The sequence below is a fragment of the Prosopis cineraria genome, unplaced genomic scaffold (genome assembly GCF_029017545.1).
Source record: "Prosopis cineraria cultivar Desert tree isolate PC_DT_omini unplaced genomic scaffold, ASM2901754v1 PC12, whole genome shotgun sequence".
Lineage (NCBI taxonomy): Eukaryota > Viridiplantae > Streptophyta > Magnoliopsida > Fabales > Fabaceae > Prosopis > Prosopis cineraria.
The window spans coordinates 36,065,555-36,208,242 of record NW_026555343.1 but is presented as its reverse complement, the minus strand read 5'-3'; the positions used below and the strand labels follow the sequence as shown (position 1 = coordinate 36,208,242).

The 142,688-nt window shown below is 31.4% G+C and overlaps 16 protein-coding genes and 1 long non-coding RNA gene across 31 annotated transcripts; 10 read left to right on the top strand and 7 right to left on the bottom strand.

Annotated features, from left to right (window-relative positions):
• Positions 1–563: 563 nt before the first annotated feature.
• LOC129288603 (O-fucosyltransferase 13) lies at positions 564–3,674 on the top strand. 4 transcript variants are annotated; one of them, XM_054925255.1, is made up of 6 exons: positions 564–815; positions 1,015–1,094; positions 1,523–1,596; positions 1,716–1,804; positions 1,976–2,197; positions 2,814–3,674. In XM_054925255.1, exons 1-6 carry the CDS (start codon positions 565–567, stop codon positions 3,547–3,549), a joined length of 1,452 nt encoding a protein of 483 aa, XP_054781230.1. In that variant the 5' UTR covers position 564; the 3' UTR covers positions 3,550–3,674. The 4 variants fall into 4 exon arrangements, with proteins under 4 accessions (XP_054781230.1, XP_054781231.1, XP_054781232.1 ...); XM_054925256.1 differs by having other exon boundaries at positions 754–815; positions 1,489–1,596; XM_054925257.1 differs by having other exon boundaries at positions 763–819; positions 1,489–1,596.
• A 447-nt stretch (positions 3,675–4,121) lies between these two features.
• On the bottom strand, positions 4,122–7,754 carry LOC129288528 (uncharacterized). The gene is made up of 8 exons (XM_054925153.1): positions 7,569–7,754; positions 6,813–6,925; positions 6,529–6,600; positions 6,085–6,120; positions 5,432–5,480; positions 5,140–5,224; positions 4,637–4,694; positions 4,122–4,532 (listed from the first exon to the last, which is right to left on the bottom strand). Exons 1-8 carry the CDS (start codon positions 7,645–7,647, stop codon positions 4,482–4,484), a joined length of 543 nt encoding a protein of 180 aa, XP_054781128.1. The 5' UTR covers positions 7,648–7,754; the 3' UTR covers positions 4,122–4,481.
• Positions 7,755–9,844: 2,090 nt separating this feature from the next.
• Positions 9,845–12,217, top strand: LOC129287821 (DCC family protein At1g52590, chloroplastic). Of its 4 annotated transcripts, none has more exons than XM_054924072.1 (5): positions 9,845–10,196; positions 10,714–10,771; positions 10,934–11,041; positions 11,293–11,373; positions 12,122–12,217. In XM_054924072.1, exons 1-5 carry the CDS (start codon positions 10,010–10,012, stop codon positions 12,135–12,137), a joined length of 450 nt encoding a protein of 149 aa, XP_054780047.1. In that variant the 5' UTR covers positions 9,845–10,009; the 3' UTR covers positions 12,138–12,217. The 4 variants fall into 4 exon arrangements, with proteins under 4 accessions (XP_054780047.1, XP_054780045.1, XP_054780046.1 ...); XM_054924070.1 differs by lacking the exon at positions 12,122–12,217 and adding an exon at positions 11,453–11,958 and having other exon boundaries at positions 9,847–10,196; XM_054924071.1 differs by having other exon boundaries at positions 9,851–10,196; positions 11,281–11,373.
• A 318-nt stretch (positions 12,218–12,535) lies between these two features.
• On the bottom strand, positions 12,536–13,828 carry LOC129289293 (RHOMBOID-like protein 2). The gene is made up of 4 exons (XM_054926070.1): positions 13,557–13,828; positions 13,294–13,457; positions 13,030–13,205; positions 12,536–12,544 (listed from the first exon to the last, which is right to left on the bottom strand). Exons 1-4 carry the CDS (start codon positions 13,790–13,792, stop codon positions 12,536–12,538), a joined length of 585 nt encoding a protein of 194 aa, XP_054782045.1. The 5' UTR covers positions 13,793–13,828.
• A 1,163-nt stretch (positions 13,829–14,991) lies between these two features.
• LOC129289411 (probable polygalacturonase At3g15720) lies at positions 14,992–19,833 on the bottom strand. The gene is made up of 10 exons (XM_054926173.1): positions 19,729–19,833; positions 19,457–19,579; positions 19,191–19,325; positions 18,409–18,579; positions 18,278–18,301; positions 17,343–17,550; positions 17,125–17,206; positions 16,265–16,373; positions 16,045–16,161; positions 14,992–15,435 (listed from the first exon to the last, which is right to left on the bottom strand). Exons 1-10 carry the CDS (start codon positions 19,828–19,830, stop codon positions 15,199–15,201), a joined length of 1,308 nt encoding a protein of 435 aa, XP_054782148.1. The 5' UTR covers positions 19,831–19,833; the 3' UTR covers positions 14,992–15,198.
• A 1,290-nt stretch (positions 19,834–21,123) lies between these two features.
• On the bottom strand, positions 21,124–25,449 carry LOC129287450 (probable polygalacturonase At3g15720). Its single transcript, XM_054923603.1, has 10 exons — positions 25,392–25,449; positions 25,159–25,287; positions 24,906–25,043; positions 23,950–24,120; positions 23,838–23,861; positions 23,458–23,665; positions 23,286–23,367; positions 22,362–22,470; positions 21,638–21,754; positions 21,124–21,512 (listed from the first exon to the last, which is right to left on the bottom strand). The coding sequence occupies exons 1-10, from the start codon at positions 25,392–25,394 to the stop codon at positions 21,276–21,278; spliced, it is 1,218 nt and encodes a 405-aa protein (XP_054779578.1). The 5' UTR covers positions 25,395–25,449; the 3' UTR covers positions 21,124–21,275.
• An 8,502-nt stretch (positions 25,450–33,951) lies between these two features.
• Positions 33,952–35,082, bottom strand: LOC129287647 (uncharacterized). Its single transcript, XR_008587768.1, has 2 exons — positions 34,732–35,082; positions 33,952–34,644 (listed from the first exon to the last, which is right to left on the bottom strand). It is a non-coding gene; the product is annotated as an uncharacterized LOC129287647 (long non-coding RNA).
• Positions 35,083–40,778: 5,696 nt separating this feature from the next.
• LOC129289292 (uncharacterized) lies at positions 40,779–42,258 on the top strand. Its single transcript, XM_054926069.1, has 6 exons — positions 40,779–40,878; positions 41,140–41,263; positions 41,341–41,515; positions 41,812–41,904; positions 41,986–42,084; positions 42,175–42,258. The coding sequence occupies exons 1-6, from the start codon at positions 40,779–40,781 to the stop codon at positions 42,256–42,258; spliced, it is 675 nt and encodes a 224-aa protein (XP_054782044.1).
• A 7,699-nt stretch (positions 42,259–49,957) lies between these two features.
• Positions 49,958–51,501, bottom strand: LOC129289454 (ethylene-responsive transcription factor WIN1). The gene is made up of 2 exons (XM_054926225.1): positions 51,315–51,501; positions 49,958–50,774 (listed from the first exon to the last, which is right to left on the bottom strand). The coding sequence occupies exons 1-2, from the start codon at positions 51,392–51,394 to the stop codon at positions 50,282–50,284; spliced, it is 573 nt and encodes a 190-aa protein (XP_054782200.1). The 5' UTR covers positions 51,395–51,501; the 3' UTR covers positions 49,958–50,281.
• A 9,230-nt stretch (positions 51,502–60,731) lies between these two features.
• LOC129289291 (phospholipase D alpha 1-like) lies at positions 60,732–64,220 on the top strand. Its single transcript, XM_054926067.1, has 3 exons — positions 60,732–60,824; positions 61,672–63,577; positions 63,654–64,220. The coding sequence occupies exons 1-3, from the start codon at positions 60,732–60,734 to the stop codon at positions 64,091–64,093; spliced, it is 2,439 nt and encodes an 812-aa protein (XP_054782042.1). The 3' UTR covers positions 64,094–64,220.
• Positions 64,221–71,051: 6,831 nt separating this feature from the next.
• On the top strand, positions 71,052–71,834 carry LOC129287613 (uncharacterized). Its single transcript, XM_054923827.1, has 2 exons — positions 71,052–71,293; positions 71,406–71,834. The coding sequence occupies exons 1-2, from the start codon at positions 71,098–71,100 to the stop codon at positions 71,630–71,632; spliced, it is 423 nt and encodes a 140-aa protein (XP_054779802.1). The 5' UTR covers positions 71,052–71,097; the 3' UTR covers positions 71,633–71,834.
• An 8,788-nt stretch (positions 71,835–80,622) lies between these two features.
• On the top strand, positions 80,623–83,795 carry LOC129288610 (uncharacterized). Of its 6 annotated transcripts, none has more exons than XM_054925274.1 (6): positions 80,744–80,761; positions 80,882–81,004; positions 81,713–81,969; positions 82,820–82,916; positions 83,306–83,372; positions 83,466–83,795. In XM_054925274.1, the coding sequence occupies exons 2-6, from the start codon at positions 81,000–81,002 to the stop codon at positions 83,517–83,519; spliced, it is 480 nt and encodes a 159-aa protein (XP_054781249.1). In that variant the 5' UTR covers positions 80,744–80,761; positions 80,882–80,999; the 3' UTR covers positions 83,520–83,795. The 6 variants fall into 6 exon arrangements, with proteins under 6 accessions (XP_054781251.1, XP_054781252.1, XP_054781249.1 ...); XM_054925272.1 differs by having other exon boundaries at positions 81,708–81,969; XM_054925276.1 differs by lacking the exon at positions 80,882–81,004 and having other exon boundaries at positions 80,623–80,761; positions 81,708–81,969.
• A 6,869-nt stretch (positions 83,796–90,664) lies between these two features.
• LOC129288053 (EPIDERMAL PATTERNING FACTOR-like protein 8) lies at positions 90,665–91,213 on the top strand. Its single transcript, XM_054924377.1, has 2 exons — positions 90,665–90,786; positions 90,923–91,213. The coding sequence occupies exons 1-2, from the start codon at positions 90,696–90,698 to the stop codon at positions 91,156–91,158; spliced, it is 327 nt and encodes a 108-aa protein (XP_054780352.1). The 5' UTR covers positions 90,665–90,695; the 3' UTR covers positions 91,159–91,213.
• A 2,713-nt stretch (positions 91,214–93,926) lies between these two features.
• LOC129288649 (uncharacterized) lies at positions 93,927–96,906 on the top strand. Its single transcript, XM_054925329.1, has 2 exons — positions 93,927–94,237; positions 96,227–96,906. The coding sequence occupies exons 1-2, from the start codon at positions 93,961–93,963 to the stop codon at positions 96,370–96,372; spliced, it is 423 nt and encodes a 140-aa protein (XP_054781304.1). The 5' UTR covers positions 93,927–93,960; the 3' UTR covers positions 96,373–96,906.
• A 3,453-nt stretch (positions 96,907–100,359) lies between these two features.
• On the top strand, positions 100,360–102,153 carry LOC129288179 (uncharacterized). 2 transcript variants are annotated; one of them, XM_054924608.1, is made up of 3 exons: positions 100,360–101,039; positions 101,129–101,301; positions 101,613–102,153. In XM_054924608.1, the coding sequence occupies exons 1-3, from the start codon at positions 100,515–100,517 to the stop codon at positions 101,752–101,754; spliced, it is 840 nt and encodes a 279-aa protein (XP_054780583.1). In that variant the 5' UTR covers positions 100,360–100,514; the 3' UTR covers positions 101,755–102,153. The 2 variants fall into 2 exon arrangements, with proteins under 2 accessions (XP_054780583.1, XP_054780584.1); XM_054924609.1 differs by having other exon boundaries at positions 101,606–101,756.
• Positions 102,154–102,564: 411 nt separating this feature from the next.
• On the bottom strand, positions 102,565–105,755 carry LOC129288177 (G-type lectin S-receptor-like serine/threonine-protein kinase SD2-5). Of its 2 annotated transcripts, none has more exons than XM_054924606.1 (2): positions 105,609–105,755; positions 102,565–105,289 (listed from the first exon to the last, which is right to left on the bottom strand). In XM_054924606.1, exon 2 carries the CDS (start codon positions 105,277–105,279, stop codon positions 102,874–102,876), a length of 2,406 nt encoding a protein of 801 aa, XP_054780581.1. In that variant the 5' UTR covers positions 105,280–105,289; positions 105,609–105,755; the 3' UTR covers positions 102,565–102,873. The 2 variants fall into 2 exon arrangements, with proteins under 2 accessions (XP_054780581.1, XP_054780582.1); XM_054924607.1 differs by having other exon boundaries at positions 102,565–105,265; positions 105,609–105,753.
• A 25,544-nt stretch (positions 105,756–131,299) lies between these two features.
• Positions 131,300–134,593, top strand: LOC129288728 (methyl-CpG-binding domain-containing protein 11-like). 2 transcript variants are annotated; one of them, XM_054925458.1, is made up of 3 exons: positions 131,300–131,458; positions 131,552–131,657; positions 133,574–134,593. In XM_054925458.1, the coding sequence occupies exons 2-3, from the start codon at positions 131,577–131,579 to the stop codon at positions 134,303–134,305; spliced, it is 813 nt and encodes a 270-aa protein (XP_054781433.1). In that variant the 5' UTR covers positions 131,300–131,458; positions 131,552–131,576; the 3' UTR covers positions 134,306–134,593. The 2 variants fall into 2 exon arrangements, with proteins under 2 accessions (XP_054781433.1, XP_054781432.1); XM_054925457.1 differs by lacking the exon at positions 131,300–131,458 and having other exon boundaries at positions 131,465–131,657.
• Positions 134,594–142,688: the final 8,095 nt, after the last annotated feature.

The window sequence follows — 142,688 nt, the reverse complement described above, 5'->3', positions numbered from 1 at the left end:
AGGAAAAAGTGATCTTTTAGTCCTTTAACTTTTAATTCATTTGTAATTCAATCTCTCAACTATGACACGTTATAATTTAGTCCTTCAACTATGACTCGCTTATGACTTAATCCCTCAACTTTTGAATCACTTACAAATTAGTTCCTGAATTTTTGTTAATTTTTTTTATATTAGCTTATATCTTACATCAATAAGCAAAAGAAGGGTATTTTAGAATAATAGATGAGCATTTTTTTATCCCTCTTATTTGATAATTTTTTTTTAAAATTAAAAAATAAGGATCAAATTTTAGGTGAATCAAAAGTTGAGGGATTGAATCGCAGCGAGTTACAGTTGAGGGATTGAGTTGTAGAGAATCATAATTGAGAGACTGAGTTATAAATGAGTTAAAAGTTAAAGGATTAAAAGATTAATTTTTTTATAATAATAATACCTTTTCGGGCTTTTTGGCTTAATATCAAGTGTAGCATCTATTTTTATAATAATAATAATAATAATAATAATAATATGGGTTTATGTAATGTATTAATTGATGCGTCAGAAAATCACGCGGACATGAGGACAATGAAATCTGTCGGAGAAGAATTCACTGAGACTCGAAGGAGAGCCCCAAGCTTCGGAGGCATACCACTCTGCATCTCATTCAATCAAAGCGGATCTGTTCATCGCTTTCGATTTCTGTCTCAAATGGTCTTTTTGTCTGTTAGACCCTTGTTTTGCGTCCTCGCGTTCACGCTCTCTCTCCTCCTTATTCTTGCATTTCTATCGTCGTCTTCCCCTTTCTCCCTCTATCGGACTTCTTCGGATTCGGCCGTGTACGTCCGTAATTCTACGCTTTATTTGTTTATTTTGAATTTATTTGGATGTGGGTGATGGAATCATTAGATTTATTCTTGAAATAGATAGAATAGGAAAGAAGAAAGAGAACAGTAACTGAGAGTCTTCGATTTGAAATTTAACATCTTTTGAAGCTATCATTTTTTGGTTCTTGATGCTTTTAAGTTGGGAATGCAGAGGGGAGGGAGATATATGGAGTGTTCGGCGCCTCGTCGAGTGGAGACCTTGCACATGGTGGACGCAAGGACGCCAAAGAGGTACATGTTACTTAAAACGGCTATTCAAGATTTTTGTTGGTTGAAAGTTGATTGTTGTTAGACTTTGGGGATTGCTGAATTTATTTGGGTAAAATGAATCCGAGTTTGCTTAGCATCTGATGAAAAATTTTGGTAGGAGCTCCCATTGCATTCGGGAATAGTTAGAAGTTACCGTTGGGAGGTCGAAAAAAATTATATCCTGAAACAGATGTTTTTATGTTAAGGGGAAGTTTTACTGGTATTTCATGCATTCATTTAATGATCGGAATTTAGGGCATTGGCCTGGAAATAAGTTTGTTATTTATAAGTGCCCGTCAGTGAGTAGGTTTAAGTTGGTTAGAAGATTGGGTTAACTTTTTATTTTCTGAATCAACCGTAATTGGGTTCATTGCAGACAATTGCTTTCGTTTTTTCTTGAAATGCTGCAGCTCCTCTACCTTTAGAAACCAATGGATATATCAGGGTGGATTGCTACGGTGGCCTCAACCAGATGCGAAGAGATGTGAGTTTTTGAAGAAAACTCCTGAATTTCAACTTCCCAATCCATGTAGAGGAACTTTTGATCTCCCTGTTGCTCTCTTAAAATAGTGTTATAGTAATACTATCTATTGGTGAATGCAGTTTTGTGATGGTGTGGGCATTGCTCGTCTGTTAAATGCAACCCTTGTCCTGCCAAAGTTTGAAGTGGCTTCATATTGGAATGAAACAAGGTTATTCATCTTTCTGTTTATACAAAGTAATAGTAATTAAAAGTAATTTTTCTGTCTTCTGTGTAAAATCTTTCTAATTTGCATTTTTTGGTAGTGATGTCCATCCGTAGGTTAGTAAATTATATTGTCGTCTAACCTAAAACTGCTTCTGAATACTTGGTTCCATTGCAGTGGTTTTGCAGATGTATTTGATGTCGACTACTTCATTCAACAGATGAATGGCTTTGTTAAGGTTGTCAAAGAGTTGCCACCAGAGATTGCATCAAAAGAACCCGTCCCAGTGGATTGTAGCAAACGGAAAGGCCAATTCGATTATGTTGAAAGTGTTCTTCCGGCTCTATTAGAGCATAGATATATTTCCTTCACGCCAGCAATGTCCCAACGAAGGGACAGGTATGTATATTTTGAGTCCTTATTCCCTGGACAACCCCCACCTTTTTTTTCCTTCTTAAAGAATACAGCGTTACACTGGAAATTAGATCATAACAGAACATTTTGGATATTGATGATTTGAAGAATTTCACGAGGCCTCTGGGTTTACTCTTATTTTTCCTTCCTTTCTCCCCTTTTCTAGGTAGCGGAACCCAATGCTTTTTTATGCTAATGCTTATAATGATTCATTCGATGGTTGCATCTTAAAAGTAAATCCTTTTCCCTGTCAGCATATAAGATAGCTATCAATCAGTTTGCCTAATAGATTGGCTCCTCTGCTCATAAATAATATTTTGATCATTTTCTATTCATAGTTGAGGGAAAATTTAGATTGAGCTGAAATAATTACTTTTTCGTGTGACTATTCCAGCACTTTTAAAAACCTCGCCCATTCTAATCATTGTAGGTTGCGTTTATTTCAACATCTTTATTTATAATTTCCTGAATCATATAGCATAAACTAGGACAAAAACATGTCTTTTAAAAAAAAAAAGCCCTTCCCGTTACCTTCCTCTCGTTCGTTCAGTTATAATCAACTTTGGCAGTTCTTCAAAATTCTTTTGGCCCTCATTTGCAGGTACCCTCTATATGCAAAAGCCGCTCTTTGTCAAGCATGTTATAAGGCATTACGTCTTACAAGATCCCTGGAAATGAAAGCCTCTGAGCTTCTTCAAGCTATCCCAAAACCCTTTCTCTCACTTCACCTTCGTTTTGAACCAGACATGGTTGCTTATTCTCAGTGCGAGTACCCAGGCCTTTCTCCTGTCTCCATCAAAGCCATAGAAGAAGCACCGCAAGGTGACAGAAAACCATGGACTGGTGAGTTAGCCCGCACTTGGAGAAGACGGGGGAAATGCCCGCTTACACCAAATGAGACGGCTTTAATACTTCAAGCTCTTTCCATCCCAACAAGCACAAATATATATCTTGCGGCTGGGGATGGTCTGATGGAAATTGAAGGGTTGACAGCTACTTACACTAACATATTTACTAAGTCTAGCCTTCTGAGTAATGAGGATTTCACAAACATGCATGGCAATACTAAAGCTGCTTTAGATTATTATGTATCTATTAATAGTGATTCTTATATAGCTACATATTTTGGGAACATGGATAAGATGGTTGCAGCAATGAGAACCTTCACGGGGCAGTATAAAACTCTTTTTTTGAGTAGAAGAGCTTTTGCAGAATTAACCTTTCAGAGGCTGAGGGAAAAGGAGTTGATGCAAGCTCTATGGAAGGTTCATAGAGATGATTTTGCCATGGGAAGGGGATCTGCTCTGCCTGACTGCTTTTGCGAATTTAAGTTGTGACTTTGGATGTCATTAATCCTTTTGGCTGTATGTTTCACTTTTCTGGAAGGAAACCCTCGCCGTCTTTCTTTTAGGGTGTGTATTCTTTCATAATTCAGTTAAGCTTCACTTTACCTGAAGGGAAATCTCTGGCTTTTTTGAGTTTGTGTACGACTGTCACTAAATATTGACTTGGTATAACATGAAAGGTCACACAGGTCAGAATACTCATTTATACCTTTATTTCTTCAGTACTCTACACTATCTAAAATAATATACGTAGTTAGGGCCCTTAAGGAGACATAATGGTAATGGCATCTCTACATTTGGAAACCAGTCATTAATCTTCTACAAATAATGAATGTTGTGTTTTCCCCCCCTTTTTCTTTTTGTGTTACATCAAAAGGATTCAAACCACTAACCATTACCCATATTTAATCTAATTCTTGTCACTTGAGCTAGTCTTGTGTTAGTATAGTGGCATGAAAATCCTGTTGATCAGAATTCCATTGTCGTTGCCTTTTATATATATGCCTTGTAAAAACACAATGTTCTGTGTTCTTCCTACTCAACGGGATATTGAATACAACAGATAATGAAATGCTAGCGTGTGCCATATATACAACCTCTTCATTTGAAGGTATGATAACTATAAATATTTCAAAATTAACCCTTCATTTTTTGGGGGTAATATTAGTCAAGCCTGAGTTACCATAATACTAGATGAAAGTAAGCTTCAAACCTGATTCAAGCAACTAACCAACCGACAAGGCGTCTGAGAGATTAAAAATGAAATAAAAACCCACTCACTACTCGGAATCAACTCTAACGTTATGTTGTCTACCACTTAAAAAGATGGTACAAGATGGGCGGATGGCACCTTCAAGAAAGTGATAGTATCTGTTCACCATATGAAACTGCAGATCCACCAAAACATGATTGAGATTTCTGGTTTAATCTTTTGAAGTTATCACGAGCAATCCCAAAGCTCCAATGAGAATATACTATAAGAAAAAAGAAAGAAAAGACAAGAAAAAAGAGGTTAGTGCATTCCAAATTAAATGATGTGACTTTTTTTCTAACTATAAAATGGCATAGGAAAACAAACCTTGATGATAGGCTTTTCAGTCATGATAATCGTCACCCAACCAACATAAGGCAAGAACCTGCCCAAGAGAAGTTTAAGCAACGGCACATAAAAAGTATCTTTTATTCGGACATGTTTTAAATTTTCAGAAAATAGGTAGAGCTATAGAAATCTTGTAGGCTAAACAAGGATTAGCCCCTGCCCTGGTGCCCTGAGCAATCACGTTGAAAACCAAATTTCTTTCTTTTTTTGGTCAAAAAGGCCAAAATTCCAGATATTGATAGTTCACTTTTATTATCTTCTAGTGCGCATGAAGTATGTAGCCAGAAATGCACGAAACTTTATCATGCAGAAGTGTTATTATTTTAGTTGGAGAATGAAGGCATATAATCTAAATATTGCTACTGACTACTCTGGTAGCTCTATCATAAAAGCAATAGCCAATAACTTCTTGAAGACAAATTTTCCAAACAAAGCAGCAGTTAAAATGGAGCAATTGTATCTGGAAGGGAGAAATCTTATACCCAATAGCTCTACCCATAATGTGATGCCTTTGTAGCCAGAGTTGGCCGTGAGCATAGAGTAGCCTGTCATCCCCATAATTATTATCTCCTGTGGAAGACAAGAAGATATATGAAGGGAGTATATCATGGCTATAAATTATTAGCATATGAATAGACACATAAAAGTACAAAGCAATGAAAAAAATTATGAAATGCCACATTTTGGAGAAAAATGTGTTTCAAAAACATCGTCATGGTTAGGACAAGGATAATTAAAGACAGGTTCACAGCACAACAAAGATAAACAAGTCACTGCCTTTGGTGAGAACATCAACCTCCCCCGTATCGTTTCGTTCATGCACCTACAAAATAAACATTGATAAGGATCTATGAAACATGGTAATACCGTAATATTAATTTTGAGTTAAATCAATTGAAAGCATAAAAATATTTAAGCCCTGAAAATAATTTTGCACTAGGGCTTTATGTAGTTTCTTAAACTGGGCAAGTTCAATTTGTTGTAATTCTTTCCTCGCCATTTCATTGGTAGTCAATCACACACTATTACTGAGACAAAAATTAAATAACAGAAAGATATCCAGTGCCAGATACAAGTGAGTAAAAATTTCAAAGGTGCTGAACAGAAAGCCCAACATTTTGTTTAATTTGTCAACACTTTACAGTTGCCTCATTAAACGGTTCAAGATGTTTTTTCTTCAATAAACATAGGCTTACAGATCCAAGAGAGGGCAAAATCCTTCTTTAACAGCTTATAATTATATGTGCCTACAATTGTTCAGTGCATCATTTTTTATCAGATGTCCTGTCAAAAGATAAATGAGTCCAAGCACATGATGCCACTAACTTTCAAGAGTGACATTAAGTTAGGGTCAGTTTAAACCAATCTATGACCAAAGGAGCACTTCACAAAAATAATACAAAGTATAGCCAACATATCATATTTACCTTGATTACCCGATGAACAATTGGAATCTCACGGCCCTAAATAAAAAAGTTTATGTCAATTAACCATGACAGAAAAGATAGGAAACTAGTGAGACAGAATAGGAAGCAGCAAAGAAACACAATGTCAACAAAATCTGAGATTGTAGTACACAATCACATGTTCATAATATTCTACAAAATAGCATCACTAGTTTTATTAAAATTAATTTTCAAAACCAGACACAAAATATACAAAGAAAAGGGAAAATGTGATAAAGAAAAAGGAAAATCAGAGAAATTTTAACTTGATATTCCAATGGTTACAAAAAGTTCTTCACCAACATGAAAGAGCAGGGTATAGAAATTAAAACGGGGGAAAAGCTCTTGATGAAAGAAGTCTTATATGATATGGTGATATAAATATGAAGAGAACCAAATACAAGTTAAAACTGACAGAGTACTTACATCAACATTAAATACAACAATTTCTCCTGTACGAATTGGATCTTTACTCATATGCAAGAATAAGATGTCTCCCTGAATATAACATGAAATAACATTTGTTAACTGAAATGAAAGTAGAAACAGAAAAAATTTATGGACAAAAGCCCCTCACTACGTGCTTAAGTGATATTAGACAAACAACAAGATTCTGGACATTAGGACTCAACACACATGATAGTAACAATTGCATAAGAATTTTATACATCTAGTCAACTAACGGGGATTCACTCAGTAGATTGACTTACACGCTTGAACCCCGGTTCCATACTCCCAGAAAGAACAACAACAACAGGAGATTCACTGCCAGTAATGCACATTAATGCCTTCCATATTATCAAAGCGGATGTCACAATCAAGCCTGTTACAGAATGTAGACTAATTCAGTAGACATAAGTCTAAACATCAGAAACAAGAATGTTTTAGGTTCGTGTGGCAAACTCTACATAATTTATATGGATGATCTAGCAATAGAATATGCATTCAGCAGAAATCTTGGCAGGCTTCTTCACAATTCCCCCCCTTTCCCCCCAAGAATCATCGCATAAACCAAAATTTTAAACATCACCGAGTCCGCCCCCTAATTTCTCATTCCGCCTATAAACTATGGGACCGGGCAGCCCCAAAGATAACCCTTTTAACAAAAAGCCTTAGAATACCTCAATTTCCATGAGGACTCAAAGTCTCCATATGACAATAAGGGTCATAACAACAGCTCCTACATAAAATAACCACAAGCAACGATCCTTTAAAAGACAGTACTTTTCTCAACTTCTTCTTGCTCAAATGAAATATATAGTCTTATGTTCTTCCCGACTTGTTAATTGGAAAAAACTTAAGATAAAATTAAGCATATTAATAAAAAAAAAAGTCAAGGTAATTTAATCGAAAGCTTCAAATTTCTTTACTTCACAGCTACTCACAACATTGCAGGTCCCAGAGAATACAGAAAACACGAAGTCACACCACAGGCGCACACAAAGAAAGGGAGTAGAAGAACGAACCGAGACTAACAGCCTGAGTGAGGGCCTGGCGGATCTGAATAGATTTAATGGAGTCCACCGTCTCACCAATCCAACCCATGATCTCTTCTTTTCGATACGGCAATTCGATATCTGTGTCTACTAGCACTAATAGCTATACGAATGTGGCGTCGACTTCCCCGCTTTCGTAACTCGCCTTTTCTCGCGGAGCAAGCACAGGGCACGGCTATTATTATAATATAATATAATAAACAATCCAATATGTTGAAGAGGGCTATTTTTCAGGGAAAATGACGCAGAAAGACCAATGTAGAAAATCGATGACGTTCAAAGACCACGTCCTCTTATTTTTATTATGAAGCATATATAATTATTTCACGTGAGTTAAGTCATTAAATATGTTTTAAAATAAAAAAATTTAATTTAATTTTATTAAAAATAAAATATATATACAATCTATAATAAGTTATAAAATTAAATTTATAATAGGATAGAATAAAAAATAATATTTCCTCGATTAAAAAATGTAAGGCATTTTTAATTGAATCTTACCCTCAATAAAATAATTATCTACTTTTAAACTAATCCTATCTATTTATATTTTTTTCTATTAAATACTCTATAATAAATATAAAGTTATTATTAATAAAGATATTTAAAAAAAGATAATAATTACATTTTGAAAGACTAAAAATATTTTATATTTTTAAATATTCAACTCCTCAAAAAATACCTTATATTTTTAAACAGAGGAAGTAAATAACTTTCTTTCTACTTTTATATTAAAAAATATCTTTATGAAGGAAAGGAGAAAACTAGAAAGTGTCATCAAAACAAGAAATTTCATCTAGATTTAGATTAGTGTAGTGTAGTTGAGGAGTATTTGACCCATATCAAATAGCTTTGTACTCTATTCTATTCATAAATGTAAATTATCTTATCCAAAGAATTGTACTTTTTATGAATTATTTTTAATTAAAAATAGATAATTAACCTTTTTTTTTAATTTCGCTCTTTCACAACTTACTGTGAGATATGAGAAATGAATTATTTTTAAAGATATGCTAGAAAATTTCTTCAAAAAAATTACATATAAGTTTTAATTGTGTTGTCAATGGTATTATTTCAGTTGTTAATGAATTTTATAATAATTAATTTTTTTATATAGAACTTCAAGATAATTCTCCCAATTTCTTTCTTTTTTCCAGACAACAACAATAATTTAACTGTATTTCATTCTAACAAGATATATATAAGAGGAGGGGTGTAAATGCTTAAAAAATATTTGAAGATTAATATTAAATATTTGTTTGAACAACGAAAATTAATATTAAATATAAAAAACCACTGCATATTCCTTTTACTTTGAGTCTATAATATAAAATAAAATTACTAAAGGTGGGGTCAAAACAAAATAACGTGGTAGAATAATTTTATTTTCATTATATACATATTTTTATATTTTTATTATGAGTCATTTCTAACTATCTTACCTAAATTAAGGAAAAGTAATTAAGTTATTAATTTTATTTGAAAATAAAATAAATTTATAATTTTACTTTATTTAAATACAAAATTTTAAATTTATTTTACATTCTCTTTCATAATAAATGAGTTTAAATAAGAATTATATTAAAAAAATATAATTAATAATATACCTTATATTAAGGACAAAAAATGGTTTTGAAATGCATCATGGAATGAGGAGAAGATAGAACATATAACATATATATATATATATATATATATATTAATATTAATTTAAATTGATGATTGCATGTTAATAATTTTTTTTTGGAATTAGAAAAAAAATAAGTAATAATAGTATGGATATTACAAGCAGATTGAACCCGACATCACACCTAAAGGGAACATAGATATTATTAGACTACAAATTAATAACTTCTCCCTTCAATTTAAAATATAAGTTTTTTTTTAAATTTACATATTAATAAATTTTAAATTTTCATAAAATTATATATTATTTTTCCTTTTTATTCCTAACTCAAATTCAAATTATTAAAGCGTTTCATGGTAGGTGAGAAATACGCTTATACAAATATTTAAGTTAATAAATACAAAGAATAAAATAATTATTTTTTTAATATATATTAAGCTCGTTATATTTAAACCAAAATTAATTAGTGAAAATGCTTATATTTTAAAGGGAGTAGTTATTGGCACATGACACCTTAACTCTAAAATGAAAAAAAAAAAAAAACACGAAAAGGAAAAGACTATTTACTTAGAATGTGAAAACGGAACAACACAAAGACAAGAACATTGTTGTATAGAAAGATCTTGTTCTTCCGAAAAATAAAAAAGATCTTGAGCAGCAAACGCTCACGTCCTCAGATAAAACGTGTTATTTTCAGCCTTTCTTTCTTCTTGAAGTATACAAGGTTGAGGGTTTGCGTTTGCGGTCTTAGTCTCTGCCGTAGTTGTGCTCTCTCTCACCTCCTATGGCTCTTCAGCTTCCCGCTTCCATTGGGCGCTTCAACTTAACCGTCCGATCACGTCCCGTTGTCGTTGCCCGCAGAATCAACACCTTCGCTGCACTATCGCCGCCGCCAACCGATGCCATCAACTGGGTTGAAACAACTTCCGGTTTCTTTAAACAGGACAAACGACCCATCATGCTATTCGATGGTAATTAAATCAGCTTCACTCTTTTCTCCCCCTTCAAATTTCCAACACAAACCAATATGAAACGTATAATTACGCAGTAGAGGTGCTTGATGATGAAATTCCATTGGAGCAAACTGGATTTATAGATCAGTGTAGTTTCATCTTTTCAGATTTTTTTTTTTTGAAGTCTACCAGTTAGTTTCTGAAAACATCTACTTCCTTGCAAGCATATCAGGGCATCCCAGTTGCTATAGTAAGGTCTACTTGGCCAGGGAGTATGAGTTTGAGGAATTAACGATTTTCCATAATATGAAATCTCGAAATTCTTTTCCTGTAGTCAAATCAACAAAAAGCGAACAAATTACACCCACACCTACGGACCTCAATTCTTATTCTGATTTCAAGTTATGAGATAGGGGAACTCATTCCCTGGAGAAATTTCATGTAGCTGGCAATTTTTCGATAACTATGGAGCATTTGATTTTTGGGTGATTGCTAAAAATTCAGGGGCTTAGTTTACACTTCTTAATTGTGACAGGTGTATGCAACTTATGTAATGGGGGAGTGAAGTTTGTGCGTGATAATGATAGAAATAGGTAACATAATCATTCTCTTCTCCTTTAAATTTCGTTGATTGTTTTCATTTTCTCCGATCCTCTTCAGTCTTCAGATAATGACAGAAAATTGCGTCTATTATGAAATACTTGACTGCTAGAACGATATTGAAACTTGTTTCAGTCATATCGTTTACTTGACAGGAGAATTAGATTTGAGCCTCTTCAGAGTGAAGCAGGAAAAATGTTACTTAGAAGATCGGGAAGAGCTCCTGATGATATCTCAAGTGTAGTACTGGTTGAAAAGGATAGGTATGTATTGAAGAGCTTTGCTTACATGACTTAGAAACCACATTTAATAGTCCATTAGGTTGCGGTGATTCTATGGGAATTGTGGTTTCTTGGTTTAAGAATTTTAACCCTTCCTTTTAACTTCCCTTTCAAATGGATCGCTATAAAATTTGAATAGAAAGAGAAAAATCCCTATTGCAGCTATAAAGAACAAGGTAAAGACTAAAGAGTGAAACTTAAGAGTTTTTGGTTGATTCCAGAGCATATGTCAGGTCGGAAGCTGTGCTGAAGATAATGGAATACATTGACTTGCCATTTCCTCAACTAGCATTTTTTCTTCAATTGGTACCTCTGTAAGTTGCATTTTATCATTTGCTTTCCCTGCTTCATTTTCTTGATGGGTTGTGAATTTCATATCATCGATGACTGCAGGTTCATAAGGGATTTTGTTTATGACAATGTGGCAAACAACCGATACACTATTTTTGGCCGTTCAGAATCATGTGAAATATAGAATCAACCAATCTGCAATCATCAGTAAAATGTTATGTTAGAAACTAGAGATCTTAACTTATAATTCTTTATTGTTCTAGTCGAAGCCCAGTGAACTTGTCATCAAATATTTGATAGCAAGGATCCAGCGTATTACAGGAAAAAAGAAAAAGACCAAACCCTTTGAATCACTTTAATAGTAGTCTCCACTCTCTTGTACAAAAACTTTGCTAGTCATTTTCTGTATTCTGTATGGATGCAAATGAGAAATATTGAATAGCATCAGTATGTTTCTCATGGTCATCATTCAAACTCTATAGGGAGCGAACGTGATACATGTATAATTAGTCAAATAATATCAGTAACTTGTAAAAAATGTATGGAACTTGTCTCTATTCTTCCAGAAGCAGTTTCCTAGAAAGAAGTGGAGCCTAGTTATATGGTTACAGGGCTTCGTCCGTATGTGTATGAGAAATCACTGGTATTTACACTTCTGAAGGGACAGATTTTGGATTTACGCTTGAAAGGTTGTAGGAACAAGCCGTGGAATCAGCAGCAGTAACCATTTTACTCTGGAAAAATCTCTGATGCATCATATTTTTTTGGCAGTTTCAGGTATATCTGAGCCAAGGCATATGCATATCTGCCAAGTAAACCATTGAATCACGTTCCGAGGAAAAGGCAAATTTGGTTAAAATAGTTACACTGCATGTGACATCCACTAAAAAGATCAGATTGATGTACCCCAGAATGGCCAAGATTAATGCTATGAGAAAGAAGAAATATTGGCAGCAAGATTGCTTAGATTTGTTCTTTGCATGATATCCTGGAGGGATGTGCCTTGGTTTGATATATCCATATTGAGGCCGCATCAGAAAAATAAAGCCCAGTAAAAATCCTGAGATGAATCCTCCTATATGAGCTGAATTGTCTACCTTGGGTAGGAATCCAACCGCCATGTTAAGAACAATAACCACCGCTGGAATCATTAGAGCTGAACACTGCAAAAGTATCAATAATGGGTTACTTTTTCTGCCAAGCACACACCATAAACAATCAGTTGATGTTACTGTTTATTTGGGAAAAGAACGCATTTTAAAATTTGTGGAATCCTCTCCCCGTACTCTTTGTAAGTCATATTTTAGAAAGGTTTTTTAGTTCTCTGTGTAAGCTATTTTCTCTCTCTTTTTTTAAACATTTTATGTACAATTCTAAAAGTATTTTTTAACAAATTCTAAAAAGAAATGAAACATTTTAATTCTGAAAAGAAATATTTTTGCACCTTAAATCACTCTTTTTAAAATTTAGAGACAAAATTGAAAAATGATTAATTTTTAAGGTAATTTTTATTGTTATATTAATTCATCTTGATTTTGATAAGTTCGTTAAAAAAAAGGACAGGAGGGGCCATGTATCAGATGAAATCTCAATAAGAGATTCATAATCAATGAATTTAACAACAAATATCAAAACAAATAGAAAAAAGAACTGAGAATATTCTTGGCCGAGTATGTTACCTTGTTGGTATAGATAGACCAGTTGATGAGAAGCTCAGAAAGCATGGAACCAAGAAGTCCAAAAAGTGCGCCTGAAGCTCCAACAGAAACTTGGTGTTGTGCTGATCCTTTCATACGCATAACAGACGCCAAGCTTCCTCCAAAACCAGATAGCACATACACTAACCCTATTCTCACTGTCAAATTAATAACTATATTCATTAATTAAGTTCATCAACTAAACAGATTAAACCCAAAGGAGGGGCAAAAATTAAAAAAGCTTACGGAACCCAAATTCCCTCTCAAGTCGAACACCAGTAACTAACAGACTGAACATATTGAGAAGTAAATGAATAAGTCCAGCATGGAGAAATATGCACGACACTAAACGCCATCCTTGGTGCTTCTCCAGAATTAGGTCCGTATCAAGAGCTCCCATTTTTCTCAGCCTGCATCAAAGCGACACCTGAAATGAACCAGAGAAGTGGATTGGATCAAGCAGAGAAATGGGAAGGGGGTAGAGAGAGAGAGAGAGAGGCGGAACCGACGCGTCGACACGAGGGCCGAGAAGGGGATTTTGGCTCAAGGGTTCGAAAGAGAATCTGTGGAGATGATGAGTGAAGAGGCAGTGAACCGGAGGGGAGGAAGAATTAGGGCAATCGTTGAGGTACATTGTGTAGACGAACAAGGCCGTATTTGCCAGAAATATGAGCGGCACAAGCCATGGGAACCACGGCTTCGGTGGCGCTTCCGGTAGGTAATGGTGGTGGTGGCCGTGTCCCATCTCGAAGCCGATCCGTGCATGTTCCACCCTGCTTGCTTTTCTTGCGAGCAGCGATTCATACGGCTTTGCTTAAATTACGTATCTCTCTGGCTTACAAATTTGGATTTTTTAAAAAGATAAAAGATATTTCCATAAAAAAAATACGAAATTCACTGAACGATCATTATTTTTATTTGAAAACATGTTAAATAGATATTAATATTTATAAAGAAGAAAAAATAGCCATTTAATTGATATGATTTTAATTTAATAATAAAATAATTAAGTCTCTGAGTTTTAACTCCATACAAGTTAATTTATCAAATTGAAGTCATTTAACATGGAGTCTTTACATTTTTATCACTTGATTACAACTTAATTTTTGAAAGAATGGATATTTTTATCATAACAATGATCAATAAAATAGATTGCCTTGTAAAAGATTATTGGTTTCTTGTCATTTTGAAATTAACCTTAATGTTTCAATTCCATTATTCTTATAAAACTTAAATGCCTAAACTGACTGTATTGCATAAGTCAATGTTTAGATTAGAACAAATATCTTATGTTGAAAATGAGTCATTATAAACTTGAAAACAAATTATAATGCTTATTCTACATAAGTTAATCCTTAAAAATCTTCCCACCATTTATGAAAGTTTTTACGCCGCAGTTACTATCTAAATTTTACTGAGCATGTCGTTTCCCAAGTAAATGATTCTCATTATATACATCTCAACATTAAATTGTTAAAACATTGAGGTTGATGGATACGTCGTGAGATTTTTTTTCTTTCAAAATTTTAATTTGTTTATCAAGTTCCTCTTACTAACGTATAATATAATAAATAAAATTTATACCAACTCTCTTAATTTTAAAATCATGAAAAGTGATTTTTAAAAAATTTCTCTTAGTAAAAAAAACTTAATTGAGGGGTGTTTAATTGAACAAATAAAAAAAAGTTAAATTAGCTTATTCTGTGGAGTTCAAATTCTAATATATGCAATTACATAATGAGTAAAAATGCCAAAAGCATCCTCAAGGTGTTAGTAAGGCCATTGATAATGATGATCCCATATAATGAGAGTTCTGATTAATATAGGCTGGTGGTGGTAATATCTTAGATTTCTCAACATACTGGGCGATGAATAAGTTATTCATTAACGGGATGCACCTCAATCAACAACCGAAATTCATTGGTTTAAATAATAATATATATCTAATAGAATAATAATATATATATCTCTTCGAATCAGCACAATAGCTGGGAGCATGATATATAGCTCTCTGGACAACAAATAAAAAGAAACAAAAGGACAACACATTACGTACGCACTCGATACAAAGTATTAGTATATATTTATATGATTAATAAACTACTTATATATATATAGACATGATTATTAATAGGGATAATCAAGAGTCAGTTAATTAGGAAGCAAGCACTTCTTCAGAGAAGGTTTGGTGTGTGAAAAAGTTCCATGAGCATTGTGGCAAAAGGCAACGGCTTTCTGGCCAGCAACAGCAGAAGAGAGATAGACTCTGTCAAAAACGAGGTTGGAGCATCCTATGTTCTGGTCGCACCTCAGAGCTATGGCTTCCTTCGTCAATGATGTTCCCACTATCCCTCTGTACGTTACATCGCTCACTCTTATTGCAGTAGTCTTCATCCCCATCATTAATCACACAAAAATAAAACATGATTAATTCATATCACACACACACACACACAGAGACAAGCATTAATAATACTATACAGGAAAAAAAGACAACAATAGGTCCCTCTACTTTGCATTTTATTTTTAGTTCTTGTAGTTTTATTTTGTTGTTTCTATATCTTTAATTAGTTTTATCCATTTACATCGTTAGTTCCTACTCTTTTGAAGATGAACATAAAAAGGTTTTCTTTTAACGTGAAAATAGGTTGTCTTGGTGTGATTAAAAAATAAAAGGTACAGGTGGAAAAGTTTTCTTTTGTATTTGGCTTAAACAAAATGAGGGAGACAAAAGCAAGATTAAGTACCTGTCAACAAATGAATTAGCAAGATTAAGTACACATCAATAAAATTAATTCTTTCAGTGCCAACTTATGGTCTTTAGTTATATGCATTTCTAAAATTATATGGACTAAAGCTACAGGAAAATTAGACTAAAAGGATGAGGAACAATAGAATAAAATTATAGGAACTAAAAATAAGAGGCAATTAAAACTAGAGGTAGCTACTGTTATATTTTCCTGATATAGTGATATATGTATACTTGTAAGTTGTTACCTCGTTCTTGCAATCAGTCCTATGAGGGCAGTAAAACTGGTCAATGATAATGGGGTTATTGGCACGAACGAATCTGATCCCTTCGAATCTAATCTTCCTTGCATATCCAACTCCGCCCTAATTAAGAAAACAGTGTATTAGTACTCATTCTAATTTATTAGACTTAATTAATACAAAAGAAGTTGGTTGGTTAATTAATTATTTATTTGTAGTTAATTACCTGCCATGTCTTGATTCTTACACCAGTTAAAGTCTCTGTTATTGTGCAATTCCTCACTGTGATATCCTCCACGTTGTCGGTCTCTCCACGTGTTCCCAACGATCCGATGCTGCAAAAATATCATCATCATGTGCTATTCCCTTCATTACAAGATATTTTAACACACACTCACTTCTTTTAGATAGAGAAGATTTGTTTTGGTGTTATTTATTTTATATAATTGGGAAAATTATAGTCAGGAAAATATTTTAACCAGGAAAATTATATTCAAAGTTTCACCGACTAATGTGAAGTTGACCATTATACTATTATATGTACCGAAACTTATTCAGAATATTTTTTAACTTTCGAGACCCTACTCCTAATTGTTGGGCTCTGTACCAGTACAAAGTCGGAGAATGACTCATAAATAAGACATTTACATCAATTTAATCCAATCAAAATCATAGTCAGATATGTTAAAGCCGAACTAATTAATAAACTATAACATATATAGTCAACGGAAACAAATTTTACTCACTTTGTTCTAGGAAAATTTTGACCAAAATTTCGGATTTCTTACATGTTTTCTTTAAAAAAAAATTTGGAGAGAAATGTAACATTTTTGTTGTAACGAAACTATACTAGCTACCCCAATTTAAGATTTCATTGATTTGTCAATGGATAGCGCCGGATACTGGCTAGATGGCAATAAAAAATATAAATAGGTATCTGACTCGTTAAATAGGTGAGATTTGAGTATTATTGTTAGGCCTAATTGTAAGTAATTTTCTTAAGCGATGATCATATATAGTTCCTTCAACTAGAACCAACGCTAGTAGGTACAGTTGAGTACAATTTTAATGGAGGCAATAACTCACCTTATACCATGGCCTGGACCACAAGTTATACCTGATATTTTGATAATGGAGGAACCAGCACTAATTGCAATGCAGTCATCACCTGAAATAACCAAGACGAATAATACAGAATTGATACATTTAATCATATGAGAGTGTATAAGATTTTTGTTTGTTTAGCACTAACTAGGTTAATTATATTTATAATAACAGAATGAGAGATGTAAGATAATATTAACCTGTGCCAATGAAAGAATCGAGAACTCGAATGTTTGTGCAGCCAGAAATATCGATGCCATCGGTGTTGGGGCTATCTCCAGGAGCTACTAAACGGAGCTTAGATATTTTGCCCTGCTTGCAGCTTGTTAGGGTTATGTGACTCCTTGCTGGGTTCACATGTGTTGTCCCTTTCAGTTCAAACCTATTGCATCTGTACAGCGTCAATGCCTACACCACAAATTAAACTCTCTTTTCATTCGTAACAACAAATCATGATCAGTTTAATTTAATTGACTCAACAGTTTTGTGTAATATATATTACTCCCTCCCGTTCTAAATATATATAAATAACAAAGTTAGCTAACTTTACAGTTCTTAGTTATTGTCTTAAACTTAATTATTTAAAAAAAAAAAAACTTAGTGCAAGTAATGATAGGTAATATTGGTAAAAAGAAATTAACTACAATATATTTACCCTATATTCAAGACCAAATAGAGTTTTAAAACTTTCCCAACAATACTCAAATCTATACATGTGTAGATATATAAGAAGTATTTCAATTATATTGAGTTCAATAATAATCAAATCTGATATAGTAAGACTGCATGTATAAAAATTATATATATATATATATATATATATAGTCCCATATGAGAAAGGTAGGTCTTTATCTTAGATCTCAGTGTTCTAATTTAAGCAACGTTCTTTCTTAGTTTTTGGTTCATGTGTATGCATTTGCATCCTTAAGAAAAAGTCCAAGGATGAAATGCATGCATGATCTATGAATGAATGGTATTATATATAGTAACTTGAGGTGCAAAGAAAGTTTAATTAATTCTTTTGTTTTGTTTTTTGGTTTTTGCCATCCAAAGTTGAATTAATATTCGGATGACATCTTTTTTCTTCTTCATGAACAAGCCAAGTGCATAGAAATAAAGAAAAGCTTATACTTACCGTTGGTGGGCGGCACTTTGCACCCTGATCAAACGAGAAATTAGTGAGAAAATGATCATCATGCATATAGAATAAGGCAGAAATTAATGATCATGATGAGCAAGTTAAAATTTGTGCATGTGTATACTTACAGGAGCAGCATTTCCAATGCAAGGCTGATCCCACCAGATAGAACCTCGACCGTCGATAGTTCCTTTTCCACCGATGGTCAGACCTTCTACGTAGTTGAAGCTCAGCCATGTGTTTATTTGGGATCCACTATAATCTCCTTTTGTTTTCGGCGCTACTATGTTCCCTGAAAGCTGTCCTCATTCCAACAATAATAAATACCACTTCCCACCATATATTCTCATTTAATTTACCTCAGTTTTTTCTTCTGTACTGTTAAGCTTATTCTCTTTCTGGGTTATTGATACCCCTTTCATGAAAAATCAAGGGGTTTCATCATCATCATCATTATTATATAGGCCCAGCTATTCTAGTTATCTCTATTGATTGTAACAAACTTATAGCCACAAATGAATTAGTAATATTAAGAGGCTAGGAAATTCAACTTTTGTGGTTAATGACATATGTTAGGAATGGGGAGTGACCATCCCAAAGCAAGTGATAAAATGTGAATGGGACTTGTGAAATGAAAAGTTTCATATAAGATAAAGTAATATTTAATAATTAATATAGAATAAAAGGAATCAAAAAAAATTTTTGAATTAAAATATAATATTCTTTCACTGATTTTGCTCATTTATTTTAAATCGTTTTTGAGTGGTCACTCTTCATTTTTTAAACAAGTACTGTGAGAGCCTGTCTGCACTTAAGACCTAGAAGCCCTTGTTGTGTTTAAAGTCCATATAAAATAGGACCGGCCTACTGCAACAGGAACTTGTGTGTGCATTACTATACACACACACACCTGGATGTAGATGTACTTAGATTTGCATGGACCCTTGAAGGTAACAGGTCTGAGTAAGAACGTTTTTGCTGGAACGATGAGATGTGAAATCTTCGATTTACTTTGACAGACGTCTTTCCAAGCCTTGAGAAACGCCTGTGTTCAATGTTGAAACACTTTGTCAGAGAAAGTAATTAGGAAACAAATAAAACAAAGATGTTTATTTTAAAAATAACTAGCATGTTCTTTTCAAAATATGAAGACTTTAATTAGATTTAATTAATTACTGGGGAATCGTTGGTAGAACCATCTCCAATTGCTCCATATTGCATCACATTGAAACTACTTGTGCTGCTCAAGCCAGGCCTAGCCACACTTAGAATCATCACCACACTAAACAGTAATAGCTTCTGCAATATATAAAAGACACGTCATATTATGTTCTAATCAAGAACAAATTAAATAGTACTTCAGAAGAATGTATATCATATAAATATGTTCATTATATTAATTAAGCGCTGAAAACAGATCACAGCTCAAGAACAGATGAGATCCTGACCATGTTAGAAGACGCAAGGGGGTATTCGGGCCACGCACAGGACTTGAACGTTATGAAATTAGCCCTTTTGTCTTCTATATATAATGGTCTCTGGAACTGCATGACAAATCGTATATTGTACGTTCCAAGATATGTATTTCGTTAAGTTTGTGGATATATATTTGTTTAAGTATATTTTTTATTAATTAATTAAAAGAGATGTAGTGGTTGCGGAAAGGTTAAGGTGAGTACAGGTGTAGCTGTAAACACATGGGCTTATGGGAACAGGAAGCTTTGTGTTCGCCGAGAGAACATGAAACATGTACAAATCCCTAGGTTCAAGTTGTAGTGTACACACACACACATCCCTTTAATTGCTTCTTCATTTACACTCAATAATAATAATAATAATATGCTTTGCTGAATAAATCCCATGATCCAACGTAACGAGCATCTTCTTCTACGTACTTCTTAGTTTGAGTTCAAAGCAAGCACGTTCTATATTCGAATCTCATGATCCACATATATAGGAGCACATTACACTCAAGAAAATGACTTTCGATTTTCATGTTCAACATTTATACATGTATATATCCTAACAGAGTCATCAATAAGAGCCGGATCTTTGAGCTACCTATGTAGACTCTATGTTTTTGTATAAATGAGATTTTTTGTATAGAAGGGCTTTTAATCTTGACCTTTGTATTCCCTTTAAAAATATGGGCTCAAGTTTGGCCTAACCTTTTTAGACCATATAAATTTCTCTCTCCTTTTTAAGTGAGCATGTGGTCAAAATTGTTAAAATTTTGAAAATTGTCTATTTGAAATTGTTAATATTACAAAATAGTAACATGGTTGAAATTGTTTGCTTTGCTTTCAATTTTAAATTAATTATATATGAAAATGACAATTTTTAAATTATGTATTAACATAATAAAAAAATTTAAAAAAGTTATGTAGGCTTTCAAGTCTTGTCCTAAGTCTTATCAATCAGGTTGAATTTATAAAACATGATCAGTTTAAGATATGTGAGCTTATGGGCCTAAGTCTATAGAAGTCTGGCAAGCCCTTATTAACAACTCTATATATTAGTTGAGTTCATATACACGCCCATATATAATGAATACAGAGTTTAGGTTCTTTCACTCTCTCTTTTCAGTGCTAACCTTATTTATAGTAGTGTATGCAAAGATGAACAAGGTTGTGTTGGCTAATACTTAGCTGAAGCACAAAATCGCACCTTATTGGTATCTTTAATTTTTCTCCATCAAAATGGCAACGCCTCCTTAATTACATAGTAAATTCTAAGTAAAATATTTGAACTTTGCACTAGCATTATGTGTGGGTGAATTGTAAATATGAAATTGATTTCTCTAAAAAAAAAGGGAAAGAAATTAAAATAGAAGATAAAGAAAATTGGCGAAGTGCGGAGACTTTATTTTAGCAATGAAGTCATAAATAAAGCAATACATCGATCTTCTTAAAGAAGCAAATGCTCTCCAGGACAACACACTCAGTACAATTTGTTTATATATATATATAAACTACTGGCCATGATTATTGATAAATTAATTAGGAAGCAAGCAGTTGGTAAGAGAAGGTTTGGTGTGGGAAGCAGTTCCATGAGCATTGTGGCAAAAGGCAATTGCTTTCTGGCCAGCAACAGCAGAAGAGAGAGAGACTCTGTCGAAGACGAGGTTGGAGCATCCTATGTTCTGGTCGCACCTCAGATTTATGGCTTCCTTCGTCAGTGATGTTCCCACGATCCCTCTGTACGTTACATCGCTCACTCTTATTGCCTTCGTCTTCATTCCCATAGTTAATCACATAAAAATCAAACATTAATTAATTCATAATCACGCACACAAACGCTGACATTAGTAATAATTAGTAATAACCCACACAAATTAACTTGTAATTAAGTTGTTACCTCGTTCTTGCAATCAGTCCTATGAGGGCAATAAAACTGATCAATGATAATGGGGTTATTGGCACGAACAAATCTGATCCCCTCGAATTTAATCCTCCTTGCATATCCAATTCCGCCCTGTAAAATTTATAAAAACTTGTTCACAAGTACTCCACATGTACAGTGTCATTCATTTCATGTATCCTTCGTGTCTGGTGGACCTAGTTATATATAATCTATCAAGTTTGTTTTAATTATTAATTTGTTTTTTTAAGTTTATTTTTTTATAAATTCAATCTCTAATATTTTTTTAAATTATCATGTTAGTTGTTTAAAATTTTAAAAGACTTGGTATGCATATGTAACTAAATGAGAATAGCATAAGGCTCTCAAATCATTGTAATTTTCATTAATCTAATACGTCACATTGAGTTCTGTTATTTTATATTTTTTAAAAAATTTCTAAGTCTTTCTTTTTACTACATAAATAATTAAAATTTTTTTATTAATCTACATAATTTTCATCAATATTCTGTTATTCGTATTAGCAATTTTTAACAATGTTATCTTATATTTAAATAAAAAAGACTGAATTAATAATTGAAACAAATTTAAGAAAATAAATTAATAAAAAGTAAACTTTAGTAATCAATTAAATTAATAATTGATATAAACTTAAAAGTGTACTAAAAATTTTATTATTGTTATGACAAGAAGTTGCTTGATTAATTATATGTGAAATTACCTGCCATGTCTTGATTCTTACACCAGTTAAAGTCTCTGTTATTGTACAATTCCTTACAGTTACATCCTCCACATTGTCCATCTCTCCACGTGTTCCCAACGATCCGATGCTGCAAAAATAATATCATCATGTGTTATATTCCCTTCATTACAAGAAATATATGTATCTCGTAAATATTTTTTTTTCTCTTCCCTTCATAATTTTTAAAAAATTCAAATTAAGGTCTCCACCTGCTAATGCCAATAGTTGACGATTCTATGTACTGAAAATCAATTTTATCCGAAAACAAAATCATAGTCATGTTGCTCACACTAAGGGTTTCATAATTACTCTCAAGTCCCGCATAACAAATCTAGATACAAAAAATTCTATAAAATTACAAAATTATTATGAAATCCTGTATTATTTATTGAAGTTATCAATTACTGATCGATAATTTTTAATTATTGTTACTTAATCATCAACTAAATAACTTCATTAACAACTATTTAGCACTACAATTAACAATCGCTTCAATAAATAACATGGGACTTTAGATTAATTTTGTAATTTGACAAGATTCCTTTGTAAATTAAACGATGTACTGGGATCCCTTCAACCCTTAATATAAGAAAAACTTAATCAACTTTACTCTTATTAAGAAATGATGGTTATAATCTTAAAATTATTAAAAATTATGTGGCTTTACAATTTTTCCCTTCTATGCAATCAATGACCATATTAATTATAAATTATTGTATAGGAATTCAAACAGTAATAAATAAACAAGGGAAAAATTAGAAAAGAATAATGAATTACTCTAACTTTATCTTATATTAAGGACCAAAGGAATATCGTGCCAATATGTGCCAGATGACAGCAAAAAATAAAATAAAATAAAACAATTAAAGCTAAACATATGAATACAGAATGGAGGTAACTCACCTTATACCATGGCCTGGACCGCAAGTTATACCTGCTATGTGGATACGCGAAGATCCAGCACTAATTGCAATGCAGTCATCACCTGAAATAACCAAGACGATTATGCAGAATCAATATGTATAGTGTGACGTAATTAAGGCATATATATTTATATATAATTAATAATAATAACCTGTGCCAATGAAAGAATCAAGAACTCGAATGTTTGAGGAGCCAGAAATATCGATGCCGTCAGTGTTAGGGCTTTCATCAGGAGCTGTCATGCGGATGTTTGATATTTTGCCATACTTGCAGCTTGTTAGGGTTATGTGACTTCTTGCCGGATTCAAATGCCTTGTTCCTTTCAGTGCAAACCGATTGCATCTGTACAGTGTCAATGCCTATACCACAAACCCATTAATTTTTTTTTAAATTCTTTCACTATTCATCTTCCATATTTTCAATATTCATCTTTCACATTTTTATTACGTACTCAGTTTTTAAATTTTTCAATACGGATATCTATGTGTGCGTACATAATATATGCAAGTGCATGGAAAAGCTTATACGTACCGTTGGTGGACGGCAAGTTGTACCCTGATCAAACAAGAAATTCATGAGAGAATGATCGTAGAATATGAGAGAATTTCATGTGCAAATTAAAATGATGTGTCAACGTGCTTACAGGAACAGGATTTCCAAGACAAGGCTGATCCCACCAGATAGAACCTCGACCATCGATGGTGCCTTTTCCACTGATGATCAGACCTTCTACGTAGTTGAAACTCAGCCATGTGTTTATTTGGGATCCTTTATATTCTCCTTTTGTTTTCGGTGCCACTATGTTCCCTGTAAGCTGTCATCATTCCAACCGTTAAGAACAGGGGAGAAAATAAACAAACAAATCACAGTAGAAGATGTCATATCTTAATCTAAAACATTAAAATTTAAGTATATCCTTCCACTTTATTATATATTCCTTCAGTCCTTTTTATAAGTCACATTTTAAAAGTTTTTTTGGTTCTTTATATGAGTCGCTTTCTTTTAGGATAATTTGTAACCTTTTCTATAAACTTCTAAAGTACCCTCCAACAAATTCTAAAAGAAAATGCACTACTATTTCAATTTTCAATAAAACTCTTCCCTATATCAAATTTCTCTTTTTAAAATTCAAGGATAAAATTGGAAAGTGATTTATTTTAAGACAATTTTATTTAACTAACTCATTTTGGTTTTGATAAGTTAATTAGAAGTGACTAATAAAAAGAACTACTTCATAAAAACTAAAAAATGACAGTTAACTTATTAAAAATAGAAAGATGCATATTATACAATGAGTCATAAAATTAAATTAAAAAATAATAATAAATAATCTACATGCATCTGTGCCTTGTATATATTAAAAATTAAATAATCCTTCTAAAAAATACCTTGTAATAGGATTTGGATGAGTATTTATTCAACACAATTTTATCCTACGTGAAATTTTTCATTGACTCTAAGTCCATTTAAAATTCGACATTCTAACACCGACAATAGTAAGTACCACTTCAGTGTTCTCGTTTATCTAGATCATGAAGTTAAATTTTGAAGGATTATGAAGATCAAAAAGTGCCCGCGTGCGTGCGTGTATACACACACCTGAATGTATATGTACTTGGATTTGCAAGGTCCCTTGAAGATAACAGGTCTGAGTAAGAAAGTTTTTGCTGGAACGATGAGACGTGAAATATGCGAGTTACTCTGATGGCAGACATCTTCCCAAGCCTTGACAAACGCCTGTGTTCAATGTTGTTGAAACACATAAATTAATTTTCCAGAAATTATGAAACAAAGATAACAATAAAATATTATTGTGTCTGTTCTTAATTTTCTGAATATAAAGACCAATTACAGGGGCATCGTTGGTAGAACCATCTCCAACAGCTCCATACTGCATCACATTGAAACTACTTGTTGTACCGCTGAATCCAGGCTTAGCCAAACTTAGACTCATCACCACACCAAACAATAATAGTAGCCCCTGCATGCATGCATGAAACACATCGCATTATTTCCGTTTAAGAAGAATGATGTGTCATATATTCACGAGCACCACAGAACAACTCAAGAATAAGAGATTCTGACCATCTTAGTCTTAGAAGACGCTATAGGAGGTATCGGAGCCACAAGGAACCCTCTTGTCTCACACACACAAGCACAGGTCTAGAGAACTGGCTAACTGAATATATATAATATATGCGTACGATGTCGTAACAAGAGATGTACTTGTGATATACAGGTGTAGTTTGTTTAGAAAATGAAATATATATAAATTAAGTGGCGGTTGCAGAAAGGTCAACCTGAATATACAGGTGTACCACCTTGGTGCTCTACAATATAAGGCATTGCATATTTGCATTAGTACTACATCACCTCACGGTTTAAGAAAAAAGTTAGTTAAAACATTAATTTTTTAATAAAAAAATCGCCTTAGTATTAATCATTGAAATTTCAATAATGAACTATTTTCTAAAATTAAAAAGTAAGTATATAATTTAAAAAAATTATAAAAACTACCATTACTACGTCCAGGTTCCATCCCAATTTATAGAATTCTTGAAAAAAATTTGGCGTCTCAAAATTTAAAGTAGCATATGGAAACATAAGGCTTTGTGTTCGCTGAGCACATGAAACATGTACAAATCCCTAGGTTGCAGGACCAAGTTGTGGTATGTACTACCTTTAATTAATTGCTTCTTCATCTACACTCAATAAATCCCATGATCCAACGTAATGAACATAGTATATCTTAATTAATTTGATTGCAAAGCAAACCACCTTCTCTTTTGGAATCCCATGATCCGCATATATAGGAGATTAGAAGCACGTTATCACTAAAGAATTGCCTTTTCCTTGTTCAATATCCATTTATACTTGCTAGTCGTCAGTCATCCATATGCTTATTAATTGTCATTCACAAATAGATATGTGCCTATAGGTGTTTAATATATAATATAAAGGTTTGATGGAAACAAGTTTCCAAACCTAAGTTCTAACTTTAAGTTTCAACAAGATACATGCTCGTTTCTTGTAACATTTGACTTAAAAGTGCTCATTTTTAAAGATTTCTTCATATATTATTTTTATAGTGTCTTCCGTATCAAATTAAACTTTCCCCTTTTTATCATTGATGATACAATTTAAGAAGTTCTCGATTTTATTCCTATTAAATATATGTATTTCAATATAGAACAATATTAGATTTTTGATTGTATATATTATTCTATATAGTTGTGGTAACTATAATTATTTTATTTTTAATAGATTTTTATTTTATTCTCTAATAACTCTTTTTTCTCTTGTATAAATACATTTATATTGGAATTAATAAGATAATGCACTATTTTCACAAATTGTATTATGGTATTAGAGTAAGTGAAATTTCTTTTTCACTGTTTTCTCTTTCTACTTTATTTCATGCTTCTGAAACCCTATGGCTTCTAAGCCCATTGTTCCATCTTCCAATATCTTTGTTCTTTAAAAAAAGTAAAGTTTATAAAATTTATAAATTCTTAATTTTAGAGAATTCATTCCTGAGAGAGAATTTATTAGAAATCGATTAAACATTGACTTGATTTTCAAAACGGGTGTATGTATCTATATCTTGATGCAGCTAGCAATCACTTAAGGCCAATTTCCCAAGATCTAACTCAAGAGCCATAGATCTGTAAGGCCATGAAAGTGTTGAGAAAGAAACGATAGAATCTAAAGGGCCTTCATTATTTAAAGTTTCAATTTATTTGTGAAATGCAACTTTTTGGCCATAAGCACTATCAGCTCTAGTTTCTTTTTATTTCAATTTCTATTCTTAATTCATAAGAACTATAATTTCTCCCATATGTGTTCTTGTGTCCTTCACGTCTACATCTACAGGAGCAACTTACTCCATTCTGATAACATTCACAACATTTCTTTTGGCACCTAGATTTCTTACAGCTGCATTCTCTTTTATATCGTGTTGAAGTTGTAGTTATGTTAGGGTCAACCCTAGTTTTATATAGAGAATCAATAATACTTCTGATGACTTTGAGAGCAAATGCATGAGGCTTACGAGACTGAATCTCTTAGTGAGCTAAAAGCATAATGACTACATTGATTGTCATATTGGAGCAATTCTTACAAGAACAAGATCCCATGCAGTAGACAAGTAAAGCAAATTAAAGCACTCACAATAAAGCTTTAAACAATTTGTGCTCTTGTATTTGCAACACTTGAAAAACTTCACTTACAATAGCAAGCTCTGACTTACGCCTTTTCCTATTGGAGTCATCATCAAAGTTCTTTTTATGCATTCTAGTCATGCCAAAATCTATGGAATGCACATTTTGTCCCATTTTGGACTTCAAATGTGTGCACAATAACGGGCTTACAAGTCCTAAGCAAAACCTGACTCTGATACCGCTTATTAAGAATGAGAAGCAATTGCATGGGAACAAGGGGAGAGGAGAAAAGGGCAGGAGCAATGAAAGAATGTCACATTTTAATTCAAAACCTCAAGGCTTAAGTTTATGGATCCTTCCTCTTTATTATATACTAGTTATTAAGATCCAATATGAGATTTCTCACATTATCTTATATTCACTTATACTTTGACAACCTAATAATCTCCCCCTTAAGTGTAAGTTCACAAACTCCTCATTCTTAATAGTAGGTAATTTCATGTGGTGAGACAACAATGTGCAAGTTCCTGAAGGTATTTTGTAGCAATTGAGGCATAAAATTGAGACACTGCTAGAAAAAATGAAATTAGTGATGGATTGAGAATTTGTCACTAAACATAACACTTCATGGCAAAATAGTAATGGGTGTGAAAATCTGTCATTATTTTATTAAAATATCCAAATTTATTGACATATTAATTTTCATCACTAATTTACCAACACTCAAATATTATTATTAGTGAAGGATTTGTGACAAACGTAATATCTGTCACCATTTTATCAAAATTTTTAAATGTAATGACAAAATATAATCCTTCATTAATATTCATTTTCTCAAATGTAATAATTTGTGACACGTGAAGATGCAAATTTATATCATCAAATTTTTTAATTATCAAATATATTACATTTAAAAAAATGGATTTTGAAAATTTTATTAGTGGAATATATAATCAAATATGATTTTTATCAATGCACGCTAGTTCGTAAATGTTTTATCATGTGATATTTGGATACATAGAGATAACCTTTTAATGTTGTCATTTTTATGTAAAAGCTATATTATTAATATATTATATCATTATAATACACATTATATAAAATTTACATATTATTAGTTATTAAATTAATAAATTATAAAATATATACTAATTGATTTAATTTTTTAAACTTTATTGCATGGAACAATTTGTCAAAAAAAAAAAGCCAAAACCTAAACAAGGTAAAAGCTATTATGTTTTTTTAATTCATATGATTATTTTTACCCATTTTTTCTAGTTTAAATTCATATAATTAAAAACTGTTGGTATATATATTGTTTTATATATGAAATATATGTAATTTTATATTGAAATATGTGTAATTAATTAGTATCATCAGTTCAAGAAAATGTTGGATATATTTAATTTACAATTAATTGAATTGATAAATATATAAATTTAAAATATAAAAAATAAATAAAAATAATCATATGAATTGGAAAAGAATAATTCCTTTCACCTTGTACGGGTTTATTTTTTGACAAATCGTTCTATGCCAAAAAATTTTAAACGTTAAATCCATTAGCATATATTTTATAATTTCTTATATAAAATATACTCCTTTTGTTTAAAATATAAGCAATTTTTTAAGTTGATCGTGGTTCAAGATATAAGTCACTTGGTATTTGTAAAAAAATTTCTCAATTTTACCCATTATATTTATTAATCTAGATTATTGTATGAATTTATGGAATTCTTCCTCCTCATAATTGGTAATTAAGATTAAGATTACAAAGAAAAAATAATATATTTTTATGAGAATACAAAGTTTATTGATATGTGAATTATTGTTAAAAACTTACTACATTTTTTACCAAAGGAGGTATAACTTCTTAAAATATTATAGATAAGTTTTGTGCATATTGAGGGTTGTGTGTTTGTATTAAAGTTTGATTAATATGAGTACAATGTGTTTCTAGCTCAATTGGCAAAACAAGAAAGTTATTGGAACAACAAGCACAAGGTTCATTGTTTGAAAAAGGATAGATTTAGTAATGGAAATTTCTGTTCCTCGCTAATATCAATTTTTCTAGTAGTAAAAGGTGTATAACTATGGGATCCAATGATATTACAGTAGATCCTTATCAAGAGCATAAATTTTGTTGTGAGTAAGGCTCTCCCAATCACATCTTGGCCCTTCATTTTTCAATACAAGTGTAAGTAGTCCTCCTACAATAGACATTGCCCTATCAAACCCAGAGTTACTACAACCATATATCAAGGCTTGTGGTATGTTAAGTGTGCATTTAGTGCTTAATTGTATGGAATTCCCTTTATTAGTATTTTCTACTAGCCTACCAAAGTTATGATGTGCATGATTTATGTACAAAAGAGTGGATTCACCCGAACTAATCTTTGGATCCTAGGTTTAGATGAAACATATGGTTTTGGTGCCTCCAAAGGACTATAGCTCTAGAGAATTCTACATTCCTTCTTATGACAAGAGACATGAAAACAAATGGAGGGGACCAAAAGCTAAGAGAGCTTAATTCCTAAGGATAATGAACACGCTTGTTTGGTTTTATTAGAGGAAGTCCATTCATATAGCCTATCCATGTTGAAAGAGATTTGAGACTTAAGGGAGAGGCATTCATTACTCCCTTTTTGCACAAAGGCTTGCTTTGATCTTTCTCCTCTTCAAAACAAAAAGGCAAGATGATATTTTCTCCAAGATTAAGAGGGTGATTAGATTTTTAATTGTTGTCGATGATTACCCTTCCTTTAATTGGATCATTTTGATTAAATTAAAATATGAAACTAAAACACATTTGAAGTGCCTCATTCTATTTTTGAAAAATCAATTTTCTTTTACTGTCAAAACTATTCACTAAGACAATGGTCTTGAATTCCTCTTGCATTCTTTCTTTGATTTAAAAGGCATTCTTCACAAAACAACTTATGTTGAAATGACTAAACAAAACAATATTGTGGAATGTCAACACCAATATATTCTTAATATTGCTTGAAATTTATTATTTCAAAGTCATTTACCTTTAGCTTATTGGTCTTATGCTATTTTACATGCTATTCATATCATTAAGCATCTTCCCACCTGTGTTTTGCAACAACAAACACATTCTGAACTTCCTTATAAGATGTTCCCTATTTTTTTTAATTTTCTCTCTTTGTTTTTCTTTCACTTCTATTTCTTTTTCCTTTAAGCCTAAGACATATAATTATACAGTAAAATATTTTGAATGGAGTCAAGGTATGCAGGCTGAAATTTATGTTTTTAAACAAAATAATACATGAATCTTGACTAACCTCTTGTCAAGAAAAGATCTTATTAGTTGTAAATAGGTGTTTAAAAAGAAATTTAAAGCTCATAATTCTCTTGATAGGCATGAAACTCATTTGGTTGCTAAAGGTTATATACAAAACCAAAGGAATTGACCACTTTGATACTTTTGTTCAGTTTTGGCCTTGGCAGCTACCAACTATTGTCTCTTAAAGTAGGAAAATGTTAATAATGCCTTCCTTCATGGTGATTTAGATAAGGAGGTCTATATAACTCTTCCTCCTTGTTTTGATTCTCCATTACCTGGCATTGTATGCAAATTGTAGAAGCCTATTTATGGTTTAAAGTAGGCTAGTTGCCATTAGTTTGCTAAACTTACATATGCTCTTACTTCTTATGATTATCTCTAGCTAAAGGTAATTATTTTTTATTTGTCAAGAAGATTGATTCTTCATTTGGAATTTTATTGATTTATGTTGATGACATTATCTCAATTGGTAATGATTATGATGAAATTGTCAATATTAAAAATCTTCTTAATTAGTCATTTAGAGTCAAGAATGTGGGCTAGCTTCACTATTTTCTTGGTTTGGAGATAGCTTAAACATCCTCCAGTGTATCCATCTATTAATGGAAATTTGCTTTAGATATTCTTTCTTATTGTGATTATCTTGATTGTAAACTAGCTTCTACTCTTATTGATAGATCTATTAAGCTTTCATAGGATGATGGTTCTCCTCTAGATTTTTCACCCACATATCGGGGAATTGTTGGTCATCTCTTGCACTTGACCACTACTTGCACAATAGTTATCTCTATTTATGTCTAATATGCATAATACTCATCATGTCTTTTGTTAAGTCCTTTCCAAGCAAGGACTTATTTTCCCCCTGTTGATTTAGATCTCAAGCTAAAGGCTTTCTTTGACTTTGAGTGGATAGGTTGTGTTTATTCTTGCCACTCCATTACTAGCTTTTGTGTTTTTCATAACAAAGCTTTGGTTTCCTAGCGCTCGAAGAAACAATCAATTGTTTCACATTAATCTTTTAAGATTGAATATTGAGCTCTTGATTATTTGACTTGTGAGTTACAATACTTATTATTTTTGTTACAAGACCCTCATATCTCTCATCTTTCTCCTACACTAATTTTCTATGATAATCAATCTGATCTTCATATTACCTCTAATATTACTTTTCATGAGCGTACTAAGCATATGAAATTAGATTGTTATCTTGTTATTAATAAGCTCTAAGTTGGCCTCATTTATTTGCTTCATATTCGCTTCAAGGATTAACTTGCTGACATCTATACCAAACTTCTTGGAGATGGTCCTTCCAATGATCCCTTGTCCAACCTAGGCATGTGTGATCATTTTCTAACTTGTGGGGGTAACGTATGATGATGTTAGATTTTTTTTATTGTATATATATTACTTTATATAGTTAGGTTGGTTTTAATTTTTTATTTTCTGTTACTATTTTAATTTTTAATAGATTTTGATATATTTCTATTTTATTTTTTTGATACATCTTGATAGATATTTTTTCCTTGTGTAAATATATCTCATTGAAATTAATAAAATAAGTAACTATTTTCAAAAATTGTATTATATTTTAGTAGTATACAAAACTCATGAATATTTAATGGAGAGTAAAAAACATTATCATGAAGTACTGCACCTATATGGCCAACCGTAATTTTAGAAGGCATCAAAAAGAATCTTTACTTGTAATTAAGCAACAATTCCTTCATTTTCAAATATAAGCAAATTTCAACCAACTTAGTTTAAGAAAATTGATCAATCATAATAATTATATTTAAAATTAAAAATTTTACATCAAATTATCCTTGTAATTAATAAAACAAGTTTGCCTCGTGAAAATAAACTTTTATTTTATGAGAGAAAATATGAGAAAAATAGGATAAATACTTCTTAAATTTTATAATTTTTCTTGTAACAAAAATTATGAAGCATTGGTAATTTCTCTTGATAAAAAACGGGGGAAGTATAGCTCAATATACTCTTACAGCTTGGGGCTACTTAAAATATTCAGTTCCTCAATGTGAACATTACACATTTATACTCAAGAAAATCTTTTACATCAACAATATTTTATTTAAATAAAGACTTGGAGTCGGAAGTATGCGAGCGATTCAGTATAACATTATGTTTGATTTTAACCCCCTTAACAACTGTTGGCCAAAAAAAAAAACAAACAGACAAACTCCATTAACAATTTTAATATGTATTATTTTTCTTTTAAAAAAAGGAGGTTTAATTAGTTGTGGAACAGAGATCGCGCAAAAAAAAAAAAAAACCAGAAAAATCAATTTTTTGAAACCATTCGTAAGCCAAGATAAATTTGACTCATCATACTTTGGGCCTCACAAACCCTACTAAAATAAACTCAGGCCCAAAATGCATAAAAGGCAAAAGTTAAGCATCGGTCTAAGAGAAGGCCGGGGTTATGTCTCAGATCGTTGACAAAATGCAGGATGAAGCATCATTATGCTTGTGAGTTTCACGTGAGTGGGGTTTACAAATTTAAAAGACTTTCCTATTCAACATGTTAGTTTTTTGAAATAAATCTTTCTTTTAGATTTATGCTTGCAATATCAGTGATTCCATTGAAAAGCCTATGTCATCAAGAAAGCTATTCAAGGAGAGTTCTAATCATCACAAAGAAAAGTGAATGTCATGGGGTGGAATTGCTAAAGATATCAGGTCTAACAAAGGTGCATTGTTACAAGTTCTACATTAGAAAGTCTCCAAAGTTCATAGGTTTAAATATTATCCCACTAGTCTTTTAGGGTACTCTTGACACACTCAGTCTCTCTGATTTGGACAGTTCAGATCTGATCTCCCTAAAGAGCAGCAACTGCTAAACCGAATCCCTCTCTCTAATTGGTTGGCAAATTGGAGTGATCTCTTGCAGCTGAATGATTGGAATTTTATTCAAAATCCACGAGAGAATACGATAATTAATTTTTAATTGCTGAAGTGTTCTGTTCCTGTCGGAGTTCCGATAGCTGGACAAAGTTCATACATAATTAATAACTCATCATTCTCTAATTAATACGAATTTAGTGCTTAAGAGGTTATCTCCATCAGTCCAAGGAAGCTGCTGAGCCCGTACATATATAAGAACGTGGCACGCTTGCTCCTTCTGATGCATGGTCACTTTATAATTAGCCATGATAGATTAACAATCACAAATAAAAGGACGTGTATATATATAGATCATAATTTCATTGCAAGCCAGCCTTCAAATAGTTAATCAGTACAGAGGCTTGTTCCATTAAAATTGCTCCTACTAGACTCACAGGAATAATGTTGAAAGATATCTGAGACGACAAAGCACAAATATGTAATTAATAATCATAACATAATGCGTTAAAACCTGAGAGCTAGTGATCCGCTACGCAGTTGCTGAGGAAGCTGATGAAGAACTCGGACATGAATTGATGCGTACCAAACTTGATTAGGAATCAAAGTATTGAAATAAAAAGTGACAGATTCAGAGTAAGTTCCAGAGACTTCAACTTTCCGTGGCTTCCAACCATCATCACCACTTCTGTACGGATACAGATAGCATATCTGGTCGGTACCTGGTTCTGTTATCCGGAACCAATGATAAATACAACATGCGAATTTTTCAGAAGGGTCGTCCAATCTCGGAGCATAAACCTTAATCATCATCATCATCACCAAACTCAACTAGCAGTAATTATTTGGAGTCATGAGATAGATTCAAATTAAGAAGAAGAAGAAGGAACTAATTAACCTGATTGCCATATTTGTCGCCGAAAGCTAGACTGATTTGATCCCTTGTGTATCTGGGTGAAGAGCAGCTTGTATAAATAAAAGCTGTGTAAGAACAGTTACCTCTGAGATTCTGGAAAGCAAATGAAACAGTGGTTGATTAGCTAAATTATTAGTGCCCTTATGGTTATCTGTTGTTGCAGAGTCATAAAGGTGTTACCTTTTGCTGGTTTCGTTGAGATTAAATAACTCAGGAGGAGCTTGTTGAAGCTCAGAGTATAGTGTTAGTGTCTGTGCTTGTGAGAAGGCGGCGATGGCAGCGGCGACCACGACGAATGTTAGAATTGAAATGAAAGGTTTGATCTTATCTCCCATAACCTGCAACTGCAGAGTGCAGAGAGACAACAGAGTGATGATATCGATGCCCCTGAATCATTGATAGGCCTAGCTCGTCCCTAGCCCTTCCAACTTCGTTGTGGAAAGATATTTGGAGGATTAAAATTCATCCTAAGGTCCTTCACTTTCTTTGGAGAGCACTTACTCGCTCTTTGGCTATCAAGGATGCCCTCCTTTCAAGAAAATGTTCTTCAAATCCTTTGTATCCTAACTGCAAGCAGTGCACTGAGACCATTGAACACATGCTTTTTCATTGTAAATGGACTGAAAAAGTTTGATTCAGCTGCCCACTTACTTTGGTGATTGATCAGTTTCAAATTTCTTCCTTGGTGCTCACACTTTTTAATGCACTACAGCCCCTTTGATGATTATGGAAAGGCTTATGTGGCTTGCCTTGGAATATTTGGAAGACAAGATCTGCTTCTGTATTTCAAGCAACTGAATTGAACCCCTTTTATGTCATTCGCAGTACTGATGCAATTGTTTCTAAGTTTTGGGGTGTTAACACTAAGGAACAAAATTCATTTCCACCAACTACTGTGTTACAGGTTAAGTGGAAGCCTCCTAATAGAGACGTGATAAAAACTAATTGTGATGGGGCTTTCTTCCCCTCATCTGGCCAGGCAGGTATATTGGAGTTCTGTGTAGAGACCACGATGATGAATTTTTGAAGGGGTGGGCTGAATCTATCGAGGCTGACTCTAGCTTTATGGCTGAACTGAAGGCGTGTATCAAAGCTGTTAATGTAGCTGAAGATTTCAACAATAGCCTAGTTGTGATAGAAACGGGACTATATGGAGCTGTTCTCAGCTATCATCACTAAAACAACTGGAATTGTCATGGGCTGCTGACAGATTTTCTGGATAATGTCAGTTTGAAAGACCCACTCTCATTTTCCTTCAATAAGAGGGAGGGAAACACTGCAGCTGACTCTCTAAAAGGTGTGGCTCTTCATGGTTGGATTCTTCAACCTCCCCGCCTTCTTCTTGACTAATGTCATCTGATTTAGTTATAAAGCAAAGTGACTTCCTGCAGCCTATGACCAACAGAGACAAGGAAGGGATTGGCTGATGTTTGTGGCTTTTGTTTCTTGTGTTATTCAAGCCTTTGCCACTTGGGCTCATGGCTTCATTTTGTCTATTGTTTCTTCGTTGTTGTTGCATTGTTTCATAACTTTCTTGTTTTACTTTCTGTCTTTAATATATTCCTCTTTCTCTGTTGATCAAATAAAAAAAAATTATAACACTTTAATTATATATTTAATTTTTAAATTAAAAAATGTAAATTAATTTTTAAACCTAATCGTTGGATGCATGGAAATTTTAAAATTAAAATGAAAGATAAGGGAAGAATGGCTCTAAAAAAAAAGAATTCGTAATGGCCATTAGACACCCATAAAATGTTTTTAAAGATAAATTATAAATATCTATTCAAATAATTATAAAGGAAAATTACATGTAAATCTTACACAATACAATTAATTAATATAAAGTTTATTAACAACTGAGTCAAGAAAAATGACAACTATTGAGCTAAGAAAAATGGCAACTAATGTATTGTTATTTTTCTTAACTCAGTTATTAATAAACTTTATAGTGATTAATTATGTTGTATGGGATTTTAAAGTAATTCTTCCTACTTATAATGTTAAAGTTTTTACACTATTATAAAAGATAGTTCTACTGCCTTAATTCACATCACATTTTAAAAATGAGACTTAGAAAAAATACAATCCACATCATCCAAGCAAAAGCAAGATGTGGATTGAAAAATATATTTTTTTTATTTTTAAAAGAATCCACGTCCCCTTCCTTTTTGGATACGTTAGAGTCCATGTCTCCCATATAGGAGGGGGACGTGGAATATGGTGTTTTTGAGCCTCGTGTTTGCTTCATTTGTCAAAACCCATTCTTTGTGTCTCTTAGCTCTCCATGTCTTTGTCTCTCATCTCTCAACTCCCTCCCTTGCTCCTTGTCTTTATTTTGTCTTTGTGTCTCTTTCAACTTCCTTCCTGTCATTGTCTCTCATCTCTCGTCTCCGTCTCTCACAGCTCACTATCTTATTTTTTCTCAAAACTATTGTCCTCTCTCGGCTGCTCTGTGTCAACAAAGCCCCAACTACTCACAACTAAGCACCTCTATGCTGACGAGACCTGTCTCTTATTCCTTCCCGCTGCCCCTCTCCTCTCCACTCCTCTGCTGAACCACACTAGCTTCAGGTACTATTTCTTTCTTTCTTTGTTTTTTATTTGAAGCTATCTCCACACGCAACCTTGCCTCTATATTATGCTCAATTTATTTTTTTCTCTAATTTATTTTCAATTTATTTTCCCACATTATGTCCTTTTTTTCACTCTCCACTTAAGTGATTTATTTGCTCTAATTTAATTAGATAGTTTAATGAAAATTTAGATAATACTGCACCTAAGAATTTGTGATAATGGTTAGGTCTTCCTTGCATGTATATATTTTATCAAATTTTATCTTATTGAATTATAGAGTTATAAATTATATATATACATATATAATATTTTAGATAATATTGATTTTCTTCCATGTTCCGTCCATATTTCCATCCATATTTCTAGTTGTTTAATTCATTTTATGGCCTAAAAAATTTGTTGACATAGAGATGACAATTGTGATGGCAGAAAAACTCTTCATTATTCTTTGATTTGCTCTTTTGATAACTTATATAACTTTTATTCATTTGATGTTTCATTAGGATTTTGATGATGCTGAGGACTACTCTTCTCTGCTACAATTACATGAATTTTTTAAGGCAATAACAAAGCCTATCAATTTAGTAATGCCTAAAGGAATTGTGGGTATATGCAAGCCATGTCCTTTTGCAATGGACAATAATGAAAGAGTTGGATATCTTATGGGCTATGTTATCTATCTTGTAATTTTATTATCTATATTTTATTTTATTTTTATTTATTTTTATTTATATGCAATAATTTTTATATCCTTCTATTAATAGGTTTTTTAGTAATCTTAGCAGTGGACCACAAAAAGATCAATTTGGATTTTTGTATCTAGCTTCTTTAATATCGGCTCACAACGATACCAGTGATAGGATGAGACATATGGGTAATATTATTTCAAAAATAAAATACTATCTGGCCTTAATTCTTAAAGGGCAAGTTCTTTTATATTCATTTATATATATATATATATATATTCAATTCCATAATACTTTTTATGCTTTTATATACTGATTTCATTTGTCTCTTTGTAGTTACCATTGGTCCCCTTGTGTTGCATGCCCGTATTTGCACGTGATCTATTGATTTTGTTCTATGGGCAAGCAACCGAGTATTGAAACTAAAAATATATTCAATAAGTAAGTTAAGATTATTTTTATAAATATTATACATTTATTTTGTTTTAATACTTTATGTTTTATTTAAATTTTATGATAAAGCATTGAAGATATATTATATGATTAGGGGAAAGTGCCGCCCACCAAAAACTATATCTCAAAAAAATCCTCCTCCAACTTGGATCTTTCCAAACGTAAATAATTTCAATTCAATACTTTTTATCTACAATTATTTCATATATATATTTTTTATATTTATCATTCAATTTTAAATTTTCATTGCCATTTCTAGATAGGGAGTACAAAGTGTGGATATTATATTATCTGTTATATATATGAGATTAGGAAATTAGCTTTCTTTCACTAATAAGTGATACATTGGTACTAACAATAGATCATAACTTACAACAGAAAAAGTTAATCAGATTAGGGGAGTTTTAAGTTTAGAGTTAGATGGAAGAATACAAGCATACCTAACTAACCCATTAGACAAGGATCTGTTACAACATTTTTTATATCCTTCACCTTGCCTTTATTTTTCAATTGATGTAAATAAACATGCAATCTACCTAGGTTTGAACGTCATGCATTCATTCCCTTAACCATAATTGCCAATTGCCAAATGTATAGAGTATATGTCCTAGACAATTGTATAAGATGGGATCAGGTATTACTTGACATTGAAGACAATTCAATCACAATGTAATTATGTGTGTTCTGTGTGTGTTAGCATGATCATAGGCAAGTAACTATCTCATAGGCATGTTAGCATGATCACACAATATTTTACATGGTGTCATATAATGGTTAACATGAAAGGTAGGCAGGGGCACGAGAAGGTTATATTCATTTTACATGAAATTCAGTACAATAACATGTAATTTTTGCATACCCAACTTTGTTTATGGATTAATTTGCATGAAATTTTTGTAGAGTACTAGGTTTGGGCAATTAGAAGTTCACTATCAATCTTATATACAATTAGAGATAAGTTAAGTTTAAATGAGAACATGAATTTTTAACAAGTTTGGATGGCATAAAGAACAGAACTAGCAGCTCAAAACAAAAGGAAACCAAAACCATACTCGCTCGGACAAAATGGAAGCTTTAAGACATAATGTATACCTAGTTGTTGTCCCTTAGCCCATCGGCACTCTGAAGTAGCTTGAAAATCATTGCTGGAGACTTATCAATCACAAGTCATCCGATTAAGGCATTGTGCAGAGAGATGGGGTTGTCTTTCTCTATGCTCGTCACTCATAGCTCACACCGCTGTTGATAGTCTGCCGAAAAAACGTCCCTCACCAACATTTTGGTCTTCTCTTATTCAAATTATGCAAATAAGCTAAGCAGAGAGGGTGGTCTTTGTGTTCAAATTTAATTGTTAAGATAGGGGCATTTTGGTGAGCACTATATAAAGTAAAAACAATAAAAAATAAAGGTTAGTCCTTCAACAAAATTTAGTCCTTAGAACCAATCACTACTACAAAAATGGATATATATGACGGGCCTTATTGAACAGTTATAATTATAACCATCTAATAAATTAAAATATTGGACAGTTCAATAAATATATTGGACGGTTATTTTTAGAACCGTTTAATATATGTTTGAATTTTTTCAATTCCCTCTTTTTTTTAGACTTTATTGGACGGTTATTATGAACAACCGTCTAATAAAGGTGTTGAATATTGGACAGTTAATATTTTAACCATCCAATATGTGCTTTATTTCATCAGCTTCGGCCTCCCCTTCTGTAGTTTTCTAGATCTAATTCTTTTGGTTTCCGTCTTGGCTCTCTCCTCTTCGTGTCCCCTCTCCTTTCATTTCAGCCATTAATCTCTTCCAAGCTCTCTCTTGCTCTCCCACCACTCTCTTCTCCTGCTCTACCACTAAAGACTTATCTCCCACCACCGAAGATCTTGTCTCTCCTCGTGCTTTGCTCTCTCACACGTAAGTGGTCTCATTTTCTCCTTTCATTTCTTCTGATTCTCTTGCTCTCTGAAATAATTGAACTTGATTTTTGTATTTCATTGTTGCATGGATTACTGATTTTTGATTAGGCTTTTATTTTATTAGATTAGATTATATTGATTTTGGGTATTATTGGTGTTGCACGCAAGCTGTTCGATAAAATGCTTCATAGAAAAAAATGAGCTTAGCAAGAACCCACATAAAATTTAAGTTATGGGTTACTTGAAAATGCATGTTAGACTAATAATATATGATTAGAAGAGAGTTATATTTAGTTTTTATTTTTATCTGAATTTATTGTCTATTTTTTATGTATTTTTTATTTGAACAATATTTAACTAGTTTGAGTGAAAAAATTTTATCATTTGGTTCTTTGATTGATGATTGAGTAGTATATGAAATTTCATAGTGATTGGAATTGTATATGAGTACTTTTAGCTTACTCAAAATTGTTACTTATATGTAATTTGTAGTTTTAAATAACATGTGATAGTGTTGTTTTTGATGATGATGATAATGTGATTAGAATGAGGGTAAAATGCCTAAGAAAATACCATACATAATGTACTGATGCCTGCAGACTATTTGCGAGGGTTGATTTTTGAACCCATTGATGCCAACTACCCGTTGCCCATTCCAACCTTAGATGCATTTACTGTTGGAAAAGCAAGTAGCAACTTTATTGCATGGCCCAGGGTTTTCTTCTATGTAGAAGATAAAGCACAAAATTGACAGGTATGCTAGTTACCTTTTTATGTATATGTCACATAATTGGTCTCTAACTATATAATTGGTGCGCAGTTTAAGGGGAAAGACATTACTAGACAATCGGGCCAATAATCCAAGGTTGAGACAGTCGTGCCAAACCAATTGTCAAAAGCCTACCAGAGCGTACTTGAGGCATATGCAAAGTTGTTTGCTAATTCTACAGTGCTTATCAGCTTTGACCAAAGCATGTACGGCAGAGAACAACACGATGTGGTTAGGGTTGAAATAGTCAATGAAGTCCTCAAGCGAATTTCGATTAGCCAAAACGTGGTTCATTTTTATATGAGGTACATATTGTTTATATGACTTTTTATTATATTTTAAACTTAATATAATATAATAATTTGTTTATTTTTTCATTTAGATACTTATATGAAAATTTTATCGCCCCTGGTGATCCTGCGTTAAAATTTATCTTTGTTTGTCCTCATGATGTCTCTCCTCATCACAACATCACTACCAAGGTGCGGTATAGCCAAGCTCAAACATTAGCAAAGTACTTTGAGGCAAAAAACCCTACTGCAGGGATGTTATTTCTGGTACTTTATGTACAAGGGTGAGTTCAGTGGTATCCTAATTTATTTAATTTATCTTGTCATTTTAAGTTTCATAATATATGTTTTCAGATTGTTTTAGGAGCCACTGGATGCTAATCGGCATTATGCCGGTTGCTATTAAAACTATAAAATTTTACTACTTAGACTCTACTAGTGGGCAGTTAGATAATAGGCCAAATATAATGGAATTATTTAATTTGTAAGTTTATATTTTGATTAACATTTCTATATTTTTCATTTTAAATTTCTAGTTTTAACTTATTTTCTTTCTTATCAAGGCTGTGATGCTTTATCGCACTAAAAAGAATTTGCCTGTACCATTAAGGTACAAGTCATATGATCTAGGCTACCCTAATTGGAAGATAATAAAGGTACTACTCACTACTAATTTTAACAATTAATTTTAGTTTTCTAAGTAATTCAATAACATGTTTATTGATTTTTCTATGCAGTGCCCACGACAAATAGCATATAGTGAGGACTGTGGATATTGCGTCATGAGATTTCTTAAAGACATCATCACTCATGGGCTGACTCTAATCCCCCCTGCGGTATGTATGTTATTTACATTAAATTATATGTGATTATGAATTTTAATTTGCTGAAATAATTACCTTTGTTGTCATATTACATTATTGCAGTATTATCTTGATTCTTATTATGACGAATTAGGGGATTATCACATCAACGAAGTTATTGAGGAATGGTGTGAGTACATTTTTTAGCTGTGGGCCAGAAATAAGTAAATTACACTTTTTCATTTTAGTTTTTATAATTTAAAATAATTTTGGTTTAGTCCAACAAACAACTTTATTTTACTTAGCACTATGTTGAACAATTGTATAGGTAACAAATTTTTTTATTTTAATAAAATTATTAGTTTACTATAATTCAATTTAGTTTAGTATAATTATGGATTGAACTAAATTGGATTGGACTGGTCTGTATTTGCATTATATTATTGTAGGGGCTACAAGAAATGCAGCTAGCATATTAAAAAAATTGTAATATATTAGACGGTTATTTACTATAATCATCCAATATAACAAAAGTATTGGACGGTTATTTACTATAATCATTCAATATGTCCATATATTGAACGGTTCTTAAAATAATCATCCAATATATTTTTTCCTTATACACCTCATTCTAACACTATATTGGACGGGTCTTTGAACCGTCCAATATTTATTTTATCAATATATGACGGTCTCATATTGGACAGTTCATGATCGTCCAATATAGGCAAAAATAATCGTGCAATATTTCCTTTTCTGTCGTAGTGAATTTTCCTTCCAATCAGATTATTTTTACCAATTTTCCTCTCTTTTTTTAATCAATTTGGCCACCCACAAATGGCTTCCCGATTCCACCATTTGCCATGTCATATATTAGATATGTTTGATGTCAAGATCATGACTTGAATTTTGATCTCTTACCTTTCAAACCTTATGTTCTCATTATTTATCAATTGAATTGAAATATACATACAATCATTATATAAGAAATTAAATATATATTATTCAACTACACATATGAAATTATATATTATTAAAAATACCCTAATATGTTATATTTTATTTTCAATTATTAATATGATAAAATTATTTATATGAATCTTTATATTATATTTTCAATTAAATATTGTTTTTTCTTTTATTCCAACAAAATATTATTTTTTAAGAAAATGAACTTAAAATGAAACAAATATTAAATATTAAATAATTTTATTATACATATTTTAATTAATTTTTTTTTTATTTTTAAAATAAAAAATAATTACATATATAATTAAAATTTATCATCAAACGTCAACTTTTTGGTAGTGATTAGTTAGAGATAGAATCCCTCACTAAGATTTTTAGTATTTCAATAATTATTTTTTTAGAGAGTCATAAAAATGCATTACTATTTTTCTCGCTAATTATTTATTTTTAGAGAGATATAAAAATATATTATTGATTTTCTCATTAATTATCTTATTTAGAGAGGAAGATAAAATTCCTTGCTAATTCCTTGCTAATTTTCTCTCATTTTAAAAAGGTATAAAAGTATCTCACTATTTTTCTTGCTAATTATCTTATTTTAGAAAGGGATTGACAGTCTTTCACTATTTTTTCTTGCTGATTTTAAGTCAAACTACAAAATTAATATCCTTTACTAATTTTCTCTTTAATTTAGCATTTTAGAGAGAAATAAACGATCCTTCGCTAAATTTTGTTCGCTAACTAATTTGCTTTTTTCTAGTAGTCAGTATATATTTTTAACTTCAAGTGAGCTTTCTGATATGTTCAATGATAATGACTCAATTCTCCATCATGTTACAACCAATTGAGCAAATTAGAAAAGAGTATAGATTTTCATAAATTTGAGATTAATGTCTGTGTTAAACTTAAGTGTGACAACTAACAATCTGAACACCATTGTGTTGGAAGTTTTTATTTGTTTTCTGGTGTATCCTTAGTCATGTCAGCTCACTGATATACGTTGGGGTCGTCTATTGAATTTGGGTTATCAGAGTCATCTTCAACTTTTGTGTTACCTCTTCACCTTTATCACTCATCAGCTTCATTAATCAGTCACGTATAAGTTCATCAGCACTGTTATGTGCCATCAAGATTCAATCATTTCGATCATCCGTATAAGAGTACGTACGCCTTGCTTAGAAGTTACTCATGATATGAATGAAGTGTTTTTATTATAAATATAAAAAACTAGATTTCACAGCGCAGGAATATTCCCTTTATTGGATTTAAAGGGAAAGGATATATATGAGATTTTAATGAGTTTAATTTTAAATTAGGCAATGATTCATTTTCGTTTATAAATTGTTATACCCGTGCAAATTTAAAATTTAAAATATAGTAGTTGTTTTAGAATTTGTATCTTCCATGAATTATCAAGGGATGCTTAGTCCAAAGATATATGCAGTTACATTAAAAATATATATTTAAAGGCATTATTGAGGCACTCGTAAGGTTGCAATTGAAAATATATAATAACAATCTCATATAGTGGGAGTTTGTATTAGTCTTGGCGGGATGGATTTAGATCCAATAAATAGCTTAAATATATTCACTCAATAACAATACTTTAATTTAATTGAACAATTGTTAGAGATTTTTTTTATATATAATACTCAAAAAGTATCAAACCTCACATCTTTTGAGTGGACAGTACAAGTAAGGAGTGTTTTAATTGTGATAATTATTTTAAATTTTTTGAAGAAAACATATCTTGATAATTTTTTAAAAAAACATATCTTGATAATTTTTAAGTATTAATAAAATACAACAACTATAATTAAGACACTCTTTAAATGATATAATTAGAACACTCACCATCCAAATTCAGGCAAAATGTGGTGTGGAATGGAGAATTAAAAAAAAAAAAGATAACAACTTGTTTTACGTTATAATTTGTTATCCGGCTTCCGGCCTTTTCATATTATAATAAAAACTTAAACAGTATATTTTATTTTAGAATTTATTCCTTCATGCACTTTGTGTAAAAAATAAAGTAATTTAAAAATTCATTTAGAAATTACATAATAAATAAAAAATGTGTAAAATGATATCATACAATATAAGTAAGAACCCATTCTACTCTATAATTTGTCATATGTGCACACACATTAAAAACTTAATTAGCATATTTTATTTTATTTTAAAATTTATGATCCTCATATTTGCAAAAGGGAAAGCAAGAGTAGCTACCACAAATACATTGTATGATACCACTTGAGATCTAAAACAAAAGAGAGCTATATCATTTAATTTGGATCTAACAATGAACTTATATAGCTAAAAATTATACATCTACTCCATGAAGCTAGATGCTAGCTAATTGAATGTGGCTTAACAATAATAGACCTTAATTGTTAATATAATCTCAACAAGGATATATAAGGCTTAAACTCTAGGAAGATGAGTCATGAGAGTTATATACAAAGATGGTACGCAACATAAATATAAACCCTAATGTCATATAGATCCACGAAAGCTTGTAATAATAAATTATTAATTAAAGAAAGGCCCAACAATATTGTCCCCCTCTTGTACCTTATCATATGGAAAACAGCTCACAGAATGAGACAAATCAAACAGGACTCTATTGTCCCCACTTTGGAAGCCTCCATTTAATCTTTCATGTTCTTCTTGTTTACATGTCTGTGTCTCTCTCTTTCTCTCACTATCACATGGCGTTTCCTTTTGCTCCTAAAAACCTTGTCATTAATTCCTCATTTAATGACAGTTATAGCAAACAGATGGCTTGCTTTTTCTTTTCTTTCCTCTAGTAAACTTTAAGGTCCCATAAGTTCATTTATGTGACTGCTTCAAATTATGTTGTTATGTAATACCTCCACCAATAATTGTCCCAACAACACCCACCAGGCATATAGATATAATTATCAAATATTCAAATAATTTATTGAATGGTTTGTGTTTAATTATTTCAAATACTGATTTACTAGTTTCATTTTTTTTGTGAATAATGATGAAATTTTATTATAAACCTACATTAATTGATTAACATTTACGTGTAAGATTACTATATAATACCCTTATAATGGATAGAGAATACTTTCAGTTCCACCGATAAATTATATTATTTTTTTAAAAATGTTTTAATATGATCAAAACCGACGAATCAAATTGATTTTATTTTAAATCGAATAAGCTGAAAATTTTCCCAAAGATTGGCCCTCTGAACACCTTGATCTGCAGTTTTATTTGGCAAAGCAAGAATTTTTCAACGTTGCTTTCAATCCTCATTACCATCCACATTAGTGATATTTGCATACCCAAATTCCATATGAATAAAGTCATGTCAATCAATCAAATCCTAATGTTGGTCTGCTTTTTGTTACTCGATTCTTCGTGCTTTTTAACGGATATTATTGTTTTTCTTTTGAGTAAAATATATCAACCTCTTTTCTATTTTATTTTAATTATAGAAATACTATTTTTATTTGTAAAATTTAAATACACTTTTTTTAAAATCAAAATTTATATAATACATACTTCCCATTAATTTTAAAATTTTTATTTTCATCCATTCGACTAATAATTAACTATTAAATCATAAATTTTACACTAAAATCTTTCAAGAGTCATTTAAATTTTCAAATAATAATTATAATATATAAGTTAAAAATAATAATATCAAAAATAAATAAACTTATTTACATAGTAACTTTAAACTTCTAAATATCTAAATTGAAAAAAATAATATTTAAGACATATATGAATAAAAATTTAATAAAATAGAAAACATTTCAAAAAAGAGTTAGGAATTTAATATAAAGAGAGATAAATTAATTAATATAATGTTTATTTATTTTATTAATTTTAATATAATTTATGTTTATTAATTTTCATATTTTGTATAATATTTATGAAAGTAAAATATAGTAATATTCTTTAAAATTGAAGAGAAAGAATATATATATATATATATTAGATTATGCGGGCATATTAATAATTTAATATTTTTTTACAGATTTTAATTAATGTAATAAAGCTTTTAGAATCTTAAACTTAATATTTCTACCGGTGTTAAGAAATGGAATAAAATGTAGATTTTTAAGAAAAGAGGAGAGATCTCTGACAAACTTAAAAGGAGGTCATTATATTTTACTACTCTTTTTTTTTTTTTATGCAACCACCAGGTTTTCTTTGATTTTTCCAGAGCTTCGAGTATTCGTTCGATACATTCATGTGTGTTTCTATGTATATTACTCCATTAGCTTTTACTAAATGGAGGATTTAGATAATTAATTTAGGGTACAGGAGCAACATACCTCCTAAATCATACATTGAGTATTACCAGCAATTCTAAACTCATTTATTATGTAATTTGTTTTCTTAATTTTTAAATTCATAACATCCTCTCTGACATTAAGTAGAGGATAATGTCTGTTACTTCATGATGAAGCTGACTAATTTGTTCACATGCAAGGTAAAATTTGAAAGTAACTAACATTATTCTCTACAAATTCAACAAGTAAGGGAATAAATTGCATAATAAATAAGTTTAAAGTCTTATAATTTAAATACAAAGATTAATAAAATTGATTTAGTTATTTGTAAAAAGTACAAATTGGTTTCTCTAAAGTAACATATTTAATTATTTTTATTGAAACTATATATATACTCTTTTTGATATAAATCCCCTTACTAACATATATAATCAATAGTATAGTAATAGTTTAGGGGGAAAATTATGAATTTGGGAGACTAATTGAATTGAGATCTTAGTTTTAAGATTAAAATAAATTTCTCAATTAACTCTTACATTTAGGAATTGAGAGATTTCTTCCGCTTGTTGATATCTCAAATCTTTCTTTTTCTTTTTCACTCTTTCAGTTATTTTCTTTCTTCCTTTTTCGGTAGTAACACACACACAGACATATACGTATAATTGATGCCTGCTACATTATTATAAGTTAATTATAAAATACACAAGTCATTGCTGTTTGCTAATTAATGATTGTGTTGTTTAATTTTCTACTTTGGCAAGGCTTTTCATTTTTTCCCCTCATATTGTTGAATGAATGTACAATAAATTAGGCATATATTAATGTGCTACTGGAGAATGCAATAAAAAAAATGTACTACCCATGTGTGATTCAACTGGTAATTAAGAAAATTGTGCAAATTAAATCAAAAGTCTATAGCTCAAGCTAGCCCTAAAAATATGGTAGCATTAGTGGTAAAATTTTCACTTAAAAATATCTTATCCTAACTTGATTTATATTAGTCTTAGTTCTCATAAGGTCTACTTGCCTCGATGTGAGGTAGACCCAGAATATCATATGCTTCACGAGTCATGAGTCTAATGCATATCGGGGAGTCTCAAAAGTAAATCAAAGTTTATCATTATGATAGGTTATCACATGCCCAACACACTAGTTCTTTTTTGGTATGCATTGTTCCTTTAAACTTGTGTCTGTAACGTAATGAAAAGGTAATACTTGGCCCCACAACATTTTTTTCCAAAAAATCAAATTTTTAAAATGCAATTAATTTAAATTATTTATTTATACGTTAATGGACTTGTATTCATGGATTTACTTAGGTCGACGGACCACTTAATTATTGAGGCCCTCATGCATCACAAATGTTTTTTATAATTCCATGAGATTGGATATCCAAACATGAAACCTTGTACTTACTTCGTCTCAAATTATAAAATATTTTTAAGAGAGATTTAATATTTTAAAATATAAGATATTTTGAGAAGATTAAAATTTTATTGAATAGATTTATTTCAATATTACTATTTATCTTTATGATTAATTTTCATCCCTTCTTTTTTTAATATATTAAATGATGGATATTTTTAAAATTTTATATTTTTATTTTAGAAGATAAGATTATTAGTTGTATTTAATAACATTTATTAATATGTGAGATTTTATTTAAAAAGTTTCTTATAATTTAAAAATGAGAGATCGGAATATAATATAATTTCACATTTATAGTTATTTTCACTCCTAAGTGTTTTTCCCCACCTTTTGACAATATAATAATATGAATGTATAATATCAATATTAACATCATTATATCAATATCAATCCATCTAATATACAGTTTATATAAATTCACCTCATATATAAATTATAAATAATGTGATTCAAATTTCGCACTACATAAAATATATTTCACCATACACTTGAGGTAGATCCTTTGAACGAAGAAAGAATAATACTTGGATCTCAAAAAAAAATATTGTTGAAAGATTACTTGCCAGCTGCCAAAAACATGTTTTAATTAAACATGCCTCATTGAGAATTGAGAATCTTACATTTATAAGGTGCCCTTGTATAATGGATGATCATGTTTTGAATAAAATAGTCTCAAATAAGAGAACACTTGTAAATAATTAAAAAAAATTATACTTATAACTCATCTTTCAGCAAAATTTCTTAAAACCTTATAGTTATTAAATTGATCTTTTGAGATCTAATGTTATTTTTTAAAAGGTTTTCTCTACTTCTATATATCTTGATAGTTAATGGTATGGTAATCTTCTATCATTTACCTTCTATATATGGAACGTAATATTCAATATTTATGCATAGGTTTTTCAATTTTTTTTCTCAGTCTCTTATTCTTTTTATTGATTGTTTAGGTTAACTAGGCCTTAAAAGGCATATTAAGGTTGGGAGAGGCCTCGAGACTTCGAATATTTATAGAGGTACAAGTAGATGAAGTTCTCATCATATGATATTTAAGATTAGATCGAGCTTATGTTTGTTTATCAAAATTCATCTTCTTTCCTTTTTTGTTCTTTTCAGTTCATTTCTATAAATAAAAATTAACAAAAAATTAACACACACATGTATATATGTATGTGTATGTATGTAGGTATTCTCAATTTATTGATGAAAAATTTTAGATATAAATCAAGTCATCTAGGTACTCAAACATGTGAGATATATCCATTACACACTAATAAATCTTGATACAAGAAAATTTTACATTCTCCAAACTAAGGGAAACGAACAAAAGACACAGCACTTACAAAGTCACATGACAACCTTAAATATTTGCCATCAGATTAATTTTTCAAAAAATAAAAATTATTATAAAACAGAAGAGAAGCACTTTGATTATATGAAAATGAAAGCACGAGGTTGCGAGTCCCATAAAAATGAAAAAGATTAATTATGTGAAGTTGACTTGTGGAGCCCCACATGCCGACGATGACGATGATGGATCAAAGAAAAACAGAGCCTTCATTTCAGTTCCCATTAAGGAGTTCTTCTATCATCTGCAACGCCATCTTCTGCTCCTCGTCCAGCTCGCTGTTCTCTTCTTCTGGTTTCACCTTCTCCTCCGTTATCTCCAGCGCCGGCGACTCCTCCTCCGACGTCGCCTCCTCTGAACCTCCAAGTTTCTTCCTTTCCAGCTCTACCATCATGACCCAGTTGGAGTCAGATCGAGGCCCTGCTCGCTTCTGCCACACTCCGATGTGACAGTTCTCTGTGTCCAACCTCAAGCAAGTCAGAGATGGCGAAGGCGATTTACAGCACTTCCGAAGCTTTGCACTGAGAGCTTCAGAAAATGATGAGGAAGAAGACGACGACGACGAAGAAGAATGGTAATTTTGATTATTGGGGGCCACTGGGAAGTTTGTTTTGGCGTTTCTTCCGCTCATCAAAATGGCTGCTTCATCATAAGCTCGTGCTGCTTCTTCTGCAGTATCGAACGTCCCTAGCCACACCCTTCTTTTCCTATATTCACACACCACATCAGATTAAAGTACTAGATTCATAGATTTAAACGAAATATGACATATGAATTAGAATTTTTGTAATACCCAATAACATAAAAATTATGAATGAATGTCCAAACATGGCTGAAAATGAATGAGTGAATGATGAACAGGGGATTTTGCAGGGGCCAGAAATGTACAGGCAAGTGAAAAAAAAAAAAACATGAGTACTGCTTTAACCCTTTTGACTTCTGGGAAAAAAAGGCAATGAAAGTACGAAAGATTTAAATTCTCAACATACAATATCATGTCAATGTAATATATTCTCAAAAACAAAAAAGTAAAAACTAGTTTATATATGTTAAGGAATGACGAACAGGGGAATTCGTAGGAATGTAAAGAGCCAGATGAAAAACAGAGCAGTACAGTACATTTTACCCTATCAAGAAGGAAAACAGAGTATAGGTAAGAAAAAGTAGAGAAGAACAGAGGACAATATATATTGTGGAAGGAGGATATAATATATATATATGAAGTTTGGTGAGAAGAGAGAATATACAATAAAGGATGGCGGATCTCAGAGACCCAAGAGCCCCAATGACGCTGTCTGACACCTCTGAACTTCTTTGACTGCACCATCTCTGTCAGAAACTGACTTCCCCTGAGTGAAGGAAGAAGGAAGGAGATGGTGAGAAAATGTGAGAGAGAGAGACAGACAGAGAGAGATGAAATGAGAAAGTCATGGAAAGTTACAATGAAGTGGGTTGTTATTATAAAGAAGCTTTGGGGCTACTTGGAGTCGAGGCTGCTTGTGATTTTTGGTGGAATAGTCCTAAAGTGTTAACAAAGTGGTCCTGCTTTTACTCTAATCGTTGTAACAATAATGTTGTGATCTCTTGGGTGTCTTTAACTATAATGGCTTTTCTGTTAAGACCTTCTCTACACCTTCTCAGCTTGCACAAGCTTTTACTTTAGTTTAATTAACTTCTATGCTAAAACGGTAATTTTTTGTTTTTCATTTTATCATACTCTTGTTAACTTGTAATAATGAGAAAACATGTTTAGTTTTATAATAAGGTGATATGTAAGTACTTGTTGTTACTTGTTATATGGTGCTAATTTGCAAGTTTAGAGGAGGTTCACCCAATGTTTAAGAAGAATATTGTAATGCGTTTTTTGGATGAGAGAGATGACAAAATAGGACAAAAGATAAAGGAATAATATAACTTTAAGATGTTTAATGCTTTTAATTGTTGATTTAATTTTTAAATTTTAATTTGACTTAAGTAATTTATTGAGTTAAAAAATTATTAAAATTAAATTATATCGAGTCAAAAAACTAAAAGAACTGATGAGTTGTTTTGAATTAAAAATTTACATAAATTGAGTTATTGCAAGTTAATTAAAAGTTTAGGGATATTGAATCAATAGTTGAGAAAAGGGTTAGAGATCAAAAGTTACATTGTTTAAAAAAAATTTTACTTAATTCTATTTATAAGTCATTGTTAACATACTTCACTAAAATTAAGAAAAAAAGTTAAAACTCATTAATTTTATTTAAAAATTTAATAAGTTTCTAACTTTATTTTTATTAATTATATATGTTTTAATAACTTATTTTCTTTTATCAATATTTAATGAAAGGTAAAAAAAATTATAATAAAAATTTAATTTCATAACTTATAAATATAAGATAAAAAAATTATTTTTTCTTTGCCTTGTAAATAAATCTAAAAAGGAATAAAGTTGTATGAAAGCTTTCCTGCAAAATATGATTGCGAGAGGCAGCATATTCGATCCTGCTCGTGATTTGAAGATGTTAGCTTTCTTTTGTAATTGAAAAAAAAAAAAATACAATAACCCATTGGAGAGAACCCAAATTCATTTTTTTTGGGCCCCCTTAATCCAAAAGGCAAGAATATGTTTGAAAAGAAAAAAGAGTAAATGTTGAATATAATTGAAAGACCGAAGCGATTGATTAAGGAGAGAACAAGAAGGAATTATTGGTTGTCACATTGTGTATTGGTTGGGCACATTAAGATTTGGCAGTAAGTGATGTATTGTATTTCGCCAAGCAGGAATGGCTTTAGATCCCTTACCCGAAAGTCTGTTCCATCCATTTACCAATGTGATATTCTCACTCTAATCTCACAACCACAATTTGCCTTTTTATATATTGTTTGTCACATCCTTCCTATAATGTTCTTAGTTCTTTGCCCTCTTTTGCTATTTTTCTATTACATTTTTTTTTCATGTTAGATCCTCTATACACTTCACGAAAAATGTGACACAAACATGATATATTTGATTTTTGGAAAAAATGATAATAAAACCTTTTAAATTATATAAATGACAACTTGATCTCTTAAAAAGTCATAATTTCACTGGCGTCCCTTGAAACTTCTCTGTCAATAAATTTTAAAATGAAAAATAATTTTACCCTTATTGAAAATAATAAGCCCTAATTACAACTTTTACTTAATGAATAACAACTTTTATTCTATAAATCACAAAAATTGAATAAGAAATCACAACTTATCAATTGTGATTTTTGTTATTAAAAAACAAACCCTAATCACAACTTTTACTTAAGGAATAATAACTTTTATTCTATAAATTGCAAGAGTTGAATAAGAAATAATAATTTTTCAAATGTAATTTACATTATTGCAAAATAAGTTTTGAAAATAATAAACCCCAATTATAAATTTTTTTTAAGGAATAACAATTTTTATTCAAAAAATTATAAGAATTAAACAAAAAAATATAACTTGTCAATGAGGATAAAATAATTTTTTTAATTTAAAATTTATTGATGCAAAAGTTCCTAAAGACTTCAGTGTAATCATAGCATTTTCAGGGACTAAATTATCATCTATATAATTTAAAAAATTTTATTATCATTTTTTTATGATTTTAACTTGTATACGTCTTTTCCATTGTACTTTTATACAAACTCTTTTTTGGTTTATGAAGAAGGTTATTAATTAATTTTCTTTCTAATCTTTTTAACCTGACTTTAGACTAATAATCTCAAACCCAATTTCTTCTTACCTCCAAATTAGATGGTCCTCAAGGATAGAATGACAAAAAATACAAACAACTATTACAAAATTACCCTCATCGTTCTCATCTCCTTGAATCTTCCTTCTACTCTTCACCCTTGAGTTAGAAAAATCATAGTTATTGATGATTCCATTTAATTAATCTTATATATTAATTCTAAAACAACGATCAAACAAATCCGCTCCTTTAATCTTCCAATCAAAGTTCCAAGAATATGTTCCATTTTATTCCACTTCATCCCATTAGCTCAACTCCAGTCCATTTCATTAATGATCACTTCATTGCATTCCATATGTATATGTATATGTATATATATTATAAACTTCTGTAAACACAGGCTAAAGTTAATTAAACGAAAAAGAAGAGGAGGCGTGAGAGGTGAAAAGGGAAGGTGTGGGGGTGAAGTAAAGAAGAAAGAAGAAAGAGCAAAGGGGGGGAAAGTGGGGCAGTTGAAGAAAGAGGGCAATGATGAAGGATACATTTTGAATGAAACGTTGCTGTCGTAAGGGTGAAGGTGTGTTGTCGTTTACGTGGGTTCGTGAAAGGCAAGCTCATATGTACTTTATCACTTTGTTTAAAAGGAGGGACTGCCCCTCATGATAAGGACACAACACATGAATAGTAAAATGGAACAACTCACAACACCTCACGTGATGCTCACGTAACCTTCCACTTTCACATCACTGCACAACACACATGCATATCCTTCTTCAATCATATATATATATATTATATGTATGTGTGTGTGTACTTATTGCGTTGCGCACCTTCATCATTTTTTGTGGCCTGCACCACATTGAGCTGAGATAATTTAACAAGACAGCTCAGACTAATCTGAATCAAGGGTGGGACATGATTTTTTCAGGTGAAAGCTCTACCGATGACACTGTCATCTGATTATGTTGATATAACTCTCTTACTAACTAATTAAACCAAACATCCGATAATCTTCTTTTCAAGTTTTTATAAACACATAAACAAGTGCAAAAGGGATGTTGTGGTTTTCAAGATCTGTACACTGATCCTCACTTCTCACCTTGGTTTACTAATTTATGTTCTGTGATTATGTTTAATTATTTCTTTGTACATAGCTTTTGCTTTTAATATATTTTGTCCTTTAAAAAGAACAAACAAACACCAATAGACTATCATAATCCACTTCGATTGCATTTGCATGTAAATGCATAATTTACTTCTCCAGTCTTACATACACTCCTTCAATTACTTAAGCCTTTAATTTTCAGAACCGGCGTAATTAGTTTTCCATGCAACAGCGTGTATCAAGATTCCCTCTATTCTAATTTATAAAACATTTTAAAAAAATCTCATATATCAATAAATCTTATTAAATATACTTACAACCACATGATTTTGAGATAAAAATATAAATTTTAAAAAATATCCTTAATATTCGTGAAAAAATATTAAGAGAGATAATAGGAAGGGTATTATTAGAAAAACATCATTAATAAAAGTTTATTTTGGTCAAAGTGTTTTATATTTTAAGATGTTAAATCTTCCCCAAATGTCTTATAAATTGGGACAAAGTTAGTATAATTCACATTATTTTCTATTATATTTTATACTGATAATTGATAATGATGCAGATCATATAGACATAATTTTTATTATGGTATTTATGTTGGTTAATAGAAAATTAAAACTGATTTCAAGAGTGTCTTTTGAAATGTTTTAATTTCTTTTGTCAGTTTTTAATTTAAAACAGTGAAAAATCTATTTTCTAGTACTCTTTCTATCTCAAATTATAAGATAATTTAAAGCAAGATTACACTTACCAATTAAACTCAAAAATAAGACTTTTCAAACTTATCTTTTCAACACAAAAATATAAAATAAAAAATATTCTTTATTTAATATAACTTAAAATCTACAATCATTTCAATTTTCTCTCCATTTTAATGTAATGTTGGAAAAATATTATTAATAAAACCTTATTTTTATCAAATTTTTTTATATTTTGAGGAAAAAAAAAGATCCATTGCTTATTTTCAATTCTAATTTACTTTGTATTTTGCAATTAGACTTAGATTTTTTTTTTTTTTAGTTTCACAGTTGTATAATCACTGCAAAGTGAATAAGGAGAACTCAAAACACCTTTACATAATCATTATCTTTGCATCTAGGTGAACTAAGATGAGAGAACCCAAGACCCTTTACTCATCTTTGATATTTTTGGCATCTTTGGTATTTTTGTTATTCAAACACAATGATTAACTTGTGGCAAACACATTTTATATTATTCAAACTATATCTATATATACACTATTTTATCAGATGTTCCCAAAGGGACAAAATATATATGTACTATAAAAATATAATGTTGCATTTGGATCTATGCAGATTTGACTTTTATTTAAGTCTAAATCCAAATCCATATTTAATTTTAACTTTTTTTTGTAATTTTAAATTCTCTCTAAACCCTAATCATATGAAATTTCAACTATTTTAGTCTTTTCATTTTCTTTATGTTTTTACTATCAATGCTTGTGTTATTACTATCGCCTCTCATCTCATTCTTGTCTTTCACCGATTAAAAGAATAAAAGCAAGTTTGCCATTCTTAATCTTTCATTTTTGCTTCAATCTCAGACCGTCTCTCTTTTACTTTTAAAAATTTTTTTTGCTATTCAATTAAAGAATTTTAAAAACATATATTTTAATTTTTTTGATATATGAGGGGGAAATTTCATTCATAAAGTGACTTCAGCCCGACAATATACCATAACAAAATATGATTACTTTAAAATTCAACCTATTAATTAAACTCAAAATTAGTCAACAACAAAACGAAAATTTCCACACTCTCACTAACCTAGAGTTACTAAGCTTCGGCATATTATTGCTGGCTCGGATGAGCACAAGCTAACATGCATGCTTCCTCGTCGCTTAACATTTCTTTTACACGTCCAATTAATAATTAATGTCTTTATTTCACCTATAAGCAAATAGTTGAAGGTTCAAAAAATGCTTCATTTATCATCAGTTAAAAAAAGAAACTACAGGATATAATTATTATATGTTACAAATAAATTAGTGGTTCAGTAACAAAAAATTATTAATGGCTTGGAGATTAATTACTAACTAGATCGGAGTCGCTCATTGATTAAGCACAACTTTCTGACACAAAAAATTAATTACGTGCATGGCAAATATAGATTCAATTATTTAGGGTCGTCTGGCTTGTTTCCACTATTTTGGCCTAACAAGCTGCTGCCTCCTCTAAATTTTACTTTGTGGTCCTTCAAAAATATAATTATGAATCCTTCAAGGGCCCAAAAAGAAGCTTCTAGTTCACTAATCTCACATCTTGATGATTACTTTCTGACCACTAACAGACTCGAACCGTTTTATTGCTCAAATTATATATACTCCCTTAGGCCTAATTTGTAGGGCATATTTTAGTAAAATTACACAAACATTCATTAAATATAATTTATAATCTTAATTTTTCTAGAAACGTTTAAAAATACTCTTGACTAATAAGAGAAAGAAAAGGAAATTTATTTAACAAGTGAAATGATGAGGAGTACTATTGGAAAAATTATAGTTAATGATGAAGCTGTGTTTTTTTAAAACTGTTTTATATTTTAAGATATCAAATCACCCATAAAAATATCTTATTAAATAGGATAGAGGGAATATACGGTACTCCTCTAGTCCTATTTTTATAAAACACTTCCAAACATGTTTCTCTATAATTTAAAAAAAACTTTAAAACCCATTAATTCTGTATAAAAATTTGATAAGTTTTTAATTTTATCCCTATTAAATATATATATTTTAATAACATATTTTCTCTCATTAACATTTAATAGAGGGTAAATAATGGAGAAATTTGCGTAAAAACTTCAATGATGACTTATAAATAAGACAGGAAAAAAGTTATTTCTCTACCTTATAAATAAAATCAAAGAAAGTAATGTATATGATTTACCGATCTAAGCAAAAATAGTCTTTTTCATTCTCTCACCCGCCCATGCATGAAGAATGAGTTGTATTGGAGCTGTCAAATTTATATCCTCAATTGGCACTGATTTGCTGTAGGTTTAAATAGATCCAATTACTAGTTATTAATAGCAATTGTTTAATAATTAATATGTAGTTGAAGGTTTTTAGTTGGCAGAAATATAAGCCGGACTCAAGTGGTGATGATGGTCCTCTCTTGGAAGTACAAAAATAATTCTTGTATTACATAATAACATATATCAATAAAGCTCATTAAATATATTTTATAACTTTAATTTTAAAAAAAATAAAAACTTTTAAAAATATCCTTTATTTAATATTTCATTTGTTAAAGAATATTAATGAGAAAGAATATATGAGAAGAGTAATATTGAAAAAATATCATTAATAAAATTTTATTTTTGTCAAAGTATTTTATATTTTAAAATATTAAAATTTTTCTAAAAGTGTCTTGTAATTTGGGATGAAAGTAGTAATTATCTATTTTTCTATCTAAAAAAAATAAAATTAAATTCTATTGATGTAGAAGCAATTAAGACTCCTCGAGGATTAGGGTAATTCAGTGAAATAGCTTTATGCAATATTATAGCTCCTTGATGTACGTAGAGAGAGAGTCTAAAGCATTTAATTAAATTCTAGGCCTTGGCCAAAGAGACTGGACCAAAATTTGACAGAAAACACTAAGAATTGTAGTAATGACAGAAAGAGGTAGATGGATGAACTAAATTATGTTGCTATGTTCAAGTTTTTTTCTTAAAAGAAAAAGAAAAAGAAAAGTACAGTATTTTGATATATGAGTGAGTGGAATTAATCGGCTCCTTTTTTTTTTTACAGTTTTTAATTTTAACTAATTTGATAATGATTATTCCCTCCATTCCTACTTATATCAGGATATTTATAAATTAATTTCAATATTTTCACCAAACCCAAATGCAAGTCTTAAATTTCACCAACTTAATCTAAAAATTAAACAAGTTTCTCACTTTGTCCATATTAAATATATTCTTAAAAAATTTTCTATATCGATATTGAATAGAGATAAAAGAAGAAAATTGTAAGAAATAATCAATGTGGTGTCTTATAAAAAGAATCACAAAACTCTTCATCCAAGTGCCTTATAAATAGTAATGGAAAAGGTATTAAATTTGAGATGAAGAAAATTTTAAATAGTTTCATATTTTTTCTTATTGTTATTGGAATTAATTAGTTAACAGTCAATTTTTTTGCCAAAAAAAGTTAACGTTTAATTTGAAGTTCTCATTGTGTACTTAATTATATGCCAATATACTAAAAAACTAGATAGATTATTGAAATGATTGATATAGTAATTCAAATGTGATTGAACTGAATCAATCCAGTCATAATTAAAATTATATAAATTAATTAAAATATATAAAAATATTCATGTATATCCTTGAAAGGAGTAATATTTAAATTAAAAAGATATTAATACCCATGTAAATAGAACATTATAAGTTACCAAATAGATTTACCAAAGCATAAATTTCATGGATTCCAATTTTTTAACTCAAAATAATATTGTTTCACGCTCAGCAAAAGGGAGAAAAATATATACTACTCCATTTCTGTTTGTAAAAAAAAAAAATTACTTTTTACTTGTATATTTATACAAGAAAACTCACATATTTCAATAAGTATTTATTACACATTTTTTAAATCACCCATCATTAATGAAAATTAATGCATGCGTATGTTAATTAATATAGGATATTTTAGTCCAATTTCTTTATTTTTAGACATAATTATTATAGTTAACTAATTTTTTTAAATAATATAATATAATTTTTCTCTTATATATAGAAATGAAAAGAGTAAAGTCTAACCAAATCAATTTGTCCAAAACTCCCCATCGGACCAACTAGGGGAATATTGATTCTTCAGTTTACTAGCCTGACAGGTCAATCTAAATTTAGTTTTAATACCTCGTCTAATTTTATTGGCGAAGTTTATAATAAAGTTAAAACATTTAAAATATAACACCTTTGCTATAATAATCAACTTGAACTCCCATGGTTGGCCAAAAAAACAATTTAATTTGTGTTTTGGTTCAAATGGTAACTAAATAAATAACAATGACATGACTTAAGGAATTCAACATCTCTATAATACTGAAAATTATATTATATTAACAGTTGTTCAACAAATATCTACATTTGTAATGAATAAACTACTCAACATATGGACAAGGACCTAAATTAATTAAATAAAATGTTTCTGAAAATAAAATAAAATAAATATTTAATATTGTTCTATAAAAGTTTGATGAACTATATTATTCATTGACATACATATAAAATTTGAAAACATGCTATGTGGGAATTTTGATTTTCTGGGTCCCATCCCAACACTGAAGCAAAGTGGCATTACTAAGTAGTGTTAACGTCTTATGTGGTCCTTTTTCTTTTTTGGTTCATGCACACCTCCTCACCATGTGATGTGATCTGTTCTCTTAACTGTTCATCAACCACGAGCTATATTTACCTATACTTAAAAATTTTAATCTTTTCGGCTTTTTTATTAAATTATTATTTTATTTTATTTTTTATTTATTAACGTTTAACTAGTGAATATTAATTGTAGTTGGCCAGTACGTTGTAGCTACTTCAAATAATGATGCGTGTTTGTAGGATCTGTCATTGCCATTTGGTGAATACAAAACCACATGATTATTGTCATTACAGTTATTTCTGATCCTCATTTTCTCTTTGGATTCATCTCTCCTGTCTCTGTCTCTTCAAGTTTGTCTCTTTTCTGTGGGTTTCTTTCTCTCTTAATGCTAGCTGTGTGTTGCTCTCTAAACGTACTGAAGTGGTCAATTAATTAATTATTTAATTACATATGGGTTTATTCGTGTTGGTAATTTCTCTGAATTTGTGTTACAGGTTGAGATAATTAGTTAGTTAATGGCAGAAACTCATCTTCATGGGACTCTTCACGCCACCATTCATGAAGTGGATAAGTTAAGTGCCAGTGAAGATACCAGTATTTTCAGCATGGTAATCATTCAATTTAATTATTAATTCTATGTTTGTCTTTTAATTTAATCTACTTGTTTAACCCGTCTTTCTTTGTCTCTGATTTTCACACTTTATGGCTTTTCAATTTTGCCTGTTTAATTTCGTCTTATATATATATATATATATATATATTGTCCCAAAGTGAATCCAATATAATTATAAAAACCTGTTCTTGTTCCATTATTTTCTAAATTTCTTTCAAATTTGGTTTGGTTTTGGTTTTCTGATCACTTTGATACTCGGTTTGTGTTAAATTAGTCAAGATTTCATTTTAACCCGAACAAAGTGCTCGACTTTATTTCATGAATGCCTATAATTTACAAAATTGGAAAGTATAACCACTTTTGGCCCCCTAAGGTTTTCTTATGCAATTAAGTTTAATTTGATCTCATTAATTTTATATCAAGTTTTATTTTTTACTTTTAATTTTTATTTGACTCTAGTTTAGTTCTTTAACTTCATCTCATATTTATCTTTATTATTTTATTTTATTTTTGGTTGATTTAGCATTTTAAGTTTGAAAATTATTTAAATTTTCCTTAATTTTAAAAAAAGTCAGTAAGAAGGGGTTCATGCTTGACTAGATGAATGTCTTGAGTCATACTATGAATTTACAAATAGTAAAGGGTTTACAGTACAGACAAACACATCATATGTTAAAATAAAAACTATAAATTTAAAAATAAAGTTAAATACGGTTAACACACACCCACATTCGTTCCAATTAAATGGTAAGAAGTTTAATAAAATAGCAAAAAAATTATAAATTGCCAAAATTCTTGACAGATGATGGATTATATTGATTAATTTTATGCTGATTTGGCAGCTTAAGCAAAAAATTGAAGATACAGTCGGTGTTGGAAAGGGATCATCTCAAGTGTACGCCACCATTGATCTGGAGAAAGCAAGAGTGGGAAGAACTAGAGTGTTGGAGAACGCAGATTCCAGTCTCAGGTGGGAAGAATCGTTCCACATCTATTGTGCCCACGTGGCATCCAATGTCATTTTCACCGTCAAAGGCGTCAACAAGATCGGCGCTACCTTAATAGGCCGAGCCTACGTCCCCGTCCACAACATCCTTGCCGGCGACATCCATGATGATTGGCTCGATATCTTAAACGAGGACAAAGAACCAATCGGCTCCAAAATCCACGTCAAGCTCCAATACTTCGACGTCACAAAAGACAAAAACTGGAATCGTGGTATTCGGAGCCCTAAATACCCGGGTGTACCCTACACTTTCTTCACGCAGAGACAAGGTTGTAAGGTTACCTTGTACCAAGACGCTCATGTCCCTGAAGATTTCATCCCCAGAATCCCCCTCTCAGGAGGCAAGTATTACGAACCTCATAGATGTTGGGAGGATGTTTTCGAAGCAATTCGTAATGCCAAGCATCTGATATACATCACCGGTTGGTCTGTTTACACTGAGATTAAGCTTGTGAGGGATGCTAAGAGGCCAAAAGATGGAGGTCATGTGACACTAGGACAGCTTCTGAAGGATAAAGCAAGTGAAGGTGTTAGGGTTGTAATGCTTGTTTGGGACGATAGAACTTCGGTTAGTCTGTTGAAAAAAGATGGTTTAATGGCAACACATGATGAAGAGACTGAGATATTCTTTCAAGACACTCAAGTGCACTGTGTTTTATGCCCTCGTGATCCCGACGACGGCGCCGGAAGTATAATTCAGGACGTCCAGATTTCTACTATGTTCACTCATCATCAGAAGATCGTCGTGGTCGACAATGAGCTTCCGGGACGAGGATCATCAAGCAAGAGAAGAATAGTGAGTTTCGTCGGAGGGCTTGATTTATGCGATGGAAGATACGACACTGCATTTCATTCGCTTTTCAGAACGTTGGACACTGCTCATCATGATGACTTTCATCAACCTAACTTCCCCGGCGCCGACATCAGCAAAGGTGGACCCAGGGAGCCATGGCACGACATACATTCTCGTCTAGAAGGACCGATTGCTTGGGATGTATTATTTAACTTTGAACAGAGATGGAAGAAGCAAGGTAGGAAGGATGTGCTTGTGTCTCACGAAGTGCTCGAGGAGATAGTTATTCCGCCGTCTCCGGTGATGTTCCCGGAGGACCACGAGACATGGAATGTTCAGTTGTTCCGATCTATCGACGGTGGCGCCGCCTTCGGTTTCCCAGAGAGCCCTGAAGAAGCCGCCGACGCAGGGCTCGTGAGCGGGAAAAACAACATCGTAGATAGGAGTATTCAAGACGCATATATTCACGCAATAAGACGAGCAAAAAAGTTCATATACATAGAGAACCAGTACTTTCTGGGAAGCTCTTATGCATGGAGCGCTGAAGATGGCGACATAAAACCAGAAGAAATTAACGCACTGCACGTGATACCCAAAGAACTATCACTGAAAATTGTGAGCAAGATCGAAGCAGGAGAGAGGTTCACGGTGTACGCAGTGGTGCCAATGTGGCCGGAGGGCATACCGGACAGCGGGTCGGTGCAGGCAATACTGGATTGGCAGAGAAGAACGATGGACACAATGTATAAAGACATTGTTGAAGCATTGGAGGCAAATGGTATAAGAGAAGATCCTCGCAAGTACTTAACATTCTTCTGTCTGGGAAACAGAGAAGTGAAACATGATGGCGAGTATGAACCTCCGGAACAACCAGAACCTGATTCACCATACGCGAAAGCCCAACAATCTCGTCGCTTCATGATTTACGTCCACACCAAGATGATGATAGGTGCAGAACATAACGATATCAAAATAACAAGAACTTGAATCAGTATCATTGATGTGTTTGATGTTTTGTTATGCAGTGGATGATGAGTACATAATCGTGGGATCTGCGAACATAAACCAGAGATCGATGGACGGAGCGAGGGACACAGAGATAGCGATGGGAGGGTATCAGCCGTATCATTTGACGACGAGCAGAGGGCCGGCGAAAGGACAGATCCATGGATTCCGAATGGCGTTGTGGTACGAGCATCTTGGGGCGATGGAGGACTGCTTCGAGAACCCAGAAAGTGAAGAGTGTGTGGAGAAGGTGAACCAGATGGCTGACAAGTACTGGGAATTGTATTCAGATGAGTCGGCGGTTGAAGAAGACCTTGCAGGTCACTTGCTGCGTTATCCTGTTAAGATTTCAAGAGAAGGACGAGTCCAGCAACTTGAAGGCTTTGAATTCTTCCCTGATACGCAGGCTCGCATTCTTGGCACCAAATCTGACTACATGCCTCCAATCCTTACCACTTAATTTACTTTCCATTTTCTTTTTGTTCTTGTGACTGTCTTCTTTTATGATTACTATAGTACTATATATTTTTGGTCTTTCATTTGAGTTATGTTCAATAATCAATGACGTAAATGCGGCGGCATGTAGTTTTTCTTGAAGTTATACATATTATTATTGTTAATGGTTCTGGTGTATGATGCGGCAATTAAATTTCATGTGTTTTGTATGCACGTTTGATGTGTAATGGAGGAACACCATCTAATTGTGTAATATAGGACAAAATGCTTACTTTATACAAATTAGGCTGAAATATACTTGGAAGAATAAGATAAAGGTCCAAAAGAATCAATTAATTTAAGTTAAATATCAAGTGTTAAATTTTAAAAATTTACAATTCAATCTTTCAATTTTATAATTTTATTGTGATAAATTTAGAACTAATATTCCAAATTTTAACAGGAAAAATATTTTTTTTTTGTTTTTCAATCATTTTAAAATTTAAAATATAAGTGGTAAATTCATTATAATGCAGTTATAAATTTTTAAAGTTTGACATTTGACACCTAATTTAAATTAAACAATCCTTTTGAGATCTCTTTATCATTATCCCAATATACTTTGAATCATTTAACTTTATACTTTAATTTTTTAATTTTGTAAAATGTCTTTTCAGTCATTTAATTCTAATAGTATTAGTTTTATCACAATTTTTTTACATTATTAAACTTTTAAATATTGATAAAATATTGCCACAAAATTAAGTTAAAAGACTAAAAAATACTTTATAAAATTAAGGGGTCAAATTGAAACTCAATATAAAGTTAGAGAATTAAAAGTATATTTTAACCTACAAATTAAGAAAAACTATTTTTGAACCTTCAATTAAGTTAAACTGATTGATTGTTATTACCTTTAACATACCTTATTTTTTCACAAATATGTTCCATTAAATGTCCCCAAAAAAACACACACACACACACACAATCTTATTAAAAGTGGCCTTTTTAAGGTCTTTTTTTTTAGGTAAAAAAGAAGTGTCAATTACTGCCTAAGCTTTGCACGTCGTATCAACAAACTTTCAAAATTTTCTAAAAAGTTGTCTTTATAAAAAGAAGCAGACGGAGTTTTTGCGTTTCGATAAATGAATATAATTCTCATCCAACAACAGCAAGTATTTAACTCAATTACAATTTTAGAGTGAACAACCAACAGGGTAGGTCCTAATGATAGGGAGTATGGCTGCTTAAGTATAAGATCTCGTGTATGAGCCATGTGAATGGCGAAAACACCTTTGAGGATTAACAAACATCAGTTTTCATGGAAAGGCTATGGCCATTTAACTGTTTAAACATGAGATTTTAAGTTCAAGGTCATTTGAATATTTTTGCAATGTTATTAAAACCGGACTAGACATTGAACTGGTCAAGACATTGGTTTACGGTTTAAAGGTTGGACAGTTTGTAATTAAATTAATATATTTTAAATATTATACATTAAAAATTATAGGAAATATGATAAACTAAAGATAACTAACTACTAATAAAGTAATAATCTCATCATACTTCAAAGTTCAAAGGCATACAAATCCAAATACACATTAATAGTAGCACTGGATAAACGGGTTATGGGCCAGCCTGCGGGTTAGTCCACATAAGCTGGCATTTTTGCGGGTTGGATTGGGCTAACCCGCTAGATAAAACGAGCTAGAAAATTCAACTCAATCTATTTTTTAACAGGCCAGCCAGTCCGCAGGCTGGCCTGTGAAAATTTATCAAATTTTTTTAAGAATTTAAAATTTATATAATATAAATATATATATATTTTTTTTTCATATTTTAAAGAAAATAAACAATTAAAGAACTTGTACATAAATAAAATAAACATAGAATTCAATCAAGAAAATTTATTTTGCTTGATTTTTACTATCAATCATCTTCTCGCTTAGGTGTGTTATCTTTCTCAATGAGAAAAAATTTTAAATATAAACCCATATTTTTTTCAATGAATTTATATTTATTATTTCAATTAATAGATCTTATGAGATAAATAAATAATATATATTTAAAATAATTTTATAAAAACTAATGAATTATTGATTTACAAACTATAATAAAAATTTTATTTGTAAATTGTAAAAAAAATTACACTATATTTCAAATGTAAAGAATATATTTGAGAGTCATAAATTATATATTTGAGAAATATTATTATTATTATAGATTTATAAAATAAATATAATGTGATTAAAAAATAAAAAACTTATTTTGAAAAAATATGTTACCTCACGAGCCAGCTCATTTTAGCCCGCTAGTTTTGCAGGTTAGGCTAACCCAACCCGTTTTAAAAAAGGGGTCAATTTTTTAACCCAACCAGTCAAATTTTACTGGTTAAACGAGCTAGCCCGCGAGCTCAACCCATTTGCCCAGCTTTAATTAATAGTAGAAAAGTAGGTAATATCTATGTTCAAAATTCAAACTTCAAACTTCGAAGTCATTCATAGTCATGCACAGCACAACACCACAGTCTAACATTCTCATACAATCTAATGGTCCAAATTCAACCAAAAAACTACAACATTTAATTACCATACAGATCTTTTAAATTAAACTCTCTAAAATCATGTTGAAGATCACAAACATCTCCTTCAACTCTTATAGATTTTAGTGAATTCAAAATAGGAGACTGTAGAACATTCACATCTTCAACAGCACCTAGACAGATATTTGACACAAAAATAGTTAGTATTGATATATAAATAATGAATGAATAAAATATAAATTAAACAAAGCTTTAATGTAAAAAGAAAAGGAGCAACCTTCATTTTCCCTTAATTCAGGACCGGATTCAGAAGGACATGCATTGCCACCAAGAAAATCTTCATTTTAAATTTCCTCAACAATAAAGTCAAGATTTGAAGTTGGAACTTCCTCAGCTATCCAATACTCAAGCTTATTAATTGATTCATAATCAACAGGATCATAGCTCACCTTCTTCAATTTTGACCTTATATATAAAAAAAATCACAATCAAATCCCTAATCATTCAGTTATTGAAGCTAAAGAGAATTATTTTAGATTTGAGTAATGATTAATGATCACTTGTTTAGCAAACGCAAGTTGTAATTAACAAACACAAGATTATTCAATCTTTCATGTTCTAGCCTATTTCTTTTTTTGGTATGAATTCTTTCAAATAAATTCCAATTTCTTTCACATCCTGAAGAAGAAGTTTGTCTCAGAATGTGAATTGCAAACTTTTGTAATATTGGAACACTACCTCCAAAACATTGTCACTAGACATCTACATCAAATTCAAACAAATTAATATTAGTTAATATAAAATTATAATAAAAGAAAAAAAGAGTAAGAAGTTAACCAGGTTGTATTTCATTTGCTATTTTATGAGCTTCTTCTCCGCCAAAAGAGCCTCGGCACTTACGGTACATTTGCATCTTAGAAATCATGTCAAAATATTTATAGGTAGACTTGTATATTGAAAAATAGTCCAACATTGATTCTGTCACTCTACTCTTCTCAATAAATCCTTGGTCATACATGAATGGATTTAAAAAGTAGGATGTTGCATGCAAATCACACTTTAAATGCTTATCCCACCGAGCTTGAATTATGCTTATGTAAGGCATGTATTGTTCCTTCTTTTTACAAAAGAAATTTTTGATTGAATTCTTTGCTCTCTGCATACCCTCATAAACATAACCTAAAAATGATTTTTCATCAGCATCTATAATTCTTAGTAGCTTGATAAGAGGACCCATAAGACATCTAATTTGATGGCAATCATCCCAAAAATCTTGTCCTACACAATGTCACCAACTAATTGTCCAGCTTTAGTCCTTGATAGTTTATTATCATGAAAGTTCTTATCTAAGACCAAGGCTTGCAAGTCATGCTTGTGCTCATGCAAACTTTTCAATGTAATGAAAGTAGTAGCAAACCTAGTCACTCTTGGGTGCACAATTTCTATCCAACCATCTCTTCTCCTAAACGATGAAAGAAAAGCCATATGATTGTACACAAAAAAAAGTAATTTTTTATGCCTTTGTTACAAGGTCAACTACATGGGGCATGCTTGCAATGTCCTTCAAAATAAGATTCAAACAATGAGTATCACAGGGTGACCAATAGATATGATTATATTTTTCACAAATCAACCTTCCAGCAGCTACATAATTGGCTATATTATCAATCACAACATGCACTATATTTTTAAGACCAACCCACTCAATAACTTCACAAAACAAAGAAAACAAATTCTTGGCATCCTTGACTATATGTAAAGCATCAACAGACTTTACAAAAACTAAGCTAACAGGAAAATAAACTAGAAAATTTATTGATGTCCGTTGCCTTTTGTTAGTCCAGCCATCAGCCATGAGTATGCAGCCACTTTCTGTCCAAATGGCTCGATGGCTTTCAATAAGCAGTTGATACTCTTTTCTACAATCAATCAACAAGTTAACCCTTAACTTCTAAAATGAAGGACCTTTAAAACCTGGGCCAATTGCAGCAATTGCATCCAAAATAAGCAGAAAATATAGACAACTTACAGCATTAAATGAAATGTAATTCATATATAACCACTTAGCAATAGCTAATTTAGCTTTACACTAAGCTTCTTTAGATGACCACATACTCCTTAGCCCTAGTTGGGAGTTAGGAGTTGACCTTAGGAAAAAATAATTATTAGCCCCACTAGTTTTTCCTTTTTTTTCACAATAGTAATACTGTTAGAACCTGCCTTCTTAGCTTACTTACTTAGCTCTGAATTTGGAGCCATTACTTCACATTCTAGGTTATTAACAAACTCTTCAGACATGTCTGGATCATCAAGCTTCCTTTTATTCGCCAATGAAACTTCTTTTAAAGATTGAACCATCCTATGGCGAATATCATATAGAACCTTCTTGCAAGAAATTATATTTCCTAAAATACCTGCAAGATGCTACTTCACCCTATTGATCCCACCTCCTCTAAATGATGAGGAGCAATGAAGGCAAGTATACACACAGGTTCTCCCCTTTTTTTTAAAAGAAAAATGCTGCCATGGACGATCACTTTTCCCTCGTAGAGATGGTGTAGGTGATACTTGAAGCACAAAGGCATCATTACTATTCAAACTAACAGCAGTTTATGGGGTACTATTACTATTTAGAGTTGAGCCAGAAGGAGTGCCAACGATAGGAGGAGGATCAAGATTATTAACTTGCACATTAGGCTCGGTGGCAAGAGTAGGAGGTTCCAAATCCATAAAAAACAACTAAGCTTAATCAAAATATAATCAAAATTAGTAAATTAGCAATCAGTAATCAGCACCCAGACGTCTAGAATCACAAAACTAATTATTTATTAAACTATAAAGCATTTGATCAAGCTTCAAGAGTAAGAGCTCTAACCTGTTAATGAAGATTGAAGATGGCAGACGAGGTTGGAAGTGGACCTGATCGAACTGGAAGATGCCAAAGATGAGAGGTCAGTCGAGACTCGAGAATGAAGATGCTAAAGTCCAACGAAGATGTGACGAACAGAAGAGAGGCAGGACGATGGTCAAATTGAGAAAGAGAGGCAAGGAATGTGAATAAGATGACCAGGTGAGAGCTCGCGAAGTTTGCCAAACTAGTTTTGCAGAAGCTCGTTGGATAGATTCTTCAACAGCTCACTTGATAGGGTTCCACGATAGCTTGCACTTGAGCTTCAAAATCGAGACAAAGCAAAGGAAAGTGGAGCACTTTTATGACTCGGTCTGGACTCTGGAGTGTTCTGTGAGTGTGAGGGCTGAGAGAATTAGAGAATCACGAACCTAAAATTAGGTTCTACCAGAACAAGCAAAACGACGTTGTTTCAACAAAGTGGGAAGGAGAAAAAAAATAATGGTGGACTGCCTGAACCGTCAGTTCAGGAGGTTCATGGCCGGTTCTTTCTCCCCCACCAGTTCTGCATCATCTTCGAACCGGATACCTGGCAGGTTTTCAGTTAAATCAATCGAACCGATCGATCCAATCTAGTTTTAATAACCTTGTGTTTTTGACTTGACATTTGCTTGAATACGATGCCATTAGGGGTAGACAACATTTTTGGAAGAGCCAATCAAACTAGACATTTCTTGAATGTGATGCAATTAAATAACTATATTTTAAAAAGTTTTAAGGACAGCTACCCCTAATTGGATCCAATAATGCTCAAATTGGACCCATTCATGTAACTATATAAAAAAAAAAGTGAACTTTGAAACTATTGAAAATGAATTTTTATTATACTCCATCTGTTAAAAAATGTAAAGTATTTTTAAAAAGCTTGATATTAAAAAAAATATAAAATATTTTTAATATTTTAAGATGTAATTAATACCAAAAATATTCTCAATAAAGAAATTATTTTGTATTTATTTTTAAGTAAAACACTCTATTAAATAAATATAAATATAAAAAGAAAATATTAGTTTAAAAATAATTAATTAATTTATTGGAAGTGAGATTTATTATATTATTGCATTGGAAACTATTTGGAAATTTATCAATCATCAATACTTAACAAATAATCCAACATAACATAATTCTTACTTATGATTAAATGAAAATACCATTTGTGTAAAGTTTTCAGTAATAGAAAGCATTTGTTGGCAAAAAAAAGAAATAATATAAAACAAAGAATGGAAAGCATGTTATAAAAAGTAGAAGGCCAAGATACTAATAGAATTAAAAACAACAATAATATGAATTTTCATGGACCTTTTTGCCCAATTCTTACCAGTTTCTATATGAGCAAAAGCAGAACCGAATTCCAAAAGCCTATAGAAATCTCCGGATTCTTGCACTCACCTAGTCATCAGCCACAACCAATGAAAAAGTGCCATTTTTTCCCCTATTACTGTAATCATCTTGGGAAATTTCCATTCCTTTCTTTTTGTTTCTTATTCAATTTAATATTTTCCTCCACCCAAAATACTTTTCAAGCCTACCCCCTTCTCTATATGTACGAGTCTTTCTCATTCTGTCAACATAATCCAGCATGATACAACTGCTCTGTTCTGATAGCATGACTTCTGTTTCGCGAGGTCTTGTTTTAGCCGCTGCCATGGTTTTATCATCCACTTTGATTTATCTTGCTTTCTCTAGGAAAATAATTCCCCCACGACCCTGTATTTCTGGGAATTCTGATTCTCGGGACTCTGACAAACAAATCCTACAACCTTGCTTGTGTTCAAGTAATTAATTTGGTTTCCTCTGCCTTTTCCTCTCTTCTGCTGATCCTAACAATCTTTATATATTCGTCTTCAGCGAGTGATGTGGTGTTTTTTTTTTGTGTACATTTTCCAGAGGAAAATAAAGTAGATGGAAAGAAAGAGAAGAAGAAGAAGAAAGTGAAATTTGCAGATAATGTGATGGAAGCGAATGATGAGGCAGAGAACGAACAGAGGAAGCAAAACAGAGTAGCAAGAAGTTGCAGAGATGAAATTGAAGGAATGATGGGAGTGCCAGCGAACCGAATCGCTCTGTATAATGGGATTTTGAAAGACAGAGTACGTAAGATGGAATGCTCTTAACGTACTTAGGAATCTGGAACTTTCGCGCTCTGTCTCCTCTATTTTCTTTGCCATTATCATTTTATGAAAAGAGTGAGCCTCGAGAGGGGTTTTTTTTTTTTTTTTTTGGTGTGTTGGGGGAGGGGATTTTGCTATTGTAAATACTATATTGGATTTTGCTTTGTTTTTTCCTCTCAGTTGTCTTATCAAGTGGAATGGTCTGGAGCTGGATTTTTTTATATATATTTCTCATAATATTTTAATTATTACTATATTATATCTAATTTCCTATTATTTGTCACGAAAATTTGATCTAAATGATTTAAATTTAAAATTTTTAATATATAATTTTTGATGATAAATTTATTTTATAGAAGTCATAGTGAAAAGATTATTTTTATTTAAAATAGTGTATTTATTAAAATAAAATTGTGTTTAAAATGTTGGAAATGACTATTACGTGAAGACATTAATCACGATTAAAAACTTCAATTTATTAAAAATTTAAAATATTATGGAGGAATCATGTTTTTATTTGTAATTAAAAAATATATAAATATTAAAATAATAAATGGATCGTGACTCCTGAATATAACAAAAATTAATTGTATAACATTATTTGTGAAAATTCATTTATGAATTTTAGGAATTGTATTATTAAATTTATAAAAATTCAATTTTGAATAAATAGATAGTTTTGTAAATTTTGGCATCACTTATAATTTTTGAATGATTAGTTATGAATTTAAAAAATATTATTTATGAATATGTGGAATGTTAATTGTAAATGACTATGAATAGTCGTAACCGTAAATCAATGATTTAAAGACTTTTTAATATCGCTAAACATTCATTGACACATGACTTTTTATAAATTCACAAATAACTATGCACGTATACATGAAAATTTATTACTGACTTTTCATATATATTCACAAATAAAATAATATTTTGTTAACTTCGCAATCAACTTTTATTCAATTCATGGATAACCTCTTATTATTTTTTTCAATAAGTAAAAATATTTTAATTATAAATAGAGGTCATGATCTTTTTTCGACATTTTGATGTCAATTGTCAATATATGTTTACAAAGTTGTAATTGTCGCTTTCCCTAAATCAATTCGAACGGTTGAGATTAAATATGAATATCTCATACCCATCAATATCATTCTTCTGATAACTTTGGATAAAGATTTAAGATTTTGTCTGCCCCACTTTCCTCTTTTTCTAGATTCTTAGTGGGCGTAGGTGACAAGGAACTGTTCTCATCAGTCACCATGTTAAGCTCTAAATATAGCCTTTGTTACATTTTTTTTTTAAATTATTCATTATTATTAATTTTATCAAAATTTTGTAAAAGCTAATTAGCCGCTCGATAAATAATATTTGAACACCAAGCTTGAGTTAGTTCATAAGCTTTAACTAAGTAACTATTGGTCCCTATTTTGACCTATTTTAATATAAGCTTATGTATTTTTTTGTAAAACATAAATTTAAGTCTCTACACTTACTTAATGAATATAGTTTAAAATACTAAAAAATAAAAATATAAAAACTTAAAATATTAAAAAAATACAAAGACTTATGACAAAGTACGAACAAAATGTATGATTTTAAAGTTTTGTTTTGTTTTTTTTTTCCTTTGTTTCATGTTTCTATAGTTTATCCTGTGTACAACATTAATCTTTCTTCTTCTAATATAACTAAAAGAATGATAAATGGTACTAATAATGTTAAATATGTTTACTTGTGATTAATGTTGTTTTTAACATTAGTCCTTTTATTTTTAACCTTGTTAATCACATGTTAATACATTTAATATTGTTAGTATCTTCTCGTCATCCTTTTAGGCATATTCAAAAGCAAATATACTAATATTATAGATAGGATGATTTAAAGGGATCCAGAGCAATAACAAAAAATTTTAAGGACTTATATCAAAAAATGTTAAAAATTTTGTTTTGACGCAAAAAATGTTGAAACTATACGTCTTTAATTCTATTTATAAAGAAAAAAGAGAAAAAATTTAATTTTATTTATAGAATACTTGTTAATCCTTAATGTTCATCTTTACATTTTTACTCTTATTAAATATCTTGAATAAAAATATTATTAATGAGATTTAAGAATATTTATTAACAATAAAAGTATAAACTTATTAAATTTTAATATAAAGTTAATAAAATTTAAATTTTTTTATTTCAGTAAAATATATTAAAAATAATTTATAAACAGGATTAGAGACAATTTATATCAATAGTTGTGTTTTTCAAAAAAAAAAATAAAAACTAGGTTGACCTAATATTCCCAGTGCATTTAATTAAGTTGTAATATTAATAAATTATCAGGTCAAAATTTCAAAACGTTTGGGACAGCGAATCATTATGCATTTTGTAAACAATACTCCCTTTCTGCCGGTACTATATATAAATCATTTTTTATAAAAAGTTTATAATCCTTTTTATAAATAACTTTATATAAAAAAAGTGGGATCATTAATTATTTTCTTCCAACTTTACCATTTTAAGATTTTTGATACTTAGAGAATAGAAAATCACAGGAGAGAAAATATTTTTAAAGATGATACATTTAATAAGAGTAAATTAAAAAAAATAGCAATATTAATAATTTAACTAATTTTCGTTGATTTTGGTGATATAGTTATAACACACACACAATGATTTAAAATTTATCCCCTCTATTTACAACGATATAAAATTTATCCCCTCTATTTTTTTATTAAAAGATCAATACTATTAAAAACAAACAAACATTACAATAATAAAGTGTCCGCAAAATTAAAAGAAAAAGAAGGATAGAAAAGATAGTCATCCTGAAATACATTGAAAATAACAAAACTAAAGAAACTAGCAATTTTATAAATGTCCTGCATCAAAAAAATTGATGAAGATAATGTTTTTGAAGAGAGGCTATGAAACAGATTTTAAAAACATTGAATCAGCATCGATAAAGGATGCTTCCATACCTTGACAGTTTAATTATAACACTCAAGGCAACTTGGGGTTCAAGATAGCCGCCACTAAAGGCAATAAATATTATTAAAAAAGTAGACACGCTATGGGTGCAATGTATTGAAAAATAATTTAATATTGTGATAAGAAATTGAAGAAAAAAAAATTGTACTCCTTATTGATAGTAGTTGTTATAGACTTATCATGTATTTAATATTGATCTAAGAATTAAATTGTAGTATATGTGTTCATCTATAATACTTATTATAAAATTTTATTTTGTCCATCACTATGTTGATTTATTTATTAGGGAGGATTATGTTTAATTTCTCATGATATAGCAAATCAATATGTGAATCTTTGTTAAAAAAATGCTCGCATTTAATACTCGACTTGTCTTGAATAGGATTATTTCTAATAAAAGAATACCTATAAGTAATCAAAATTATATATACGGATTTATTTTTGTAAAAATGTATATGCATAAAATATAGAAAAAATTACAATCATGTCCCAAATAAAAAAAAATTAATTCTTCAATCTATTTACAAGTTAAACTTTTTATATTTATATATTAAACTTTAGTATTTTCAAGTGAATAAGATTTGTAAGTAATTCTCCTTAAAATATATTAGTTCATTAAAATTTGTCCATACAATTTAAAAAATCTATAAAAAATAAGGATGGGCCCAACCCAAATTTTCAAATAAGGATGGGCCCAGCCCATATGTTGCGCATCCTGGTCAGAGAATGTTGACATTTGTTTTTTTTCTTTTTTTTTTTTGGATGAGTTGACATTTGCGTTCTTGACAGAGAGTATGACAGACAGGGAAGTCCTATCCTTCAATGAACGTTTGTTTCTGAATTTTCAATTTTGCTGATTTACGAAATATTATTGTGATTCTGTCAAACTCATTAGGTGAGTCAACAATTTCCATTAAGTTTGAAATTATACGGCAAACGTTTGTTTTATTTATATACAATATATAGAGGATTAAATTAAGTATGTTGCATTTACATGTTAATGAATTTCCAAAAAAAAGGAAAGAAAATAAATTAATTGTGCATGGACTTCACATTTTTATATAACTAAATGTATTATTGAATTAGGTTTAAACGTTGTCAAACAGTGACAAATCTAGAGACTTAAACCTAGGGTGACATTGAAAGTTACCTAAAATAAGGGGTCCATAATTAATTTTGACAATTTTTTACAAATAAAATTTAAATATAAAAGAAATCTCAATGTAATTTTTTCCCTCCGAAAATATATTTCTTTATTTGTATGTATATAATTTTTCCTTGAAATACATGACATGTAAACATGTATATTTTTTAATAAATGTAAGGGATTCAAAATTTCAATTGCATTTCAAAATAATAAAATGACATCTCAACTAACTTCAAATAATTCAACATTCCAACTCAATTGTAGCAATCATAACATGGACATTCTTAGATGTATTCATGAACCCTTTGTCATAAAAGAATTGGCTTGATGAACAACTGAGTCAGCTAAGACAGCTTGGTTAAGTCTTTTGTTTTTTTCTATAAAAAAAATTATAGTTATCAACTCATATCGACAGAGGCGATGATATTTAAGTAAGTGATTAAAAAGTTAGACGCTCAACTATATATGTACATTTGGTCGAGCATACTACATATATAATATCTTACTCAAAAGCACTTTATAATTAATTAACCAACTGAGAAAATAATCAATGATAAATAATTGCGCACGTGAGAATGTACAGTGGTACACTTATGTCTAAGTGGTCTTCATATTAGAATAGAAGAATTAAAATAAATTTTAAATGAACTGAATTGAGAGAAATACACAAATTGATGGAATTCCTTTATGCTATGTTTGGATACATATAAATTTAGATTTGAATTTGAATTTGAGCTAAATCCATTTTTGGATAATTAAAAATGTATGGAGTCCAAATCCAAATTCAAGTTCTCCCTTCATTTCTTTGTAATTTGAAATCATTTTTAAACCCCAATTACTTCAAGTTCCAACTCAAGCTCTTATGTATTTTGACCTAAATGCATGAAAGCTTGATTGATCTGCCAATGGTAATTGGACCGAATCATTAAAGTTGACGAAAACAAGCTACCACCATTGACCTAGATGAGATGGCTAACTTCTATCGGGACTGGACTAACAGCAACGACTAGGACCGGAAGGTCGACTTTTACTGGGATCAGACCAATGGGTATGACGGGGACTAAATGATCAACTTCCACCAAGACTGAACTAACGGCTATGATGAGGACTAGATGACTAACTTCCATTAGGACTGAATAGAAGGCGACAATTGGGATTAAACGACCAACTTTCACCAAGACCAAGCCGATGACGACGACGAGAACTGGATGACCAACTTCCACTTGGACCAAATTAACGATGATGATGAAGATCGATCGACCACCTTCCGTCACCATTGCCTTCAATCTGGTCACCGTTAGTCCTTTTTGATCTAGTAGAAGTCATTTATTCAATCCCCATCATTGTCATTGATCTGATCCCAATGGAATTTGGTTGTCTGGTCCCTGTCGTGCTCATCGGTCCAGTCTTAATAAAAGTCATCCCTCCCATCCCTATCGTCGGCATAGGTCCAGTCACAATGAAATTCGGCCGTTCGATCCCCATTATGCCTATCGGTCTAGTCCTGGTAGAAGTCGGCCATCCAATCCCCGTCATTGGTGTAGGTCCGATCCCTATAGAATTTGACCGCCCAGTCCTTCATCGACATAGGTCCAGTCACGATGGAATTCGACCGTTCGGTCTCCATCATGCCTGTTGGTTCAGTCTTAATAGAAGTCGACCGTCTAGTCCTTATCATTGGCGTAGGTCCAGTCCCTGTGGAATTCGACCGTCTGATCCTCGTCATGCCTGTCGATTTAGTCTCGGTGAAAGTTGGCCATTCAGTCCTCGTCATCAACCTAGGTAGGGTCTTAGTAGAAGTAGGCCATGTAATCCCCATCGTCGGCGTCGGTCTGGTCTTGGTGGATGTCAACCTTACGGTCCTTGTCGTCAGTGTTAATCCAGTTCCATAGGATGTTGGCCATCATGTCCTCATCATCGCTGTTGGTTCGATCCCTATGAAAGTCAACCATTCGATCTCTGTCATCACTGTTAGTTTAGTCTCAGTGGAAGTAGGCCATGCAGTCCCTATCGTTAGCATCGATCTAATCCCAGTGGAAATAGGTCGTGTGATCTCCGTCGTCCCTATCAGTCTAGCCTAATGGAAGTCAATCATCCGGTCCTCATCATTCTGATCCTGGTGGAAGTTGGCCGTACAGTCCTTATTGTCGCAATCAATTCAATCCTAGTAGTAGTCGATCGTCTCATCCCTGTTATAGCCTTCAATCTGGTATCGGTGGAAGTCGACCGTCCCATCTCGTCATCACAACAATCTAGTCCTGATAGAAGTCGGAGGTCCTGTTCCTATTGTCACCAGTGCCACAATCCCAATCGGCTTTGTTTGTTTGATTCTATTGAAAGTTGGCCATTCGAATCATCGAGTTTGACCAATCTTTCAAGTTTCTTTTAAATGCAAATATAGAATTTAAAATTTAAAATTTTACTTTATATCTAAATAAAAGATTTTAATATTAAAATTTTAAAATTTTTATATCATCCAAATAAAGAATTTAAAATCTATGAATTTTAAATGTAAGATTTTAAATATGAGATTTTAAATTTAAATTTTCAACTTAAATCCACCCATCCAAATACAATCTTATATTTGGGACACATATAAATGAATTTATTCTTTTAGTTGTGTATAAGTGTGATCATGTTTGAATCACGAACGGATATTAAATATGTAAATCTCATTCAATGAAAATTTAAATTTTTGCTTGCTGCATTGTAAAGGTTAGCATATTTTAAGCTTGATGGTATTTCATCTGTTCACTTGGCATAAAACCTCGACAACTTCACATGCTAGGGTTTTTTTTTTTTCTCGATAAGCTCACATGCCAGTTTTTTTTTTAATTAACAAAAAGTTAACCCAAGATAACAATTAGCATGAAGAAAACACAACAACAAATTTACGATTCATATCTCCTTTATCTTAAATTATAAAATATTTTTAAATAAAATTATATATATTAATAAAACTAATTAAATTGGCTTCATAACTTTATATTTTTAAAATAAAAATATAAAATTTTTAAAATACTTTTCATTTAATATTTTATTAATAAAAAATTTTAAAAAAATATAACGTGAAGGATAATATTAAAAAAAATATTATTAATAAAATTTTATTTTTATCAAGATGTAATGTCAAATCTCACCTTAAATCATCAGTAGTCGTATATGCCCTTTAAAGTGGGCAACTGCCCTTTTTTTGTGATACCTAATGTAAATATGGATAAAGTTTTAATTTTCCCCCGCTAACGTGTTAATTTTGAATCCATTGATCAAAAAAATGATCAAGAGAAGAGGAAAAAAGAAAGGAGAGAAAGACGACAATTACCTTGGTCTAGATGAGAGGTTGTGGAAATATTGGGAGAAGTGAAGTTAATGATGAGATCATTAAAATTTGTAACAGTGGGTAATAAGAAAAAACTGAAATTTTAAAATAATTTAAATTTAAATATTTTGAGTAATTACTTTTTTTTTGAAATTTTTATCTCAAGTATTTTAATTCTTATGTTTTTTGCGGAACAGTTTGTTTTTTATTGTTTTAGAGTTTTAATGAAATCATTTATATAGTTTTAAACAATTTTGATTTTTACATATTCAATTTATTGTTTAATTTTTTTAAGTAAATCAAGTTGATACTTGATATGTATAATAGAGGACTCATTATTTTTTGTTGTCGAGCACAAGACCTCTAAATTAAATTCTCAAAGATTTATCATGAAAATTAAATTTGTTGGTGAAGACTCATTATTATTTAAACAAAGAGTTAGGGTTTGAATTTTAACTCTTACACATGTAGAAAATTTAATATAAATGATTTTATTCACTTATTGATTATGAGGGAAAAATTAAATTTTAAAATTGTTAGAGTTTATATCATTTATGTCTCGCTAAAAAAAATTAGAAAAATGACAAGTAAGTTTTAAAAGAAAAAATTTATAATAGTTAGATACTAATAAATTTATTAAAAAAGTAAGTTATAAATATCGATTTTTAAATCGTTATAAATTTAAAAATTTCAATTGCAAATACAAATTTAAATTTTAAATATAACAATTAATTTTTATTTTAAATTTATATTTATAACTATTTGAATTAATATTTATAATTAATTTTACTGAGAATTTTGTTCAAAATTTAACTATTATTAATTTTTTATTTTAAGATTTTATTGCTGTTCTTCCCAAAAATTTTGCCCTTACCGGTCCGTGTCCAAGTTCCGCCACTGACGGAGGGAGTGCGCCATAAATTCTTATCCATTAAGGGGATTTGATTAGTTTGCTAGAGATGGAAGGGAATGTTTGACACAATTTATTAAGACCTGAGATTTCACAGTCTTTTATACTTTGTCATTTAAATAAATAAATATTTTATATTAAATTGTGTTATTTAAGTCTCATAAATCGTATATATCAATAATTTAATCTTCAAAATTGTAATTAATTTGATTATTGTAATATTTACATTTACTTACGGATTATATTAGGTAGGATCATGCGCGTCGCTATTCACAAGAAAATTGATTACGCTTTTTATTTGTTGCACAGGTTGCAATATAATTAGATAAAAGTCCTATTATTAATAATAATAAATAAAAATAGCAAGCTCTGTAATTTTATATTTTACATTAAATTAAAAAATTTTGAAAATGGAAGAAAAATAATGGACCAGCAGTCTGACGTTGAATGAGTTTTTTTTTTTTTGCCATTTTTTTAAAGCAAATAGTTGACTACTTGAGGATATAAATACATATTTTCTACCAACTTGGTCAAAAAAATTAAATGCAAGATAAGCAAATAATTAAATCGCAGCTTGGTCAAAAAAATATTTAAATAGAAGATAATAAAAAATGGCCACTTGCCTGTAAATAGCAGAGTAGGCGAAGGGGGAAGAGAAGAAGCAACAATCCAATTATTTTCCAAAACGCCATCATCGTCTACATCTTTCACATCAGAAGAGAGGCTGTCGATTTCAGCAACGATGAGTCCATATTAATACGACACAATTTCAAAGGCAATCTCTCGATTCTTTTCCCACGCAAACCCATTCACTTCTTCATGTCTTCTTATTCGCTCTATCAATGTTTCTTTTCGTAATTTTTTTTTCCTGATCTTTTTGGTTTTCGATTGTCAGGATTGCTCTCTGATTTTTTTTTTCCCCTTTTCTTTGGAGTCGGCTTCTTGCTATTTGTTCCCCGCAATATCCTTCAGTGGATTTTACTTGCTTTTTGGTAATCCCAGACGCTGAATGAATGGGGTATGTTTTCGATTTCATTCATTTCTGAATAAGTTAAACTACTCCCCTGGTGAAAATTTTTTATTTTATTCCCTGACGGGTATCAATACTCCTGCTTTTATTTCCATTTAAGTGCGGGCGTGGTCAAAATTTTGTTCATTTTGTCCTGAAATCTGTGAAGAAGAATGCTTTTGTCCTGAAGTCTGTGGAAAATTGATGCCAAAGGATTTAGATTCACATGCCGCTATCCCAACATTTTAATTATGGAAAATAGGCAAGCTTAATCCAATTATATGGTTAAATTATCGGCAATCAGCGCACTTGTAGAGATAAGCATGAGCTATCATGAGAACATTCCTCCCCTCATTCTTGCGGCAGAAAATTATTAGAGAGTAATATACACTGTCACATGCGGTTCCCGTTTCATCTACTTAAAAATTGCTTTATTTATAGGCATAGTTCCCCACTTACTTGTTAATTGGTTGGTGCTAAACTCGGACTTAATCATAACTTGCTATTAATTTTTATGTTTTGTGAGATGGACTTGGTACTATACTCGGACTTACTCTGATAATTTGCTATTAGTTAGAACACTCAAATGCGTTCCAATCTGTGTTAACCTTTTAGCAGCTATAACATTGCGGTGTCTGAATTTATGTTGTCTGTTTTAGACAATCATAAAGTATATTGTGATGCCTAAAAGAAACTAATGCCATTGTAACAGAGCAGTGGTTGTCTTGGATGCTATCAAAAGCCCGTGGCTATTAGCACAGTGGAAACGCCTTCCAAAGGGCTGGCAATGCAAGGTAAGGCTTTGAAGAAATCCAGTACATCGGAGGATTTCTGGACCACAAGCACACATGATATGGACAATAGTGCTTTTCTGTCACAAGGAAGCATCTCATCAACCAGTGCGACAAACCAAGTGCTAGATCCTCATGGTGCCTCTAGCAAAATCAGTAATCCCGCTGAATTTATAAATCATGGTATTTTTCCTTGCTTTTCTTATTATTCAGCTTGAGCTACTTTATTAAATTGTTTAGGATGCTTTGATATTGGTTTTGACCGAAACAAGTGATGAAAAAAGGACAATTTTATGCCTGCTGTAATTATTTTCTTTAAAATGAGTGTCAATAGCTAGAAGATGATATCTTTATAATTTAGTTACTTTCCTGTTTCCTCTAATCGGGCGACTGTGATTGTTTTTGTTTACTGCTTCCATTTTAGGTGTTTCCATGGCTATAAAATGCAATGTTGGGGATAAATGAAAGTTGATTTGTGTGACGTGATGATTAAGTCGAGCTTTTGCCAGCAGCTATACTTTTATCCTGGTTTCTTAATGCTTTCTGTCTACTTTTCTTTTTGGAAAAATGGATTCTTATGTGAGTCACTGTCATGCTTAATTAGCTATTCCAACCTAGAAAAAGGGGTATGCTTTGGTATGCTTAATTATTAAGCATACCCCTTTTTCTAGGTTGGAATAGCACTTTTCACATACTTCTTTTTAGCCACGTATCCTTCACATTCGAAGGGCTAAAGCGTTGCTTCCTTTTCCCTGTTCAAATGCTTTTGGTGACTGAATCTTTTATCTTAGTCTGATCCAAAATCGTCTTCTTATTACCGACCAGGTTTCATGGCATCTTTGGACAGTTCTGCATTTTCGCCCCCTAACAATCCCCTTGACTGTTTATATTCCCTTATTACCTTGTGTTTGTTGCGATTTTAGAGAATAAGAAGGGGGTGCAATGGTTATTTTTCTTGCTTGTTCATATAACTAGAAAATGAGCGTGGAAGAAGAGAATGCAAAACCAAAATTACTTGGGTTTTTTCTTGCAGGTCATATTCTTTGGACACAGACTCGGCAACGTTGGTTAAGAAATAATAGATCTTATTATCCGAACCAAACAAAACGGCAACAAGAACCCAGATTAAGGTAAATTACACAAAATTTTGTCATAGAAAGGCCAATGAACTTTATATTAAGCACGTAGCTAAATGGCAAGAAGGTCTTTATAAAATTGTACCTATAAGAAGAAAAGAGAAAACGACTCTTCTTATTTGAAATATATGGTGTGAAAGTATTCTCTTGCAGCGAAGTGGATCATGGCTGCCTTTCTGAAGGAGCCGAGCATATTATTTACATAATGTAGACTTCCCAAATGGCATATTTAGATCTTGTACATCATTATTTACATTGCAAAAATATTAGAGTCTGGTAAATAGCCTGATGAAATTTCTCTTTTGGGATCAAAATTCATAGATATATTTCTTGTTTCTTGTAAGCTGTATAGTCTGCTTGGGCTAACATTCATGTTAATGCAGTTCGAATGCAACATATGAAAGTTTACTGGGAAGCAACAAGCCATTCTCTCAGCCAATCCCTCTTTCAGTGAGCATCTAATTCTGAGCTATGAATGCAAATCAGTCAAAAGTTGTTTTTTTTCCCCTTTTGTTGACAGATTTCTCATATTAATTTGAACAGGAAATGGTAGATTTTCTGGTGGACGTCTGGGAACGAGATGGCCTTTATGATTGAGGCATGAAAGATTAGGGGAGTGCTGTTTGGTTAGAGTAGCTAAAGTAAATCTCAGTTTCTTGCTTCTGCAGAAAGAGAAGTTTGGGCATCCTCTGCAAAATTGTATTTATACCTGAATTAATTGATGACGGGAGGCAAGTTTTTCATCTATTCAATCCTTTTCTCTTGAAGTTTGCTGAGTAGCCATTGCCCCGCACAAACTGAAACTTTCAATAAGGACAGAACTGCATTGTCATAGAAAGTAATACGAGTGAAGTTCAAATTCATCATTTTCAACTTGAAAAGGATTTAGATCCTGTGCGCCAGCAGATGAACTTATGACAGTGTGATTATGCACTACTTTCTCTGTTCCATTTTATAAGACATTTTTGTTGATGATTTGGTATTTCAAAATATAATATATTTTGAAAACAATGAGATTTTCTTTTACTGAATTTCTTTCAATATTATCTCTCAATATTTCATTCCTAAACTGAATTTCTTTCTTTCTTTCTTTCTTATTAAAGAAAGGTATTTATGAAAATTTATAAAAAATTTAAGATTATAAATTATATTTAATAAATTTTATTAAAATTAGAAATATTTAATAAACTGAGACGAGTGCACAAAGCAAACACCCTCTGCCTCTAAATTATTTAGAAGAGTGGTTTCATTCTTTAATTGATAGAGATCGTGATATAAAAGTGAAACACACCAAGACCTAATGTGAATGCAGACTTGCTTATCCAAATTAAATTATTGGAAGAAAGCAAGTCAATGGCTGCAGAAATACAGCTGAGAATATAATCGATTTTTGGGCCAAAAATCGATTCTCCAAAAAATTACCCAAACACCCACTTTTTTGAAGAATTTATTTTCAGGCTAAAAATTGATTATTTTCAGAAGCTGAGAATTAGAGCTTCTGCGAAAAAGCTTGTCCAAAATATTGGGGAAAATTATAAAGACAGGCCCAAGTAAAAATTACAAAAAAAGCACATAATTTAATAAAAATAAAACCAAACTCTCTTCTTTTCTCCTTTTTTTTTCTTAATAAAATTTGAACTTTGCATCTTCAAAAATTGATATTTGGTATTTAAAAATTAAATTATATAGTAATTTATATAACTAAAATTGATTCTAATTAAATTATCCAAACATCTTTAATTCTGTTAAAATTAATTTTAAAAAAATAATATCCAAACAGATTGTGTTATAATATAATCAATTATGATTAAAATTTACCACTTAATCAATTATTTTTATAATTTATTATACTCAATTGAAATCCAAACGATCGATGCAGACTTGCTTATCCAAATTAAATTATTGGAAGAAAGCAAGTCAATGGCTGCAGAAATACAGCTGCGGGCCCGGCGGGCCCCATATTTGACCGCAGCCTTTGAACTTGTAATAGTCCCAGATATGTCAGGCAATAATAACAGTCTCACCCACCAAGGGTTTTTTTACAGTATAGCATAAGGTTTCTACTCATGCTAAATTAAGGTTGGAATTTTTGTTCGAATGGATATTTATATTTAATGCATAATTATGAGGGTATTTATATATTTAGTTTGGTTTAATTTTAAAAAAAAAATCAGACAGAATCAAATCAATTGATTCACTATAATTTCATACCTATTTAATTTTTTCTTTCAAATAGTTTGGTCCTGTTTTTGAGTAGTTTAATTTAGATTTAGATCAATTTTAAACTTTTTTAATGAGATATTCTTTGTAATCACCAATACATATTCATATTCAGTAATAATTTTTAACTATTAATTATTATTTGTAGTGAAAAAATCTATTGAACACAAAAGACTTGTGTCTTAACAATTAATTAGCATAATTAACTATTAAAAATTAATATACTATTTTTAAAACACTTGATTATAAAATTAAAAAATTATCTTAAAAACTACAAATAATATTTAGCTAATTGTAACTTGTTTTTATTAATGATTTACAAATAACTAAACTTGAAAAAGGAAAAAAGACTTTGACAAATTTATAAAAATACATATGATAAATGTAATAAAATTTAATTTGGTTTAGTTCAAATTTTCAAAAGCAAAAACCTGAGCTAAACTGAATCAATTAGTTTTTTTTTTTAAATAAAAACTAAACCAAACCTTATTTATTATTAGTTCATATCTGTTTGGTTCTATGTGACTGGTTTGTATTAATTTTGAACACCCTTATTTGACTCTATTTTGGATAGAATTATTTTTAATTAAAGAATACATGTAAACAATAAAAAAATTTTAAAAAACATAATTTTAAATCCCTACATGTTACTCGTTAGGTCTTTATATTTTTTTTTCAATGTTCTAGATATTTAAACTTTTGTTTTTAAGTATTTTATATTTTTTCATAAATTGTGTTATAGAGACCTATAATATTAAAAAATAAAAATTTAGAAATTTAAAATATAAAAAATAAAAATATATATAATAAAATTTAAACAAAATGCAGAAATTTAAAATTATGTTATTTAAAATAAAAATTACAGTTCCACTCCCCCCCCCCCCAAAGCATCGCAGACGGAACCCATCAATGTTTCTGTACATGATGTAACAATTTACATTTATGAGAAGGATAACTTAATTTTCAGATTCTGTACCATGCTAGCATAAATGGAAAAAAAAAAACACATGTTTTGTTCAAAAAGAACCAAAAAGAAAAAAAACATGCCTTGCTTATTCCAGATTCCAGAGAATAAAGAATGGAAAATGGAGCAGTAATATGAGGGTTGAAATGCAAACCTTTCCCTCTAAAAGTTTTTCCGGAAGAGTTATGAGAACGTAAAAAAAAAAAAAAAATGAAATCATGAAGCCGCATAAGACATAATTTGTCAACACCAACGTCATGTTATCCATTTTTAACGATAAATGTTAAGTCAATTATTAGTACAAGTGGTGATATTTTTTGGACTCATAACTGACATAATATTAAATGTTAAAAAATGCGAACAAATTTAAAACATCATCCATTGCCTGGCTCCACATTTTCTTTTTACGATGCATATAACTTCTTCAAATACTCTCAAGATAATAATGCGTATTAACCCTAAATAAAATCAGGAGTTACTTTACAATAGCATAACTGTAATTGAATATGATTATTTAGCATTACATTGCATGAGAAGTGTAAAAGCAAGGGGAAGAAGAAACTGGTTTGGATGTTCATCACATTAATGGGAGTTGAACTACCCAAATTGAATTTAAGGTGCCCTTTTTTATTGGTAGATTTGGACTTGAAATTTAAAATTTAAATTTTATTTTTCAAATCACATGTTAGAATTCATTTATTCAATTTTTTTTTGTTTCAGTAGTTTAAAAAAATTTAAATAAAAAAAGATAAGTTGAGATTTAAAATGAAAATGAAAAATTAAAAGTGATACATTTATCCATATTTTTCACATGATGAAAAATAAGGAAATATGTGAGACTTAGAGAGGCATTAATAGTAAAAATACTTGAAAAATAAGGTGTTTGAAGTGATTGAAATTTCAAATGGTAATGATATAAAAAAATTTTAAATTACAAAAGAAATATAATAAGAGATGGAAATTCAAAAAATTTTGCCTATCTAAAAGAGAAATCTGATTTAAATTTAAATTTAAATTTTCATTAATCTGATCATACCATAAATATTTTATATTTATAATTTATAATTTTTAATCGATTCAAATTTTGTTGGTAGTAGTGGGGGCTCATCAACTTATTGAAGCAGTTGGTGGTTCCAAGTTCGGTAGCAACATAATTTGGATGAGGAATCTATCATTTGCCCTCTTTACTTGAAAGAAGAAATCTATACGATAATTGAAATCTACTCTTTGCATTGGAAAAAATTATAACTGTTTATGGCACTATTAACATCTATCAACATCAACAGTGCTATTGCTTATGGAGGTATGATGAAGGATGAAAAAGACAATTAAATTAAAGAATTTTTCACATACTTGTGTTGCTGTCCTGATATGGCAATTGAGCTTGTGAAAATTTTTGAAAGTCTCAACTTTTGTTAGAATATTAAGCTTCACAAAATCAATATTTATGCTAATTTAATGAAAGCTTCATCCCTCATCGAGCATAATTATATTGGAAGACACTCATTTTCTAACATTATTAGAAAAATTAGAAATCTCACTATAAATTATTGAGTGATTACATTTGATTATGTTTATAAAAAAACTAACAAATGTGCTGACTTTCTTTCCTGTCAGCTTTCTTAAAATAATTTTGACAGTAGGATATTTTATTATCCTTCATCTAAATGTAAAAATCTTATAATTTTAGACATGATTTAATGTTTGTCTTCTTTGTATAGTTATGCTGTAATCTTGTATTAAAAAAATTATAATTTTAAAAAGATAAGTTTATTTTAAATTTTAGAGTAACAGTTAAAAATTATGTTTATTTAAAATTACAGAAAATCTTAAATTCTTAATCAGATTTGGATAGGCTGAAATCTGACCACTCAGGTGATAAGAAGAGCACCGAGAATTGGGCTTAGGGGAAGAGAAGAGCAGAGCAGAGCAGAGCAGAAACAGTGACAGAGGCGTACGGCAATGACGCCGACAAGATGATCCCAACAGTAACGAGCGTGGTGATGGTCGGAGCGAGACGTGGAAGAGAAGGTAAACTGTCATTTCATTACTGCAACAATCATCTTCCTCTCTCCTTCGTCCGTACGCATCTCACTCATCCTATTAGTAAAGTGTTCCCCTTCTTTTGGATCTTCCTTTTGCACTCACACGCTCTCCTATGTCCACAGGTTCTTACTTTACGTGGCTCTTCATTTGTTTACAAGCATCGTTAACATTTATGTCTCTGTTTGGTTTCCGGTGATCATACCAAATATCTTGCCATTGGATATCCATTATCAATGCAGTAACTGTTTGTATAGACTGTAGAGTTCAGTGACAGCAGAGATGAAGCTCCAAATTTTGCAGAAAAACGAAATACAGTGACTAGTACTACTTAATGTCTGCACAAAGTGATTCTTAGTTCTCACGTTGCTGCCTGATTCTTGAAAGTAACAAGGAATCAGTTTTATATAAGATTTAATTCACTAATATGAAGTTAGAGTTGAAAATAAGGGTCGAACTTGATGGGTCGTCCGTTTAAATTTGTTTTAATAAAGATTCGGGCTTAAAAATTTAGCATTTTTTAAGGTAATCGGGCTTCGAAACCCGGCCTTTTTAAATCCTAAAAAAATGGGCTCGGCCTGGGCGGCCCGTGAAACCCGTTTTACTATTCACAAAGTATTGTTTTCACCTCTTTTCAGATAATGTGCAAACATTGATTTATATTTTGTACCAGCAATTGGTTGAATTGTTTTGTGTCATTTTATAGTAATTTTTATATTTTATCTTGTGATATATGTATATATATATATTTGATAATAAAATAATTTAATTAATAATTATTGTAGGTGATGATGAAAAAGTTGTAGAAATAATTAATATTGAGCCTCCGCCTCCATCTTTTACAAGTGGACTTACATCTAAGGGTTTTAATATTTTATTTATGGATGATAACGAGGGAGATCTTAATTAGGATTGATGATGATATTTGCCTTCATCTTATTTGAACTTTTAAATTTTTTGTTCATTTTTTAAATTATGTGAGACTTTGGTTTGATATATGTTAAATTTTAAAATATTTTAAATAAATTTTAATGTTAAATTTTATTTTATTTTATTTTATTCTTATCCGGGCTTACGAGCCCAGCCCTGAGCCGTATGAATAAGAACCGAGCTTTAATTTTACGGTAAAATTGGGGTAACCGAGCTTTAGGGCCTAGGCCCATAAGGACCAAGCCCATATGGGCTAGGCCCGCCTGTTTACCAACTCTATATGAAATACTCTCTTTAATTTTATTTATAAATTATTTTTATTAACTCCATCAATATCAATACAATAAAGATATAAAGAATAAAAGTTAATAAAATTTTAAATATAATCCTTAAATAAAAATTAAATAAATAAATAAATAATATTAATTTTTTTGTTTTTCTCTTTTTTATTTTTTAAGAATAATTTAAATTTTAATTTAAAATAAAATAATTTTATTGATCAATAATTTATAAAATAAATTAAATTATATTTTTAAAAAATAATTAATATATAAGACTGGAAAAGTACTTTAAAAGTACTTCTAATGAGATTTGTCTGATCCTATCAAGGAGAGTACTGCTGAGGGAGAGAGGAAGAGAAAAAATGAGAGGTATCTTTTAAGTAAAAGTGATGAAATGAAAACTTGCCTTACGAAGTGTGTGCAAATAACAATGGTTAGCAAAAGTTTCCCTGGACGGTGCTTTTGACAGTCACATGAGATACAGCGAAGCGCCTGACTTCGTAGAAAGTTTACAGTAAATAAAGCAAGTTCACTGAGGTACTGCCATTTGTCATAAAGGATAGTACTGAAAACTACTATTTCCCATTTGTCTTTCATGCTTTCACCACCAAAAAAAAAAAAAAAAGCCATTGTCTTTCAAACTACACTGACTGCAATAAATTAACTGCTCTATCTTTCTCATCACTACCTCATAATTAATTTGACAAAAGGTTGTGACAATTTTGACCAACGACTATAAAGTCGTGTTCTATTATTTTGCAGATCTTTTAGGTCATGATATATAATATATATATATATTTACACCATTCACATAAGCCATATGTTTAAGCGATGAAGAATCCTTGAAATTCTTATGCACATATGCTACCAAATGTGGCTGAATTAGCAAGTTGAGGGGATATATAACAGTATGATTTGATGGGAAAGGTAAAAGAAAAGAGAGAAGAGAGATCAACTTGATGATCATCCCAAGGGATCATATTGTAATTGCCGAGCCAGTCACTGTTCAGCAACAATCCAAAGTCAGAAATCACCGTTTTCCCAGAAGGAGACTTTGTGTGATAATAAAGCTAACCCATTTTCACTGTTGTGTGATTATAGTAATGCATACTTCATTGGCGAAACAGCCATGGAATCAGAGCAGTGTCTCTTCCTTAGGAAACAACCCTCTACTTTCTCTAATACATTTAATAAGACCTCCTTCTCTTCTTCTTCTTCACCTCTCCATCAATCACATTTCAGATCACACTACACTTCTTTCACTGCTACACAATACTGAGATCTTCTCCCCCAAAACACCACCTCCACCAGCTTTCTTCACAGTAATTTACATTGATGGCTCATTCTCGCCCTCATCCAGCATCCACAGTTGCAATAATCACTGTGGCTTTCATCTTTTTCTTCACATTTCTACCTCACAAGTCAGGTAATTAAAAAAGCCACTCATGTCCTGTTTACTGGTTTAAAGACAAACACTGTTATTGAAATCTGAACTGCTGCGTGTTTCATGTGGTTCAAACCTTGATCATCCTTCACTGTGCTTTTGGCATTAATTAATGCAGGTGGTGGATCAGCAACAGTGTTGGGTTTGGAGGAAAGCAAGAAGGTGATAGGGTCGAGACCTCCAGCTTGTGTGAACAAGTGCAAGAAGTGTAGGCCATGCATGGCCACTTTGGTGGTTCCTCATCATCAGACAAATAAGGGTTTCAGTTTGCGAGGGGTGCCGCCTGGGGACGATGACCCTTATTACCTGCTCTCATGGAAATGCATGTGTGGGAATAAGCTCTTTCAACCATGAAAACTACTACTTCAACTTCGACGTTACGTTAATTAACGGAGCTTCTATATCTATGTTTTGCCGATGTTTATCTCTCTCTTACTTCTGAGTTGGCTTGTCCATTGCAGTGAGATATATATATATATATATATATAAATATACATATTCCATTCTATATAAGAACTCTTATATTATTTGCTCCTCCACCTCTTCCTCTTCTTACTATATTTTTTTAATGATTTTGCCAATACGCATGCAAGCTAAGAATACATACAGTTTTGGGTATGAACATGAAAGATTTCATGAATCCGGCAAAACATGGAGGCTAAGTTCTCGTATCATTTTTAACTGACTGAGGCAAATCATGCCATCTTGTCGTTATGATGATCAACAGGTTTACGTAACACCGAATATTCTTCATTTGGAAGTCAGGTGTGGACAAAACATGAATTGCTTGTGTGTCCTTAGTTGAAGGTAAGAGAGATAATACATAACAATAAACATCACTACTGAGTTTTGACGTGTATATCTCACAAGCCACAAGAAGTGGAATGCCAGCTCACGAGAGTGAATTGTAGTAGGATTAAATGTCATTTTTACTCTCAAATTTTTTGCATAGGGTCCGTAGGTGTCTGAACTGGATTTTGAGTCATTTTTGTTCTTAAATTCATGCATCAACCATTATCTATTTAGGTAAATACATTTTGTTGACCTTTTTTACTCATGTGGCATTTAAGTGGACTTATTTTAAGTTAAATGATCCAAAAAATTGATCAAAATGTCAAGTATCCTTAAAAGAATGTATCAAACGTGAAAATGACTCTATTAAATTTTGATTAGACATCCGCTTAAGTGTCATGCGGCCCAACAAAAGTCAACAAAAAGCGTTTAGCTCAGCAGATAACAATTAACAAGTAGTGCGCATTATAACATTTTTGTTATCCTGAAACACTTTAAAAATATTGTTATAAGGTTAAAACATGTTGTCTAAAAAAAATAGGTTATAGTTTTTAAGTGTTTATAATTTGAATATTGTCTATTATTTCAAACAACAGTTTTCTTATATTTGACCAAATCATTTGAAAAACTGTTACCTAAAATCAAGAAAATAGACAATAGTTTTTGAAAGACCTATTGCAACAATTTTAAAATGTTAATTATTACATAAAATAGGAAACATTTAAAAATTTTTGCAAAATAATTTAAAAACCTATATTTTCTTCTCTATATAGGATTCAAACCCTAAACCTCTCAAAAGAAAGGAATAACTCTAACCACTCTTTTAAATTGACTTACTAATATTATAATGCAAAATATTATATATATATATATATATATATAAAATTTTTAAATTAATTTTTTAATTTATCCAAATAATAAATTAAAAAATTAAGAAAATAAATAAATAAAAGTATATGTAAAAAGTATACAAATAAATTAAAAATAAATTTTTATGTACAAGAAAATTATAAGCAACAGTTTTAAAATTTTGCCGTTAAAGAACTTTTATAGGCAATTCAAAAATTTTATTTCAACACTTGAAAATTGTTACCTATTATAGTTTAGGAAATATTTTTTAAATATTGCCAAAATTATGTTGCTTAAAATAAGGGATTAATAGCAACATATAAAAAATGTTGCTTATGACCATATTAGGCAATATTTTTAGAACTGTTGCAAATAAAATTATTGTTTAAACCAAAAAATGTTATAGGATTTTAAGAGTTTAAAGATAAAAATAACCTAAAATTAAGTTTAGAACACCCCTAACCTACGTGGAAAGTTTAAGAGCAAAAATAACCACTGTAACATTTTTTCCCCCTCCCAAATGCAGCAGGAAATATTTTTTCAATCATATTGTGTATAAAACAATGTGGGCTTTTCTTTCATGGATGGGCGATGATCTTCATTTTTTGCCTTTTTCTTTGACACATTTGCGCATATTTTTTTTATTATTTAGAGGACGTTTATAACATGTCAAAACGAAAAATTATTCTAAGAATAATAAAAATTTTACTCCATTTAAAATTATTAATAACTTGACATATATATGTAGTTAAATGAAAAAAATTAGTGGTCAAATTAGTTTAATTTTTATTAATACAGTCTGTTTTGTTTTGTTTTTGTTTTTTTTTTCCAAACCTGTTTTTCTTTTACATAAATAATTATACTTCTTTTTATTTATCTATATGGCTATAATTAATATTTCATCATTCATGTCGATAAATTTAAATAGTGTTCTTTCTCTCTAAATAACAAGGACACAAATGAAAATTAAAGCAAACTTAAAGAACTAAAAATTTCATTATTCTCACTTTCAAAGGACCGCGCTTCTACTAAGTTTTTAATAATTGATAAACAATATTAAAACTTCATATTACTTAAAAAATGACTCAAATGATTTCAATTTCAACATAAGATAGAACCAAATTCCATATTTAAATAATTATAATTATAATTTGTGCGTGTGTATTCTAATATTCAATATAGTTATTAGTTATAAACTCTCCTTTTTGAAAAAACATTAAAAAAAAAACCGAATAGAGGTTTCAGAAGGGGAACGGTGTGGATGATTTTTTGCTTTTGGGATGGGAGTGGATGATCCAACTTTAGAGAGTCGGACCAAATCCAATTATGAAATAAAAATTATGAAATAAAAACCAATCGGGTCGAAAAGTTAGCCCATTATCCCCAAACACCATAAGTTAAGATTCCATATTGATGATTCCTTCTACATGTATATATATATACACATGTGTCCACACCAGAGTCAATAATCATTTCTTTTTCTTCGGTTTTTATTTTCGCTGTAACTGCCTCCAAATGGTTCTTCTCTCTTCCACGAAGCCAACCAACCTCCCTCCATTCTTCCTCTCTTTCTCTTCAATCTCTTCCTCCCATTTCTGCAATTCCTCTCTTTCATTTTCAACTATTCCTTCCTTCTCCTCCTTCGCAATCCGCTCTCACCTTCTACTTCACCCACTTTCTTCTTCTCATTCTATCGGAGTTAGCTCCGCCCTCTGCCGCTCCTCCCGTCCTGGCCGTCCACCGCCCCGCCGGGTCGATCCTCCTCCAGGAAATGATTCCAGACACCTTATAGGTTTGACTTCTCGCTTTTTTTTTTTTTGGGATTTCATGCCGGTTTAGGATTTTGTATTTGCGGAGAGATGAGAATTGCATGGTTTGACTTTGAGTTTGAGGTTGGGTTGTTATCCGATGAAATTAGTCATTGTATTTCATGCTCGTTTATGATTGTATTGGATTTTTGTAGCTAGTGTACTGGGCTACTGGTTGAAGTTGCTTCCAGCTGTAATTGAAAGGAATGAGTTGTAGCTATGGGGTTAGGCCAGTGAAATGATTTTGAATTCTTGAGATGGATGGAATATTGTGGATTTGAAAGTATTTTAGGGGGTCTTAAAGGGTTTATTGTGTAGTCTAAACAATTCTTAGATGAGAGACGTTTTTCTATGTAGAAAGGACTTCTTATTTTTTTTTTCCCCTGCGTCATTATTGACACCGCCATCAACAACTTAACAATCTTCACCTCTGAAGAGTGTAGATTGTAGTTGAATTATTTCTGTAGCCCCACTGTTCTTTAGGGCACGGCTACCTCTGTTGCTATTAACAGCCGGCTAGCCTACAAGTGAGCCCCTCACTTTCTGTTGTACTAATGTCACTCATAGTTATTTAGCAATGAACTTCTATATCATCATCATTTTTATTTTTATTTTTATTTTTTCCTTTTCTGGTTTGTAGTTTTTTCCTTTTTTATTCCATATCCGCGATTTAGACAAAGTGAATCATAGTCAAGGAATTGCATTATATTTTGGCCCCTTGGCTTTGGGTCATTAATGCCTTAGGTTGATAAGCTTTTCTCTGCGGGATTATCAGCATATGGACAGCTGAGATGACTAGCATACTGAGACTAAGGTAGCATGAATGCCTGATCTGTGGTATGAGATGCACTACAGGTTATTTAAGCCGATTGATTTATTAGTTGTTTGCTCATGCACACAGTCTCTGAGATTACAATGTAATAATGAGTCCCATTACAGTCAAGTTTTGAGAGCACGGTTCTTTTTTGAGCAAACTACGTGTAATCACCTTGAACTAAGCTTAATCATAAATTTGGTATAAAAACTTTAAAATATAACATAACATCAGTTTTGCTTTGTCAATTTGCAGATCGTTATATGCCTGTTCGGTTCAATGCCCATTGCACATGTGCAATGGTAATTAGTATTGCATTACTATTAGGACAGTGGTTAGCTTTTTAGGTGATCTCATGCTAATGACTATTACACATCATTACCGAATTGATGGTAGTGCTCATTTATATCTCTTCCCCTATGAATCTTACTTCATTACCATCTTTCCTTTCCAAAATGATATTAAAATTGCATTGCATCCCATTACATTGCATTGCATTTTTTCAAAAGAGTGAGGAGTTGAACCAAATGGGCCCTTAGTTTCCAATTGAGGATTTAAGAAAGTCTATCCAGCTGATAGTTTAAATAAGACTTTGGATCACAGAGGGATGTTCAAATTTAATTGAATTGGTATAACTGTCAGTTTGGAAAATGAGCATCTACGTTTTAAAATCTTTAGGTACCATAATTAGCCAAGAAGCAGTTACTTCATCGTGCAATTTCTGTTTTTTCTAAAAAAAAAAGAAAAGAAAAGAAAAGAAAAGAAAAAGATCCCAGATCTATCATCTGGTGTTGCTTTGAGTTATAAACTATAAATATTGTTTGTTTTGCACACCCTCTTGTTAATGTCGTCTCGTTTGACAACTATTACTGTAACTTGTCTTGATGTTTCTTCCATTGCTCTCTTCTCTCAAGTATCAACAGTGATGACATGGCTGGCATAATGCTTTGCTGTGTAATGCATGCCTGCATAAATCTGGAGCTTATAGTGTAAGCTTAGGCGGAATGATTCTGTGCTCATGAACATTGGCTTTAAAAAAAGATAACATAATTTGCAACTTGTATCAATTTTGTTTCGTTCATGTTGTTTCTGCTTCCGCAGCAAGATACATTTTTTTTTCTGGTACTGATGGGGATTTCTGAACTTACTTGAGGAACAGGTTTTGCTGGGGCTTTAGTGAGATTGCAAGATAGAGTACGGATATTCTTTGCTGTGCTTTTCTGGATGTCTCTGTTCTTTTGGGCTTCTGCATGGGATGGGAGGAATAGACCAAACAAGGGATCAAGATTTAAAAAGATGAAGTAGTGAGCATATAAGACTGTACGCGCCTAAGTATATAACAACTCATCGCTTACGGCATAGATCTAATATACAGTAGTATATCAATCAACACGGGAAAGAATTCAAATGAGAGGAATGGATGTTCTGATGCTTAATAAACTTTCCAGATTCATATGTATATGTCCTGCGCGCTGCTTAAATTACTCTCAGTCAAATTATTCATGAGCAGTCATTCTGGGTTTCTTTTCTTCCTCAGTGCTGTATTTCATGAGATTGCCGGGAATCTAAATCCATGCTTCACCCACATTTCTTTTGATGCAGTCAGTCATTTCTCCAAATGATGCGTTTTATTTTTCTTTTTTACATTTCTTTTTCTTCACAGAGATTAAAGATTTTAACTAGATATTGGCATATTCGATGTCAGTGGTGTGACTTTAAAGGTGTAATTTTTGGGTTTTGATTTCTGGTACAAGAAGCTGAAAAGATTAATATATATATATATATATATGATCTTTTTCAGTTATATACAATATTTAATAATGGAATGCTTAGGTTCTAGATCTGGTCACTGGGTTTTGTTGTGAAAGCTATATGCAATTACAGTTTACAAACCTTTCATTCCTACTCTTTCCAGGTGTTGGACATGTTTCCCATGTGGAATTCACTTAATTAGGTAGTTAGCATAGTGAAAGTCTAAATCCAAAGGATAATAGAGAGCCATCTTGATGAGAAGCCTAATAATATCGCGATTTGTCTCTTTCGCAATCTCTAAGAAGCGCTAATCCCTTGGATTTCTATTACAATGCCTCTGATGGGGTTAAAAATGGAAAGAGCCGAGAGGTCATGTCTGGTAAAGTTTTGGTTAAATTGATTTGAACCTACAAATAGGCTTAAATTTAAACCTGAAAAGGACCTTAGTTTGGGCCCAAGCTTGTAGATATACATGATTTAAATAGGTTTTGATTTTATCAGAAGTTGCAAGTATACTATATGCATTTATGCGGGTGTGTATATTCATATTTATGCATTTATATTTATATGTACTCCTACTCTTTCTAGTTCTAATTATAGACTAAAGTAAACTAATTCCATGATTCTTAAGGAATGATATAAATTTGTAAGAAAATGTTTGATTTTTTAATTTTTATACTTATCTGAAATTAATAACTACAATAACACGTGTTTAAGAATTGCAATGTGATATAACTAAAAAGGGTAATATTGTGAAAAAATTAACTACTATATCTCCATTCTATATTTAGAATCGAGTATATTTATATAAATAGACTAGCATATCAATCTCATATGTCAGATTTTATGTAAATAGGCCAAAATCAGAAATCAGAAACCAGATCATCGGATATCGGAGCCTATTTTGCACCAAACGGTAACTATGAGATCTCTATGAAGTGAAATTTATTTATTTATTTTTCTTTCTTTGTACCGCAGTTTTTAAACTGTTGAGCATCATGAATTGAACAAAATAGGATAAAGAACATTGAATGGAAATGATACACCTCTCAAGGGTGGCTATGATGCATTCTGATAAGGTTAGATATTAATATTATTATTACTCCTCATAAATTAAACCAGGTGACACAAGAATATTTGATTGTGAAGGTGATACTCCCTTTATTAAAAAATAAAAGTATTTTTAATTGAATTTCATTCCTAATAAAATAATTATTTACTTTTAAATTAATATTATTTTTTTATATGTATTTATATTAAACATCCTACAATAAATATAAAATTATTATTAATAAAAATATTTTTTAACAGTATAATGATTATATCTTAAAATTTTTTAAATATTTAATTTTTTAAAAAATGTTTTATTTCTTCAAATCAAGGGAGCATATAATAAGGTAAGTTGAGATCAAGGATTGAAATGAATGAAGAAAGAGTGCGCATACAGGCTAATGATGGGACATCTGGATCCTCTCACACCACTTTCCCTCACTATTTCCTTCTTGGATTATTGGCCTTTATCATGCCTCCTTCTCTACACCCCCTTTTTCACGTCTAGATTTTTCTACACTCAGCTCCCATCTTCACCTCTCACTGGATATGATATTTTATTTTATTTTACCTTTGCACTCAATATTGTTCTCTCCAAGTTTATTCATAATAAACTGTATATGTTTTTAAAAAATTTATTAATTATTTTTTTGTTAGATCCACGTATATCTATTTTAATCGCCTTGCTTCACTCTTCCTCTTTTTTATAATAAAAAATTTAATTGACTTGAGTGGGACCCATCAGCATGCCTTCAAAACGTTTATAGAAATACTTACAGATTCACTAACAAAATTTTTATATCAATAATAAAATTTATTCTATGACCTTATAGATAACGGGTTTAATTTTTGCTAACTGAACTAATTTTTATTGATTGCTTCACCATCATTCACGTAGCTACCAAAGCAATGTGATTAACCAATTTATATACAAATTGAATAGAATTTACTATCACAAATTAGCCTAGTTTGTAATGATTTGGTTCATAAGTCATAAGGATGTGTTCAAATTTTAGTACTAATGTGAATATTTTGTTAGTGGATAATCTGTAAATATTTTTATAAATGTTCTTTGAATTTGAAGACAAGTCTTGACTTTAATAAATTTATAGGACCTAATTCAATTAAACTTTTAATTATATATATATATATATATAGTCACATTAACTTTTTAAACCTTGATGAGTCATTAGGATCTAGCTTGCATAATTGTTTTATAAAAAAAATTGAATAGAATTCGATAGACTGAATATATATTTTTTATTTTTGTGCAAAGTAAATATAATTTTTCCTCATACTTTTGTGTTTTTTTCATAGACCTCATATTTGTTGTCCTTTTGTTATTATTTGTTCTCATGTATATTTTTTGAATTGCCCGCATGTTTTCTTATCAAAAGCAATTATATTTAAAATAAGGTAGAGTATTAAATGTGAAATATTTTTTAATAGAAATTCAAAATTCAGTTTGTCGCATTGTAATAAACTAAACCCTTCTGTTGGATATAATTTTTTGCTAATTGTTTTCGTGTATTTTTATCTTACCGGTCACATATTATTAGAAATGAATTCCTACTCTAATTATTTTAAGTTTTTAACCATACAAAACTTTTCGCCCCCGTATTTTCATTCATAAATCCCATCTATCTTCCCCGGGTTTCACAGGCTTTAAATCTGTGCACAAAAGGCATCTTTAAAAAAAAAAAAAAACAAGAAGAAGAAGAAGTAATAAAAAGAGAGAAGTACAGTAACCAAATTTATGAATTTGTTAATTATTTCCATAATCTTTTTATCTCTATGGTCACCAATCCAGGGGCACGGTGAACATTTATATGGCCATGACGAAGGTCAGGATTGAAAGAATTTAAATCATCCAACACAAATATGGCCTTATACTATGCTAGTCAATGCTTCATAGACAGATAAAAATACACGAATGCGTAATTAGAGGTGACAACGTACAGTATAAGATATTTTCCGACATCTTCATTCGGTCATTCCATTTATCTTTGATGATCCTTCCTGGAAGTGGAAGTGGTACCTGCAGTAAAACTACTGAAACATGAAGTACCATCCAGGATGTCTCTCTTTAACTTGGTTTAAAATGCATCAAATGAAAGAGAGAACATACCCTATGCCTAAAAAATATCTCGAATTGGTCATCACTCTCATCAGTAAAATAAAAATCTGCTACAGCAAACCCCATGCAGCTATGAAAGATGGACACCGGAACGTGTTCGTCCAAGCAAATTTCGACGCATGGTAGGTTTCTATTGGTCCAGAATGAGGCGAAAGGCCAGAAAATGATGCCACCATCGTGTCGCTTCTTACGGGAAATTCGTGGCCGTTCAATTCTCTGCAGCTTGACAATGGCTCAAGTGTGGGAACGACGCAGTGGGCCCCACTCTCTCCCACGTATCCTCCTCACAATGACCGCCATCTTCTATATATAGCCACCCTCTGTGTTTATCTCTCTGTCCCTGGTGACGGACGAGATCATTCATGTAAATGTACGGTTTCACCAAGCTTTCACCTTCCTTGCTTCTCTTCTCTATTCTCTACTCTACCTAGTTGAGTAGTTTTTCCTTTCATATATATATATATATATATATATTTTCTCTACAAGCCTTCTTTTTCAACTTGTGGTCATGCTGCTGCGAAGCTCCTCTGCTCCGATTCCGAGTTCATGGATACCTCATTCCCCAGAATCAGAATTGATTTTCTTGCATCCTAGAATGAAATCATCAGTCGTGTGTCTAAGCCATCCCTTATCTGAGATAGACCCTCGCAGCTCAAGGTCGAAGAAGAAAAACTGTTCACAGCCTAATAACGTTCGTAGGAATCCAGAGAGAGCCAAGATCAAGGAATGTGACCAAGTAAAAGAAGAACCAGGGCAAGAAACTTCACCTTTTTCAGTCCGAGAACTGTTTTCATGCTGTGGTTTGGATGAGGTAGTGATGGATGCTGATGTGAGAAAGAAAGATGGTAAGGTGCATACTTTGGTGATGGGTGGTGGAGGAAAAGGCTCTGATGGTGGACATGGAAATCTGTGGGATTACTCTGAAGGTAGTAATCATGGGAGAGAGAATACTAATGCTTATTATCAGAAGATGATTAAGGAAAACCCTGATAATGCTCTTTTGCTCGGAAATTATGCACGCTTCTTGAAAGAGGTGAGCTTGATATCACAGTAAGAATATTCAAGATTACATATCATGGAATTTTTTTCTGAGAGTTCTTCTAATATTCAATTTGCAAACAGGTTTGTGAAGATTATCCTAAAGCAGAGGAGTATCTAGAGAGAGCCATTTTGGCTAATCCAAGTGATGGTAATGTTCTGTCACTCTATGCGGATCTAATATGGCAAACACAGAAGAGTGCTGATCGAGCTGAAGGATATTTTGATCAAGCTGTTAAAAGTGCTCCAGATGATTGGTAAGTAGAAATCAGCCTCCCTTGTGGAGTAACTTTTCATTTATGATGAATATATTATACACTGTAGATCCTATTTCCTGATAGATGCTGATGCATTTGTTCAGGTGGTGTAAGCTTACTTTATAAGATGCTTTTTTTCCCACATTCTGTGAACATGTTAGATATGAAGCCCAGCCCCTTCGTCTTTAGAACACTGAATTGTTACTCCTTAATTGTCTAAAGAAGTTGCTTTCCTCTCTTGCTTCCTGTTTGTGTTGTCTTGTTCTCTCTTGGTTGTTGAAAAACTATTGAACAAGCCTTAAAGTCTGCAGCTATGTTCTGGCCTCACATGCTAAATTCCTTTGGGATGCTGAGGGAGATGGAGAAGATGAAGAATCAGATTACAGCCATGCAAATCCACCAGATCCATTCCAGAGATCTAACCATCACTCTCGTTTGCCTGCAGCCTCATAGCCTTTTACTCACCGCTGTCTCATATTTCAGGAAATTAACTTGCGAGACAGATAATGGAGTCTTTAATCTCTGGGAGAAGGACACAACTTGTGGTTTTTTAGGTCTTGCTATCAAATTTTCCACTGAAAACACGACAAATTCGTCCATGTTTTCATATGTTAGAACTTGATAGCAAACATCTAAGGAACTTACAAGTCTAGTCCTCCTAAAATGAGCAAGGTTTGAAAAAAAACAGACTGTATCACTATGCAGTATGTAAATAGCTGAGGCCAAGTAACAATTAGCAGCTTTCAGTACCACTTGTGTGCCAATCAGGTTTCAACTGATGTATCTTCTGAGCATATCAAATTTTGGTATGTACAAAGGAATAGAGAGCTGTGGTTTATACTTCTGCAACCATATGAATTTGTTTTGGTATTCATTACTAAGTAAGTGGTGCAACTGAAATTAATTATGATATTACATGCTTCTAAATAATATTTCTAAAATGGCTAGAATGTCTAAGCATATAACCTTTTTTTGTGTGATTTGAATTTGGTGCAAACTTTAACCTCTATGTTCATATAATATTCCAAGTGTGCGAGAGCTTTGAACAACTAGCAATCACATCGCTCGAATGTTGGTGGGGCTTAAGACATATGGCCTTTTTTGTCTCTTCACGATGGTCCCTATTTTGTGGCTATTTGAATGTATCCATCATTCATTGTATTTGTCTCTTGCTTTCTTTAACTGTTCGTGGTATGTTTGCTCAAAAAAAGAAAAGCCTGTTACTGGTAAGGTGATATCAAGTGTTCAATGTCTTATCGGATATTGATGATAAATATTGTCATTATTCATCCACCATTCGTCCAATATAGCGACTCCGACGACTACTGAAGTTACTGGTACTTTTAAACTAATTTCCCATTTCACTCAAATCTTTTTTACCTGAAACTCTATCACAAAGATCTAAAATTTGAATTGAACCAGCTTATCTCTTTTCTATTATTTGCTTGTGCCAATATAAAAGAAAAAAAAATCTATCACCACATAGGCTTGAAGCGCATGCAAACCTTCTTATATTCTTGTACAGCAACATTGAGTACATGTTTATAGTTAATGAGTAATGACCACGTTTTTTCATCTGGGTCCTGACAACTGAACACAAGATAGGGGTACATTACCGTAAAAGGAGGCCTGTGTGGATGAAGAAGCTTGTTCACTACCCATTTTTAGGAATGATGAATAAGAACTTGAAGTGGATAATGATGGGGGCTCAGGTACAGGGATAACACCTTCAAGCATTTGAACAACCTTGGTCATGGGAGGCCTTAAACTCATGTCATCTTGTATGCACCATAGAGCAACTTTCACTGCAGTGGAAGCTCTTTCATCATTCTCATCAATGTCAATCATTGGATCAAGAACTTGCTTGAGTTTTCTTTCGTCCATCATCCTGAAGGCGTAAGAAGGAAAATGAGCTTTCTCTGAGCCTTCCCATTGATCATAATTCCTCCTTCCTCCAATAATCTCAAGCAGGACCATCCCGTAGCTGTACACGTCACTCTTTTCCGAAATTGCATAGTTGGTGATCCATTCTGGTGCTAGATACCCTCTTGTTCCCCTTAGTGTTGTGAAGACATGGCTTTGTTCACGGCTCATGAGCTTAGCCAAACCGAAGTCTGAAACTTTAGCTGTGAAGTTTTCATCAAGAAGGACATTCTCTGGTTTGATATCACAGTGTATGATCTTCACCTCACACTCCTCATGAAGATAGGCCAGTCCCCTTGCTGTACCTAATGCAATGTTGAATCTGGTATTCCAATTCAGTAAGAAAGCATTTTCATGGCTTTTAAAGATCCATCTGTTCAGAGAACCTCTTGCCATGTATTCATACACAAGAAGGCGATGAGGGCCTTCGGCACAGAAGCCCTTCAGCTTCACCAGATGAACATGGTGAATACTTCCAATGCTGGAAACTTCAGCTTTGAACTCTTTGGCTCCTTGTCCTAGTCCTTCCAGTTTCTTCACAGCCAATTGAGATCTATCTTCAAGCACTCCTAGGTAAACTGAGCCAAACCCTCCTTCACCAATTTTTGTAGAGAAATTCTTGGTGGCTTTACTTAGAGTACTATAACTAAAACGAGTTGGCATACCATGAAGACTGTCCAAGAAATCCTCCTCCTCTAACGTTTCTAGAGAATCCTTCAAGAGATGCTTATTTTTGGTGTAGTGCCAGAACCCCAGCACTAGTCCAATAATTACCAGAATTGTGAAACTAACTACAACAGCGACCAATAGAGTTGGATTCTTTCCTTTTCTTCCATATCCATCTTCAATAGAGATCTTCATAAATGAAACATAGCCTCCAGAATTTGCCTTAGAGCGTTGGAAGCTTCCTGTCTGATCAAAATGGTAGCACTTTCCAGTACTGTTGTCAAAGAAAAGCACAAGGCAAGAGCAGTTTCTTAAGCAACCTTCTTTGCAAGCGCTCAGGGTTGATTTAGAAACTGGTTGAACATACTTGAGGACAAGGTAATCGAGCTTTTCACCGACATATAGAAGGTCTTCTCGGGTTTGAGAACACGACGTGGTGATTGGAGGCTTGCAATTGAAACGAGATTTGAGAAGTGCAGGACATTCACACCAGTTCTCAAAGAAGCAAACATAATAAGGATCACATGGCCCAGCAATGCCACAAGGATCTTGTGGTATTCTAGTTGCTTCAGGGGTAACAGATTTTCCCTTGTTAAGATCATAAAAAGAGATTGCACCATTAGGATCTAATATACCCGCCCACATCGCCTGAGGATCAGATTTATCAGAGAAGATAGATTGCCATTTTAAATCTCCACCTTTGTCATAAAAATTCCAAGAATTTGAAACCAAAGAAGCAGAATGGAAATGAACCCCCTTACTGACATTGCTTTCACTTGAAAGGGACCAATAAATCTGATGAGGTTCATATCCAGCACACAGAACCAAGTCACCAGACATAAAGGTCAGATAACTAAATAAGTTATTACGAGGGAAGCTTTTGAGACTCATTCCTTCAACAAAAAGTTGACCAGGCAATAGGGTATCAGTAGGATGGCTAAAACTCTGCCAAATAACTCTTCCATCTTCACCAATCAATACCAAATTACCTGAATCTTTCAGTTCCATAGCTCTGACTTTACGACCTGTTGTGTTTGTTGCCCAAACCACACCACCCCCTTTTTCCAAATATGCATTCCCAGTATTGTCAAACACAAATTTATCAGAGTTTCTTACCAGTAAGCCTCTGTTAGCAGTCCAAACCACTTTATAGCTTTTCAAGTGAATGACAACTAAAACAAACAAGGAAACGTCGAGGGTACCGAAAAATCCAAACGCGAAAACTGAGTTGTTGGATAGTAAGAACAATCCACTGTGGTCATTCCAGTCCAGCTGAGATGCCTCGAATCCGGGATAAATCTGGCTTATGTGTTGTTGATGGTCCGCCGAACACAGTCTCATCAGAAAAAACACACAGATAAACAAGGTTCCACATCTGTATAAGTTCATGTTTCTCTAACTGCATCAAAGTTCTAGGTTTGACTAAATAAATCAAAAGGGAATTTGGAAGTTCAGAGTAAATCAATAATATTGCCAGCCAAGACAAGAAAAGTATGAGCGAGAGAGACTAACAAAAAGGGAGGGACATTTTTAAGAAAAAAATATGGCACTATTTGTGCTGAGGAAGTCAAGAAGATGTTATAGATTGAGATGCCCATTAAAGATGGGAAATATAGATTTTGGAGAGATAGGGACCATGTGGTTCAAGCATTTCCCATTCAGTTGAAGACATGACGTTTAATTGAGACTACAGATAAGAAGAGTAAGAGAAATCGTACCACGAAGGAAGAAGGGGAAATGGAGGCGAGAAACTTGCAGAGAATGAAGAGTTCTATGTAACTTTACGTGAGGAATGAGGAAGAAGTTCCCATCTTCCCCTTTGTGGTGTAGGACTGTGCGTGCTCCCTCCCGTTCTTGCTATAACCCATCTTTGATAAGAGATTGATCGTGCTTAATGCCAAGCACGTAGTATTTCAATATTATTTTTATTTAATTTGACAATTATAAAATAAAATATAATTTAAATTTAATTTTTTTCATTTAAATATGATTAAAATTGAAATTTCTTTATGTACAAAATCAATAATCATCTCACGTTGATTCTGATGATGAGGTGATTAAAATTGTTTTGAGTGTTTGTTTGTTTTAAAAAAATGTTATTAAATGTTGAAATATTTTATATTAAAATATATATATTTAATAAGGATAAAATTAAAAAACTTATTGAAGTGCTAAACATTTTTAATAAGATCTATGATTTTCCTTAATTATGATAAAATATATTAAAAGTGACTTATAAATAATATTAGATAGAATATTATATACTTCCTCTAATATCTATTATAGGGTACCTTTTAAAAAGATTCTTTTATTTTTAATACTAGTAAAAGGTATTTGATGGAATAATAATTATATTTATGTAATATTACTCTTATTTAAATTCATTAACTATGTAAAAAAGTGTGATGCATGCAAGTTAAAAAAAATAATTTTAAATAGGAATAAAATTAAAAATTTATCCTATTTTCAAACAAAGTTAATGATTTAACTATTTTTTGTTAATTTTATTAAAATTATCTCAAGGGAAATTATTTAGGTTATTAAATATGATACAACTTTAAATTTTTTTCCGAAAATGTCCATATTAAAATGTTTAATATAGTGACTTATTAATGACATTAACTTAATAATTCAAATATAATGAAATAATAGTTGGACTTAATTACAATAAATGAGTAAACATTACACAAAGGTATTTAAGGGAAAAAATCAATTTAGAACTCAATAAAAAAAAATCACCATAAACAAGTTTTCTTATCACATTGACAACTAAGGAAGGAAGTAGAAGTGGGAATATGAATCAACTCAACCCATATGGGTTGGCCTAAATGGGTTGGGTTGGGTTGGATTCAATCTCTCTTTATATGAGTTGAAAAATTTTAATCCAACTTAACCCTTGAGGTTTGTGGGTTAAATGGATCAACTTACCAACTTATTTTTTTAATTTATTTTTTATGAATTTTTTTAAAAAAAATATACTTAAATAATAAGTTTTAATTTGATATTTCTTTATGATTCATTCCAAATATATTGAAATATTAATTTATAATAATTGTATAAAACATATAAATTAATACAATAAGTAAATCATGCCTAATATGATTCATATTCACAAAATTTTTTTTTTTAATTTTTTTTAAAATAATATAGGTTAAATAGGCCAACCTTAATCCATCAATTTTAACTCATATAGTTTATGAGTTATATGGTCTAGATCACAAAAAAATTATTTTTATTTAGATTAATTTTTTTTTAACTCAACTCAACTCTTATAACTAATTATTCAAGTTAATTCATATAATCTGACTCATATTTCCGGTTTTGGAAGCAAGAATTGAAATGCGGTGTGATTAATGAGCGAAGGCCGTCACATTTACGTTTAGCAATTGGTTCCAGCTGTCACCAACCCCCATTTATGAGACTTCAGAGTCAAAGGGGTACACTCCACACCACAACCATTGGTCATATAACATCGACGGAGAAACCAAAGTTTGACTCTTCTAATTAACTACTAAATTCTCGGTGATAATATAATTTTTAGTCACTAAATTCTCTCTCAATTTTCTTTAACTTTTTTAATATTTTCTAGGTGAATGCATACAATCAATGCAGACAGTTTCTAAGATAAATAATTAAAATGGAGTATTGTAACAAAACCAGATGACTGATGAAACATTTGGGAGGAAGAATTGCACATTTGAAAATCAAACTTCAATAATCATTAGTGCAGATTTATGAAGATTTCTTAAAGCTCATCAATTACAAATTTTGAAATCTTCCGTGATTTTTAAAAAATTGTTACCAAGTCCAAGTTTTTCAATCATTTAGTGGTTGTTTGAAATTTTTTCCTTTAAAATTATACTCAAGCACCGGCATATGTATGCGTGTAATTAAGATGCAATCAGCAATTTCAATTAAAACAATGAGAATGAATTGTTTGACATTAGGCATATAAAAGCAATGTTATGAAAATTGAACTAGAGCAATTAGTTGAATTGAAAATTGATCCTAAATCTAGTTCGATTGCAACAGAATACCTCTTATTTTGAGAACCAATTGAACCAATGAAAACTAAAAAAACTGATGAGCAAACAAGTTGAACTGGTCCTTTTTTTAATTATTTTTAATTTTTAAAAATTTAATTAATATTTATAATGTACAATTTATACATATTTATACTTCATAAGCATGGATAAATGTAGAAGAATGGATGAAAATGCAAAAAAAAAAATATGTATATAATATGTGTATATGTATATGCTTTAAAGTTATAGATTATAAAATAAGTATATATATTTTGGATATGGTAAAAATGATAAAATATATTTAACAAAAAATGATGGAATATTAATGGGTATTACCTTTTTTCATTTATTATTATATATGATTATTTATTTTATTTTAATCATATATTATTTAAAATACATTAATTTATTTATGATTGGTTAAACCATAATTTGACTATTGAACTATAAATCAGTATGTCTTTCGATCTAATGATCAGTCTAGTTTTTTTAAAATTGTATGAAAGTAAACATACAAAATTTTCCTTAAAATAAAAAAAATTGTAAACAAATCATGCATATTCTTAATTTACGTAAAGGCAGAAAATTTAAATAATATCTATGACTAAATCTATTTTAAATTTTAATTTCCAATATATGTAATCATGCCAGTGCGAGTGGGTGTTGACTTGGTTTCGCTTCCTCGCCCGGCATGGCACTCCTTTAGTTTTTTTGTCAAACTCGGCTGAAAATATGTATGTTATAGCAGTGCTTGACTTGTCAAACTTGAATTGCACCACTTTGGACTTTTCCGTCACGCGTTCCTTGTTATTGGAGCACTTTAAAGAAATACGAAGACAAAAGGAACAATTTAGGGTCTGTTTGGATGCTCTTTAAATTAATTCTAGGATTAAAATTATAGTTTTGCAAAAATTTATCCCAACATCTTCATTTTATAAAACTTCATTTGGCTTGTGAAATTTCATCTTGAAGAAGTTGAAATTTCTTTCATTTATAAAACTTCATTTGGTTCCTTTTCTTTATATTATTTATTTATACATTTAAAATTAATTCTCAGTAAATCATTCAAACATTTTTAATTTATCAAAATCAATTTTTAAAAATTTATCCCAACACCATTACATTCTAATAATTAATTTTTTTATAATCAATTTTTTTCAATTGAAATTGAAACTCACCCATTTATTTCTTGCTGTTATATTTATAAAATAAAGAAAGATTTTTTTATATTTATAAATCACATTATTAAAACTTTTGCACAAGTTCTCCTTTTTACCCTCCATTAAATAATAGTAAGAGAATATATATATATATATATATATATGTATGTATGTATGCATGCATGCATGCATGCATGCATGTATTAAAATATCTATATTTAATAGAGGATAAAGTTGTAACATTATTAAATTTTTAGACCGTGTTAATAAGTTTTAAGATTTCTTTAATTTTAATAAATTATATTAAAAATAATTTATAAATAAGACTAGATAAATATTCTTTTTAAAATATTTATTGAAGTGATGAACTTAATTCTTGAATGGTATTGAGATAAAGATTTATTCTCCTAATATATATTATCTATTAAGGTTTATTCTATTGGGATTTAGGTAATATTTTGTATTCATTAGATATTATTAAAATATTCATTAGTTATTATTATGTCCCACCATGCTTCTTCCGGTCTTTATTATAGGATATTTTTAGCCATTTCATTAATTTTAAAAAAATTATTTTTTTATGTTATAAAAAATAAGATATACCTCTCCATATCATAATATATGGCATTAGTAATTAATTCACTATTATAAAAAATATATTAGTTGAAACGTACATTTTTTAAATTTTTTACATATTTTCAGTTATACTATTACTCCTTCCGTCTCAAATTATAAAACACTTTTAGGCAAGATTTAGCATCCCAAAATATAAGACACTTTGATAAAAATAAGGTTTCATTAATTATAATTTTTTAATATTACCCTTCTCATATATTCTCTCTCTTTAATATTCTTTCATTAATGAAATATTAAATAAATAATATTTTTAAAAATTTATATTTTTGTCTTGAAAAAGTAAGGTTGTAAAGTGTATTTAATAAGCTTTATTGATATATAAAATTTTATCTAAAAGTATCTTATAATTTGAGACGAATAGAGTATTAAATATCCTCATAAATGTCTTAGTAATAATAATTAAAATTTGAATGTATCATTTTTTCAAAAAAGAGTAATAAATAAAGTTGGGGTATAGTTGAAAAATTAATTATGAAAGTTATTTAATACGTTATATTTTGGACTAAGCAAAATTTTTTAAAAATGCCCTATATTGTGATACAAAGGGAGTACTTTTTTTTTTGTCATTGACTCTAATAATGATATAATTACATTAAATATTTTTACATTAATCAAAAAGGATAAATTTAAAAAATGTTGTTTATATATTACAAGGTATCCTACATTTTAAACTAAAAATTATTTTTAAAATGTGTCTTACAATAGGACTAGAGAAAATATATTGAAAACCTTTCATATTAACAGAGATCAACACTTTTTAAGTTTTCTTCATTTCTCTTTTGACTTCTTTTAAATGATACTCTTTTTAGTTCAAAATATAAATATTTTTTTAAAAAATTACATACCAATAAAGTATTCATTCTCAGTAAAATATATATTTCTTTCCTATTATATCTTTAATCTCAATTATCAATGTATTTTATGATGAGTGAGAGATGAATTTACATATAAATTTGAGTTAATAAATACAAAAAGTAACATGAAATATTTTTTTTATATTTACTAAATTACTTATATTTTAAATCAAGATTAATATGAAGAAAATGGTTATATTTTGGGTTAGAGAAAATATCAAGTTTGACGTTATCAGAAGGGCCCCTTGTTTCATAGAAGCGCCAAAAAAGTGAAACAAAAAAGAATCACGTGAATGGATTTGTAAATGGTAAAATTAATGAAGTTAAAAGGGTGACAGCAAATTGAATAATATTTGAAGATTGTTGGAAGAAGCATTTAACTTTCTGCTTGAAATGAATCCCCATGTCATGCTGACGTGGCTAATCCAATCCCGATTGCTGTCTAACGTTTCCGATCTTGACAGAATTACTTTGAAGAACTCATAATGTAACAAATACTACTCCCTCCAGTGTAAATTACAAGAGACTTTCAAGTAAATTTATACATATTAATACATTTATTAAATATATTTTATAATTTTATTTTTTAAAAAATAAAAATATAAATTTTAAAAAATATCCTTCATTTAATATTTTATTTATAAAAGAATATTAAAAAGAAAGAATAGATAGAAAAGTTAATATTAAAAAAGTATCATTAATAATTTTTTTTTAAATATTTTATATTTTGAGACTTTAAATTTCTCTTAAAAATATTTTATAATTTACGATGGGGGGAGTACAAAGTTTACCCTTCACAATTTAACAAAAGAAAATGATAATTAAAGTAGATAACTAAAATCTAAAAGCATTCTCGAAATACAATGAAAGTTTAAATTAGTTTGGACGAAAAGTAAAAATATCTTTGTTCTCTCTATTTTTTATATATAGTTTTAACCAAGTTTGTGACTTTTTTTGGTCTGAAACTTTTTTTTTTTTTTTATCAAGCCGTCTTACGGACGACTTTTCTAATCAAGATGGTTGGTCCACTTTAGGTATCAAAATATACGCCAGTCTGGTTTAATTTCCCAATCAAGGAGGAAAACCTTTTCTCAAATCTTTTTTTTTCCAAATGCATGGTCACCAGAAACTCGTATAGGGTGAAGAAATTATGTGGCCTTATCATAATACATGATATTTTTATATTCAATGAATGGCTCATCAAAGATAGTTAAGTCAAAATTTTCGTTGGATGGATGGAGACCAAATAAATTTGCAAATTTGTTTGCTTTCTTGAAGACATGATTCAAAATAATTATTCAACCTCTTATTACAAAGTGCCTCATCTTCTCTATATAATCATAGCTAATAAGGATAATTTTGAGAGAAGTTGTTTTGAATCAAAGACAAAATTTTAAGAAATTTCAAATTGATGTTAACTTTGAATAGTTTAATATCTCAATAAAGTTTGATTTCTTACAAAAGGCCTAATAATTCAACAGCTGTGTGTTAGGGTGACAATCGAGATATTTAAAAAATCATTTAATTCAGTTTCCTTAGGCATCATGAATTAAGTCTCTACAAGTCGTAACACCATTAACATTAAATGATCCCTCAATGTTGAGTTTGGCCCAACCTATTTTAGGAGGGTTCCATTTTGTTTCGGTTCTTATAACCTCGTTTGCTAAGCAGTTAATCTTAAATTATATAGAGTAATCTGTTGTTCGCTAACAATCCCTTTCCATGTATGCACCAAACCCAGCCTCAGTATTCCAAGTGAGAGTTAATAGTTGTGCATTTATGGCGTCGAATTCTAAAATTTATTTGGAAAGTTTTCAAAACTCGTGTAGCACATATTTGAAAAAACATACTTTTTTGACATACATAAACATGAAGCATGTTTAGGACCCAAACGGTATTTTGACATGTCTATTGTTAACTGCATTTTCAGAGCAAAAGTTTATTTTGCGTCACTTGCACTTTCAGGTTGGTCTGGATTCAAACAGGTGTCCATTGTGGTCCCATTTGTACATACAAGCGGAACCAGATTTTTAGTTCGGGTGAAGCTAATTGAAGAAAAGTTATACATACATACATACAAGATAAATATTTTAACATATTCATATTTAATTTTATAAATCTATGTGCGCATTCATTTTTAAAATTTTGCTTGTAGATTCTTTATAGCATAAAAATTATCAATAAATAAAAATTAGACTTTTCAACATCTAACAAAATTGATATAATTCACTCACAGTAGTCAAGTTTTGAAAATTAAAATATTTGGGTACATCAAGTTCATAATGTTATAATTCACACTTCAATCAAATTTTTATCTGTTAGAAAAATTTGAAAAGTAAAATTTCTCAACATGATTGCATGTGTTCATAGTATTAAATAATTTAAAAACATTCTTAAAATCAAAAGCTTGGCCCAATTTAAAAAGCTCTAATACTTTCTCACTAAATTTACTTTTTAATTCATTCAAATGATAATTTATGACAATAGTAAATATATGAGCATGATAATGACAATCAATTAGCATAAAAAGTAAATCTTATGTTTATTATTTATTTTCTTATGACAATTTTTTTTTTTACAAATATCGTTGTATGATTCGTACTTAGATAAAATTAAATTTTGTCAGTGCACAAATTTAAAACTAGATCCGGCTCAACATGGTTAAAAAATTTCTGGTTTCTTTGCTTCCAAATTAGCCACGGGATCCAACAAATCAAGCCAACATCATAATCAAAGCACTTGCTGTAGGCGCTAAAAAGTAAGAAAAAACGTCCACCAAGCTTCAAAGCTACATACATTTGAATGATCAAATTCGAAACCAAAATGGCTACCAAACCAAATACATTGAACCCAAGGACAAAGGAAAAGAAGGTGTTCAATTTGTTTCCACCTCATTTTCACAAATAGGACAAACCTGGGTATGCCAACGCTTCCTCATATTAGCTAATTGGCTAACTTCTTTCAATTGTTGTACAGTAACATTGCAGCAAATTGGCTTACTTCTTTCCATTGCGCAAGTTTGCATCCATTAAGAGCAAGGCATCAACTGCAAAGAAGTTAAGAGTAAGTTCTGAGAAGCTCAAGCTCAACTTGATCCCCTTGAGTTGACAACTTCATTGGTATTTTATTGATCATACTAGAAAGAACCTAGCTCCCCCACAAGGATAAAGAGGTAAGGTAATGGTGGATCGCCTTGCCTCAAACCTCGTCCAAGTATAAAATAAGCAATTTTCTCCCCTGAGACACAAAGATTCAAATGGACAGATGCAACACATTTCATAACAAGGGTAACCCAATCACGACAAAAATCAAATTTAAGCAAAACCATTTCTAAAAAAATTCTATTCAACCTTATCATAAGCTTTACATTGAAATTTGTTACCACTTCTTTCCGTCTCAAGTAATGATAAACTTCATAAGAAATAATTAGATCATCATGAATATGACGTCCTAGAATAAAAGCATCTTGATTAGGAGAAATACAGTCATCAAGAAAAGGCTTCATATGGTTGGCAATATCTTAGAAATGATATTATAAGAAAAGTTACAGAGGCCAATAGGGTGAAATTGACACACATGCTCAGGTTTATCAACCTTGGGGATGAGAGTAATATTCCTATAATTAAGAACATCCAAATTAGAAGAACCAAAAAAAAAAAATTCCAGTAACATGGAGCACACCGCATTGCCAATTTCAGGCCAAGCTAAAAGATAGAACTTACTTGAAAACCCATCGAGACTTGGAGCTTTTGTACCACCCAGACTGAAGGCAGCTTCTTGAATTTTCTCTCTAGTTATTATCATCAACAGCTGGGCATTAGGTGTCCAAGAAGCCAAGAGCATTAGGTCTGGGACCAGAAGATATGAACAAATTCCAAAAATAGCCTGCAATATTATCCAAAACAACTACTTGCTCTGTTAACAAACCTCCAATATTGTCCCTGATTCTCAAGATACTATTACATTGCCTCCATTTAATAGTTCTTAGATGAAAAAAAAAAATCTAGAACTCCAATCCCCTGCATTAAGCCGAGATTCAAGCCTGCTGCCATTAATACTGCTCCTCGTTGTCCATAGCCTTTTCAATTAGTTGCATTAAATCATGAGATTTTTTAATCGTAGCTTTTGATATCACCCTGTGCACACTCCATCAGTTGCTGCTTCAAATTATCAACAAGCCTCTTGTTGTAAGGGAAAACTTTCCCACTCCACCTGATGAGTTCATTTTTACAAGAAGCAAGCCTAGCTAGTTAGAAAAATCCTGAATGAAAGGAATAATACTTACAGAATTAGTGCTCCAACCCCTTTTAATGACACTCAAAAAATTAGCATGACTTGCCTAGACGGCTTCAAATTTGAAGGTTCTAACCCTCGTCAAAAGATTGTAGTTAAAATCAGTTAAGTAGCAGATGATGATTTGAGCCTATTGGATCAATGTTAACACCCACACATTCAAAAAATTCTCCATGAGTGGCACAGTCCCAAAAGCACAATCAATCCCTTCTTTGACTATCCCATCCCTTGTATGCCTATTGCACCAAGTGTACTTGCATCCATTGAAGGCCAAATCCATCATATTGCAGCTAGAAATAAAATCCTAGCAGTTAATGATTTTCCTCGCTGCTCTCTGGTTGCCCCCTATTTTTTCAGATTGAGAAAGAAAATCATTAGTGAAATTGGGAGATCAAATTATACCTCAAGTGAAAAAGTTTAGATATTTGGGAGCCATTATTCAAAATGATGGCGAAATCAGTGGAGATATTTCACATAGAATTCAAGCTGGGTGGTTTAATTGGAGAAAAGTTAAAGGAGTTATTTGTGACCATAAGGTGCCTAATAAACTTAAAGGAAAGTTTTATCGTACTGCTATCAGACCGGCAATGTTATATAGTAGTGAATGCTGGGCTCTAACGGGACAATAAGAGCATAAAATTGGAGTAGCAGAGATGAGAATGTTACGATGGATGTGCGGACATACACGTAAAGATAAAATTCGAAATGAGCACATATGTGAAAAAGTGAGGGTGGCACCTATTGAGGAAAAAATGGTAGAAAATCGGTTGAGATGGTTTGGGCATGTACAAAGAAGACCAAGGGAGGCACCAGTGAGAAGAGTGGAACATATAACTTTGAGTCCGATTAAGAGAAGTAGAGGAAGGCCTAAGAGAACACTCTTGGAAGTTGTTGAACGTGATCTCTTAATTAATAATATTTCTAAAAGCTTAATAAATGATAGAGCACAATGGCGTCTTGCAATCCATGTAGCCGACCCCACCTAGTGGGATAAAGGCTTGTTGTTGTTGTTGAGAAAGAAAATCATTAAAATCCCCCAAGCCAAGCCACGAGCAATCTACTCCTTTGGTCAGTGTTTTAAAAACTGAACTGGCTAGTTCAACTAGTTGAATTAGAAATCAGCTCTTAGTTCGGTTCGATTGACTCTTCAAAAACGGCCACAAAGGAATCGGTCAATGACCAAAAAAACCAATCAAAAAATCAAAAAAACCAATTGAAAAACAAATTGGTTCCCTTAAGAACTGATCTGAATTGATTAAAATTTTAAAAAAATTAATTAAAACAAAGAACAACTAAGAATAATTAATATTAATCATGTAGTCATTAACAATATATCATTTTACCAAGCAATTATTAATATTTTTTGAATAATAGAATTATTTGCATATATTTCTTATTGAATTATGATACATAAATAAAAATATATTACTTTAATATCAATCGGTTCAATCACGATTCAAATAATGAATTATGAACTAGTGGTAAAACTAGTCTGATTTTTAAAACCTTACTTTTGATAATTTTCCTAACTTTAGCGCAAACCAACCTTCTCTCCTTGTCCTTCGGGTGGGTCACATAAGCAGATACTTCCATAACAGAAGAAGACACACTGGTGTGAATAATACTAGGTGAGGAATACAAAATATTAACCGTGACCTCCTCAACCTACCATAACACAAGACCTCCTCCAATACCCAAAGGTTCCACGACCCACTCCTCTGTAAAACCACACCTTCTTCTCACTTTTTGGATCACACGAGCTTTTTGCTTAGTCTTCATGAGGAAGACAATCTGGGGTTTATTTTTAATGCATTCATTTTTGAGATTTTTAGCTGTCAGGGCAACCCCAAGACCCTGACAATTCCATGACAAGATTTTCATTATGCACTAGTAACTGGTCCCATCTGGCTACTAGCGTTTTGAGATGAAGAAACCTTATCAACTCCCCAATTTGTCTCGTTGGACAAAAACCAACTAGGTGGAAAATCAATCCCACACTGACCTAGATCAAGGGAAAGGAGAGCTTCATCAATCCCACCATAATTCCTAATCTGCTATTTGAGAGCCGTGAAGCTTTTCTTCTTACCCTTCCTTCTTGATGCCAAATGTGTGCTCTTTGTTCGAACAGTAACATTCTCATAATCAAATTTCAATTTGCACCATCGCTTGTTCGCTTCATTCTCATCATTAGATTGAGTTAAGAATCTTTACCTCAACGATCAAGTCATAATCAATTTTATTTCCCCTCTTGGGAAATTAGACTCAATCTTTTTAAGAAGAGAAAAAGAACCTAGCTATTATGGTGTTTTCTGGTCAATTAATGGAGAAAGATGAGTCAAACTGCTCATTTGTAGATCTAAAGTTATTCCTCCTCATCTTTTCTTGTCCTATTGCTTTCGCGGAGTTTTGCTCTAGATTTCAGACTTTGCTCATGCTCATCTTAGAGATCTGCTGAGTTTAGAGATCTTGAATGTCTTCCACAACAAAGGAGTCTCTTTCAATTCCATCCAAAATCATCTCAATAACCAGGAGATATTCAGTCTTTCACAAAGCTTTCGCAGCTGGAGCATAAAGCTCGACGATCCCAACATGTCTTTTTAACCCACTTCTTTTTTTTTTTTTTCCCCTTGTCATTTTGTTAATTAGACAATGACTCTCTCTTTGTAGACCTTTTTATTTTTGTTAAAGTTATTGCCTTTTTACCAAAAAAAAAAACACAAAAAGTTTGAACTGAGGAGTAAACTCAAAGCCCAATCTAATTAAGCATTTAATGATAATACTTGTGGCCCGACTTGTCCCAGTCTAGCGCCATTTTGCAGCTGGGGCAGAGTCAAAATGGACCGGATCAAATCCGGTCAGTGAACACCAATGGATGTTCGGTAGGGTTGGCAAGGGTTACTATCGATACTTCAAGGTGAAAGTTTGAACCCTGAAGAGTAACAGATACGATAATTAATAATTAATGTAGCTTCAAAGAGGTTATCTCATCGATATCTTGCCACCACCATAATGTCTCCTCGTGGGGGTTCGAATTAGTCTGAGACAGATAATTAACCCAAGATGTCTTAAAATACTGGATGGTTTACACAAAAAAAAAAAAATCTGGTCACTGAGCCAGTTTTCCATTTTTCATAAAGGGAAAAAACAAAAAAAACAGATTTAACAATTTTAGGGCGTTTTTGTTTTCATTTTTTATTTTCAAAAATTGTTTTGTAATATAGTTTCTAAAATTATTTTTTAAAACAAAATAAAATGAAAACTCATTTGGTTATAGAAATTAAAAAACAGTTTTAAAATTAAAAATTGAACTGATAGTGATGATTATAAACAGTTAATGGTGATAATTAATAATAGAAATTAATTAAGGTAATTATAATTTTCAATAATCAAATGTAGTGTACTTTAAAAATAAGCAAAATAAAATGAAAACAATTTGAAGTTATTTCTATTTTTTGGTTTTAAAAAAATGAAAATAGTTTTGAAAACAATTGAATGAAGAACACTTATCCAAACAAGTTTTTAAATTTTTTTGTTTTGCAAAATAAAAAATAGTTTTTTTTTTAAAAAAAAAAACAGGTCCTTAATGTTTTGGTCCTTAAGTAATTTGAGTTTATCTAATAAGTGGTAGGATGTCACTAACCAAATTGGAATAATTTATAAAAGTATAAGCCGGTCAGGTGATGTGATGTTCAAGATTCACGTTAATCAGACCAAGTTTACAGGGTTAATCAAATTTTAATGTAAAAGAGAGATGTGGAGATCAAGGTGTGCATCCATTTGTATATATGAATTTCACGTGGCATAATGATTTGAATAATTAATAATTAGATTATGGCACTCATTTGTGGCTGTCGACATCCTTGAAATCCTGAAGCAAAATAATAAAAGATTGTAGTCATAGGATCGGGATTCTTTATCGTAGGTACGCATGGTTTGATTTTGTTTCCATTTTTTATTTTCAAAAATTATTTTGTAAACGTATTTTAAAAATTATTTTTTAAAAAAATTAATCATGTAAATTTAAAAATAATTTTAGAATTAAAAAATATAATAACAATGGTGATAGCTGTTAGTTAGTAATTAGTGGTAGTGATACATGATAATGGTTAAATATAATTAGCGTTAATTTCCAACGATGAAAAAGTAGTGTGCTTTAAAATTAAAAAAAAAGTGAAGTAACTCTAAGATGTTCTCATTTTTTATTTTTAATTCTCATTTTTATTTTTAAAAATAAAAATAGAACAGTTTTATAAATATTTAAATCCAAAACACTTATTCAGCTAGGTTTTTTTTTTAACTTTCTATTTTAAAAATAGAAAATAATTTTTAAAACAGAAATGAAATATCCTTATACTCTATGTTTACCTTTTCATACGTACACACACAGGAGACGACGAAATTTATGTATGACACAAAAACAATAGAATATGAGGCAAATGCCCACATTAATGAAAAAGTATTAGAAATTGCATCCAATTTCACAAAATTCAGGCTCTCAATTTTAGAAGATCTATATTCATAGTTCATAATTTTGATTTTAGCCCTAAATTTATATATCTACCGTAAAATTTGTACTTTTCTTTTTCACGGAAAAGTTTTCATTGTTCTGGGATTAACGAGTGATAATTAAAAGTTTAATACAGAAAAGGGACAATCATGATGAAGGAATCAATAGCTGATAAGTTCATTAAGCCTAGATATTTTGGCCCACAGAGTTAAGTGATGGGGCAGTAATGGGCCCGATTGAGATGACCCGGCCCCTCTTGGGCTCCCATGTTGCCCTAATGAAGCAGACTTTCCTCCTCATGATTTCATCAATGTGTTGTAATTCTTGCTTTTGTTTATTTGTTTGACCCTCAAATTCTTGCTTCCAACCTAGGCACAATCACACCGTATGATTATGTTACAAAATAGAATGACAAAAGCAAATATTATTATTATATATATATATATATATATATAATTTTTTTATTTATTTATAATGTTTTTCGAAGAAGCTTAGGGACCACATTGAGATATGTACTCCCTTACTCTACTGATTTCATGGAAACATTATGAAATTTGAGATAGGGAATTAGTCATGCCACGAGTCTAATGTCTATTTGATCAGAAATAAAGAAATAAATAATAGAGATATTGTTTTAATATCTTAATGAAAAGAATGATTAATTTTACAAGTGGAGAGTAGAAGGAAGAAAAGTCAAATGAGGTGACGTGATAATTATTAGTTGATTAGCTTGATAAGAGTGGTAATTATTATACAAATAATATTATTAAATAGTTGTAAGCATTTTTACTCTTGATCTCTTGAAACTCATTGGTTTTTTTTTTAAAAAAACAAACCTTGTATGTTAATTCCTATATAGTACATTATGGTTATATATTGGTTGAGCTAGAAGTGAAAAAGTTGAACTTATGTTTTAGAAGCCAATGATAACTATAACAGGATTCATGTGTAGGTGGGTTTAATAGAAATAATGAAGATATTTATACATTATCCATCCTAGAATGAAGTTATTTTATAAGCAAAAAGCACCATTTTGTAGGTTTTGGCTCTGACTCAGCAATTGTACTAATCTTGTGTGAGTATATGGAAGTTTAAAATCAATACATTTGTAGCATGAGTGACATACATACATACATATATCAATGTTTGTGTTATTCGTTATAGAACAATGACAATGGAATGCTCTGTCGCTTTTAAGAGTTGCCTTAAAGATAACCTACTACCTCACCTCAATGTTGATAAGTCCACCAAGAAAGTAAAGCTGATAGGGAACAATGATGTATCAAATGATTTAGATGATGATGCTATGGACGCTGACTACTCTACTCCTTCTTCAAATAATCAAACTCATGTCTCAGCCATCATGATCATTGAGGTCAACCCTGAAACTTAGAGAATCACTAATGCAATGATGTTTAATGATAGTGAAGGTGTTCAACCATTAGCACAACTAGAAAGAATGCAGGTTGTCCAACCTATTGCTCATTTGACTGCACCATTGCCCTCTTTTAAGGATAAACTCCTGAGCTTTGACAGTAAACCTAAGGAAGAAGAAGATGACATCAAGTTATCTCAAAGCAATATGACTATTGGAGAAAGTGATGGTATCCTTACCATCAACTTTTTTGTGCATATTCACAAGGTTTTGAATAAGAAAATGGTCCTTGTTGCTATGATCAAGCTTCTAGGACGTAAAATAGGGTATTGACAACTAAGAACTCGGCTGCAAAATATCTAGAAACTCTTAAGGCAATTTCATTTAACAAATTTGGATGATGAATGCTTCATAGTGAAGTTTAAAGATGAGCTAGATTATCAAAAAGTTTTATTCAAGGGCCCCTAGCTTATCTTCAGACACTATGTAAATGTTCAACTATAAATGCCTACATTCAAGTTGTAATATCATGAGATTAGCCAAATCATTGGATGGGGTGCAATTGATTGGTCTTCCTACAAAATATTATCATAAAAGTATTATTCATTCTAACAAAAGTATATTTAGTAGTATTATTCATATTGATTATAACACTAAATCAAGAGATAGGAAGAAGTTCACTAGTTTGGCTGTTGTTCTTAAATCTTACGCAACTGCTTACCTCTCAAATTCAAGTGGATGGTGAAGTCATATATGTTGAATACAAAAGTCTACCAACAATCTTCAAGATGTGCAGACCATGGTAGCGCCACCGTAACCTCTCATTGATTCTCATACTAGATCCCACTATAGTTCATGGATGAATGCCTTAACTCTGTATCACCACAAGTATAAAAGGACAGTTAGAAAGGACAATAATGGGACGGGTAAAATGATGTCCTCACACTTCAGTGTAGGGCTACATAAAGGATTGGATGGCACTAGATTTCGGCCTAACTCAAAGTCTGGTTTTGTCTAGTAATAATTTGAAGATTAATAGGACTAAACTTGGTCTATAGGACTAAGAGATTGGTCCTGTTAGTCCAGTACTCACTTAACTTTTTTTTTTCTCTTTTTCCTCTATGAGAGGTAATAATCCATTTCAACCTAACAAACTTAATGAAAATAATAAAAACACTTATAATAATAATAATAATAAATTTATAATAATTTACAACAAGAAAAAAAATATTTTTATTATAGTCCAAATGATTTAAATATATAACATCAACAAAAATAACACTCAACAAACTTCAACAACACTATATTACAACAATAGTTACTCAATAAATCTTCATACAATCATCTCCTTAACGTCAATTACACTTGAAACATTTGTTAAAAATAAATTAATTATAATTATATTAAATAAATTAATAGAATTGAAGTGGACTAAGTGATCTAAATGACCAGTCTCCTGTTCAGTCCAACCCAAAAAAAATATTTGGTCTTTTTAGTCTTTTTGATTATAAAGGACTAGTGTTTATACGGATTGAATAGAACTAGACCATCTCGGGTCAAATTAGGTCAAACAAGATCGAAGGACTTTTGCACAGCCCTACTTCAATGTGCTTGACAATTTGGTTGAGGGAGGGAACTACCATCAAGAAGTGTACGGTTATGCCAGGCCAGACATAAATGGCAATGCATTAACTTACAAAAAGTTCAACAAGGAGACAAGTGGTTGTAAGAAAGTGGATATAGTGCAAAAACAAAAGGAGGTTACAAAGGTCACTATTGATCGAGAGTTTATCTTTAGCTCTAATGTCTACAAGGCTTTACAAATTAATGTGTCATTGGATAAAGATAAAAACAAAGCTGTAGTGATTCAAGATGATTGTGTTTTGGCTAAAAAGGGCCCAACATTCCAATAGACCTAAATATTTCTTTGACCTCCTAGGCCCATTTGAAAGCAACACCATAAGTCAACCCATAGCCTAAAGCTCCTGACCCAAAAGCAAAAGCACAGGGGTTTAAGCCCTCCATTGGGTACATCCACAATCTAAAGGATCAGCTTAATGAACATTTCTCAAGGCCATCTATTAGAGCACTGAAAGGGATTGCAAGAGGAATTCATGAAGGACTTGCTGAAGGTGTAAGAGATGATGACATAGTCATGTTGGTTGAAGGAGTGAATTTTCAATTTAGCCTCTAAGCAATAATCTCTTTTTTTTATTTATGTCAATTATAACTTGGAATTGTTAAGGGGTACTTGATAAGAGAATCTCCTCCATTACCAAGTCCTTTATTGTTAATTATAAAATTGATATTTTTGTTTTTTTATGGAACTATGAATTTTAAGGATGAAGGCAGCCCCTGTTATTAAAAATATTGGCCTCGTAAACTCCCATAGAGTTGAAGATTTAAGATTTTATAGAGGTATCTGGGTTCTCTAGAAGAACACTACTGACATTAAAATCATTATCAACCATCCTTGATTCATCCATATGGAAGTATTCTTATATGTAGAAAATAAGTTTTTAAAAACTAGATTACATATTGAACTGAAAAGATTAGCAGTTCACAGTTTGCATAGTTCAATAAGGTTGGACCAATGGTCAAACTGATGATGTAATAAATAAATTAAAAAAATAATATATGCATATAATAATCTAAATATAAGAAACAACTATGAAATTGCTGCTTAACTTAAAAAAACCAAATATTTTAAGTTTATTATAACTTAATAAGCCACATAATACAACATAACATTAAATGATTATAAAAATTGGTCATTTTCTAAAAAAACATTGATTTGATTCTTGCCTTGATCCTGATTTTTTATCCTACCACCGATCTAAAAGGGCCATTAGCCTGACTAGTTGATTTTTTCAACTTGACCGAGCCATTAGCCTGACTAGTTGATGATTCAACTGTCTGATTTTTTAATCATTGGTAGATAGCATAAACTTTTATGGGAAGATTCATCAAAAATTGCTCCAAATACAACCCACCCTTGGTTTATTTTTTGAGATTTTAATACAACATTATTCTCGAACGAATGTACAAGATACTCTAGTTATCATATGTTAGGCTGTAGTTCCTTTTAAGCTTTTATGCATCACAATAGACGGATTGACAATGGCTTCTCTAGCCTAAAATATACTTAAAGGGACCCTCATGGTCAGGCTTGACCAGGCAATTAGAACTAAGCATAGTTTAATACCTTTGCCACATGTTGGGTGGACTATCTCCTTAAAATCTATTCGAATCACATGCCAATTTGTACACATTTGGGCTTGCGTGATAACACAACTAACTCAGACAGGCCTTTCAAATTTTTTAACATTCTAGACACTTTATTTTAACTTTCATGAACTAGTCAAGCATTGTTGGAATCCTAATCAAACTATTCTTGAAGACATCAAAACTTCTGTATAGGAGGCTAGGGCTTAGAATGCAAACATTTACTACAATATTAAGAAGAGGAAGGTGAGGCTCCCTTTCTGGAATTTTTAGCGTGCAAAATAAATTTAAAGTTTTTCCTCTTTTCAATTTCTTGATTGATTTAGATCAACAATTATAACAGGAGTTTTAGGATATTTATTTTCAAGAAGAACTCTTATAGCTACAGAAATTGTCTTCAAATTGGATTTTCTTGGTGTAAGATCTGACTTATCTACTTACAAATTACTGCCAAAACCAAGGAAATCAAGGATTTAACCCCAAAATGATTACCATATTTGTCAAATTACACAAATGGGGATCTCAAGTTTTCACAATTTAAAAATATTCCTATGAACTTTCAACATTCACAAATCAGAGTTTAAAACATGTGTGAAAGCATGAGAAACAAAGAAAAGATCAAAACATTTGCATATGAACACCAAATCGTTGAATTATGTGTAAAACAGCACATGCATCGTGGCTTACTGTAGGTGCGCCATGGCACATTTGCATCTGTGCCATGCACCGTAGTGCAGTGCATGAATTTTAACAGCAAATTCTACTATCATATGATAACACTTAGGACAAACTTCAAACATGTCTTATTTCTCTATTCGATCTCCAATTGAGGTTATTTTAGTGTCTACATAAAGCTTTCTCCTAACTCTAATTAAAAGCCAAGTTTCACAATCAAACTATTCTTCTATCAAATGTTGGTCATCCTTTACAAAATTTATTCCTTTTTCACATTAAGTCACATCTAGGGTGAGTAAACTACAACAAATATGCTAAAAACCTACACCAACATTTTCCCATACTTAATGGACCGTTTTAGGACTTGTGCAATACATCACATCTAATCTAATACACAAATATCATAAATTCAACACTCAACCTCTCAATTTCACAAAAACAAGAAGGGGAGATAACTTTGCATGAAATTATTAATAGTCATCTGATGATAACTGAATACACTTTATCCTACTTAAACTAATATCTCGCCTCTATATAAGCTTTATAATCACATACCACTAGCTTAGAGTACAAAATACACAAGATATTCTCAACGGTAGTGCAAGTAGTCGACAAAAATGAGTTGTTTGATGTCCTAATTGGCAAATAACTTCAAAATATGCATAAATGCATTTATGAGACCTACAAGTAAGAATTTACTCAAAATCCTATATCTCTAGTCACTTTTCCCTATCCTGATCTGATGAGCTAAGCCCTGAAATATTAAAGAATAACGAGTAAGTATAATAATTTAGTAACCAAGGTAAACCTAATCTATACAGTTGCATATCAATTAATTATGAATGTAAATATTAATAAACAATCATTATATGCATATATATCAAATATAACCTTGGCCATAAAAATAAAAACCATGTGACTGGGTGTATAAAGCATATAATAAGAAATATCTCAATTATGCATATCATGAGATCACAATAATAACAACCATGTAATCGAAACTATAAATGTATGATCAATGCTAACTTTATATCATCCTGTTACCTTCAACATAAAACTAGTAACTATTCAGTGGTTATGTCCGTAACTCAAACTAACTTAGCATTTTACTTATGAGAAGCTATCGAGCCAGAGTTAACTCACTCACTTGTGTACCACATTTCCCCTAATATTGATAACCATTGGGTATTGTGCCCTAACCTAGTTTCTTTATGAACTAGTAAAGACTAATTAGGTTTTAATCCCTAAAGAACAAGTAGGACAATTTCTAATCAACTATGGGACAATTGCTACCTTTCGATTTCAACTGTTAGTGTTAGGGCAAGCTTCCGATTTCAATGGTAGGCTACCATTACCACGTGAATTTACTAATCTATTCCTCTTCCTAGGCGAAACTCCTACCAATGATCATGCTATGCAAATAATAAGAAGTTGCATGCCATTCAACACATATTAATCACATCATAACATGTTCACATAATTCTTTTTCTCCACTATACTCTACATACCAATATCACATAATAACATACTTTCAATCATTCTCATTAATCACACATGTATAAATATACATATTTCTTTCAATAACTCAATATAAGTTCAAACAGTGCCAAATTTGCATAAATGGGTATTCAAAACACCAAACAAGTTTCACATCATTAAATTCAATAAATAAATAAATAATTAATAACTATACAAATTAGATTATCCTCCAGTTATCTCAAATTTTTAAAAGGTCAAATGTTTACCCTTCAAAACATACATTTCCAAAACTTTTTCTTAAGGTTGAATGATGCCAATTTAGTCAATCTACAATTATATCACAAGGATAACATCATAACCCTATATTTGAGCAATTTTCAACATTATAACTCCCTATTCTCCCTTTTGTCAAAATCATAAACCTACTCTCATTCATATTCATTGGGTTTACTAAATTTCGATACCCACATTGTCATTAACGAGTCAACTATTATCATTAATAGCCATTAAACACTCCTAACAACCCTTATAAATATAAATTTTTGGATATTAATAGTCCTTAACAACTAACGGTTCACAAAATCATTACTGTGAGGTTTATATACTCTTATCAACTCCCATTATATTTATTTTAGCTAATACATTTAGACTCATAGCTCATATGAACCGAAAAACACTCTCCTAACTCAAGCACTAACTTTAGCCTTCATGAAAATGAAAGGAAAGGGGAGAGGGAAGCATAATACACTTACCTTGGCATTAAGAAGCTCTAAAATATCCCTAATGATCTCTAAATTCGTGCCTTAACAAAGGTAGTGGCGTGCTCTCATTTTCCCTTTCTCCTCTCTTCTGATTGTTTTAACAGAGCAACACTAGTTTAAGCAGAAATTTGGCCATGCATTATGGCGCATATAGCCCACACCACGACACATGACACAGAGAGGCCCATCCTTCATTGGTTTCCTTTATACGTTGCGCCTGACGTCCCTTACGCTACGGCATATGACACAGAGGACCCTACTTCAGTTCTTTCTTAACTTTTGATACTTAGATGGCCCGACTTCACTTCAAACCTGTATTTAGGGTTGAAATTATAATTAAACACACTAATTAAACCTCTCCATCCATACACCACATTAATAAATTTAATTACCCTCATTAAGCTTAGTTATTTAGGTTTAAATTTCTAGGATGTTACACTTAGATGACTGCAATAGTTCTTTCTATCACACTTAAGCAATTATCTAACATTGACAGAATCACATTTCTCATTTGCACATGGATCAAAGGGAATGTATCTCCCAATACAAAGAACTCTTGACGATAGCAATCAATTTCTTCCAAAATCTTCACTATCTAAATAAGGTAACTTTTACCTTTTTGGTTATCTCAGGTGCTTTTCCTATTCTTGAACCTTTTCTTGCTTAGTTTGGGTAGAATGGTTACTATAGAGGAAGTTAAACACACCATCTTTGAAATGAAACCACTTATATCACTTGGAATTGATAGCCTACATGCTTTATTTTTCCAAAACAAGTTAGACACTATAAGAGGGTAGCCTATTCAACCTTGTCAAGGATTCATGGTCAGGTGATAGTCTTGAACTAGCCTTAAACTATACTCTTATTGCTCTAATTCTTAAAGTTAGCAAACCTTAACACATTAGAGAATTTCACCCAATCAACTTTTGCTCTGTTGTGTATAAAGTGATTACTAACTTGATTGTCAATCACTTAAAACCTATTATGCTTGAAGTCATAGAATCATATCATATTAGTTTCATCCAAGGAAGAGCATAATTGATAACATTCTTATAACTTAAGAAGTAATGCACTCAATGCGGAAGAGGAAACCAAAAATAGGCTAGATGGTTATTAAGGTTGACCTTTAAAAATCTTTTAATAAGCTTTGATTGGACTTTATTAAGGATATTCTGCACGAAGTCATGATACCCAATCACTTGACCAATCTTATCATGAATTGTATAACCACCTCTATCTTGTAGATTTTATGGAATGGTAACCCTTTCTCTGCTTTCTCCCCATATGAGGCAATATACAAGGTGATTCACTCTTACCATACATCTTTGTCTTGTGCATGGAACACCTTTCCCATGCCATCTTAGCTTAGGTTTAATAGAAAAATCAGTAAATAATAAGGATAGGATGTAGGGGTATTCTTCTTTCTCATTTATTCTTAGTCTAATGATTTGGCACTTTTCAGTAAGGTATCTGACTCCCAAGTTAAAGTGATTAAACGTGTGTTACATAAATTCTATCTCTCATCTGGTCAATCTATGACTCAAGCATAAACTCAATTTTACTTCTCCATTATTGTAATCTATCAACCTTTAAGGAGATATGCCAAAAACTGGGGTTCAAGTGCACTAATTCCTTTAGTTGCCATTTAGAGGTGCTGCTACTTCCTGGTCGAGTGAAAAGCACAACCTATATCCATATTGTTGAAAGGCTTCATCAAAAATTAGTGGGATGGAAAGCAAAGTCTCTCTCTTTAGCAAGTCACATTACTTCAGTGAAATCTGTCTTAGCCTCCATCCCTTTGTATACATTGTAAAGTACTGCCCTTCCAGCTACTTTTTCAAAAATAACTAAAAAGATCATTCAAAAATTCATATAGGGTTATAATGAGGAGCATCGTAAAATTAGTTTAGTTAATTGGAAGGAGTTTTGATAGCCTCTTATTCATAGATGTGGTTTAATTAGTATGAAAGCTCAAAATAAAGCTTTCCTCTCCAAATTGATATTCAAGATTTTCACAAAACCTAACTTACAATGGGTATGTATGCTCAAAGTAAAGTATCAGCTCTAAATCATACCCAATTAAGATGTCACTAGAAGCCATTGCTGTTATTTTTGGAGGAATATCTCAAAATTTTGGCAAGATGTTGTTATGCACATTAAATGGAATTCAAGGAATAAAAGCGGTATAAAATTTTGGTCTAATTTCTAAGGAGGAGATTTAGGATTTCTGTGCTTACTATCTTGTATGAAAATCAGCAAGTTAGACTCACTTAAACTAATATCAAATTTTCTTGTTGATCACGGGCAGTAAAGGTAGAACTTATTTGAACACTTGCTATCTCAGCATATCCTTCAACAAATTGCTTGTGCCTTAGTAAGCTTATTTGACTAGTAATGGTGCTTTCATTGTTAAATCAACTTACGTTGCTATATAAGGTTCTGATTGGAATTCAGCCTATAAACTCTGGTCCAAGAGTTAGAAGCTGCTAATAGCTCAAAGAGTCTAAAATTTTATATGGTTAATGATTAAAGGCAAACTTTTCACTAGCTTTGAATGACACATGAGATGTATGACAGATGATCCCACTTGCCCTCTTTAATGCATACATGTAGAAACTATTAGCCATGCTTTAAAAGGCTGCCCTTTTGCAAACTCCATTTAGAAGAAAGTTTTACCATCAAATTTACTACACGACTTCTTTGGTTGAGAGTTGACTTCATGGTTCACTGCCCAGCTTCTTAACCCTTAGTTGGATATTTCTTGAAAGATTGGCATTAGCATCACTCGTTGAAAATTCTAGGATATTTGTAACCGTTGAATTTTCACTAATGAAACTTATGCTATAAATGGTGTTCTTTCTCAGGCTAGAGTTATTGTTAACCATACTCGTAGATGTTTTTTTAATCTTACATCTCTTATGTAAAGCTTTATTTGTTTCTATCGCTCTATTTAGTTTAATGAAATTGCCCTTTTTACTCAAAAAATCAATACATTTGTATAAACTCTAATGAGAGAATGATAAAAAAATCTTAAAAGGATCAATTAATTTAATTTAGATTCCAAATATCAAACGTCAAGAATTTGCAAGTTCAATTTTCAATTTTACAATTTCATTATGATGAATTTGTAACTTGTGTCTCAAAATTTTAACAGAAAAAATAAATGTATTTATTTTTCAATTATGATAAATTTTAAAAAATAAATTATAAATTCATTACATTAAAATTGTAAAATTAAAAGTGAAACTTGTAAATTTATAAAATTTAACATTTAAAACTTGGTTGAATTAATTTATTCTTTTAAAAGCTTTTTGTCCTTCTCTCTAAACTCCATTTGTCTTGTGTTTTTTTATTTGTAAGATTTGCGTTGACCTCCAAGACCGCGGGCCATAAGGAAATTGCATTTTTGGTACGAGGGCATAACAAAGTTTAAATTCAAATATTGGGAAGTGGCATGCCATTTCTCTAATCAATGAGAAGAAATTCGAAGAAAAAAAAGGACGTGACGGCAAGGATAATCGTACATGGAAGGGTCTAGATGATGGTGCAGTGAAAGCATCATTTGTGAGATGTGCCCTTTCCTACCAATCAAGTTTCTATAATCCCACCGTGCAACCATGGAGGAAAATATAGAGGGAAGAATCGAGAGAAGAAAAAAATTCTAAAAAATAATAAATTTTTCATGAGCTCTATCTCTTCATAATTTGTCTCCCTCATTTTTCTTCTCATTCAAATTGAAAACTGGATAAATTGGTTGATTGATTCGCTAAATTGTTAATCTAGAAGAACCTTGTAATGTTTTGTTTATAGTTAATTTGACCATAATTAACATACAATTCTAATTATAAATTTTTGAAGCAGTATTTTAACAGATTGTTAATCGATGTAGTTCAGTTCTATGATCATAAGTGTTCTTATCTAGTCACCCACTCACCCTCCACCTCCCGGTCTTGTTTCTTCAGCTTCTTCTTCTTCTTCTTCTACACCTTTCTCAGAAGCTACTTGCTCTGCACCACACCACATGATGCTGGCAACCAGAAACCCAACTTCGAAATCGAATTATTCAATCAAATTTCATATTCCAATTATGAGTTGTGCTCAAAAGAGTGGTCCCACAAGCAAGACAGGGTTCGGAATTCAAACCCATATTTCATTCCGCTTCAAACCCCTCAACCTTATCCCCAAGCTTTTCACGTGCGACCGACACCTGGCTGGCCCTCCCTAATTCTTCGTCACGCTACCTCCCTCCCCCTGCCTTCACCACGCGCCTCATCGCCCTATCCTCACCACGCGTCCTTCTCGTACCAACATTTCTCAAAGATGCAATCTCTGGGACCGCAAGCCCGCAATCAAAATCACCGACGGTGAAATCCTTTTTTAACAAAACAAAAATAAAAAACACAAATTTTCGGAGCGGGTTATGTTATCTTTTCAGGCCCCGGAAGTGGGAAGAAAGAAAGAAAGAACGGGAGACATATCACATAACTTTACACAGAAAAAGGAGAGAGAAACAAAGCAGGGTCCAAAAAGGCCACCAAATCCGTATCTATTACCAGTTTTATCACCGCCTCAACAACGGTTTGTATTCTCACCGTTACTCACTCTCTCTCTCCCCCACCAGCCGCCAATCTCTCTCAAGCTTTCTCCTTTCTTTTCTTCCTTCTTTTTCAGATAAACGCACCGTGTTGCAGCTCTAATGGCCGACGATTCGCCTACCGCTGCAAAAGATGAGGTCCTCTCTGTTGAGCTTCCAGCTCCTCCGGCCTGGAAGAAACTGGTCTCTTCCTCTCCTTCCTTTGTTTTTAAATTTCTTGTGTTTGCTTGGTTTAGTTCTGTTCTTGGTTCTCTCTAGTAAATGATAAAGTTCTTTGCTTTAGCTGTTATACTTAGTGATTCATTTTGGGTCTCTGCTAGGATTTGGCTGTTTCTCATGAGAATTACTATCGCACTATCATGTTTTAGATTTTTAGGTGCAACTTTTTTTTTTTTTTAAATTAACAAACAAACAGGCAAGAGAAAGAAACCGGAAATAATAGCTAACTAACTTTCTAGGCAAATGGAATTTGTTACTTCTTATAGAGACTTCCTCTTTATCCATGCCTCTTAGCACCTAACCATAACCCTAGAATAGAAGGAAACAAAAGAATGGATAGTACACGACTTTCCGGGGAAATATTAGAATATTGAGGAACAAGCGTGACCTGGTAAGCTGAGATTGGGTTTAAGAAGCTTGGTTGTTTCCTTCTTCGCTTGGTTCTATATGATTTTGGCATTTCTTTCGCAGTGCTTGGTTTTTGAGCTGCTTTGGTTTTTTTTTTTTTTATGATTTTTTGTCACGAATTGTGTCTTAAATGGACCGTCTTTCTGGTTGATTGAATCGTGGTGAGAGACCAAGAGACTGCGGAGGGAAAAATTACTGTACAGCTCTTCCACACTGAAACTATGTCGAGAAGATGATATCTTAGTATCCAAAGTATTGTATATCTTAAAGGCTAAATTTTTTGTTACATTTTAAAAGATTTTTCATCCAATTTAACCGAAGTGAAAATGCGATATGATATTTTGGAAAATCTAGTTGTAGGTTTCCTAAATCAGGATAATGATTTTGATCTTTAGAGATGATTATACTTTTTGGCGACCTGTGTTAGCGTATTGGTCCTTGGATGTAATTTTTCAATTTTTTTTCTTGAAATTATAATTTGAAAATTTAGAACTTTTTTAAAATATTATTTTTTAAAAGATTAATTTATATTATAAAATTACAAGTAAAGACCTCATGTTAAAGTTATTGGTCTATTCCTTGTCATATTGTCAGTATTTCAAGGTCTATTAATATAACATGTAATTTTAAGGAGTAAATTTCCTGACTTAATCTCTTAGTTGCACCCTGTGGCTAAGCCTATTCTTGCTATGGATTGTGGATTTGAATTTCCTCAAGCTTCATGTATTAATTTTTTGTTATAGTAAATTTGGTCTTTAAATTACTAGTGAATGATTTGTTAGTTGCGACCAACTGTCTAAACGCGCTCTTCTGTAGTAAGTAGTAACCTTAGGTTATGCGAAAGTTGTGCGAAGGAAAATTATTGCTGTCATCTTCTTCATCTTTTTAGTTTTTTTTTCTTTTTTAAAATTATCCATGATGTTCAAATTTCAAATTTTATGCATGTCTTCCCTAAAGCTGTTTCCTTTTTGTTTGTGCTTGGAAGGGAATTTTTTAATGGTCTGGGATTGTGTTTAGCAAATTTGTCACGACTTGGGGGAGTGAGCAGGATTTGAATGTGGCTTACTTTTTTAAATATAGTTAATGTTACTTGGCACGTATTGTCTCCTTTCTTGTCCTTTCTGTCCCCTGTAAAATGTGAGGCTTATGAAATTGTGTGATTTTCCAGGAAACAAACCATCATTTACAAAAGATTAACTTTGGCTGAAGTTGAATATAAACAGGCAGTCACAGTGTGTTTTATTCAAATTCATGGTTCTGTTAAAAAACATCATGAGGGGCTGGCTTTTTTTCATAATTTCTTGTGCAAGTATTTGTTTTTCCCCTCCATTTCTCAGACACACACATGCATGTTCCTGAAAACTGTCAGTAACAACAATATACTGTAATGGATGAAAGTGAAAAACTAATTGGTTTGGTTTTATGCTAAATGGAAATTATTTGTATGACATGCTACTAGTTCCATTTTGCAGTTTTTCCCAAAGAAATTGGGAACACCGAGGAAAAGTGAGATTGTGTTCATAGCTCCTACTGGGGAGGAGATCAGTGGAAGGAAACAACTGGAGCAGTACCTAAAGGCACATCCTGGCAATCCTGCTGTATCTGAGTTTGACTGGGGAACTGGTGAGACCCCTCGGCGATCAGCCAGGATCAGCGAGAGGGCGAAATCAACTCCTCCAGCAGATGCTGAGCCTCAAAAGAAGCGAGCTCGAAAATCATCTGGTTCAAAGAAAGATCCGAAGGAAACAGAACCTGCTTCAGAAGGAGGAGGCAAGGGAAAGTCTGCTGCTAAAGAAGAAGAACCCAAGGCTGCAGAGGATGATGCTCATAAGGAGGGAGAAACAGGAGAGAGAAAAAAGGGGTTTGAGAACTGGAATGAAACACAGCAAACTGAACAAACAACTGATACTCATAATGATAATAAGCTGCAGGGTGATGCAGAGGAAAACACTAAAAGTCAAGAGAAAGCTGAAGAAGTTGCAGCAGAGGAAAAAACTGGTGTAAAAACTTTGAACGCTGAACCACAGAAAGAAAACGGCGTCACTGTACAGGTGAACGGGGAAGCTGATGTCAAGAAGACGATAACTCAAACGGAGGAGATGGGGATGAAGATTGATGAAGAGAGAGTTGAGAATGGGAGAGTTAATGCAGATGTGCGCAGTGAAGCCGCTCAACATTCATCAGCCCACCCTGTGGCATGCTGAAATGCACTGTACTGTACTGTACTAATGTGTAGTAGTACCCTTTGACTCTTGTAATGTTATTCCAGCTATCTTGTTGAGACATCCTGGATGACTGTGGTCTCTTATTTTTTGTTCATTTGGGTTTACCTAGGAGGGAATCATTTGAAACGTGACCTGTACCTTCTGTTAGTTTAGGCTCTAGATCTTCCATAGTGCTGCCGCTCTTTAGATTTCTGACTGTAAAACTTCAATGTTAGTCATCTAATTCGCACTTGCGTAGTGGGAAAAGTGGTGGTTGAGGTTCTGATCTCTCGCTCTCGTACGTGTTGTGATGTTTTGATTGATTGGGATGGTAAGCTTGTTTAATCTAAATCTCAAACTGTGTCAAGAAGAAAGAAGCTTCCTTCCGGGAAGAGCTTGAGTTTTACAGAGGTACATGAATTTGCTAGTTCACTTCTCTTTAGGCACCATGATTACTAGCTAAGTAGAAACTCGAGGTACCAGGACGGTGTATTGCCTGGGACGTGAAAGTTGATTACATTTTTTGGGGAAGTCAGAAGAACTCGCATAATACGATGGAAATGATATACTATTGATGACGCCTTGGATTAAAGCCCGACAACACAGCAGCCTATTCGTTGGATTTCTTCCATGTTTTTCTTTTTTTTTTTTTCCGTGTTGGGTCTAAACTGAGACATAAAGATGGGTTTTCAAATTGTTAGGCCATGAAAAGCGTGGACTGTCTGTTGAAGTTGAAGAATTACTTGCATGTTAGTTCGCTCTTGACCTGGATAAGTGCATTCATTGGCTGGTCTGGTTGGTAAAAATTTAACCTATAAGGAGTAAAGTTGTGGATTCAAATTCATGTTTGATGTGATAACTTTATCAGTAGGTGATTTGTAAGCATTTCTATGAGCTACCTTTAAGTTTGTTAATGTGTCACCTAAACTTGTGTGTGTGTGTAAAGAAAAGCGCATTTGACATTTCCCGCAAACAGATAATAATCTTTCTTAAAAAAAAAAAAAAAAACTCATTCCACTTGCTTATGGTTGTCGGTTAAAAAGAAATTAAAAGAGATTATTCCCGCAAACTTTTGAAATTGTTTATAAAGTAAAATATAAGAATTTAAAATATTTGAATCTTAATACATGGCATCTTTTTCTTACACAAAGAGGGAACTATTTGACTTGCGTAATGCAATTCACATTCTATTAAAATGTTCAGTGAATGCTTGGTTTCCTCTTCAAAAGTCCATTGGTAAGAATCAACAATTTAGTTTTTTTACTTTATTTTTTGGCTTTAGTTTATATCAAACCTGGGGAAAGAGATTCCTGGGTTTTTTTTTTTTTTAAGAATGGAGGGTTGAAAATGGGAGCAAAGTAGGACAACAAAAGTATATGCGCTTGCAATTGGACATTATAAGAATAAAGGTGGCCGGCACAGGGCTATCTCTTGTATATTGGTGGAGGGGGTTGTATGTACCCATCACTATTCACCACTTATCTTATAGGTACCCTCACTGTTACTTCTACAATCCATTAATTTTGCTTGAGAACTATTAGGATCTTCCCCACCTTACATTGCCATATACTACCTCTGTTATTATAAGCGGCTTGTAGAAGATTTCTAGCCTTTAATGTAAACTATATAGAAAGTTATTAATTGATATTTTTTAATCTTACTCCTGTAGAAAATTACTAAAAGGATAATTTAATTCTACTTCAATATTTCTGTATGATTCTTCGAATGCTGTGTTTCTCTCTCTTTTGCTCTAAAACTTTGTTTCTCATGAGAGAGAATGTAGCATATTCATAAAAAAATATTTTTATTTTTTAAAATTCATATTCTTTAACAGGGTTGAAAGACATATTTATTAAATTGACCACCGTTTCTTAATTTCAATCTGGCGGTTAAAAGTAACTTATAATAAAATAAAGGGGAGTATATCTCCAGTTCTTAATACAAGGCAAACTCAATCAACTTTGTTGATAGTTATGTGATTTATGTCCTTAAAATTGTTAAAAAAAAATAAATTTTTTTAATTTTTTCCTTTTTGGCAATTAATAACATAATAAATTGTTGTCTAAGAATTCGAACAATAATAAATAAACAAGAGATAAAATTGGAATAAAATATTAAGGGAGAATCACATCCAAAAACCACTCAAAAAAATTATTCATAGACAAGAACCAACAAGTCTAATTCTAAAAAAATAAGTCATATTCCTATTTTAACAATAATCCAATTTATATTGGTCATTATTTATAAATAATTTTTTGAGTGGTCCTTGAATGTAATTCTTTCATATATTAATTGCTCTAACTTTATCTTACATTAAGACCAAACAAAGCTTTTAAAGTTTGTCTAATATTAACGATAGGAGAGGGTGTGTAGGACCTTGGTGGGTATTGTATATGTGTTATGTTCATGTGAAGCTTATCACTAGTTATGGGTAATTTTTTATATGCATGTAACCCTTCAATTATTTCTCTTAAATAATATCTTAAATAATATCTTTGTTAGATTTGTCGATTATGTGGCTTGTTACATGAATTTGGTCAACTTTACTTGTTTTTATAAGAAATTTGAACTATTGTATTTTGTATTTTAAAACGTTATCACTAGGCTTTTTTCCCTATTAAAAACAGTTTTGTTTTGGAACTCATCAAAGATAGAGACCTAATGGTTTAAAAAATGTTCTCAAAGATTATTATATTCTACTATGATCCATATAAGTGACACATGCTCGCATGATATCTCTCAATATAATCTTACTTTAACAATCTTCTAATCTTTTCATAAATAACAAATATTCAATTATACCTTTCTTGCAAATTAAATACTATGAATTGCTTTCATAAAATTAGAAAACAGTCGTATCTTTCTATAACTTTAAACCCAACATAGAGATTAATCCTTTACGGAATACTCATCAACTCACAAAAATAGCATTGGGATAATAACCCTTTGAATTTCTTCATGAAACCACATCTCCAATTTCTATTATCATCTTGAACAAGCCCTCCACAGGAAATCGTCTAGTGTAAATTAAACCATTGGGAGATGTGCGGAATCAATCTTTATGTGCAAATTAAATTACATTATAATCTCTTTGTTAAAAAATACAAAACATTTTTTTATATTACGTGTTAAAAATATAAGGTATTTTTAATTTTTTAATATATAATTAAAGAATTTTTTTTCAAAATTACCATCATTAATAAATAAAATATTCAACCTTTCAATTTTAAGTAAGACACCCTATTGCACAAATATGAAAATGCGTTTACCAGTTTAAAAACAATTAAATAACTAATTGAGGAATGTAACTCCATTAAAAATCTCTTGTGTCGATTTCTTAAAAAAAGAAAATTGTAGCACCATATTAGGTATTTACACAAACACAGAAACAAGTAACAAGTTTTAATAGTTGACGAAAAAGACAAAGTGATGAATGGACAATCAACTAATTGAACTATAGGCATTAAAAGAGAATATTGATTGACACCTCCAAGTCATGGCTAGCTAACGATATTTCAACTTTTCAATGGACTAGCATAGGTATAATAATATTAATTCTCGATTCTTGGTGACAAAAATCACGAAGCCCCGTTACCATAAGTAACTGTGCTGTCTTCTCAAATAATTGACAGTGTGGAATTAAAAGACATTAATGTGGGATATGTGTAATGTGGTAGGATTGATCAATCAATCCATGGATGCTTCAATTCGTAGTGGAGGGATATTCCTTTATCATTATATATGCATGGCAGGCTACCTACCAACACAATTTTATAGGAATACGATTCCATTTTCCTCCTCTATGCGAATTCTCATTCCCTAGCTTAGCCATGAAGTGATAGCTATATACGGCACTACATCTGAGCTCTTAGGGACTCTTAAAGGACTCAAACTCTGTTCAAAAGGAACACATTCTCATGTAATATTAATGTTCATTGTAACTCGATAGAAGCTGTTCAGCTCATGCAAAACAAATATAACTAGAACCATCCTCACATGAGTACTATCGGCGGAACGATTAAAAGTCTGCTCATGCATGATTGACAGGTTTCCATAGACAACATTTTTAAAGAAGTGAATCATTATGTTGACTAGCTTGCAAGCGCGGCCTCATGTAGCACATGATAGTTTTGATGTTAGGGTTTTCAATGTTCTCCCTTTTATAATGTGAAAATTTAGGTCAATCTATCTAGATGATCTAATAAACTGTTAAACTAGTATCTTGATTTAAATCATAAAATTCTTTATTTATGATCGATTTGATTGCGCTTCGAGTGCAGCTTTAATCATTAACTCTTCAATTAATGCCTTGACTAATTTAATGACCGATTTAGTTTTTAGCACCTTGCTCCTCTTGACTCTCGAGATGTAGAAACTTTTTTGTTTAGACTTCTCATGACTTGTTTGTAATTGCATAGTCTTAATTGTACTAGCTACACGGAGAGGTAAAATTGGAGAGATTCTTGCATAGATCAAACTTTGTGCACCATGTCATTTCTATAGTATCAAATGAAAGCATGCCATGTAAGATGACTACAATATAAATTGGTTCTATATCATTGATGATGGTAGGGAGAGAAAAGAAAAGAAATTAAAAAGACACTATATTCTAAAAATAAAGTCATTAAAAATAATAACACATGCAATTTTATTATATAGAATGAGGATAACATGGTGCAACAAGTTTCATGTGAGAATTTGTCAGTAAAATTGTTAAAAGTGAATGTATACTAGATGTCACTACAAAAAAATTAATTTTTAGCAGCGACGTTTGTCGCCACTAAATGTTAAAAAGTTGTTGCTGAAAGTTTTCAGTAGCGATAAAAAATCACCACAATGTTATTGCAAGTGCTCTTGTTGCTGATTTAATTTGCGATGACAATAAAAGTCACCATTGAAAGTTGAGAATTGATGGCGACAAATGTCACCGTAGAAAAGAAAATTTTTCACTATCGAAAGATAGTAGCCACTAAAAGTTAAAAATCGACAGCGACATTTTGTCGACGCAAAAACCACACATTAACAGCAACTATTTTGTTGCCGCTAAATGTTAAGTATCAGTGGTGACATTTGTCGCCGCGAAAACTACCAATCAGTGGTGATTTTTTTGTTGCCACTAAAAAATAATGTTGGTTTACTTGTACACATGGTGCCACATCACCGTCCACATGGCATCCCACCTCATACCACATGGCACCATGTCACCCTCCACATAGTGCCCCACCTCGCACCATATGGCGCCATGTCACCCTCCACATGTCGCCCCACATCATGCCATGTAGCTTTATGTCACCCTCCACATGTCACTCCCACCACACACCACGTATCATCATGTCATCAATTTATATTTCTATCTTGAAAGTTATCTCCTTCAAGGTTTGAATCCATAATCTCCTTTTTTTTGTGTCCAACCATTTTACTATTGAGTTAGAATAAACCTGTAGTATATTATTGCATAATTAAATATATATATATATATAATTAAACTATACAAACACACACACATATATATTAAATATTAAATATTATAAAATATCATTACTATCCTTAAATGCTTCAATTCAATTCTTTTAATTTATAAAATTGAAAATTATATTATTTATTTTGTTTAAAGTAAACTATAAATATAAATGATATAATATCATTTGTATTATTTATTTTAATTTTCTTACTTCTTGAGGTTGTTATATCATATATTTTAATATTCATATTTATAATTATAATATAAAAAATATCTAAGAATAAATAGTAAAAATATTGATGATTATACATTAGTTTATAATTATTTATATTTTTAAACTAGCATCTAGCTTTAAAGTTATTAGTGTTAAATGTAAAATTTGAATTGAAAAATTAGATTAGATGAAATATCATTCTATGAATGAATAAATTTAAGTATCACATATCTAATTATTATAAACAAGTAGTGTTATTAACTTCAACATTGATCCGATGGCTTATGCTTTCTCTCTCTTCTCTTCTATCTTGAATATTTAAGATTTTTCACTTATTAGTTATAATTTTAAATTTAATTTTTTAGTTATTAATTAGTCAAAAAATATATATTAAAAATTTCATACTTATTTTAGTCATTAAACATCTTAACTGGCTTTTGAATTAAATTATTCAAATAAATTTCAGTTTATCTAACTGACGTCTAAAAAAAATATCTAAACATAAATCATATTACATTTTTTGACTTTTCTTCCAACCATAGTTTGCTAATCTCAATTAAATCTTAACCTCGGCTGTAAATTTTTTAATCCTTAATTGTAAATTTTTTAATCCAAACACACACATAAAATAATATGGTTTACCTTAATTCTTTACTCTAGATCATTAGCATTAAATAATACCTTAATGTTATTTTAAAGTTATAATTTAATCATAGAATATATTAAATGAAAACTCATTACGTTATTTTATATATTCATTATAAAATTACAATAATACAACAAAATTAATATTTTAAAATTTTAAATATTAGATAAATAAAAATAAAAAATTATAATAATAATACAAAATCAAACTTTCAGCAACGACTTTACTTTCAATAGCGACATTCAAAGTCACCTCTCAAAGTCTCATTTTCAGCAGCGACACTGAAAAGTCATTGTTGATTCTCAACTTTTAACAGCGACATATATGTCACCGCTAAAACTTATAACATAAGTTTTTTAAAAAATTATAACATATTTTAAAATATGTTGACAATTAGTAGTGACTCTAAAAGGTCACCGCTAATTGTCAAACTTAGACCTTCGGTGGTGACATGTATCTATTGCTGCTAAAAGTTTGACAATCAACAACAGCTATATCTTGTCGTGGCAGAAAGTCACTATTTTAGCGGCAACTTCAAATGTCACCGTAGAAAGTCACACTTTTAGTGGCAACTTTTACTGTTGCCATAGATTGTTCATTTTTAGCAGCAACTTTTTAAATTCACCGTTGACAATTGCCGCTCAAAGTCTTTTTTTTTTTTCGGTAGTGTGTATAGTTACAAGTGAGTAGTCTTAAGTTGAAATGGGACTAATTAATAATATTAGTAATAATTAGTGGTTGTCATAATAGATGAATTACACCTGTAATTGGAAAAAAGCGAAGTGAAGGAATCTTGGTGGTCGGCTCAGTATTGAAACAGCGGTTGAAGAGTATTTATGCGTTGGGAAGCACTAGCCGGCCAGTCCTATTCTTAGCTTTAAATACACACACAACTGGGTTTCTTTGATCAGCCATAGAGAACATGAACGTACCTTGGCGTGTGCTCTTGAGGAATATGTCTCTCTGGCTTTCAACTATCAAATGAAAATGATACATCACTTGTGTGTGATGCTATCTTTCCACCTTACACGCCCATAATATATGCTTTCTCTTCTGCCCTTACTTTGAATCTCAACTTTTTATTACCTTCATTACTTAGCTAGCCGTCCACCGAGCGAACCTGAGATCACTTTCTTCTTCTTTGCTCAATAGTCTTCTGAAAGAGTGGATGAAAGTGATCAAATAGATAGAAATTAAATCGATAACTCTCCTAGATATCAAGGATTAAAAATTGCATTATCCCAAAATTTTTGTTAATGTTAGGTGTGTGTGAATATATGCTCTTAACTTACAAGTTTTTGATTTTATCATTCAAAAGAATTCATTAAGTCATCGTTTTCTTATATATCCTAATTTCTCTTAATTGGTGTGGGGGGGAGAGGAAGCCAAAACAACAAAGCGTATATTAAGAGAAAAAAATAATAAATGACTTATATAAATGAGAAAGGTTTTTATTATAATAAGTACCAACCAACTTTTTTAAAATTATTCTTATATTAAAGAGACTTAATTTAAATGGACACACATGCATACGAATAAAGGACCTGATCTCCGTATTAATTGGTACAGTTTTACATATTTCTGGAATTGAGGTTTTTTTTTATTTTTTATTATTTTTACCACACATAATTTGATTCTTTTTTTTTTAACCTTTTCTTTCTTCCATGCAGCTGATCCCTCTTGAAGATCCTCTTAAATAACATAAAGTATTAATCACACAAGAATAAAAGTTTATGTTCAATAGTTAAACAAAAAGGCAAGTCAATCGAAGCCCTCTTGATCGGTCTTTTTTAATTCAACATAAAATATATGGAATCTCTTTTCATCGAACCCTTTATTCCACGATTCCTCATTCTTTTAGCGAGTAATAATATTTGTATGCATGCTAAACATACTTTTGAATATATTAAGGAACTTTTTAAGCAAATCAAAATGATTCTTTGTCAGGGCGACTTAAACTACTCTCTCTATTCCAGTCATATCTAGAAACACTTTGCATGAAACAAATTTAAATAGAGTCGGTTGTAAAATTAAACCGTTTTCAAACAAAGAGGAAAAAGAT

Bases quoted from the DNA above. Each gene is read 5' to 3' on its own strand.
- LOC129288603 (XM_054925255.1), top strand. From the start codon at position 565: ATGAAATCTGTCGGAGAAGAATTCACTGAGACTCGAAGGAGAGCCCCA. The intron at 1,095-1,522 runs GTACATGTTACT...GAAATGCTGCAG, and splicing joins GACGCAAGGACGCCAAAGAG to CTCCTCTACCTTTAGAAACC. The intron at 1,805-1,975 runs GTTATTCATCTT...GTTCCATTGCAG, and splicing joins TCATATTGGAATGAAACAAG to TGGTTTTGCAGATGTATTTG.
- LOC129288528 (XM_054925153.1), bottom strand. From the start codon at position 7,647: ATGGGTTGGATTGGTGAGACGGTGGACTCCATTAAATCTATTCAGATC. The intron at 5,481-6,084 runs GTAAATATGATA...TTTATTTTGTAG, and splicing joins TTGTTCATCGGGTAATCAAG to GTGCATGAACGAAACGATAC. The intron at 4,695-5,139 runs GTATAAGATTTC...TCTCTTGGGCAG, and splicing joins ATTATGGGTAGAGCTATTGG to GTTCTTGCCTTATGTTGGTT.
- LOC129287821 (XM_054924069.1), top strand. From the start codon at position 10,010: ATGGCTCTTCAGCTTCCCGCTTCCATTGGGCGCTTCAACTTAACCGTC. The intron at 10,197-10,713 runs GTAATTAAATCA...TAATTGTGACAG, and splicing joins ACCCATCATGCTATTCGATG to GTGTATGCAACTTATGTAAT. The intron at 11,042-11,280 runs GTATGTATTGAA...GGTTGATTCCAG, and splicing joins GTACTGGTTGAAAAGGATAG to AGCATATGTCAGGTCGGAAG.
- LOC129289293 (XM_054926070.1), bottom strand. From the start codon at position 13,792: ATGGGACACGGCCACCACCACCATTACCTACCGGAAGCGCCACCGAAG. The intron at 13,458-13,556 runs GTCGGTTCCGCC...GCTTTGATGCAG, and splicing joins CTCGGCCCTCGTGTCGACGC to GCTGAGAAAAATGGGAGCTC. The intron at 13,206-13,293 runs GTAAGCTTTTTT...TTAATTTGACAG, and splicing joins TGAGAGGGAATTTGGGTTCC to TGAGAATAGGGTTAGTGTAT.
- LOC129289411 (XM_054926173.1), bottom strand. From the start codon at position 19,830: ATGCAGTTCCAGAGACCATTATATATAGAAGACAAAAGGGCTAATTTC. The intron at 19,326-19,456 runs GTAATTAATTAA...CATTGAACACAG, and splicing joins GTTCTACCAACGATTCCCCA to GCGTTTCTCAAGGCTTGGAA. The intron at 18,580-19,190 runs GTGTGTGTGTGT...GAATGAGGACAG, and splicing joins CTAAGTACATCTACATCCAG to CTTTCAGGGAACATAGTAGC.
- LOC129287450 (XM_054923603.1), bottom strand. The intron at 23,368-23,457 runs GTTATTATTATT...TGGTTATTTCAG, and splicing joins TGATTCTTTCATTGGCACAG to GTGATGACTGCATTGCAATT. The intron at 21,513-21,637 runs GTAACAACTTAA...ATGGGAATGAAG, and splicing joins GGACTGATTGCAAGAACGAG to ACGAAGGCAATAAGAGTGAG.
- LOC129289292 (XM_054926069.1), top strand. From the start codon at position 40,779: ATGCCTGCAGACTATTTGCGAGGGTTGATTTTTGAACCCATTGATGCC. The intron at 41,264-41,340 runs GTACATATTGTT...TTTTTCATTTAG, and splicing joins GTGGTTCATTTTTATATGAG to ATACTTATATGAAAATTTTA. The intron at 41,905-41,985 runs GTACTACTCACT...TTTTCTATGCAG, and splicing joins CTAATTGGAAGATAATAAAG to TGCCCACGACAAATAGCATA.
- LOC129289454 (XM_054926225.1), bottom strand. From the start codon at position 51,394: ATGGTGCAGTCAAAGAAGTTCAGAGGTGTCAGACAGCGTCATTGGGGC. The intron at 50,775-51,314 runs GTATATTCTCTC...GTGTGAATATAG, and splicing joins GAGATCCGCCATCCTTTATT to GAAAAGAAGGGTGTGGCTAG.
- LOC129289291 (XM_054926067.1), top strand. From the start codon at position 60,732: ATGGCAGAAACTCATCTTCATGGGACTCTTCACGCCACCATTCATGAA. The intron at 60,825-61,671 runs GTAATCATTCAA...CTGATTTGGCAG, and splicing joins ATACCAGTATTTTCAGCATG to CTTAAGCAAAAAATTGAAGA. The intron at 63,578-63,653 runs GTGCAGAACATA...TTTGTTATGCAG, and splicing joins CCACACCAAGATGATGATAG to TGGATGATGAGTACATAATC.
- LOC129287613 (XM_054923827.1), top strand. From the start codon at position 71,098: ATGATACAACTGCTCTGTTCTGATAGCATGACTTCTGTTTCGCGAGGT. The intron at 71,294-71,405 runs GTAATTAATTTG...TACATTTTCCAG, and splicing joins ACAACCTTGCTTGTGTTCAA to AGGAAAATAAAGTAGATGGA.
- LOC129288610 (XM_054925272.1), top strand. The intron at 82,917-83,305 runs GTAAATTACACA...ATGTTAATGCAG, and splicing joins CAACAAGAACCCAGATTAAG to TTCGAATGCAACATATGAAA. The intron at 83,373-83,465 runs GTGAGCATCTAA...TAATTTGAACAG, and splicing joins CTCAGCCAATCCCTCTTTCA to GAAATGGTAGATTTTCTGGT.
- LOC129288053 (XM_054924377.1), top strand. From the start codon at position 90,696: ATGGCTCATTCTCGCCCTCATCCAGCATCCACAGTTGCAATAATCACT. The intron at 90,787-90,922 runs GTAATTAAAAAA...TAATTAATGCAG, and splicing joins ATTTCTACCTCACAAGTCAG to GTGGTGGATCAGCAACAGTG.
- LOC129288649 (XM_054925329.1), top strand. From the start codon at position 93,961: ATGGTTCTTCTCTCTTCCACGAAGCCAACCAACCTCCCTCCATTCTTC. The intron at 94,238-96,226 runs GTTTGACTTCTC...CTTGAGGAACAG, and splicing joins TGATTCCAGACACCTTATAG to GTTTTGCTGGGGCTTTAGTG.
- LOC129288179 (XM_054924608.1), top strand. From the start codon at position 100,515: ATGCTGCTGCGAAGCTCCTCTGCTCCGATTCCGAGTTCATGGATACCT. The intron at 101,040-101,128 runs GTGAGCTTGATA...ATTTGCAAACAG, and splicing joins ATGCACGCTTCTTGAAAGAG to GTTTGTGAAGATTATCCTAA. The intron at 101,302-101,612 runs GTAAGTAGAAAT...TAAAGTCTGCAG, and splicing joins AAAAGTGCTCCAGATGATTG to CTATGTTCTGGCCTCACATG.
- LOC129288177 (XM_054924606.1), bottom strand. From the start codon at position 105,279: ATGAACTTATACAGATGTGGAACCTTGTTTATCTGTGTGTTTTTTCTG.
- LOC129288728 (XM_054925458.1), top strand. From the start codon at position 131,577: ATGGCCGACGATTCGCCTACCGCTGCAAAAGATGAGGTCCTCTCTGTT. The intron at 131,658-133,573 runs GTCTCTTCCTCT...TCCATTTTGCAG, and splicing joins CTCCGGCCTGGAAGAAACTG to TTTTTCCCAAAGAAATTGGG.